This window comes from Lonchura striata, chromosome 5 (genome assembly GCF_050655825.1).
Source record: "Lonchura striata isolate lonStrDom1 chromosome 5, ASM5065582v1, whole genome shotgun sequence".
Classification (NCBI taxonomy): Eukaryota; Metazoa; Chordata; class Aves; order Passeriformes; family Estrildidae; genus Lonchura; species Lonchura striata.
In genome coordinates this window covers 62,124,021-62,268,199 of record NC_140707.1, presented here as the reverse complement: position 1 = coordinate 62,268,199, position 144,179 = coordinate 62,124,021, and the positions used below count along the sequence as shown (strand labels likewise).

Below are 144,179 nucleotides of genomic sequence, written 5' to 3'. Positions count from 1 at the left end.
TATAAGAAAAAATTATTTTCCCATCAGATTTTATTATTTAAAATTATATCCCCATCTCAAATAGGATTAGAAGTGAAATCCATATATAGAAAAGACACAGGAGGACAAAGAATGGCTTTTCTGTGAGGCACTCACAGGAAGTTTTTAATACAAAAACAAGGAATTCGTAGTACAGAAATGAGATGACTGAGGAGAATCTGAAAGAATTGGAAATAAAGTCTGAGCAGCATGGAGAAGGCGAGTGGTTTCCTCCATTATAAGAATTCAGATGGCAAATGAGCAGAAGTCAGCTTCAAAACGCACAGAACAAGATGCTTCTTCAAACACTACATATTTAAACTGAATTCCTTGCTAAAGGAAGTTGCAGATGTAAAAAGATCAAAAACAACCAACTCCACAGTGTGAAAACTCAAAGTGATCCCAGAAGGACAAAGAGGCAGGAAGCACCCAAAGTCTAAGTTAGAGAGGCCTAGGTAACCATTGCTGGGAATAGTGATAAAGACATTTGCTGTGCTTTTGTATTCTTGTTCTTCAAAAGTGTATTGGTCACTGCTGGGGGTGTAAAATGTGTCTATAAATGGACTGAAACTGGAACAGCCATTCCCTGACAGTCTCTCACATGAGCATTCACACTCCAAAAGAAGAAATGCTTTGTTCCTGGCTCGTTTCAGTCCCTCTGGGAGCACAGGAGTGATGGTCCAGACAGGGGTAGGATTTTCATCTGCAATGCCACCATGTGAGGCTCCCAAAGAAACACAGCAGACTGCTCACCTGTGCCACAGACAAATAACACATGCCTTCACACTCAGAAAGCCCCCATTAAAGGAATGTTAACATTTAAAATCACATGCCATTATGCAAGTGCAAATATAGCCCCACCATATTTCTTAGAACATTTGCCCATGGATTCAAGAGGGTTTCTCTGAGAAGAATACCTTGAGTTTTCTAAAGCACTGCATAAATCATCTTATTTTAATTACCTTGTTCTTCCTAATACCACCAGTACATGACAATGTATTGGCTGTTTCTATAGAAACCAGAAGTGCAAGCAGCTCCAGCAGTTTCTACAGCCTTTTTTCATATTTATAGGCTATCCAGAGACAAATTCATTAGGGTCTCCTAAATACATGCTACTTAAAATGACTGCATCACATCTGAAAGAAATTGCAATAGAATGTTTCCAAGGAAACAAATGCAGTGCATTTGCACCTATTAATTTTTTTAACTGTGCTTTAACAGCTTGTGCTTATTTCTTTATAAACTCAAGTATGGAGAAATAGCTCACCAACGTAAAAAGCATCTCTTCAATTTTTTTCTTTTTAAGTATAAAGTTGTAGATGATAGTTGCAATTTTGTAGCTAAGTAATGTTCAGAGTAATAAACAAAGATGGGGGTAGAGAAAAAACCTGTTACTCTGCCTTGAACTCTGCTGTAAATAAAAATTTTACAGTTCATTTCAAGACTTATTTTAAAAACTTGAAATAGGAGCTTCCACCATTTTTTGCCAATTTTGCCAGTTGATTTGTGCTATATCTTATAAGATCTCAATTTTAATAATAGGAAATTCTGTGTAAATCTTCAAATCCATGTTTTCCTTAAATTTGCCTTGACTTTACACTAATCTTTTTTTCAAACTTTCCATGACAAAATTTTGTTATTAATCTCAAATAGTTGAACCTTTCTATTTCTTTGTACTCTTTCAATTTCTAGTAAGTTGCTATTTTTCCTGCATAATATTTTATTACTTTTTTTAACTGATCTTGCTAGCACAGGACTTTCTGTAACAAATATTTTCTAAAAATAAATTAACAAATTTTGTCTCCATTTAGTGGCATGCCTTAAGCTCTTCATTAAATTCCCCCAAGCCAGTTTCCTTTTTTGAGCCATCCCTTTTAGCCAGTTTTCTCATTATACAGTACCTGGGTTAATTCCTGCCTTCCCCAGCTTCTTTTATTGCTCTATCCTAGTCCAACATCATAAAGTGACATCAAGTAAACTTCACACAATCAACCTTCCCTTAAATAATATGATATTTTAAAACATCTTCTATTTTTATATCTGTAACTAATATTTCAAGTCTGTTCTGTGGCTGTCCAGTTATATTCTACTGGGTCTCCTCTACCTGACGCCGTTTCTCTCTTTCCCTCCTTGTTTAATATAATCAGTGGATTTGCATTTATGGAGGTCTAAGAGTTTCAAATAATGCTTTAGGATCAGAGCCACAGCCCTGTCACCTTCCATTTATTCCCTCTCTCATTTATTCCTTACTGTGTGGTGCTTCATCAGGACTTGCTGTCCTGGCAGTTATCACAAATAGCTCTTGCCAAAGCTCCAACAAACCTCACTAGCTTGTGACACTGGACACGTGACCAGCGACAGAGAAGAGATCAAAAAGAGATTATATCCAGCAGCTGAGTAAATTATTCCTCTATTTTTAATAAAGTCTAAAGAAATGTTGTTAGTGATCTCCACTCACAAAGTCCCTCACATTTCAGCATGGCAACAGTAAGGAACTAGATCCTGAATGTTACCAAACATTAACTTGCATCAAAGCAGAATATCCATAAAAGGTAAAACATGCAAATCTTAAAAATAATGTAATGGATACATTTAAAAACTTTAATGAGTACATTCAGATGTAAGCTCTGACTGCTGTACATCAGAGTTTCACCAGAGCTAGCAGCACCCTTGCTCTATGCTAGGCAAAACTTGCTGACACACATAAATACATTGTTCAATGTAGGTTTGACCATTCACCCTATCTTCAACTTCAGCTCCTTTAAAAGTATGACCAGGTGAGTATGACCAGTTGTAGTCTTTATCTGATAGTACATCTGTGTAAGCTTAGAAATCCAAAGGGAAAAGCAAAAAAAACTGTAGTCATATTTACTTTAATGAACACAATAAGGTCCTTAATGCTGGGTTAAAGAATACAAGTCTCAACCTTTTGTTCACTTTGGTATTTCAAGGAATACTATAATTTCAGATAGAATAAATGGTTGGAATATATATTGTATCCTGTCTGAAAAGCCAATGTAGATCAGTAAAAATGAAGGGTGACTGTGCTGGCTTGTGCTGAACATCTTATGAAATTCTTCCAGGGCTCAGAGAAAGGAAATACTTATAAAATACAGAGCTACTTTAAGGTCTTGGGGTTATTGCACTTTTTTTTTTTTTTTTTTTTGGCAGGTTTTACAGGGTTTATCTAGGTCTAAAAATCCCATGGGGGCTGTTCAGTATGATGCTCCCTCCTTGGCCAACACTGAAAATAGTTTTATATTTTAAAACACAGCAGCCCACTTCCAGGTTTTCTGATCTTTTCATAAAATCTCTATAAACATTCTCCAATTTTTTCATAAATGTAATCAATCTGTTATACAATAATATAAAATCTCCAGAATAATCTCTTTACCAGAGAGACAAAACTTCATTTAACACAAACAGAAAGAAATACCACTACAATAAATCTCCACAGGCTATTCAGCTGCCTCTTTTATTTTGCTTTCAGGCTTTGATTACTTGTGTCTGTAATTTTGAGATGCATGTACACTTTACATTTCACTGAGAGGTTAACAAGCTGTCCTATCCATTAATTTCTCCGAAGTACATTGCTTAGCTTTATCTTAAAGATTTAAACACCCTTATTGTTCTTTCATTCTTTGTCTTGCTTAATACCCAATGCTACATTTGAAATTATTTTGCCTATTTGCTCAACAGAACAGGGATAGCAATAAGTATCTTTCAACAGTCTTTATTTTTTTTTAATATCTGCCTCTCTGATTGTGCCTACTGCGCATTTCTCTCATGGTTTAAAGCCAGCCAGCAACTAAGTACCATGCAGCCACTCACTCATTTCCCCTGTACCATGAGTGAATTGTCAAACTGAATTGAAAAGATTAATTTATACACGTCAGCAAGGTTTACATTGTGTAAAGCATGGATGCTATTAGCTCCTCTAAAATTTTTCAGTGTTTTAGTAGCTGAGAGGATGCCTCTAACCAACTTGATACATTTTCTCTGGGACTTACAAATCCAATTTTTGTACCATATTCAAATCATGAATAAATATTAGTAATCAATGCTCATAAATTCATGATCCTGGTCAGAATAATTAATTTTTTAAAATACTAATATGAACTATTCTATGTCATTTTCCATTAGCAGAAAGCATCAATGTGGCACACTGCCATAAAGCAGCTTATTTAAACCACTACATGTATGTGTAATTGGACAACATTTTTGCAATTTCTCATTCTCTCTCTGTTATGCTTAATGTTTTGCTCTGAATTTCCATGAAAAATCCCCTTATTTCCTGATAAAATTGTCATTTTGCCTCACGGTTAATTTTAAGTTGTTCAAGAGGATAGCTTGTTAAAACACAGAAGTACATCCTAAAGAATGACCCCTGAAATTGAATTACCAGAACATGCTGAAATTGAGTTTTCAATGTGCAATGAATAACAAGATACAGATGCCTGATTTAGGGTGTTCTCTCTATTGACAAAATATGCTGCAAAGCCTGAAAAGGCTATCAGGAGTATGATGATAGGAACAAAAAGAATCATTAGTTTACCCACACATCATTCCAAGCTGAGTGACAGATTAACACATTTGAAAGAACAGGCAAAACAAGAAAATCTTGTAATGAATTAGGATGAAAGAACTTGAAAAACAGAAAGCTTGTTTGTGTCAAAATTGAAACAAAAGTGGCATGAGGCCTCAGACATCTATTTCAGTTAAGAGAAAATGGCACTTCCTAGAACACGACAAATTGCAAAATATTGGCTAGGACATTCTCCAGTTTTAACTATGGCTATAAGTGTGTAAAATGGATAAGATTTCTGAATAAAGATAACAATATAAACTGAAAGCAGGAATACCTGAAGAATCCATTGAAATCCCCCAAAACCAGGAAGTGGCAGACATGACATACTGATGACACTGATAATTCATGCCTGACCAACATTTCATTCTATGCCTGAGAGTTTGAAATGTAACTACAATATTTTGCAGTAATGATCCACAGGTGAGGCTAACCTCCATCTCAGGAACCTTTGTCTGTTCTCTGTTGCTGCCTCATGTAAACTCTGTGCTACCACTCTCTGTTTGCCTTGTGCCTGTTGCAGCTACACTGTTCATCGGTGAAGGTCAGTCATGCTTCTTCTCTCCCACCAGTTTTCAGGACCAGTTTCACTGAGAAGACTTCCCAAGACAGCCAAAGAGCAAACTCCAGTCCACAGAGATGCACATATTTCTTTAGGAGGCACCTTCTGCAGAATATCAGGCTGAGGTGGTTGGCAATATTTGGCAATCACAGCCTGGGATGTTTGTGGTACTTTGCTAGTTCTGTCCAGGTTAAGCATCACATGCTCCTCTTCACAAAAAACTGCTTTCTGAATCTCCCTTTATGCAGGTCTGATCTTTAATCAGGTTTGCCAGAAATATCAACTGACTGTTCAGTGGTTAAACTGAGGGACCATCAGAATTTAAAGCCTAAAAGGAAGGAGCTGCTTTAAGAAACAAACACATTTATTGTCATCATTGCTAGGAATACAGTTTGATACCTTGTCTAGTGCCAAGGGAAAGCACCACTGAAACTCTGACAATTCACAAGGGGAGAAAAAGGGCCAAGAACTGCATTTTTCAAGCCATTTCTCTTGGTGACACTATAACACTGTTCAAAGTTAAAACTGCTGAAGATTGACAAAGATACTGACAACAGGAGAGTAGCAGACTCAGGAGATAACTCAGAACTAATCTATCCAGCACGAGCACTTACATCTGTTCTCCAGCCCCTTAGCTCTACTTGAGTCAATGCCAATTTTGCATAGTCTTCAGATCTTGTCATCAAAATCACTGGCATCAGAATTGCTGAAAAAAAAGTTTTACTCAAGCATAAGTCTTGGATTGTAAATATCCATTGTAAATGAATCCTCTATTTCCTTGAAACTGAAGTGCCTTCTCCAACATCAGTATTTGAGATTGTGTCTTTCCACCTCTGAAAAACTTCCGACATATTCCTCCAGAACCATACACAACATGAGCACTGCCCAGACAGGCACATTTTGCAACATGTGGCTTCAGCCATTTGTTACTGCAGAACAGAACAGTTATCATTTTCTGTCTGGAAAGACTGGACACTCTAGACACACACAGGCTGGAGGCATTGCCAGTTTTGGCATGACCATGCCCATCAATCACAACTGATTTCTATCTATAGAAAGCTATAGAGAAATCATCTTCACAGATTCTCATAGATGGCTGCTCAAAGATACGCACAGGTGCAAAATCCATCATAAAGAAATGACATGGGGTAAAAGAATGTCTGTGGCTTTGTACACAGCCAGACTATCACTTGACTTCGTGTATAACTAAAGGATCATTTCCTGTAGTTATATTATAAATAATATATAAAATATTATTAGACCAAGTCAAAAAATCCAAGAAATAATGTTTTATCACCTACATCTGCCATCTTCTCCTGGACTACAATCAAAGAACTCAAATTCGACATAACAATCAACAATCTTTAAGCCTTAAAAGATGACACCCATTTAGTTCCTGAAGCACCTTTAAAGGCAGTTCAGCATACCATGACAACAATAGGTTCTCTGTGTTAAAAAGGACATTGAAGTATTCAATCACAGATTGCACCTCCTCTCCACAATTAAGTTCTACTGTTATGAGAGTCTCAAGAAAAAAAACTGTATTTGCTATGTCATTTCCATGCTATGAAACCACCGATCCTGCTCTTCAAGAGTAAAGACTTCTATTAGTCTTTCTTCTTCAATTCCCTGCCACTAATAACAGTGAAAATGGAAAATCTAATTTCCTTTTTTAAAAAGTTACATAGGTATTTTTTATTAAATGTGCTTATATTTTGCAATTTAAAACCAGAACCATCTTCCTTCACAGACCTATGCTTTGAGAACCTCTTCACATCCCTATGAAGGGAAAACTAGCTATCATACAAGTATGATGGGTGCAATACATCCCATCAATTTTTACAAAGGTTTTCATACTAACACTCTAACTCTGAAACTCACAGTAATTTTATTTTCAGAGTAGACTTAGATGTGGCAGTCTCAATATGTATTTATAATGCTTTTCTTTTAAGAACTTATTCGTGTGGTAGAGATCCTACATAATTAAATGCTTTCCTCACACATCAGTGACAAACAACTGCAGCACAGGAACTTGACTGTTAATTGCACAAGAATACTCTGTTTCCTCAACAGAGCAATTCCCACAATGATTTCAGAGCTCTCCTGTTAGAGCCCTCATACCTGAAATGCATGTCCCTTTATCTCTCACCTGTTATTCTTAGTACATCACAGACAGAGACAAGATGTGACTATGCTATCTTTTTTCAGGTCCCTTCTGCCATCCCTAAGAGCAAACAGATGGCAAACTATGATGAGTAGGATCTACCCACAGAGAAATTCAAAGGAAAACAAAGAACTAATCACTTTACAGTCCCTGCTTCTCTTTGAGCTGTTCTGTGCATGAGGATGTTGCTTACTTTACAGCAGAGTACAGCTCTGGTCTTACCTGAGCTCTGAATGGCAGCTGGGAGCATGCTGCTCTTTTTGGTTCATGATAAAGTAAAAGCAGATGCATTTCACACCTCTGTGGCCCTTCGTGCATGTAAAAATTGCTCCAGGCCTCTGTACATAAGGTACAGGCATAAAGCACACATCCTGACCCACGTGTAACAGCTTGAAGAGCAAATTAACTGTACTGCTTCCTGACTTTTCATGAGCCTCAAATGAGCTATTGGCTTTGTTTAATTTAATTAGATGTTACTTATACCTACAGAAAGAAAAAAATATAATTTTTCTGTACAATGTTCCTCATAGCACTACAAACACATTACAGAGATTCATATCAATGAATAGGAACACAGTGACGAATGCAAAAGACCTCAGAATAACATTTCAATGAAAGACCAGTAAGTACATCTATCATCTTGATAACACACAGCACACACAACCTAGGAAACAATGGAAAGAAAAAGAAAAAATATTTGCTTTACCTTAGAAGTCCTTAAATCCCATGCTTTAACTTCTGGGCTGAATCCTCCACAAACAAAAACATTTGACTCTGTAGGGTGGAACTTCAGTGCACTGATCCTAAATTCTGTTTTGCTGCTAAATATCTGCTTCCCTAAAATCAAATGACAAGCAGACATTAAACTTTGAGCAGAAAATGAAATATGTTATTAATTTCAACTTAGTTTCAAAAACAAGGTTGCTAAAAGTGAACATGCTTATAATAACACACTTCAAACATCTGGGGCTAGTCAAATTAATGAAAATAAAAGACAACTCATTAATTTCTATCCACTTGAAATTGCTCCTACTCATGCCCATGAGCACCACTGAAAGGAGACAACAAGTGGTTCCCACTCTAAGGAGAGGAGCTCCACCAAGGTCACAGTTCAGAAAACAGGCAGGAAGAAAACCATAAATCTAATGGTTAAATGTTTCCCTACTGAGAAGCCAGTCTTCTTTTCAGTGAGACAAAAATAACTTTAATAAAACATTGTCTGTACAGAAATACCACGTCCCAATCTATATTACAACTCTTGAGTTGTTTACTTAACTTTCAGCAAAGGTAGGAGTGAAACATCATCTTGAAAGTAGGAAATAATTTGCAAACCACTATATGAAAGCAATAGTTGTTCCCGTGGATACCCCGTTGCCAACATTTAATTGTACACATTAATCTCCACAGGATCCTGAGGTTAGTATCAATTGGATTGCCTGCACTTTGGAACACAACAGAATTCAGCTACGTTAATTTATAGGACTTTTCCACAGTTCACTGCTCCCTTTCATCCTAACAAATTCATGATATTACTGTACATTCACTGAAATAAAATTTTTGGAACAGCACTATGGACCAAAATAAATATATCTGCTCACTTTCACAATAACTGTGATTTGCATTCTACATATCCCATAAAAAGATCTACATTAAATAAAGTTACTGCTGTAAGCACCAGTGAAGGAGGTACTGCAGAACTAATACAAAAAAATTCCTTTAAAATACTATGATCAAATCTTCTTAAAATATTCTTTAATTTGCATTTTATGCGAGGGTTATCTTAAAACAGGCTTTTTTAAACAACTGACAATGCTTTCAGCTAAAAACATTATTGACAGATATAAACTCTGTCAGTTAGGTGTACAATACTAAAAATCATTCACACTGATTTTTTAATGCTTATTTTATTCTCTGGAGCTGATTATTTGATTTCATCATCAGTTCCATTTTCCTCATCTACTGAACTCAACTTACACAGGCTAAGACTTGTAAAATTACTTACTTATTCAGTTTAAAGAAGAGAAAGGTTTTACTTCATCACACATGCTCATCAAGGGAAAAGATTGGGAAAAATATTACAGAGAGCCTAAAGGAGGGATGAGTGTTGTTCTATGTGAATTCTGGTATTTGTGGGGGATTTTTGTCCTTTTTTGAAATGACTCACCACCAAATGCCAGTGCAAGATCTAAAGGGCCTCTCTGTCACTACTAAGTGAAACACTTAATTTTGTCCATGAGTTCCTTCCCCAAAAGGACAAAAAAAGTCATCAGAGCAGCAGAGATTTTCTCCACAAGTCATATCTGTGACCATCTCTTGCCATGGAACCTTTCAGAACCCCAACACCTACAGGGAAAAAAAAAAAAAAAGACTCCACAGGGAAGGAAGAAAGTATTAAAATCATCAGTTATAGGAGCAACAAGATATTACTGCCATGTACACCACTACCAGGCATAATTTGGGGGGCTTTACAAAAGGCACATACACAGGCATCTTACCCTCAGCACTTGAGAAAATACTGAATTACCCCATGGAGGCTCACTACTCAGTTTAATAGCACTTTATTCCCAAAGGAATTTGTTTCTTACTAGTTCCCAGCTTAATAAAAACTCTGGGAGTATAATCAACAAGTTTTCAATGGGACTGCAGCCAGAAATTAGCAAAAAATGCAGCCTACCTGTCCTAATCCTGTGACACAGCTTTACAAAGGACACATCAAGTGATCACTGTTCACAAAGTGTCTTGTCCCAATGGCATTAGACACATCCATAACTGATTCAGGGGAACTCCTCATTTAAGCTTTTGTCAATCACTGGCTTTGCTATGTGTTTACCTGCACAGGACTTCTCAAAACTGCTTTTTGTATAATAAATACTTGTGTTCTCTAGCCTAAGACACGAGAAATTCAGGTAAAACACAGGGAAAAAAGATGTGCACTTAGTTCAAGATGCATTTCATCTACCAACTACAAGATCTCCTACCTTTTCCAAAGAAAGATTGATTTAACATAATTTGTTATTAATTAGTCAATTTTTCCATCTCATTCCCAACTGCTTTTAAGTAATTTAATAATTTGCCTGATGTTTTCTTCAGGAACTAAAATGTTCAAGTTCCCTACTCTGTCTCTCCCTGTTTGAAAGAGAAGTGGGCACTGAATTTGCCCTTTTCCTGTCTTCTAGAGGCTGCAATTTATCCAAAAGCTCTCCGTGACAGTCACTAACATAATTAAACCGTAATATTCTCAGTGTTATGAATTCTACATCACAATGTAATAACAAATAAAATTAATGCAAACAACTTGAGCTTTTTATTCACCTCTATACTCTTTAACCTCATTCTTTTTCCTATTTTAAGCTGTCACCTTATGATTTGATGCAGCTATTAACCATTTTTTTTTACTTAATTCAGTCACAATCAACAAATACTAAAAGCTCAGGCTCTCCAATTAAACACTTGGAAAGACAACCCTCCCTCTCTCATTATCCCCCCAAAGTGAAATTCAATCAAACATCTCTTTTTGGAAATTGAGTAAGCAGTGTTATTAGATATATACATGAATTCCATTCTACTGCCATGTCACAGAAAATGAGCAAGACTGGAATACAGACAAACTGAACAGCAGCAGTTAACAAACTCAAAAGGTGTTAAAGAAAGGAAACACTCTTGTTGTCACAACTAAAATTTATTCACTATTCACTCAGAAATTTAGGAAAAATATCCATCTGAGTGATGGAACAGATCAATACAAAAGATGACATGGGGCATTTTAGCTCATGCAATTCATTAATTTGAGACACTGAACTCAACTCTTAACCTTTTTCTGTACAAACTTTGCTTTGTGTGTTATACTACCATGAGCAGAATTTATTCTTTCCAGGCTGTAATGCTGCTATGATGGAACCTACCCCATAGCTTGGGAAATCCAGGTCCAGTGTTTCTTAAAGATCCTCCTCCACCTTTCTGGAAATAATTTTTTCCAGTTACCCATATTTTTATCTACAATTTCTTACTTTATTAAAATGAAATATTCATCTTTGGGGAGCCTTATTTTATATATTGAAAAAGATGGCCTATGAGGAGAAGACCCCTTATTCATAGCAGGTATAACTCAGCACACTTGTATATACCTTTATTGTGTATATATTTATTGCATTTTAGTTCCTAAAGGCAGCATAACCAACTTATAGACTAGAAAATTAGGTCTTTTGAAAATTTCTTTGGCTAACTGAGGGAAAATCCATACCACATATCATTCATTTTTCTTTTTAAGGGGCTGTTATTCCAAAGCAGAAATCAAATGTTTCTCTAATCCTTAATTTTCACAATTTCAGTAACAATATCTACTATATCTTTTGCAGTGTTTTATGTTCCTTAAAGGCTTTAATTAAATTCTCCAAGCATTAAAGTCTTGCCAGTAACATAGTAATAACATGCACAATACGGAAAAAAATCTTTAAAAATATCTTGAATATATGTTTCTGCTTCTTTATGCAGCAGCCTACTGTGAAACTGCTCAGCTATGAAATCAGATGTTTTAAAGGCTATTTAACATTCTGAATTTTTCACAGAACATCAGCACAGCTGCTCAGCACAGGATGCTTCTGTAACTGTGCTTAGTGGTCCTCAGGTTCACACACCTACCAGCATAACCCTAAAACATTTACTTCCTTACTCTAATCTGTAATCTGTCTTTCTGTAAAGAAAGGTGAAGCCTGAGACTTACAAGGACACAAGAGCAATCTTGCTTAGCAAAATGGATTTCCCTCTGTGTTTAGAAAAAGACATAGAACAACATATACAAAAATATTTCATTACAGTCACAGTCCCTCTCATGTACAATAGTGAGAAAACACATTAGATTGACTAGACATCATTTGTTCTTTACAAATCAATGCTGTCTGCTACTTCTCCATTCTTGGTGTGCTTACAAATGGCCTGATTATTTTCTCAAGAACCAAAGTTATATTGATTACATATTTTTCCTAATTTTTGTCCCTACATGCTCACAAGTTCACAGCAAGTGAAGATGTTTGAAATATTAAATAATTTTCTCTTATTAACTTTTGAAACATTCCCAGGATAAGTACTTTTCAGCAAGGCTTTATACTAGTAAGCATAAAAAGTAAAATGTTGTTACCCCCTAGCTGGAGAGTGACCCCTAAACTATGCTCAACTTATTTCAGAAAACTGCTGAATTTTGGGGGAAACCTTTGACCTCATATCTGAGGTGCCTGCATATACTCAAAAAAATATAAACAAGCAAACAAAAACAATATTAATCAACTAGGTTTTTTTCTGAGGTGACATATAAAAGCTTTCTGCATATTAAAACATACTCCTCAAATAGTGCTGGGAGAGAAAAGGAGGAACAGAGGAATGCCACAGCTTTCCTGGGGTGATGTTTAGGTAAGAGAACTAGAACTCCTATGTGAACAAATATGAGTACATTAAAAATAGTAATGTTATATCTATAGGACTATCAAATTAGAATGGAAAATACATACAAAAGAAAATTTGAACCATTCTCTTGGTAGGTAAAAAATGTTCCATTAAGAAATTCTCTCATTATAACTCTGAGGAAATTATATTTGAAAGTAAGCTCAGTCCATGAACTAAAATACAACTGCAGCATTTGGCAACTTAGGAAAGGTGCCAAAATTTCTTGGAACATTCCCTCTGTCATAATATTAAAGAAATGAAAAGTATCTACAATATGCAAATAGCAAAAAACTCAGCCAATGCTCTGCCTATGCTATTATACCAATTCATTTGTGACTAATGAAAAATCTACTGATTAATAAAACATGCATTCCAAAAATAAAACAGCTATAAATAAATTCTAAAAATACAATTACCCTTCCAAAGTTGGTAGAGCATCTCCATTACACCTGGATGTAACAGAAGTTAAATGTCAAATGTATTTGACCTAGAATATTTGAAAAGCATTTTTTTCAGTGCTCTTGGACTATAGCACTTTTTAATACTCTGTAAATAACAATGTGTCTGAACTACCAGTAATAGAAAATGACTGTGTGTTATTAGAGAAAAAAAACAGGGAGTCTCAGACTGCTGCATTATTATCATATTTGTGAAAATATTCAAAAGGCTTTATTTTTATAACAAAATAATGCATTTTAAATAGGACAATAAAAGAAATATTAACCAGTAACAGACAGTAAATCTGCATGTTTTGGATCTACCAATATTCATGAATCTCCACAGTGCAGTACTGAACTTGCCTGATGCAAAGTGCTACTAATCACAGAAACACTCATGTGAATGACTCATGCATAACCTTGAGTTCTTTAAAAATTAATGCATATTTTGGTCTGACCCACACTGAATGTGTACAACAGCTTTTAAGAAAACCATATTTGTGGAGAGTCTTAGCCTCACATCCTGGTGTTACGGCACTGGATGGCCCTTGAATATAACAAATAATGATTTACAAAAATGGAATTTAAAAAATACTTGCCCAGCAAAATCTATTATCTATTATCCAAACCACAGTAAGATAACTCCTTGTACCTCATTAACTCATATTCTTCTCTTGTCTGTTCTTCATCACAGTAACATGTAGGTTGGACCTCCAGGTATCATGTAGTCTGAATCCCTACTCAAATTATGTCCAGCTGCAGCAGATTCCTTAAGGGTCTGTCCACTGAAGTTCTGGGTATCTCCAAGCACAGACTCCACAGCTTCTCTGAACAGCCTGGTTTAGCATTTGATGACCCTTGAGCTGAGCCACCAAGTTTCTATGTTCCTACATTGCTCCTTTGCCTCTTATCCTTTCACTGCCTATCTCTGAGAAGAGCCTGGTATTGTTTTCCCTACGTAGCAGGTAAATACTTCCTGATCTGGCCTGGAATGACATTCCTTCTTTGCTGCTGAGAGCAATGCTGATTCATATTCACCACCAGGACCTCCAGGTATTTTTCTTCAAAGTTTCTTTCTAACCAATTTAGCATCAGCCTGGTCTGTTGCACAGGATTACTCCGTTCCAGATGCATGTCGTTGTTGAACATCCTGAGATTCCTATCAGCTCATTTTTTGTGCTTGCAGTATTTTAGATCTTTTTATATCTAAGAACTTGCATTAAATACACAAGGATGAGAGGTTTCATGGTGTAAAACTCCAGGATAAGATTTCATGGATGTGTCTTCTAGCCTTATAGCAGGATTTCTCTGCCAACAACAAAAATTCTGTTTCATTATTAATGAGATTTCAGTGTTTGCTTCTATTTTGATGTTGTTTAGATCATAAACATTGAAAAAAACACTCCAGAAGATGCAATATATTATGACATGGGATACCCAAATTAAAGTCCAATCTTAGAAAGAAGATTTCCTGAAGAATTTATTCTAGTGCTGTTTGTTAAAAAATTGCTGACACATTCCTTTGAGAAATATCATAACTAACCTTCATCAGACCCAGAACAATTAGCCAGACTACAATTTCAATTTAAAAGGGCAAAAACTATGTTCCCAACAGAAAATGACAAAAATCCCCCACAACTCAGCAGCTCAATACTATGCATGTACTAAGCTGTATTTGCAACCTTTTTTAAACCTTCTAAGTCATTCCATATAGATCATTAGGTTTCTTTTAGTGAAGGGCATGTAGCAAATTTTATAACACAGATGTAATATATGAAACGTATACTGAAAACAAAGACAAGAAAGATTAGATTTTAGGAAATGACTGGAAAAATGTTGAATCAGAACAAAACATACAAGAGCACAGAGCCTGAAAGAGAGCATTATTATTTATAAAATCCCACTGGCATGCACTTACTACATTTAAATACACTGCCAGTTAGTTCACACTAGCAATGGAAAGTAATTAGGATTGAAGTCCAAAAAAGTATATGAAAGTCCAATGTGAAGGAACAGTTCTAACATCTACATGAAGTTAATCAAAGAAATCATCTCAGCACTGATGAAGAATGAGGAGGAATGAATGATTCAGTGAACTAATGTAAATCAAAATCTTATAGATGCCTTAGTGTTTTTCAAATGGAAATGAGGCTTTTTATATAAAATTGATTTGGATTCCAGAGGCAAACTGCTTGCCCTGTCTCTCTGAACAGAACTGACTGAAATGTATGAAGAGTAACTTTACACAGGGAAGGAACTCAGAAACTGGCTTGCATACATAGGAAATCAGACTAACTGATCACTCCTATTATGCTTTTCCAAATGAGGTGTGAAAGTCAGGTCCAATCACAACTGCAGTTCAGAGGAACCACAAGGAATTCTGTGTTCTTTAAATAAGACAGTAATGAATACCTGATATTTCCAAGTATATAAGCATTAATTTCACACATACAATTTATTTAAGTAGCTAGAAACACCCTATAACTTACAAGTCAGTAAGGAAAGAACCCTTCACAAACTTATCTGCTTTGACACTTAGTAAATATTGCTATTGTTGTCATTTCCTAGAGAGATATAAATGAATCACTATAATCAACTTAATCCAGACTTCTGTCCCATTACGGGTTAGTTAAACTGAAGAGACATTGTAAATTAAAGCATATTATTTAAATTATGTGTCTTTGGAATTTTCTCTATGATTTTATCAAATTTTTCCCAGAGTAGGGAAAAATTACTCAGACACACAAAATCTATTCTGTTGCCATACATCCCATTACAAAGATAGCCATTCTATTTAGAATTTTTAAGCATTACAGACAAAAATAAATCCACATGTATTAGTAAAATTCAGTTATATGTGGAACTAGAAAGGTTGCTGTAGAAGACTAACAAATTAATGACTTAGTATATTAACCTCCTGTACTATTACTCCAAGTATATAAAGCTCCTTTCCCCATTAAAAAAGCTGAATATTCTCAAAACATCAGTATTTTGTAACATATTTTACATTCCTACACTGCAACTGCTCCCTTCCAGCCATCATTGAATTCAAATACTTTTGGTACAACTATTGTTGAGAAAAATAAACTCCTGGAGCGTGAAAAAGAACTTTTTTCTCATATGAACAATATTTAAAAATTTTCTTGGCTGCTTTCCCACTTCATCTGAATAGGACTTCTGCTTTCCAGATATTCACTTACAATGTAGTTCTTGCTTTATGCAAGTGAAAATCCTCCTAGACAAAATCACTTGTAATTTTTGTAACGATTTCTATTGTAGTCCTACAAAAAATATTGCACATTTGCTGGAGTTAAACACTTTAAAATAAACTAAAGTGGGAAATGTAAAATTGCAACTCTTCCCTTGATGAGATTCCATTTTGGATCTAATTCATACACACACACAGAGATGTCCCATTATGCACAGCTCCAGTGAATGCTGCTGGATGTTGGTAACATCCATTAAGGAGAGAAGGAATACAGCTGACAGAAGCACTTTAGTTTGTGAAGGAGACATAAGCAGACACAGCATCCAGGAAATTAGTTGTTAAGGTTACAACAATCAAATCCCAAATCAAATTCAAAAATGCATCAAAGCAACACAAGTTCATTCTCAAGGTTTCATACCAGAATTTAAGTTTCTATACTCATAATTAAGGTCCTATTCAGAAAAAATAAAAAAAATCACCTAATTAACTTCAAGCACAAACTTCAACCCAACAGAGAATGAGATACAAGCCTATGTTTAAATAAATATATGAATAAATGTTACTGAAGTCAGCTTTAAGAGGCTGCTCAAACATTTTAATGAATGATGGTGACAGAACATAAAAACATGCATTCCATTCCATTCATCTGGGTAGTATCTAACAACAGAAATTACAGTGATTGTTCAACTGTAAGATATTTCAGTTTTCTGAAACTTCTCCAACTATTCTTAATTGCCAAAATACATTTTTTAAGTAAGGTCACATTTCAAGAACTCTAACTTTCATCTACAGACTTGTCTATATTTTAGAAGAAAGAGTAAGGCAAGCAAGATCCCAAGTTATCTGTACACAATCAAGAAGTGGCTATAATGCATTCTTCATGGCCTTTACCTGTTTCTACATCTGTTAAATGCAGCATGGAATCAAAGCCCCCGCTGAGGATCCTTCTTCCACAGGATGACCACTGGGCAGCTCGAACAGCACAGGAGTGACAGGAGTAGGTTTTTAAACAGCAGCCTGTATCTACAGCATCCCATACCTTAAAAAGAAGGAGAAGGACACCCTTACAAAGAATCACAGTATTTTTTTTCAAGAATAATTTGCTACAGCAAATCATTGCAGTTGAGAAAGCTTTACATTCTGAAGTTGTATCAACTAAGCTGTAAAAAATGGTTTTAAATAATTTCATGGTTGTTTAGAATTAGGACATTTTATTAACAAGCCACAAATCAGTAATACAGTTTTCTCCCTTTTGTTGTTGAATTTTCTACATTGCTTTCAATTCCCACTATACTTTCCCATTCATAATGCTGTCCTACTCTATGCAGGGATGTATCCAAATACATTTTACTTTTAAATAATTTTTCTTCCAAATTTTTGTCTCCATCATATCTTGCTTTCCATTAAGGAAGAATAATACTGGCAGACTACAGTTTTCATATCTGCCCATACATGAGCTTTTATAATATTTCTCAGTTTGTACTTTTAAGTAGAATTTTACCTTAACTTCACTGAGGAAGCAGATAAGAATATTATCATGCAGCTACATGGAGATTTTTAAGGACTGGTTTAAGTCCTCTCATTTTTTATTTTCTTCTGGACAGAACTAAGTTGATGCTGAGAATTTCTGAAAATCCTACTAGTTTTCCAATTTTTTAAAATTATATAACAAGTAGCATTTTCAGAACAGAAATAGTCCTGTTCATCTTTTAAAAGCAATTTTAAAAGAGACAGATACTTGTTTCCAAGTTATATATTTTAGAAAATACAACTACTTTGACTTCAGTTATCAAGTACAGTTGACAAAAATGAAAAGTATATGCTTTTCATGGTTCTATTTCTGCCGTAGTTCTAAGATAAAATTAGAAGTTTGGCAACAACTGACCCATATAAAAATCCAGTAAGATCAGTTCTGTGACAGAAGACTAAACATCAAAACTATTTTCTAATAAATGTTCTTCTTCAGTAAAAACTGGATTATAAAATATCCTATGGATGTACAATATAATACCTATTGAGCTTAAAATGTGAAGAGGGAGAACAAAGCAAGACTTTGGGTAATGTACTTTTTTCTTCAATATTTTCTTCTTACTGGACAAAAAGGACTTGCTGACAGTATCATTACATAATGCATACTCAGAAGACAACATTCCATTAAAGAAAATTATTTTATCAAAAGATCTATCACAAAGCACAGCTCTGCAATGCAAAGCAACCAATTATCATTAATTACTTGAGTAGCCAGTAAAGATTGAAACTGTGAGGGCCATATCCTTAATATTCTACCCTAATCACAAGTTTAAAAAATCAGGGAAATTGTAATATTAAACTGCTTTTGAGAGTAAGTTTCTCTCTTTTAATGAGTTTGAATGACTGTTTCAAGTTTCACAGTATCAAAAAAGAGTTAATTATGTCTTGGAGGGCTTTTAGTATGAGGAAGCTAATGAATGAATCAAGATGAAAGGAAAAACAGGTGGTACATACTTCCAATATTTTCTGTCATGTTTTAGAGATTAAGTACAAAAACTCAATTTTCACAAGAAAGGTAAAGTAAAGCAAGTCCAACAGGACTTTTGAGTTTATGCTTCATTTAAAAAAAGCTACATAATTGGAAATAGCACATCCTTAAAGCTGCACATTTCCCTCCATTATGTGAGTTGGAACAAGTGATCCACTCTTGTGGATGAGACCACTGACAACACCCAAGGGACAATTTACCAGGTAAGACATTTCTCTCCACTGTTTTACTTTCCATCAGCTCTTTTTTGCCCAGGTAATGGTGGTGTTACAATGCTTTCTGGAATTAAAGTTGAATGGGCAAGGCAGTTTTGACTGAGGAAACGCACTTCATTGACTGCCCATTAATGTAAACTTCTAATTACAGAACCAGGTTTTGAGGAAAAAAGACCAAGAGTTAAACAAGCACTTAGGGGAACATCTTCCCCTGTTAGATCCCTCTTCAGCCCAGTTCTTCTCCTCTCTGCTCCTACCCAGCTTCATCAGTTTTCACTGGGCATCATGGTGACACGCTCAGCCAAGCAGTGAATGCTCAGCTGTACCAGAACGTGTCTGCCCCAGGTTACAGCACCAGGCTATGCCTCCTCCGAGTGACAGATGTTAACCATGCACAAATGGAGAATCTTTTCTATTTCATTACAAAGAAGTGCTTCAGATCCCATCAGAGAATCTCTGCAAAGCCACCATCATGTCTGCATTTCCTTAGGGAGCCTCTTAAGCATGTCCCCATTCCTGTGTGTTTGCACTGTTTAATCAGTGGGAAATGAAAGAAATGAGGCTTGTGGGAGAGTTCCACTGTACTTGTGCAGAGCTGGAGAGGAATGTCTGCTCAGCTGCTGGTGCCTGCTCCATACAGGCAGCCACCACCATTGAAAAAAGGAGAGGCTGCAAAAGGATGAGTTCTCTGCGTTTGAGTTTGCATCTCTCTGCCCAAGCCTCAGATGTCAGATCAGCAGATTCTCCAGGGTGATGGGCATTTCAGGGCTCTAATTTCTACTGAAAGAGTCAAGTGTGTCAAGAATAACTTGTGTGGCAATAAAGGCCTTTCTAGTCTTTTTTTCTCCACTTCTAAATTCTAGAAACTAGAGCCGCTAAAGCATCCTATTTAAAGTGACTGATGTTGTGAAGCATGTCTTCTTTGGCAAAAAGGGAACATGAATTACAACCTCTTTACCAGAGAGGATCCCAAACATATTCTTCTGAGTGGCATCTATACATGAACTTGAGAAAAGAATTTGTTTTCAAAACCAGTCTAAGGCTGAAGATAAAGGCCATAACACCATAATCTAAGAAGGAATGGTTTTAAGAATTTCAAGGTAATTTTTTAATATATGAAGTGCCTTAGAACTATTTTAAAAATTTCACTTAAAATGTCAAAAGCTGCTAAACTTTAACCTGGTAATAAATACCTTTACAATAATTTAATGAATTATTTATTCAATTAATTTTTAGATTTAACTATTATTTATTATAAATTAATTAATTTACAAATTACATTTGTAGAATAAACTCCAATATTTACATGGAATAAAGATAATATCTCATACAGAATAAATTACTTGGTCATGGGAAACAGTTCACTGAAAAATACAGAGACAGATACATATAAATCTTCATTCATAGGCATTGAAACACATGTATCAAGTATTCTTGGACTACAAATTATTATAGATCTGCCAAAGCAAGATACATTTATATGAAATTATTTTTACCAAGAGATCAACTGCATTAAGTGTTGTAGCTTGACTTCAAAACTCAGCTATCACAGAAACTCAATATTATTTCTAGATTAAATACTGAATTCTCATTAAACCTGAGGTTGCTCTTTTATCTTGTGGTGACCATTGTGATTTTAATTGCTGAGCTAAAACGTTAAAAGCACACATTTCATTGCGCTACTCTGAAAATACCTATTTTTTTGCCACACACTCAAGCAATAATGTTATACATTATAAACAGTAACCAGTCCAAGCTTTTCCTTTATAAGAATCACAAATACAATGAAATATACAACTGTTATTAGAAAAATAACACATATTAACATATTGACTCCTCTAAATCTACAATTAGTAACCAGTTAATTATACAGTATTTGAAAGAAATAAACAGCCAATACTCATTTATACCATGAAGATATCATGAAAATTTTAATTTTATTTTTTCTGATTTTATTTAAATTGACTTTATCAAACTGGTTTATCATTCACTAATATTTCTTACTCATCTGGGCTTCACTATTTATAATACTGCATTTCCATTTCTGTTCCATAAATTGTTTTCATTTCATTTCCTCTCCCATTATATAAATTATGGTGATTACATAGTTATCTGCTAGGACCATATATGGGGCCAAAATGGCAGGTACAAACAGCAAAGTGATGAAATTATACTAGTGATTTCTTTACAAAAGCTATTTTCCTTTTACTTTCTCTGTGGCATACTGTAATTCAACTACTCTTTTGCATTCTCCATAATATTTGAAAATAAAGGCTTCAGAAGTTGTTTGCTTTCCTGCATAGCCTAGAAATGCTATGAAAATACTGTAATGTATTTGAGGTAACATAACCAGACCTCTTTGACCTTGAGTTCACAAAGCACATAAGCAACTACACAATCTAAGAGATGAGATGTATTATAGATATGTTTCCAGATCCTATTTTCTGCTTTCAGGAAAACAGCCTTGGAAAAGAAAGTAGTTTGGGTTGAAGATAAGAACTCTTGGTAAGTCACAGCAGGAAGCAGGAGAGGGGAAGCACTTGATACTCAAGTAAACAGCAGGCACAGAATAATGCTCTGGGGTCTGCTGCACTATCAACCAGCTCATAAGGCACAAAAGAAAGGCTTTATCTTACTGATCATACAAACTAGGGATTCATTCCCAGAAAAAAAAAAAAAAAAAACCACAGTAACATAAGCAGAGTAACCAAAATAATATGAGAACTCATGAAGCACACCAAGAGTGATAAATTAGGAATTGAGCACATCTCTTTCACTGCCATGCTATGATTATCTATGATGGACTTGCCTCCAAGTTAGATTGCAGAAAAGAAAACCCAGCAGCCTGACTTTTAGAAATAGAAAGGTGCATCTATTCAAGCAGGCAGTCAGTAATTGCACAGTGAACCTGAGAACAATGATTCAATTGTGATAAATTAGAGGTTGGAAGCAAGTGAGGAATTAAGTTGTATGCATTTTGAATTTGCATGCATAGAGGAACTACAGCAGAGCCAGTCAAGAATACTAAACAATAAATTAATTTCTGGAGCATGTGTACCAGAATTAAAAAGTTTTTTAACGGATGGATCCATGTTCATTTCAATATAACATCCATACTAAGAGAATTCTTCCCCTCTCAATTTAGCCAAGTGGTGTCAAGTTGTGTTACCGACTTCTTCTGTCAATGGCTTCTAATGAACCACAGTAAGAAATCATTTCATACTTGTCAATTACTATAAATATAAATGTGGCATTTAAGAAACAGCCCTGTTCAAGGATGGTGTGGGATAGTACTGAGTTACAGGATGCAGGAAGAAATTACCAGGCTTTGACTAGAATAGACTCTGCTCCATTCCACAGCACACTCAGGCTGCTCCACAGGCATCTGAATCTGAGAAGACATGAGCCTCTCCTATCCCTGTTTTTGGAACAGCACTGCTCCCTGATGCATCTCAAAGAGACCAAACTCATTTGGCTTTTTACTTTATTTTTTAACTGCAGAACAGAATTCAGGTCTGAAAAATATGCCATATCTGCTAACATGCAATTTCTAACAAATACAGTAAAGAAGGAAGCCCCAGACTATCTATAAAATATCTCTTCTAGTTTTCAAAGCAGGCTCTGATCTGTACTTTAAAAGGTTCTTTGAAAATCAATGGGCCAGAGGGCAGAAACAGTCTCATGGAAAAATTATAAAAAGGTATCCCCTGCTGCTACTACCTCAGACTCCCCAGCTGGATGAGGTGCAGCTTTGGGCAGGACTCCAGGAGCTAAAAGTGCCCCTTGGATATCTCTAACACACAGCAATAAGGATAAAGGGGCTACATAAAGAGGTACATTCTTTTTTTCATGGAACTGAGACAAGAGAACACCAGGAAGGGAAGAAATAAATAGCCAACCATTAGAATTGCTAGGTGTGCCTAAGCCTCTCAAGCCATTGTGTGACTTACAAAAATGTCTGATATGGCATGTAATATATATAAATTACTAAAGCAACTACATGAAAATTTAGACTATTTTATGCTTGTTTCAATTAATGTCTTCTTAAAATATTGAGCTAAATAATACTGTTGTAGGACAAAGCAAAATTTGTTGAAAGAACTACGAAAGAAATCACTCAAACTCTTTTATCTAAACCTGCAGTTAAACCATGTGAAAAGGAAATTAAGCTCAAAAAAAACTGTGAACTAGGGTCACTTTGTGTATAACCTTCAAGTACTAATAAGCTTATTTGCAAGCAGTTATGAAGGATGTAAATAGATGTTCAGATTGTTACATGGACTATGATGACATTTCAAACATACCAGCTTAATTTTTAAACAAACTGTCCCAAAAAAGGAGTTTTTCTGCATAGGATTCTGTATAGCTACATAAAGCTAACACATTTTCAGATGTGTTGAACACTTGTTTCAGGAATGTTTAAAGTGTTCTAGAGAACATATTTTAAATGACATCCCTCTTCCTAATCTAGACATGGTGTAAGAAGTATGTATCAATGCTGTCACTGGAACATTTACAGATTTCCACTAGTTTTCTTCTTGCAGCAGTTGTAACTCAAAATGCAATTATCTTACTAATTTGAAGGGAAAAGCCAACTTTATTATTGCTTTAATATCTGAATAAGAGAATAAAAATTTGTATTTGGATAGCTTATTACTAGACAACCCTTAGTACTGTAGAAACAAGGAGAATGGAAAGTAGAAAAATTGAATAAATTCGGTTACCTGAGACAGCCAGCATAAGGTCTAAATTTGTTATTTTTCCCTTAAAAAATTTAATGTTAAAATGTTGCAAGTGTACTAATCAAATCAATGAGGTATAAAATCTACTTTTACAAAAAAGAAAAAAAAACGAAAACAAAAACAAAACCCCAAAGAAACCATCAAAAACCACAGAAACAAAATCAAACTAAACCCAAAAATAACCCAGCATATTAAACATAAGATAGATAGACATAAGATAATTTTGTAGGGGGCTTTATTCAGGCAGATGCATTTTAAGTTATAATACTTGTGACATGCTGTTGGCACTGCTACTGGAAACTACTCAGTGGTATGAAAACTGATTTGCACAAATGTAAAAAAGCTTTAATCCCAAAAAATCCAGCAAAGGTTAAGCACAAGCACTACATGAGCTTCATGCCAACCACGCCTATGAAACACATTTCCTATTATTTGGCATTTTATTTTAATCTACCCTCCCTCAGAAACCTTCCTTTCCCCAAGGAAGGTTCCATAATTGTTAGTTGTGAAGCTTTGTTTGGGTGGTTTTCCCATTAACAGGAAAATGAAAACCCAGTCAAAAGTGCACTTCGAGCTGTCAGCATCCTATAAAATGATTTTAATAAAACACTAAAGGAAGAAGATAAAACATTGACATTTTCATTTGGCAAAGGAGGGACAAGACAAAGAAAATAAAATTCTGTAAAAAGGAAACAAAAACCACACCACTGTGGCAAGAGCTGCCCATCTGTTTATATACAATAAATAAATATCCTTGATAAAGTTTTAACAGCAAGAGCTACTTACTACACTTCTTAAATAGACCTAACAATTCCCTACTTCAAAAGTTAACCTGTAACATGAGTAAAACCTAATCAACCAAGGGAAAATGAAGACATAAATAATTTTAAAGTATACAAATTATCTGGGGTTTTGCCAGTATAAATAATTAATGTTGCCTCCACGGGAACCTTTCAAGTCAAAACTGGCAAACAGAACTCTTCTGAAAGAAGTAAATTATATTTTAGAAATGGTAACAGTAAGACACTGAACAATACTGACATAAATATTTCATACACATTTCTATTAAAGAATTTGAAAATTATATATTCCCACTGTATCAAATGTGTCTTCAGGACACACCAATCCCACCTGTGGAAACTCTTTTTTTAACCATTTGATTCAGAAATGGAAAAAGTAAAGAAAACATGGACTCCAGTGAATTCCTATTTCTTGGATGTCATTCGTATCTGGAATTACAGACAGAAAGATGAAATGGGTAGCTGAGACCTTATTTCCATTCAGTGCTTTCAATATTCTTTCCCTGTTAATTATCTGCAGTTTCTGGACAAACAAGCTCAACCCTCCAAGTGTTTCAGCACCCTCTCAGAGGGAGGCCAGCACATGCAGGGGTTGCACAGCACCTGCACACAGCTGGTCTAGATGAAATGATGCCAAACACTCACAAGTAACACATGCATGGAGGCAGCAACACGGACTAGCAAAACACTAATAACATATTCAACCACTTGATTAAAGTAAGTAAGTGCTAGAATATTATCTAATTATTCAGAAGTAAGCCCTGCTGCTCTTATAAATTGAAGCTAGAGATTAGAATGAGCTTGGTTATAAAGAATGTTTACCTAAAATTAATATCTCTATGATAAGAACTGAAATACTGTTGAAGTATGTTTCAAGATTTCACCCTGAACTTGTTCAATCTCCATGTTTGAGGGGATTTTGGGCAGGGTTATTTTGTTGGTTGGTTTTGGGTTTTGTTTTGTTTGGTTTTTTTTAAATGTGTTTCATACCACAATCATGGGCCATTTCATTGTTTTGTAGCATTTCCAGTGAAGGTCTAGTTAAGATTTGGCACCAAGCTTTGAGTTTTAGGGGCAAAAGGTTTACTGCAGTGCAGTGTGTTTGGCAGATAAGTTTGCTTTTTCTAAACAGAGATGAGGGTTACGAGTTTCAAATATGCATTTATTTTTAGTATCACAATGTAATACAAGGCACATCTGTATTGCCACAAGAACATGTTACAAAGCAACAAATCACTTTAAACAAAATAAAATCAGCAGGAGCTATATTTCTCGCTTGTTTAATGAACAGGTTCACCCCCACTAAAATAAAAAAAATTTGAAACAAGTTCAGTAAGATGATCTTGCCACTAAACATACTTCCAGGAAAATGAGCAACTGAAAAGTACTAACACAACTCAGAGTTCCTTAGATACCATCTGAATTTCTCTACAGGAATGACTGCCACTCCAGCAGGGGAATGTAAACCAAAAACTGAGGAGACATGCTGAAGAACCTAAGAATTATCAAACTTTATCAGCTTTGTCAACTATAATCACATTGGCAAAGACACAGAGGGATGTAAAAAAGCAACCTAGTTTCTGGTAATAAGTATTAAATCTTTAATTAATATGTCAGAACCTGTATAAAACTGTTCAAACACAGCCATCATACAGTTGCTAGCATTTTTTATTCATTACATTTCTTGACAGTATTAAGTTGCAAGTAAACTGACATGCCTATTTTCATTACTTTTATGCATTTTTTTTCTACATTGGCAAATGAATTCTTCACAGTTCTAGCTTCCCTCCTTGGGACCAAAATATCATTAGTAAGAAAATTCTCCTGAAACCATTTTATTTTCCTTTAAAAACTTTAGGGAAATAAATTACACTGTTAGACTTTCAAAACACATTGATTCCTTCTACAAAGCACAGATTTGTTTGTTAGAATGTTTTATACCACATGCATCATTTTAAAAGACATTAGAAAACTGCAGACATTTACAGAATAAAGTCTTCACTAAATGAGATCAAGACCTCTAAACACATTGATCATTCTTTTGACTTTTATTCTGGCAGACAGCTAGTTTTACCAGTTCTCCTTTGTTCTTGAAAAGGAAAGATTCCAAAGGAATGGAGATGCAGTAGACATTAAGAGCAGCATTCTTTCCCCTATTCTAAGATTTGGAGAAACACTTTACTTTTCAGGGATACAAGACCACTCTAAGTAGAACCCTTTTGCCTAAGAGTCCTTTAAAAGCCAGCAAGACTTGTGGGACAGCAGCAGAGCTGGCAGCAAACACCCTTGGACAGAGATGTCAGTTCAGCATCCTCTGCACTGGTACCTCCCTTCACTCCTGGTTTCAGCACAAACTTGCAGAACCAAGACCTCAAGTGGAGATGAATGAATCGATCACATTACACACAACATTTTCTCATCCTTCTAAAAGGCCTGGAAGATACAACCTCTGAAAACTACACTAATTTAGACACACCGAGAACTGCAAATTTTGAACATATATTAAAGTGCAGGACCCAAGTTATCTTACACTTGACTTTGGCTGCATATTTCAATGTCCAAATGAATCAATAATGCAGGGCTGCCCACGACAGCTTGTGGCAGCATTTTACTGAAGCTATATCACACAATTAGAAATAAGCTGGAGCCATCTTCAGAGGAAGAAACATCAGAGCCCACTCTGGCAGCTGTACAACTTTAACATGTTGATTTGTTTCCCCAGAAATAGCCTTATCCTGCAGTTCAGAAACAGGGGTGAAGAGAAATGATAACTGCAAGCCCACTGTTTGATTAAGTTCTTTCAGTAAAGGTCTTGAAGTAAGAGCAGATATTTTCCTTACCCAGAGCAGAAAACATTTTGATAAATACAATAAGTAGTTTGATTATTTAAGTGACACTGAGGATAATGCTAAATTTTAGTTGTGTAACAGAGATTACTTTGTAGTGAAATCGAATTAACCAGAACAACAAGAGAGCACAAAAAAAAAATAGGTAATTTATTTGGATAGGTTTTTTAAAACTAAACTCAATATTTTTAAATTGCTTTGAAGCAGCTAGCCTGAAGGCTGCAGGGATAAACTTTGGCTGAGGTCTTCTCAAAATTTTTCTGCATAAGATGTTATTTAGCAGGATGGATGTACAATATAGGAACCTCCACTTGTTCTAGCTACACTAGGGTCACCCAGACTGAGAATTTTTCCATTTTTCTTGAGGAAAACATTCTGCTTTACTACAATTGTTTATACCATTACTGAGTTAATATGATGCTTATGTGTCCCTAAGCACTGAAGAAAGTAATGGGAAAAACTTCCAAGAAGTTTATGGGCCAAGTGACAAAGGTCTCTCAGTGCAAGGTTTGGTCTCCTGCTTCCCCTGGAACAAACTGTTCTGTGAGCTGTGAATGTTCTGCCTTCTAACACACACATCCCATTGCTGCATGTGAATGGGAAGTGTTTCTGCCTATGTAAAAAATGAGCCTCCAGATAGCTCCTAACACAAGGCTGCCTCCCATAATCCTCAATGACAATTACTCACAGGAAGATCTCAACAAGGTCCAAATCTCTGCAGCAGGAATTCCTGCTCAGGTGGGTCTCCACTGGATGTGTGAAGGTAGATTTTATCTAGTATGAAGTCTGTGAAAAATACTGTTAAGCCTTGGAAGCTGAGGAGTATCAAATAATGAGCAACATGGTGAGATTCAAGTGATTTATTATATGAAGGATATTTGCATTTCCTGGCCACTCACAAGGAGTGTAGGAGGCAGATGCCTCAAACACATCAGGATTTCTCAAAGTTACACATTTGACTCCCAGGATATTTAGTGCCTCCTATAAGATCTGCTGACTCCAACAGAACAGTTTGCCCCACAGATGGGAATGGCCATCTAGTGTGCAGCAGCCACACACATTAACCCTCAGCAAATTCCTGACTTTTAAATTATTATAATTTTTTTTTTCCAGCTTCCATCCAAGCAGCAGCTTCACCTCCCCTTTCAGCTTTCCCCATGTTATGTTGCTCATAATTAATACATTTCACTTCCACATTTATCTCCAGCATGTTGGGGCCATTTCCACCCTTCATATCCCTGTGTCTCTACACTAAAGAGGGGGTTTGGGTTTGTTTCCCCCACCAGCATTACTCCAGCTGCCTCAGGTACACTGAAACTTGACTAATTCACACTAATTTTAGCACAGATAAACAACATTGGCTGTGCCATGCTATTTTCAAGTATATTCCTTTTTCAAATGAAGTGAATACAGCAGCTCCTCTTCGCCAAGCAATTTGCACAGCATCAACACACATCATTAGAAAACTCAGATTTTTATTTTTTCTTTTAGGGAACACAAGTATGTACAAATTAATATCTTTACATAAAACAAAACTGATTAGCTTTTGCTATTTCTGCTTTGCATATCCATGCAAACCACCAGACAAAAAGGGACCTGCCATTCATGCAACAAATAATAGAAGATTGCAAATATGTTTAATATTCTTTGTAATATAGCTCAGTTCCTATAACATCATTTAGATTGCCCTGCGGAGTTTCTGTACTTTGTACTTTATAACATTTAATCTCTCTCCTGTGAAATCTTGAAGAACAACCTATTCCATAAGTCAACTCAACAGAAAGTTATTGACAATGATTTCACAAAGAGCTTTGTCCCAAAGGGCATTGGTAAGTAATTTGCAAATCTTATGTACATCTAGTCAGTAGAGGGTTTTCAATGCTCACTTACATTCTTACAATGTAGTACAGTGATACAGCCCACTTGAAGTTGAACAAGAGATCTTTGATTATGTTTTTCATTAATACAAAGCACAACAGTTTGTATCAAATTTTAACATTCAATCTGTGACAGAGGGCAGCCAGAGGGAAGCCCTGGATTCCCACATTTACTTTTATCACATTCTGCAAAAAGCTTTGGTAAATAGATTTTTCTTTATTAATAGGTTGGAGGTTGTTTGTTTTAACAATAAATTCAAAAAACATTAACACAGATCCAATATTCATTTTAAAAATACAGGGTTTTTTTCCCTAAAGCCAATAAGCATATAAAATTTTTATACTTGATTTACCTAGATACCTAGATATATACTTGATATAAGTATACTTACCTAGATATAAGCTGAAGAAAAACTACAGCAACCTAAGACACAAGAAGCTGTACCTCAAAAAGAGATTATTACTGGAGTCCAAATGTTTAAAAGCTAGCTTCCAGATGTAACTGACTTTTTGAATTTAACTAGGAGTATAGCTCAAATGAGAAGTCCTGCTACACAGGTGTGGGTGGAAGCATATATAAATACTCAGAACTTTACATGTTAAAAGTTCCTACTATGCTCTCCAGCAATAGTTTAGAAATTAGGTAACAAGCTTGCATATTTGTTGTGATTTTGTTATATTATGGAGATTGTATCACTAATTTTTATTTTACAGCTGGTGTGAGAGCATGCCTTTGCAACTGGAAATAAAAATACTAGCTCCTGCTAAAACCCTAGGACCAGATTAAAAGCTAACTTTCTCCTATGTGGATGTTGACTTGAAACTATGAATTAATGACAGAGTTATCTAGGAGCAGATATGAACATACTAACACCTGCAAACATTGCCTGGCATTTACACAGGACCCAATTGAATTATTTTTAACTAGAGAAGTAAATTTAATATTTAGATTCTTGTAAAATAAACACCACTGCCCTCCCCTGTTTTGTTCTAAAGCCTGAGGAACACACTTGATTTAGCAAGCAATAACTGTGGTATTCTATCAGTAGGGGCTGCCTCTGGTTACATAGTGCAAACCTACTTGATCAGCACATCAGCAGTGGTACCACGGGAAATCCCAGTTAAACCCAGCCCAGAGAAACAGCTGTGTGCCCCAGCAGAGCATCTCCCCAGCCCCACCCAGCAGCTTTGACACCCAGCTGGCTCCAGTGCTCTGGGCAGCACAGCCCTGGAACGTGCACATAAACCCAAAGGTTCACCACAGGTCCCAGAGAGCTCAGCTCCTTGGCACTGCTGCAACACAAACGTTTATACTTGGCTTTTAATGCAGCCTCAAGTTCAGCACTTCTCACTGCAGCAGCAGTAGAACACCTACAGGAAGTGAATTTCACCTAGAAATATTTCATTGCATTTACTTCACTGCCACTGCAGACTTACAGAACAAACCATTTCAAAATTAGAAGTTAATGCAAATATTTGGGGTTTGGCTTACTTGAAAATTCTAGTAGCATCGTAGGCTACTATATATTAGCACAAATTTAAAGAGATTAGTGACCAGTTTTGACCAAATTTTTCAAGAGTACTTAAATCTATTTAAGCACATAAATGTAAATTATTTCTAAAATAAACAAGGAATGTCAGAAGCTGAATATCAAGTTTTTTGATAATCCAGACTCTGTACTGAGATACCCAAGAGCAGATTTCTCAAAGAAAGTAAGAGCCCTTCATGTATAATGGGAGGAGAAAAAAAGTAAGCAAAAATGTTTTGCTTTAACCCATTTGGCATAACAGACACATGGGAAAGCTTTTTGACATCGTTACCAGACCATTCAGTTAGAATGGGTCCATGACATTACCTAAATACTTAAAATCAAAACCTGATGGTTGTGAAAAGCTTTTTTTCTCCAAGTCATTCTACAGATGAAAAATTATCATTGGGAAGTTTCCCCAATGAAGTCCTTACCAATTCCAACACTATTTTCACATAACATGTTAAAGACCCTTCCATGATCAGATTCACTTTATTATTTTAGCTTCCTATTACTCAATGTCTCCTCCATTTGTGTTGCCATCACTAAAACACTTTTACTACTTCAAAAATATTCATCGTTTCCCTTCGTTACACTTTCACATACCTGCAGTTATCTCCACTCCCACTGCACAAAACACAAATAATTAGCTTAATCTTCATGACTGTTTCTAAATTTAGTAGCTTTTCTTCCTTTTTTCCAAATTAGTATGAAATTGATGTCTGAGAGATCGAACATCTACTTAGCATGTTGTAAGTATTATCCCAAATTAAAAACTTAAAAGTATTTCATGTACTATATAGAAAAATATTATTCTGAAATGTAAGCTACAGGTTATGTAAGCTACCAGGATTTCAATGGACTCTCCATTCACACAGGTTAATGAAATGTGCAGGCAAAGAGAACATGCAGTTTGCAAGTAAACGTAGTTGACAATAGAGGCTTTCTGCTAATTTAAGGCTCTTTTTATATATATCTAAGTATATATATATTTTTAATATACATACACATATACACATAAGCACACATAAAGTGCACTGCTGCAAACAAGTCAAAAGAAAGATTCACTACTGAAGATTTATTTTCATGGAAAAACCTTGAAGATAATCCTTGGATATTTCAATTAAGTTTCCACCTGAAAAGCAGAGAAGAAAGATGGAAACTAGACGGAAACTAGAATATAGGGAAGATTTTCTAGGATCTGTGAGGGGTTTTTTTGGTTGCAATATAAGCTACCTTGGGCTGTGGAATGCTATCTGCCAAGAAAAAAACATCCTTAGAGAGAGAAAACCATACAGAGCATAAGTGCTATGACTGAAAAAACCCTTTCTGGTATTATCATAAGCCATAGTTCTTTAGCTGAAGATGTCAACACACCTCATGTGTTGATGGATCTAGCCTGCCACTCTACTTTGCTACTGCTTCTCTTTTGTTATGCTGCCAAGGGAAAAAAAAAAATCAACTGATTGCTTTTTCTAAAAAAAAATATTATACACATCACAGTTCAGGTGTTAAAAACCAAATGGAATGGAATAACTGATTATCTGTGCTGCAGTGGTACAGGTAAAGAGTACAGAGGGCATCAGCAACTGCAACACTTCCAGAATGATTTAAATAAAATCTGGATTTTATACTGAGAAAACTTTGGAAGCAAAATACATTTTTCACAGTAGGTAAGAGATTCCAGAAACATAAGTACTACCTTGAGTAATTATTGTTAATTAACTAGCAATGAGGCACTATTTCCAAATGTGACATTTAAAGCACATAATGTGATTGTGAATATTCACAAAGATAATTAAGTTCATCTGCTTCAAGTCCTTGATTTCAGTACATCTGAAAACACCTCTTAAACTATCATTAGACCTGTAATCAAGTATTTTGTTGCTCAGGAAAATTGCATACCTTTGCTTACCTGCTAATATTGGGATATGTATTCAAATGGCTTTTGATAAGAAACTCTCCTTCAGGAAAACACTGAGGGAAAAAAAAACAGTAATTCTGATTTTTTTCTCTGAAGGGTCCATTAAAAATTTATTCCTCACACCATCAGATGGAAACAAAGCCAAAAATTTCTGAGTTCCCCTAACCAAGTTACAAGATCACAACTCTGATGTGAGCCATACTTGATGGAAAATACTCATCATCAAGTCAAAGGTACCACCAATGCACATACTGAGGATACCATTCATGTTAGGTTGCATGCTTTCTTCCATCTTCTTTATAGCTAGATCCATTTCTTTACAAAAAGAAAAATGCAAACGAATTCAGGGATGAAATACAATATATAACATTAAAATGTGAAAATCAGAAAATGCACTGACTTCATTTTCTTGGGAAAAAGGATTTAACCATTACACTTCAGAGGCAGAAGGAGTCTCTGATCATCAACTCTGATCTTGGTCTTGATCAAGACCTTCTTGGAGAAATAAACTCTTAAAATAGAAAAAAAAATGACCCCAAGAACAGAATGTCAAAGAGTCATGACTTGGTGTTTTGTCCTTTGTTCTTTAAAGAGTAAAGACAGCTTCTTTCCACTAGAAAAGAGATTAATGAATAATGTGCTTCAAGATAGAGAAGAAATATTTAGACAGCATTCTAAAGTACAAAAGGTTAAATTTACTCTATCACTCTCCAATTATTTGACATAGAGGATTTTTAATCAGTCAAAACAACAGCGTGAATTATTATGTACTCTAAGGATGTCCTACTGGTCTGTATCTTTCAGCCCAGTTTGAATAGCAGCTTTATTCTATGCCAGAAAACCCTTTCTTGATCAAACTTTTATCAAGGATTGTGTTTGAAGATAAAAATAAGGCAAAATATTTCTAAAAAAAGAAAACTTAAATCTTCTTAAGGTGCATAGTGCCAAGAAACTCCTGACCCTGTCTAAAAGCCAGTTTCTGCTGCTGCCTGGGAGTGTCAGGTGTAGATTTACTGTTCTATTTCAAAGTCCATTGCAAGCAGAGGCAATGCCAGCTGCCAGAACAGAGGGGATGAGACCCTCTGTGCCACAGGTCATTAATCCCAGCAGCACCCTGCTCCACACCAGCAGGCAGCAACTTCACTCACTTGGTGTTGTCCTCCAGGAAAGTGTCGGTCCATTTTCAGCAGTGAAAGGAGAACACCTGGCCTCAAATACAGCATACATCTCATACAACCAATCCCAGGCTTGCAAAGAACCTCCTCAAGACATCTACATGTTACTCACCTTCCCCAAGATCTGTTGCCTTCAACTATAAATAGACTGAGAAAACCAGAAGAAAAAAATGTTCTACAGTCTCTGGAGATGAACAACAGCGAGAATTACATGTTGCTGCACTCCTACTAAAGACATGAGTTCGGATAAAAGTGATCTTCAATCTAACTAATCAATAAAATCATAATTGTAGCTCTCTTCCAAGAGCTCAAAGCATGCTTCAGAGAAAATCAACCTACTCAGGATAATCCAAAAAAAGACATGCAGGAGAAGAATAAAACTTACTATAGATCTTCCTTTCCCTTTCCTTATTCCGTGCAAGAACACCAGAATGCTGTTGAAACACTTTCTTACAGTCATTTAGTAGCGACCTTTGGCTAGTTTCATGAGGAATTATTCTGTTCCTATATGAAGTGGTCAGCAAAGTAAAATAGGCTGTGAGAGGTTACACTACACTAAATACTGATACATTAATATTACTACCACCAATAGTAACAGTGTAATAGTAGTAGTATAACAGGTTAGTCCTAAAGCAAGCCAGGTTGCCAAACTGGCATTAATTGAAGGCCAAGTGCTCCAGTTCACATCCTCAAAGCTACTGGACATTTTAAATCCCCTAGAGCAGTGGGTTACTGCTTTTTATAATAAAACAACTAAGGAATAGAAGGAATAAGTAAAAAGCAAACCTATGTCATTGGTATTTTCTCCTATTATATTTGTAAGTATGAAAAAATAATATCTTCAGACATTTCAGAGGAATAAGTATGTATGTTTCTGATGCTCATCACTGAATTTACAGCAAATTAAGAGGAAAGCACCAGCTTAAACATGTTTTTCAACTTAATTCATCTGCTCTACAGAGCTAGCATGATGGTATTGGACCATATGCACCATAACACATAGATTACTGTAGGCTGTTTTCTCAAACCATTCTAAAATCCAAATTAAGTATCCTTTGAATTATTGCAGAGATTTGTACCAAGGAAGCCTAGTCATTAACACCCTATGTATTAGGTAGCACAAATGAAAAATCAGAAATTCTCAGCCAAAATATTAAATAGTTGAGCAAAGTCAGACCAAACAGCAAGATTCATAGCAACAGAGACTTTGTTTGACGTTTTAGTCATCTGTGTCAATCAACTTTTTTTAGCTAATTCCCACTATTTACAAGAGATGGGCTTACCAAGTGCTGAGTAACACAGCAAGCTGATGAGGAAGGAAAAGAGCGAAAACAGAAAAATGAAAAGAGAACCACTATTTTTTACTCTGAAGACAGGCAACCTTTACATTACAATGCTCACAAAAAAAGCAAATTGTAAATAAGTGTGTATATATATCCAGATATTTAAAATCATCAGTTATTGAGGACTCTATCGTTCTCAAGAGTAGTGATTCTGCCAAGCCATCAATTGTCATCTTTTAACCCAGCGTCCTTTATTGTGCAGAAAGATTCTGGGACAGCTATGCCTGAAGCTAATCACAAGTTTTCCATAAACCATTGACTCTAAGGAATATGCTCATATAGATCACATCCTCAGCCAGCTAAAAGTTATGAGTGTGATTATGCTCTTCTGTAGCTACAAAACAGCAATTGTACATTCATGCTGGGCAGACAGTGCAAGAGAGTAACTTCCTACACACACCAAAACAAAGTGAAGAATTCCCATCTAGTTTGCAGTTAACCTTTAAGTGTTTTGTGACTAATCACTGCACCATGGCTAACCCTGTGGATGTTCTTCAAATGGCAAGTTCCTGGAAAACGCAGAAATAAAAAGAATTTACAATATTCTTACAAATCAGCTAGTGATTCAAGCTATCATCTGTTCTTAAATATGAAAAATCAGAATTATTTTAGCATAAGACAAAGCTAAGTATAGTGAATATACTTAAATCCCCACCCCTGCTGTACACTACATATCCACAGAAATGTACTTCAGATACATTAGCTACTTCACTCACAGCAGTGGGTGTGTTTGGGATGACATAGTTCAAGCAGAGCAGTTTGATGCACATATTCAAGTAATTCAAGAGAAACATACATTTAATGACAGGTAGCTATTAAGAATTGCTTTTAAACCACTAAATTCTCTACTGTTGCCCATATGTGGGAGAAGAACATGGCATAAATTTGGCAGCTTCTCATCAACTTCAGAACGTAGTGTTGTGTTTGCAGTAGTGTGTTAAGAATAACGTGCTCACAAAACCTAAAAGCACAAACCCACTAGTGGTTACTAGCAGAAAGTACTCATGCCCAGAAAACACTTCAGCAATCAAGATCTTACCAGCAGGCAAAGAAGAACTTCAAATGTATTGCAGCTCTCCAGGAGATAATTAGCTAAATTACTATAGCCATTTATTAAATAATCTGGTTTCCCCTTCATCTCTATGAATCATATTCATTAGCATCAATCACTTCTTCAAGTCACAAACATTGATGCTCTATTAAAAGCAGGGATTCCTCATAAGTGCTAGACACCTCAATTTCAGGACTCCAGAGGCAAATTGACTTAAGTATCCTCAGTTCCTCCAGGTAAGGAAGGACTGGCTACTTTCACAAGCATATCCCACAGACACTTGCATCCCACAGATTTGGAGCATCCATGATTTGTGTAAGAAGCACTGCTCTATTCAGAAAACAAGTCTTAGCAACTGCAATCCCAGCTTCTTAAACACTGTGTGTCAACTGCCTGTGACTTATTTCTGAAAACAAGAGAGAGAATATCACCATAGACAAACTCCTTTTAGTTTTATGGGGTTTTTTCTTAAGCTACTGTTAAGCAGTAGCTATCAAAATTCAAATCATAGCTGTTCGCAGTGTACTTCAATACTATCATACTTTTTTAATATAAAACTGTCAATCAGCTAAGGCTACTCATGTGCTTTACGGCTTTATATTGATCTATGTACATATATAAAACAGACACCATCTTCTTCACACAGTTAACAAAACAAAGTACAAACAAAACAAACAAAAAGGAGCAATCAAACCTGTCTCATTCTTGTACATTATCCACTGGGAGCACCTGGCACAGCAGGGACAACAGCTATGGACAAGTTCTGGTGACCCAACCATCAGATGAGTGGTGGCTGTTCATCAGAGCTGGACACTGCCAGCTGTGCAACCACTGACAGGGTATTTGTGCAATGGCACAGAGTAACCCATCACTGCAGCAGGTCTAAAAATAAAAATAATGGGAGACAGTTGTACTTAGGGACTAATTTCTATTTGAAAGAAATTACCTAATCCAAATTTTCAGGCAAATTCTGTCCATCCCCAATGCTAACCAGATGATTTTCTTATTTTAAGAAGCAGTTTTTGTAGTCTTCTGCCCACCCTGATTTGGAGTAATATCTGAGGCAGTACACAGTTACTGATTTAGAGCAGCTATGTGGAAATCTGAGCTTTAATGAATCTTGCATTTATCAGTCAGCCTGGGCCAGTTACATTTTCTTTACAACTTCATTCTTTCAACTAAAAAATAAACCATTTATTATTCCTAAGGCTATTGAGAATATTAATAACTAGGGGAGGAAAAAAATCAAAGCACAAACAAAAACAAAGAGAAAAACCAAAAAAATCAAAACAAAATATTAAAGATCCTCCTCTCTGGAAAATATAGATGCAATCCTAAACCCACTGATGTCAGTGACATAACCCAGTATTAAACATGAAAACTAGTTATTTAATTATAGAAATAAACTATTAATTATGTCAAGCAGCTACATGTTTTGCTAGCAATGAGGACATTTTAAGTAGCAGCATTTTGGTACCAGCAAGCAGAGTACGACTGAACTACCTAATTAATTTTAATTTCTTCTGCATTGTTAACATAGTGTAGCTTTAACATGTTTATATGACTATGTCAGCCCTTACCACCTGCAGCCCTAACTCCCATCCTTTCAATAGAAAACCAGCTGTGTCCCTCCCTTAATAGATAAAAACACAAAATTCCATGCACTAGTCACAATGTTCAGAATGAGAAAAATACTTTCAAAGAGTAAATTATAATTTGGAAAGAGGCAAGGAGACCAGAGAAAAGGACAGATTCCTAATTCTGACTTCAGGTAGCAAGGTGTTACACAGCTGGCACAGGCACAACATACAAGCATGAGAAGTCTTCACTATCATGCCCAGTGTTCTTAATCCACCAACCAAAAGAAACATCTGACAAAAGCAAAGTTTTTATAACATTTTCAGGCATGTCCTAGAAGAAAAACAGCAGTTTTATTAAAAAAAAAAAAAAAAAGAAAAAAAACCAAAACCATAAAATAAGGCCTCCACAAGCACAGTGAAGGTAAAGATCAGCCTTAACAATCTAAGTAGCCTGTCACCCAGCACACATGAGCTGGAAGACAAACCCAACACAATTCCACACCAGCCACTAAATGCTTTTTCTTTGAAGAGACATAATTACTGCAATGAAACATGATATGTATGATAAAGGACTGTAAGTCATTAGCTCCATAGTAATGAAGCAAGTTCTTTGATGAACAAGGGATTTTCTAATGTTTCTTTTAAAGGGAATTTATAACTAACAGTTGTTTTTATAGAATAAATATAGGCATTTAATTGATGCAAAGGCATCAATTAAATTCTTTCAACAAGGCTTCATCCAAAGATCAAGTGTCAGTAATCCTTGGTACATTCACCGGTATTAATGACCTTAAAGATGCAGCTATATGACAGATGCTAAAAATAAAATCTGCTTTAAAAAAAGCAAGGACATCAACATAGTGAAAAGAATAGAAACTTCAGAAAAACTCTTTCTAGCCCTGATGCCAGATAAATCCTACACAAGTAATCTCTCTATAGAACCTGAAAAAGTAGAGCAAAATTTCTCAAAAAGTTGTTTCCTTGACAACATTGACAAACCAAGAAGGGTAAGGAATCAAAGTCATGAGATGCCTTGTGGCTTTGTTAGCAGATTTTTTTAAATATATAGCAGTATTCAAGATGCAGCTATAAAGCCAGATTTCTAGAAAAGAAGCAAAGTTAGATTGGTGTTATTTATATTTTTAAACAGCAAAAATATTCAGAATTTCTTAACCATTACAAAAAAATATATATATATTCCCAAAATCTATTACAGTAACTTAAGAACTTAAAACTACTCTAGCTCATTTTTTTCCCAAGTACCAAAAGCTTCACTTTTTCACCAGCAATCTACTGAAACACCCAGAATGGAGATAACACCATCATAGATGTGTCCCATCTCAGGTGACATCCTGCCATTAGACTGCAGAGCAGCTGCCCACCCAGGTGCTGGCTGTAACCGCAGAGCTCGCTCAGGACATTCATTAGAGGCACTGCCCCACTGACATCCCTAGCCCTGCCTCTGCCCTGGCAGGAGAACAAGGTTGCTTTCTCCTCTGCTACTTCAGAGACACAGGAAACAACTGGATGAGCTCCCAGCAGAAAGAAAATGCAGAACTCACCCATTCAGGATAGATGAGCTGCTATGCAAAAAGTCAGATAAACATTTTAGATTCCTCATACTTCTGTAAATAATGATACAAGTAACCAAAACTCTTTTTAGGTAACATGAGAGAACAGAATCCTTTCTTCCACATCACTTTTAAGGATATTTAGAAGTCAGTCTCCACGCTTTTGGATTTCCACAGAGGAAAAGTTTGTGAAATAATACTGTCACAATAACCATGTTACCCTGTGCATCTCACCTGTGGCCACTTTGCACCTGTTGATCAGTGTCAATCAAATCTCACAGAAGACCTCAGTGTTTTTCCCTCAAGTCTTAATCATGCTAAGCAGCTGAATAAAAGACACTGCAGAAGGTCCAGAGAAAGAAATTGAGGAGGATTTGTAATCAGGCTCAAAATACAGACAGACTTCAGTAACTTCCCTGCTCTTGGAAGAACTTTTATTTTCAAAATTTTTCTTTAAATAATTCCAAATTTATTTTTGCAGGGGCAAGGGGGAACACAGGCATACTAGCTACACTGTGAAATATCCATCCCACTCTTCTCCCCCACAGCCACATACATCCTCTCACACAGCCATAACGCAGTCAAAAAATGTTTCACAAGAACACTGGGGGTATCACTCCTGCATTCTTTAAGGAAATCCTAAGTCAGGAGTCACTTCCAAGTGGAAAAATCTCATGGCATCACAAAGCTATAAACCTCACCCAGAAGCTGAGAGGCTCACTTCATTTTTGCCTTCCCCCTTTTCCTCAAATGTCAGTCTTAATACAAGTGTTAAGATAAATTCTAATCCAAAGCAGTACTGAATTTAGTTCCTGTTAGTGCAGAAGGAAAGAAACAATGGCGTCTCAAACCCTATAGAGATGAGGATGGTGCTATTTATACTCAAAGAAACATACTCCTTTGAAAAAATCCTTTGAGGCCTAAGAGTGTGTCAAACACTCAGAACATAATAAAAACTATACAAGTCATCTCCAGCTGTGGATTCTGAAAAAGTGAACAAAGGCATTACAAGGATTTCTGTTTCCTTGACAACTGCATCACTGGAAACAAGGAAATAATTAAAAAAATATATCTCTCTAACAGCAATCTCTAAACATTATCAAGGTACTAAAATACCAAATGTGAAACAACTCTTACCCACACAAACCTTTGGGATGAAGAGACCAAAATTCACCACTTTCATGAACTGCTCTTTGCTGATACGTGTCACCAGCTTTTGCAGAACAATTGCAAGAGCTATCTATTATATCCTGACCTGGATTGTCATCTAGCCATGGCACAGCCAGAAGCTTTCACTGATCATCAAGTACATTCCTTCCTGAATGATGTTCCTCTTCTTACAAAAATAAGCATTATGGAGGATACTTCTCATTGAAGTGTATGAAATAATTTTGTTGGAAGATGATAAAGGTATACAAAAAAGGTTGGTATTACCATGCATGTGCCTATCACATAAGTGTACTGCGATCTTAATAATCAGCAATCTTAAAGTCACTGGAAAAAACATGCACAGTTCTAAACAGACAAGGGAAAAAGGCCAGAACCTTCATAAAGAAAAGTCTGCTTCAGTATTTCTCCTAATATTTAGCAGTCTCTTCAACAAGAAAACAATGGGTTTGTTCCCAAATCTAGGTAAGCAGCACACAATATCCAGAATATGAACATTTCCTTGTCACTTTCAAGATAATGGGGAAATCTATTTGTTATTTTTAATATAAAGTATTAAACATGTATCAACAAAATCTTCAAAACATTTCAAATAAAGAACATATGTATCAAATAGGATGACTTCCCAATTTGTCACCTATAGTTAAAGGAATTTTGCCAAAATTAGATTTTAAAAATCAATCTAAGAGTTGCCCTACTTGAGGTACTAGCGGCATGATAGCTAATTCTGCTTAGTGAACAGTTTGAATTTAGCCTAGCTTGGACAGGGCTACAGCCATCTGACAGCTATGCCTGAGTGTACAGGAAATATGCTGGCATCTTAAATGTATTCCTTAATAAACAGATATACCTGTGACAGAACAAGAAACACTGCCTATTCCAAGTGAATTGTGTACAGAATGGTTGAAAGCAGAAGTATTAGATCTTGTTACTCTGAGACAGGGTAATGGCCAATATCTAGGAAATTTGTGTTGTCACCATCTGTGCCACACACAGTTTATGGATTGAGGTTATCATCTTCTATCATTCAGTCCAATACAATAGGATCAAGAATAACAAAATTCCTGGAATATATTACAGTGCTATCACTCTCCTAATAGACAGAAAATCACAAAATAATAAAATACTTTGAAAGTATAACTTTAAATTGTATTTATTATGGCATTTGACACACTCCAGGAACTAAAATCCATACATTAAATTTAAGTAACATACCACTCTAAATCTAATGATTACAAAAGAGTCTCAGAAGACTGGAGAAGTATCTGGAAGAAATCTCTTGAGATAGCAAGTTACAAAGATTAACTACTTAGGAGCTCAGAAATCCCAAATTGAAAATAAGCACAGACCAGAAGAGGACTTCAAGGGACCACAAACCTTTGACTTGTTCTTCTTTACTCGTTCACTTAGAGACTGTCCCTTGGTCTGAACCACTATGATTGTTATGTTCAAATCATGGGAAGTCAGCAATGCCCCTGTTCAAGAGGCTTATACTACTAAACTCTTTTTAAAAACTTTTACTTTACTTGTATTAATAGAGCTGTGACTAAATGACTAGGCCAGTAGAGAACAAAATATATAAGAAAAACAACAATGTATTAGAACACAAAGTGCTATTAATATACATTTTGCATACTCAAGAATTGCAGCACTTTCTTTCCTTGATCTTATTTAACAATGGAGAGTGAAAGTGCTGAAAATTAAGAAATCCTCTGCAACAAACATAACACCTGCTGTGATGCTTTAAATAAAATATGAGAAACACAAAATTAACAGCTAGCAGATGATTATATAAAGATGTTACCTTGAGTTAATTTTAAGGCAAACTAGGAAATGCAGAATAAAGGCATAATATGCTGAAGTTATAAACCATTTTTAAAAAGCTAAGTCCAGCACCAGTAACTAGTGAAAATGTTAACATCTGTGTGGCTCTGTGTAATGACAAGATCATCCAAATAAAAGACACTGACAATGTGAATGCAGCATTGTGGTTTCTGCAATAGATAAAGACACAACTTTTTAATGTTCTCTGCTACCGAAGACAAAAAGTTGTATTCAATGGCAACCTGTCATTCTGGGTTCTGTATTTGGGGTTCTAAATCGGAAATACCTAAACAAGGTCTGATGTTCAGAAAGCATTGAATATCCACACTATTGGAACCAGGCACTTTAACAGCAGTGATAACTCTCAAAAACGATGCAAAAAAAAAAAAAAAAAAAAAAAAAAAAAAGTAGATGAGATATTAAAACAATGAACACTATTTTGGTGTTCAAGTAAGAAAGCCCAAAAACAGCAGTAGATGCCTAAAATTCATTTACAGCAGCTATTCAAAGAGAAGGTAGAGAAGGGTTATTCAAAGAAAACAAACTTCATCAATGTTTCACAGTCCTTAAAATACATACCTAAGCTAAAAAACATAAGCCACTCACAATACTGTTACAGTGTAAGTGTGAGAGCAACACTGCCACAGAAAGAGCTCCCCATTCCCTACAAATTTAAAATTTAGCATTAAATATTCTTCTATTAATGCTCCAGATTGGAGAGCAGTGGATAATTTGCAATACCTATCACTTCCCAGATGGGGTTCTATCTTATTTTCAGTTCTCTCCAAAAACTCATGGATTTTCTTATACATTTAACAACATATGCATAAACTTGTAACTTTGGTCTTTCAACACACAACACAGAGGCAAATTATTAAAGTCTTGGAGCCTTCAGAGGCAGTTCAGTTCCTATCCCTTTCTAACATGCTGAGGTGCCCCATCTGCTGGCACGAGTGTTACTCTAAAGAATTCTGCCCTGAGCTGATGCTTTTTCCAACTTCACCACTTGATAACTGTTTGAAGTGTTTTAAATGCAGCAATACAAAAGAAATCAGATCAAATACTTCTACAAAAAAACATAAAATGCTCTAACACAGTTCATTCTTTCCTAACTACATAAGTTATTTTTACTAGATGCTTCCAATGATCTTGCAGCTCTAGGTTATTCTTCAGTCAACAGAAACTGAAAACATCAACTCATTTATTGTAAATACTTTAGCACGACTTACACTTATTCGTAAAGGTGTTTAAGTGCACTTTTTAACCAGAGAGAACATAAATGGAAGACTGTTCTTTTCTCCTGATTTAAGCAGGATACATACACATACTTAAAAAGTAAAAAACCCACCTAATCAGTTCCATATACACATTTTAGACATACATCTGTGTGACATGAATAACTCAGTCATCAAAATTTAGACAGAAATAAAAAAATTTTGATCACTACGGTAAGTAAAGCACATTTCTTCCCTCTCTATGCCAAGCTAAAAAAAAAAAAAAAAAAAAAAGAAAATCCTTTCCCACATAGGAAAATTCTTAGTTTGTGATGAAAGAGGAAGTTAGAAGTTATTAAGAGGAAATTATAAGAACAGATAAAATATTAAAAAGTGGCTAAATAGTACACAAATTGAGTTTCTACTATAGAGCTCTGGTTCAAGTACTATTTAAACTACTACAGTCATCTCAACTTAGAACACTCAGTTCTGAGAAATCCCCACTAATATTGGACTCTTCAAAATATAAATGTCTTAATGCATAGGCTGGGTGTAAGTATTGAATCCAAGACATTTACTCTTAAAAATAGTCACAGTTATTCCTGTGACTAACTGCAAGTACAGTTTTGAGGGTCTCAATTGCCTCTTCTCTCTGATCATACAGAGATTTAGGCTTTTAACTGTGCTTTGAGTTTTACCCAAATCAGATGTTGAAAGTAAATCATGCAAACATCCTGAGTGTCTGCATATTCCCATTAGAGGGAAAGAGGACACACATCCACCGCCTGGATTTAAATGAGCAATTCCAAGCAGGTGTTTTTGGGGAAAATTAAAAAAAAAAAATACAATCTGTGTGAAGCTAAAAGTATGAGGAAAAAGAGTATTGACCTGCATTTTCAATTAGTTGTTTTATGCCTATACCGGAAAATTGACAACTTCATGCTAGAGCAGAGAGCCAAAGTCAATTCCCAGAAGGTAAAGCGGCGCTGCCACAGTCTCCAGGGATTTACGCGGCGCAGACAGGGAGGGATTTGGGAGGGAACACGCAGTGAATCCTCGGTGTCACCGCGCCCTCTGCTGCCCAGCACAGCCGGCGCGACACGGCCGGGCGCCCCGAGCAGCAACGGCACTGCTGCCCTCCAGAACACAACGCGCGGTCTCACATGCTTCCCAAGAGCTACCTTACTCCTTCATTTCTTTTTCTCAAGCTCTGAAGTGTTGCCAACACTAGTATATTTCATTTATATTGAATTTCCAAGGTTTGGGGGACCTAAAATAGTCAGATTTTTTTTAAAAACGGCTTTTCTGTTAATGATTGCTTCCAAGCAGGCATGGTAACACTGATTCAGAAAACTTATTTTTCTTTATGCTCAGAAGACAAAGCAGACTGGCCATTATTTCAAATTTTTCATAATTTCATATTGTATCAACAACTTAAGATTTTAGATTTTTATACGAAATTCAACACATCCATAACTTCAATTGTCAGTACAAATGAGGCACTGGAATAGTCAATAAACATTAAGCAGAAGATGTGAGAATTTAAGACAAAAGGTCAAATTCAGACATCCAGAATTTACATTGCTGCTTAACAGAAACATCCATCAGCACTTTTTGCATATCTTAACCCTTTACTTCTAAGTCTGTTCTTCAAGCAAAAGCCAAGATATAAGAAATATACTAAAGATGACTTGCAAGGAGAAACAAAGGTACTTTTTTCCTACATTTAATGTTTAAGAAAAACAGGTTTCAAAATCCTGGTAAAGAAGATGGAGGAACTATGTTGGTATGCTGGTACAAAGGATGTTCTTCTTAAGATTTACTAAAGTCCTAAATTCTAGAAGCAGGAAAATAATTGTGCCTGTCATGGTAAATACATGTTGGATGCAATAAAGCATGTCTTCCACCAGAAAGGACATTTTCTGCACACTTATCAAAGCTATGTTCCTGTGCAAGGCCACTTAGAAGACTATTATTTGAACCCAGAGGCACAATCAGCCCTATATCTGGGAAAGCATATACCCATTATAAAAACAAAAGCCTCATTGGACTGACTAAATTACCAAAGAACTAAAGACAAATTCATTAAAGCTAGGAGGAAAACTCACTCTGAGTATTGAGCAATTAACCCTTGAAAGAAATTAAAGTGGTAAGACCCCTTAGATCATTACAAGTTCTGAGATATGAAATCCATCTCACCTGATCTACCTGCTCCAGCAGATGTCACACAGGCCTGTCAGAATAATTAAAAATATTATTTTAGTGTTGGTAGTTAGTTGCTTAATGACACATGGCAGAATCCATGTGCATACCCTAGTGCTCATGGCCATTATGATAAAACACTGATAGAGATCATGAGAAATCACCTAGCAGAAATCTAACTTCTTAAGGCCTAAAACACATGACTAAAATTAAAAAAAAAAAAATAGAGATAAAAAATTAAAAAAAAAAAAAACCACCAAATTCCAAGCTAATGGAACTAACTGTGGGTATAGTGAAGACTTAGGCTGCAAGTTTATGATAATCTTATAAAGCATCTCATCAAATTCTATGTTGGAACTGTTAAATGCACATAAGCAAGGATATTTCCAGAAGAGCATTGAACATTATTTTGAAGTTTGATGACTGAGCCACCAAGCATGTTGTTTTACATTACCTTGACTGTTTTGTCCATAGAAGCTGAGAGAAGCATGTGACTTTGTTCTCGTACAGGACACCACTGGATTTCATTAACGGGGCCACTGTGTTTAGACATGCAAAATATTAAACTTTTGGGAACTTCAGTTACTTTATATTTAGATCCCAAATATGGCTTAATTAATTCAGAGATCTTTCTCAAAGTCTGCTCTCCTGATACACTTAACTCAACATCACAATCTGAGCTACCTCTCTGGTCAGGTTCTTTTTCAGGCTTACTGGAATTTTCTTGACGCAATCGTTTAGGGATATATGGTCTAATTCCTTTGATGGTAGTAGTGCTGTCGTTATGTGCTCTCTTCTGGGAAAGGCCATTTCCAGAATTTGTTGAAGAGCTTGAAGCCTGTTCATAGTTTCTGTAAGCCACAGATAATGCAGCATGGCCAGAGTACACCCTCTGCCAACAGGGAGGTGCCAAGTCAGCGTCGTTATTCTGTGCATAAAGCTCAGGGGGATCTTCACAAACCGTGCTGCTGCCAGATCTGCCAGTGCTCCCTACAGGGTGCATTTCATGTGTAGATTTTGTATTACCAGGTGCAAAGTGCTGAACACAACTCACAGGAGAACTCAGCTGGTTTGTTTGTCTGCCAGAAGTATCGGGGGCTTCAGTCTTTTCAGTTTCTGTCTCGGAGTCTGAATCTTCATAAGCAACCAAACTCATTATGGCTAGACACAGCAGACTCCAGAGATCTCAATGCTGCAATCCTCGAAAATTATGATCTAAAATAAAGAATTGATCATTCAGAGCACAATTAATTACAAAGTCTACAATTTGAGTAACTTAGGGATATAAATATGCTTTTCTTAAAAAAAAATCAAAACTCTTATTTCTGTTGATTAATGGAATTTATTATAACACACTGTACATACTATTAAGCAACATGATTTGCCTCCAGGCCCTTTGCATACATTTTCAATGCATTGCAGAGGTGTATTTGCATACCACAGAACAATGACAATGAGGATGAAAAAGAAAACAACCTTATAATATAAATACAGCAAATTACTTTGCCTTACTTCCAGCATTACATCCACACACACACACACAGAAGAAATCAATTAATTATGTAGTGGTTTTGTACATTTATAAGAATACAAGTACTACAACTGTTTTGGAGTCAATCTAACAATATCTATTTCTTAACACTACAGATGACTTCAAAGAAGTGTGTAGGGGTTCAACTGGCAGTTAAAGTGTAAACACATTTTTGACCTCCTCAGCAGCCTTGCAGTATGAGGAAATTTTCCAATTATATCCCCAGAGCATGTTCCACACAGCCTTTAGTTTTACAGATCAGGTATGCCAGAAGATACATTGAGTTCACTATTTGCATTTGCTTACAGAAAAATGAGAGCCTCAATTGTGAAATAAATTTTTTCAACATTTGCAGAGAACTAAGATCTCATGTCAAGACTGCATATGTAACATGCAGAGTAATTCACCTTCATAATAATTGCACCAAGATTTTCCCAACAATTTGTATGGAGTATGTGCAGTATATAGAGTTAACTACATTCAAAACAACTGATGTGTCTGCAAGGTAATATTTCAACCTCTGTTGTTTATAGGCAAGAAGTACTGGTAAGATTGATTAAATGTGACATTTTATTACTGCTTTGTTTCCTTACCAAGCTGTTAGCACTCATTACACTAAAGAGATTTAAGCCACAACACTTTCAGACAGGCTGCTGAAATTCTTGGTTCAGGTCAGCAAAGAAACTGCCCTCAAAAGCATCTTGATGACAACAGGGAACACATGAAAGTCAGTATCTTCATAAGCATTTGCAGAATTGACACTACAAATGCAGGCACACCACAAATGTAGGCCCGACAAATACTTCTGCAGGAGCAGGACTCTGGAACTTGCAAAGATTACTCATTCAACTTCAGAATTACATCTATTTGAATCAAAACAACTCTGTTTCACATAACCTACAGAAGTGTTACATGCCTCTAGATTCTGTTATCAAATTTCTAAGCACAGATCCAGAAGATAGGTACTTATTCAGATACACACATTCATCATCACAGATCCTTCCCAAGATAAGTGATCAAGATATTTAACTGGAACAAGGTGACCAACATTTCAGCACATAAAAGCAACAATATCTCCCTCTAGAGGACATTTTGTCATTATCTGAAGCTTAAGACAGCTCTAAGTGACAGCAAAGAAGAGCAAGGAAAAAATCTTTTTTTAATAATACAGCTTCATTCATCACAACAATATTTCATTAAACAATGTCAAGGGAAAACAAAATTAGTGTTTCATGAAAACTTAACTAACAAATCAATTCAAAAACAGTAAATTGAAGTTCCTAGCAGTAAGTTGAAACATCAAATAAATAGGAGCTTTCAAGGGCTTCACTTCAGTAATTGTATCAAGTGGTTACTGTTTGTATTGCAGTGCTAAACACATTTCCCAGCCAAATGCATCATGTCCAAAGAACAAATATAGTAAGAAGCTGACCTCTGGCTAAAAGCTATAAACTAGGATACACAAGTGAATTAGGTTAGACTTACAGAGTTACTTTAGTTTGTTTTAACACAAAAAAAAAAAAAAAAACCAAGCCGAAATTCAGAAGTGCCAGATATTGCCTTGAAACACAAAGTTAAAAATGTTTCCCATGAGTTACTGCAAAAAAAACTGTCCAGTCAATTTGGTGAGCATAAACCCATCCCACCACACCCATCACCCATAAACCTCAGTATTTTTGTAGCAACAAAGCATCTCTCTCATCTAAACACTTCCCACCAATTTTCTTTTTAAGGAAACACCACCCAGAGTCGCTGCCCTAACTAAAGAAAAATAGGGGGTCGGGGGGAACCACAATGTACTTGACCGGAACCATCCTGTAACTAAAGTGAGTTTATTCACGATGTGATGTACAATGTATTGAGCTAAAAGAGAAGTTTGTAGCATTTTGGTTTTTCTCGGCTTCCAAAAGACTGATTTATCTGACGGCATGGAAGAAGAGCTCAGCGTGAGGGGCGCAGTGCCCGCGGATGCCAGCAGAGGTGTGACAAGGCACAGAGCACCGCAGGTGGCTCACGGCAGGAGGCACAGCCCCACAGCCCCCAGGGGGAAAGAACAAGCTACTGGAGAGGGTTCAATGGAGGCTACAAAGATGAGGGGTCTGGAGCATTTCTCTTATGAGAGACTGTGGGAGACGTGTTTAATGTGGAGAACAGAGGGGATCGCATCAATTCACGCAAATGTCTCAAAGGCGGTGCCCAGAGGATGGTGCCAGGCTCTTTAGTGGTGCCCAGAGACAGGGCATAAACAAGGGCCATGAACTACAACACAGCCAGTTCCACCTCAACGCGAGGAATCGCTTCTTTTCATGGAGGGGGGCAGAGCACTGGGACACGCTGCTCAGCGGAGACATTCAGCACCCACCCGGGCGCGTCACTGCGGAACCTGCTCTGGGTGAACCTGCTCTGGGTGACGCGGACTTAGCCTGGATAACTCCAGAGGGCCCTTCCAGCCCTAAGGCGAACCCCCGGCCGCTCCAGTGCCCCCGGAGCAGCCCCAGCCGAGCAAGCGGGTCCCGGGAGCGCCCGGGCAGCTGAGGCAGCTCCTTCGCTCTCCCGCAGAGCCGCTGCCTCTCCCCAGAGCCCCGGGCGCCGCGATCGCCCGCGGTGCCGGGACAAGGTCCCCCGGCCCCGTTCCGGCCCCCGATCCCCATTCCCGGTCCCGGTCCCGGTCCCCATTCCCGGTCTCCGGTCCCGATCCCCATTCCCGGTCCCTATTCCCGGTCCCCATTCCCGCGGCGCCGCCGCTCCCGGAACTCACCTGCCGGCCGCCGCCGCGCCGTTCCTAAAAACACGCCGGGTGGAAACAAGGCAGCCCACTCCAACAGTTCCGCGTGTCGCAGCCCCGCACTGGGGCGGCGTATCGGGAAGAGCAGCGGTCAGAGCGCGGCTCCGTGAGCGGGCAGAAGCTCCTCTTCCGCCGCTGCGAGCGGAATGGAGAGAGCTGCTTGGGCTGGGGGCTGGCGCACGAGGGAGGCCCGTGTGAGGCAATGGTTCCGGCGGGCTGTGTTTCCCAGCCGGGAGCCGCGCGGCCGTGCGGGCGGGGCTGATGCAATGGTGGTGACGGAGAGCGGCGGGTGAGCGGCGCCGGGCCGGGGATGGGCACCGGGGCGGGCACGGGCACCGGGGCGGGCACGGGCACCGCAGAGAGACCCCGGCCGGCGGGAGAGCGGCGGGCTGGGTGCTCACTGCCGCCCCGTGACCGCTGCGAGGCGCCGGGTGTGGAGGGTCTCTGCCGCACATGTTTCTCCCTCCCCCGGAGATGCCTCGATGCCCTTGGGGGCGTTTCCTCCCCTCCCTGCGGGGCTGCCTCGCCACAGAGCCCGGGGAAAGCGCCCTTTTCCCTGGGAAGGGCAGCGCGGGGTGTGCAGGGCACTGCAAAGCGCATCCCGCCGCACGGAGGGCAGCGCTGCGGTGGCTTTGCGGTGCCCGGGCGGGGCAGGGAGCGCTGCAGGACGCGGCGCTGGGGAGCTTTGGCATGAGGAGCAATTCTGGGCGCAGCCCTTCCCTGCACGTCAACTCTGGGCGCAGCCCTTCCCTGCACGGCAGCTTTGCTCTTGCACAGTTGCAGCATGGCCAAGATTCATGTGAGGCGTTCTGCTGGTCAGTCTTTGAATGGTCACGTTATCTGTCAGCTTGGGGATTCGTCCTGAACTCGTTTGTTGTAATTTCTTGCGTAAATTGATGTTTGCCATGACTGGGAAGGTAGGTCTGCTAGAAAGTGCAGCCTCTGTTGGAGTGCCTGTCAAGGCCTGTTTCACATGACATCTATGTGGATGCCCAGTTCTTATTTTCTACATACTTTAATTTTACTTTTCTTTTTTTGTTTGTTTGTTTTGGGTTTTTTTGTTTTTTTTACAGGAGGAAAAACAGTTTTCAGGAATGTAAGTGCTTTTAGACTCAGTCTTGCATTCTTGTTCTGGTCTGATGTATTACTGTTGTCTCTGAAAGTCATCATGTACTTTCATGCAATGTGTGTCTTCTTAACTTAATGTGAAAACCTGTTTTTTCATTCTCAGGTCTCTAATTTACCAAGTCAGACTGCAGACAGTGAAAATGATCATAGATCTGTGATGGTCAGCCAGTTGGAAAGGGAGGAAGATGCAGTAGTTTTCTGATACCTTTGCCAAGGATTATTTTTGAGCTTTATCTCATAGCGATTTAATATTTTGAAGTGGACACAGGAGCAGTACCCATTATGAGTTTCCTGCACTTCATAGGTAGAAAAAGCACACGTCTTGACTTTCAGGTTCACTCTGGATCATTCTAGACTCTGGTGCTAAATATCCTAATAGTTCATTCTCCAATTCCCATGCATCATTTTTTCCTTCAGATATATTTGCCTATGGTATGGAATTTGGGACTGTTAATTTTTATACTATCAATAAGAGAGAAATATAAATTCCTGATAAATATTAGAATATCCAGACATTTCTTTTTAGTGGTTCACAATTGCTTTAATGAATTTCAAAAGGTAAAGAGCTGTGTTCCACATTACTTAATTCCTTGCTTGAATTCCAGTAGCAAATAGGGGCAGTACTGAGGTAAATAGAGATAACCTTTAGGTAGCAGTCCATATGCTTTGTATTTTATAGTCACAATATCTTCATGTCTTGTTGCACCACCTGGATTACTTTTGCTACTTCTTAATGAAGATGCACCTTCATTTGAGATTCTTTTTTCAGCTTAAATCCATATTATTCCAGACATTTTAAGGAGTCTGGTTTGCTGCTTTCCAGTATATGTGCCAAGTGTAAGGTGTCATTTCAGCTTTTATGAATGGAGGCAATCCATCAATAAGACTGTACTGTAAGGAGTTAAGTTAAAACAACAAGTCACAATTTGTTCTACACCAAAGAAAATTCTTATTTATGTCTTCATTATTTTTTGAAATTTGAAGCCAGTAAATATAAATGGCATGTTCCTATAGAGAGGGTGTGTGTTAATCTTCATAAACCTTTTCTAATATGCATTTATTCTATACTTTCTTTAACACTTAAAATACTCTCTGCTTATGAAGAAGAGGAAGGCAATATCCAAATAAAAATATGTAATTAAATTGCAGGAATGCATCAAAAATTTGTTTGATGTGCTTCAAATTACTTTTTTTTTTTAATCATGCTTTTGAACTGCAAAAAGTCAAGTTATAAGGGATCAAATTAGGTTAAAAACTTAAGTATTATTATGTAATCTCAGTATGGTAATCCAAGGGTTAATACAGTAAACAAATTACATTAACAAGTGGATGTACCCACTTCTCAGCTGAAGCTGAAATGTGGGAATATTGCAGCTGACTGGCAAACAAAGCCTTAATGATAGGTGTGTTTTGGTAATCACCTGGTTACCAAATCGACCTTCAAAGTTTGCTAGGCAGGTGAAAGCTTTTTACAGAAGCAGCTTAAATAAGCACTATGTACATATAATCAAGGTTATGATTAGACTGATTACATTGTAAAAGGAAGGCTTTGAAATACGGCTGAACAGCTAATGCAGCTATTATATTAGGTTTCGTTTTGCTTGGATTTTTTGTTTGTTTTAATTCTGAGAAAAGGGAGCCAAAGGAAAGTGTATTTTTACTAACACTCAATTGATCTGTGCTCCATGCACTGCAGTGGATTAGAAATTTTCTAGGGGGTCTCTCCAGGGAGACAAGACCTTTGCAAGTTTTTTACATGGGCACAGAGCTCTGGGTGGACACGGGCACGGCGTGGCAGACCATGCTTGGGCAGACTGCTGTGTTCTTAATCTCAGCCATCTCCTCATCTTAAAGCATCTGCTGTTATTTTTCCTGCTTAGTCAGCCTATTTCTGACCCAAGGATTCTTTGGAAAGCAACATTTCTCACCACTCATCAATGTGTTTTTTAACTTCTAGAGGAAAACCATAAAGAAGGATTTGCTCTTGTGTATCTTTCTTTGGGCTGAACTACTCTATTACAAAGACAGAATTTTGTGTCGTAATTATGAAAATCTAATAATCCAGAATCTTACAGGGTATCAGTGCAGGAACATCAACTGATCAGGAATCAGATAGCCTCTACCAGGCTGTCTGGTAGAGGCTATCTGATTCCTGATCAGTTGATGTTCCTGCACTGATACCCTGTCAGATTCTGGATGATGAGACTTTCACCTTTAAACACCTTTAAAACACTTTTACCTTTAAACACCTTTAAAAACACTTTTACTTTCACCTTTAAACACCTTTAAAAAGGTGTTCTAGTGTTAAATACATAGACAACATGAGCAGTGATGTCTAAATTTACCTGGTGGTCTTGTCAGTCTCTGTCCATTTTTGTGTGAAACTGAAGCTCATTGTGTAATGTCTCCACATTTATCAATTTGATACAAATATAATGTGGTAGGAATCAGTATAGTTTTTAGTTTCTTATTCTATTCACCTAATCTTGAAGACTTACACTAAAGAGTAAAACATACTACTGTTTGCCCTACAGTTCTCTTTGTTGCTGCTGTTTTGAATCTCCGAGCCAAAGAGTTGGAAGAGGATAAATTCAGTTGAGTTGTACCTAAACAGATCTTTGTGCAGTCTTGCAAAATGGCTGACAGCCTGAACTGTGATTTGAAGTCTCTGAGTCCACTTCAGCTGTTTGAAAGAGTGACTGAACAGGGAGAGAAAGTCAGAGCACTGAAAGCAGGAAAAGCACCAAAGGTATTTGCATTTCTTGTTTTGAACCCATTCTTTTTTAGTTTAGGTATGTCTTCTTTGAGTGCTGAAGAATTCTGTAATTTTAAGATCTATTTTGCTGTGATGAGAAAAACCCTTGTTGAAAACTGTTTCTGTCCATTCTGTGAACTCTGGCATACCTGGAGTAAGGCAGTCACTGGCAAGACTGAAGTTTTTACTCTTGAATTAAGAACACAGTTCTAGGCTTAGAAGCCTGCTTCATCCAGTTGCCATACCATGTGACAGGATCCAACACATTTATTTCTCGAGTAAATTTATGTCACTTGCATTCCTGGTTTTAGATGGTTCATGAAAATCAGGCGTAATTGTGGACATTATCAAATATGTCTTCCTGTAACTGTACTGACAGTACATTCTTAATCTCCCTTAAATAATTTAGTAACTTGCCATTTATTTCAGGTTCCCTGTTGTGTCATCACTATTTTGGCGAGGAGAGCTCAGTTTTAAAATGGGCTTTCTTAATGTATTGCCTGTGGGAGAAAACCTTGAAAACTGGGAGTAAAATAAAGTGTTGTTCTATTTATTGCTTGCATGAGATTTTACAGTAGCTTTCTATTAGAGAGGTCATAACCATTACTTCTTGTTCTAGTTTGTCTTCAAGTCTGTCAATGAACTGTAATGAATAAATTGTTTTAAGGTGAGCCACTAAAAGTGTTGTAAAGTAAATTAGATAATAATTTATATTTTATTTATATACCTTTAGAAACTTATGGTAAAAGTGCTAAGCTTGTTATACCGCTGAAAAGCTAGCAAGCATTTTTTTCCTAGGCAGAAATTGAAAAGCAAGATGGAGGTGCTTTAAATGTCTTAGCAATGGTGATGATTTACATTCTAATGAATATGTATTTGCTTTTCTTCTACATTTGACATTGATGCCAAAAACATTTAAATAAAACAGAGTTTAGGATTTATTAATGATGGAGTTCAGATCAAAGCATGGATGTGGGATTTTGAGAGGTTGGGACATTAATGTAATTGTCTATTTTAAGTATGTTAAGGCAAACAATTGTTTGGGTTTTTTCCTTGATTCAGGATGAAATTGATGCAGCTGTGAGGATGCTCTTATCATTAAAACTGTCATATAAAACAACAACAGGACAAGATTATCAGGCAGGCTTGCCTCCAAAAGATCTTGTATTAATAAACAATGTTACAACTAAAGAAGAGGATGAGGATTTAGTGGATCCCTGGAATGTGCAGACATCAAATGCTAAAGGCGTGGATTATGACAAGCTCATAGGTATAACTCTTCCTTCACTGCTACTAAGGAATTTATGTAAAGTGATCCTAATGACCACAGAAACAGCAAGGCATCATAACAAATCCAGATCAAAACATCATAGGTAACATTTAATTTATGTCTAATCTTAGCATTAACATGTCTAAAGAATTTGCTGTAAGAGATGAAAATGTCCCAGGTGTCAATTTCCTATGAAAGACTTAAATACTTTGCAAAGAAATTTTAAGTTCAAAATCCAAGTTTTAATGTGGTTTGTTTTTTGGTGTAAGGACTGTTATTGGAAATTGCACTAATGAAGACACTGTGACTGAGGATTCAGTGACTGGAATGCAGAATTTTGACCAGCCAGAAGGATTCTTCCTTCCTCACATCACTTATAGAGAAGGAATGATCCAAAACTAATGCAGAAATCTATTAAGTCTAATGACTTCTTCAGAAAGTACACTTAGAGGCAGCCAAGTGCTGGCTGGAGTGAAGGAGTTGCAGCTCATTCAAAAACATGCAGTGTAATTGAAAATATTTCAGATGGGGTTATTACAAAACTTGCAAAGTTTTGTAGTTTAAGAAACAGAGGTCTAGGTAATTTCCTTATTGATTTTACAGTTTGCTGTTTTAATAACTTGTTTGAGTCTAGCATAGAAACAAGTGAAAACTATTCATTAATTTCTCTGGTTTTCCTTTTTTTATTGTAAATCTTCAATTCATGTTTAGTATGTCAGTTGTACATTGCTGAGGTCTGCTTAGTAGATTTTTTCTCACAATAGAGCATACACTCTTATGTTGCAGTAATCATATTTGCTTTTGGGACAGTTGCTTGTGTCAGCATTAATTTAATTCTTTGTTATGTTACTAAGAGATTGTGTCAAATGTATGCACACATTGGCTGAGTCTGCAGGAAGTAACAGGAGAAAGTGGGAAAGGGAGAAGTGTGCAAAGAGAAATACAGGTCAGTGTGAGAGCAGGAAAAAATATTTATTAGAATCTGGAAGTGGAAAAGATCGCTCATAATCTTGATACTTGCATAAGAGTTACAGAGAAATGATTTGGGTTTTTTTTTCTTGGAGGGAGGGGTTCTGAGCATTTTAGAAAATGATGAAGTGTGCAATTGTGATGGTACAATTTCAGGATCTTCCTGAAAACTAGTTACTATAAATCAGTCATGTCCTTTTTTTCCAGTAACTATGTACTTAAGACCTTTAATCTTCCATAGAGTGTGAGTTAGCCTAAAGGGGTTTTACTTCTTTACACTACTTTCAGATTAGTGAATTTGACAAATGAGTCATTTTGCTGGTTCTAAGTACTATGTTAGAAATTTTTCAAAGAATGCTGGCTTAGCCACTTCAGGATGTGAAGCAGTTGCTGGTTGATATTGATAAGCTTCCTTCTTTTCCTTCCCTTTTTAAAAATAACAATTAAAGGTATTGTCTGACAACCTTTTACATTGGATAGCTCCTACCCTAAGGGAAATTTTTGTGCCACTGTAATCTGTTACAGATGTTCTGAACATTCAAATAGGAGGAAATAGGTAGGGAAAAATTATCAATTTTTTTAAGAGAAAAGGTGAACATGGGCAAAGAAAAGGGAGTTGAGCAGCCTGTGAATGTTTAATAAAAATATTTAGGCATTTCTAGTGAAGTGTTCTATACCCCAGAGAGCTTTTCTCATCACTTTCTCTGACAGTGCATGAATATTTCTAGGGTAGCTAGTTCCAGTTAATCTGGGGCATTTTCATGTTTTCTGTTGCTGTCATATTAGCCTCTTACCAGTTGCTGTTGATGTGCTGAATCATTTCCATGCTCATTTGATCTCTTTTTAGCATTCATTCAGATTATCATTTGCCATTTTGTGATGCATTTTGCATTTTATTAATGCAATGTTGAATAGTTCTAATATTGAATAGAGCAGAACACTAGCAAGAAGTAGATTCTTACATAGATTTTTTTTCAAACAAATTTAAATCATAGAGCATTGGCCTGATTATTAGGATCCCAAAATTACTGGGAATAGGGAAAAAAATACTGCTATTTTGCTCTATCACAGCCTTTCCTAAACCACCAAGGCGTAAGTCTTACTGATTGCCATGAAGAGTATTATGCATTTCCTTTTCAAGCCTCTTGAGGGGAGCAGTGTCTGCAATCATATACATATTAAAGAAGAATTAAGTTTGCAGAAGAGTATTTGGGGTTGGTGATGTTATTTGAGTGAAAGCAAAAGAAGATATTGTTTGACAGCAGAAAATTCAGACATTGAGAAAGAATCGTTCATAGCCTCATAGGGATTTATATTGTATGGCTTAGGCCAAGTTGGTGAACTGAATGTGTTTCTTTAGCATGGTTTTATGGTTGGAATATCAATGCTTCTGCTGCAAGGAGACTGCAATTATAGTTATTTGTGGATGGAGAAATACTGCATGTTTGAGTGATCTGAGTTCCCTAGTATAAAGATAATACTGGAGGTGACTGCTGGGTCTTCAGGCAAGAATCAGACAAATTGACTTTGACTTTTTGACTTGAAGATGTCTCTTTTAATCTAGCTTGTATTTTGTATATTCTTGGTGTTCCAAGATCTGGTTTTAGCTATGCTGTGCTTATTTTAATTTTTTTTAACATTTTATGATTATAGTTCGGTTTGGCAGCAGTAAAATTGACACAGATCTGATTAATCGAATAGAAAGAGCTATTGGGCAAAAACCTCACCACTTTCTACGTAGAGGAATCTTTTTTTCCCACAGGTGAGTTTTTCTTTTATTAACCTTCAAAAGGTCCTGTTAGGCGGACTTCCTGCAAGAATTATTTGGAGAAGCCTGTAACTAGCAAAACCCATGTGCTTTTATGCCAAGGCAAACCAACTGTGCCATTTGAAATTAGCAACTATTGCAGATTTCCCCTGGCAACACTTGAAGCTCTTGATTGTGTGGGTTTCTGATGTGTCCTCAGGAACCCCAGGCTGAAGAAATGTGCTCAGAGTGCAGGCTCGTTTTGACTCTGTCAGCAGCCAGAGGCAGTGGCCTGGCAGAGAATTGCAGGTGCCACTGTTGGTTTCAGCAGGGCTCCCATGCATCTCTTTGTGGTACAGAAAAGGATCAGGGAATAATCTTAAGCAGGAGCCTGCCAGTGACCTTCACAGTTTAATTGTTGGCACACAGGGGCTTTTGGGCTGTGGCACCAGCAGGTATCACAGAAGGGCCTGAGCATGACTGAGGCCATGACCTCTATCAGAGGTCAATTTGAAAGCTTCACATTTATTTTGAAACATATTATTGAAATGGAAACATAATACTTTTTCTTCTGTGAAACGTTTTATATATATATTATTTTCATTATCCTGTATAACATATGAACAAATACATATGTGTGCAGTATGTAAATATGAAAAATATATTAAACCAGCTAAAGTGTAAAAATACCTAAACCACAAAGAAATTTCCTGATTGATTTGCTTAAGATAGTATGAAAGTCTGCCAGAGGTCAGCTAAGCTGCTTGGTTGAACCTATTTGAGAAATGGTCCCTGGCTATTTTGCTGGGCTCTAGAGATTATTATCCAATGAAGTAATTTTAAAAGTTGCACTATTTCAACATTAAATTTTGACTTTTGATTTCATTTTTCTTTGAGTTTCTTTTGTCCCCATGAAGACTGAAGGAGACCATGTTTTCTTAAATTAAAAAATTACTAAACAAGAACTTTCTTATTTCTAGGACACCTAACATACTGTAATTTATTTATAAATGCTTTTGGCTTTAAAAACTCTGATTTTGAATAAAGGCTTTTTACTGTAGATGTTTCTTGCTAAAGAACTGTATCTTTTCTCTGTTTTTTTCTCTAGAGATATGGACCAAATACTTGATGCTTATGAAAATAAGAAGCCCTTTTACCTTTATACAGGCAGAGGGCCATCCTCTCAGGCAATGCATGTTGGTCATCTCATCCCATTTTTGTTCACAAAGTAAGGTATTTCTACTGGTTGTATTAAAGTGTTTTTTTGGCTCGTGAAAATGCCAAAATGATACATTACAAGGAGTTCTGATTATGTGAAGTGAATAATTATTAATTTAATTCAGTCTTGCCTTTTCACTGAAATTATCACAATCCCTGCATCACCATAAAGCCCTCTTCCTTACTGCCTTAGCCATGTGGCACTCCTTAGAATTTCTGCTGTTCCTAAATCCAGTTCCTTACAAGACTCAGTAACATTACTCTGTAAGGTGCTGCCTGCAGCAGCAGGACACAGAGACATTGGGCTCAGAAAGGTAAAACCTCTTTGAGTTCTGGTTCCTTTGCAACTGGTGACCTCTGTCATGTGTACAGGAAACAGTAAGTGTGAGACTTTCTTCTAGGTAAATTGTCATTATCACTTGTATAAAACATTTTATCTGTTTACATAAATATAACTGCATATGCCTACAAAGAAAAGAACAGACCTCTCCATATACTATTTAAATATATAAAAATATTTTAGCTGCATGATTTACATATTCATTTTAACTTAATTTAGGATAAAACATGTCTGCTTCTATTAGGTGGCTTCAAGAAGTATTTGATGTTCCCTTGGTAATACAGTTAACTGATGATGAGAAATACCTTTGGAAGGACATGACAGTTGAGAAGGCACATGAATATGCTAGAGAAAATGCAAAAGACATCATTGCATGTGGTTTTGACATCAATAAAACCTTTATATTTTCAGATTTAGACTATTTAGGGTAAGTATGAATTTATTTTGAGCATTGTAGTGAAAAAACTGTCTGTATTTTCTCTCTGACTTTGACTACCAGCAGTGTTTTAATAAGTGTCTAAATTTGAAAGCTTCAAATGTATTTTGAAACATATTATTGAAATGGAAACACATTACTTTTTCTTCTGTCTAACATATATATATATATATATATATATATTATTTTCGTTCTCCTGTATAACATATGAACAAATATATAGGTGTGCAATGTGTAAATTATGATAAATATATTAAGCCAGCTAAAGTGTAAAAGTACCTAAACCACCAAGAAGCTTCCTGATTGATTTGCTTAAGATAGTATCAAAATCTCTCAGATGTGTTTACACTTTATTGGCTTTAACAGAAGGCATTGCAGCAGCTTGTTGTGGTCAATTATTTTAATTATTCAGCATTGAATGCAGTTCAAAGAAGAATGTTTGTAGTGATTATTGGGGGAAGGGAAGAATAAATTAAACTTTAAAGGCATAAAATTCCTGTTTATGCCTTTAAAGCTTAAGTTAAGTGTAAATGATTCTCTAATTATCATCTCAATGGGCCACAAAAAGTCTGAAACTGTGAGATTTAATCCTGCAGGTTTTTTTTGTCAGCTTTTGCAATCAAAGTTTGTACATATACTCTCCTTCTCTTCTCATTTTATTTTTCCACATTTTTTTTCTCATAGGACAAGTGCTGGATTCTACAAAAACATTGTCAAAGTTCAGAAGCATGTCACATTTAACCAAGTGAAAGGAATCTTTGGCTTTACAGACAGTGATTGCATTGGTAGGAAATTGTACTAGTTACAAGAAACAGTGCTTGCTTTCACTTTCAATTAAGCTATTTTAAATAATAGTTCAAAGAGATTAGTGTCTGCCACTCATGAAACAGAGAGAAAAGTCAGGAGGATTATGTTTCTAGGCAGATTGTGATGTTACTGTTGTTCCTTAAGAATTGAACACACTTTACAATGAAATTTCTAGCATAACTTCTATCTTTTTAACTTTAGTAAGAGCAAAGTACAAAACAAAAATGTTAAGGAATCCAAAACGGAGAGCGACTTTTTTTATTTTCTTTTTTATTCTTTTGTGATTGGAGCTATAGGTAGTCTTACTTTCTAGAAATTTCTATGCCAAATTTCTAAAGAAACTTGTAAGAAGAAGTTGCATTAATGCACATAGACGTTTACATATGTGAAAAAAAAAATTGAGTGCTGAATAGCATGATTATCAAGGTGCTGGGTAGCTCAAGTCTTCCATTTACTTCACTGCAATTGCAGGTTTCTGTCACATGGCCAAGATAAAAGATCCTGTGTAAAAATAACATTAAATCTTGGATGTTTCTGAGCATTTTTCATCTAGTACTTAGGCCAGTTACAACTTTCAGCCTTCACTGTGACCAAGGAATGTGTTTCCACTTGTTTTAGCAGTGCTCTGATAAAGGATGGTATGACTTCATCACATGTGTGTAAAAGTCCACCACTTGCTGTCTGTTCTGACAGGATTTTGATCAGTTCCAGGTTGGCCATGCTGGGATTAAGCCCTGTATAAAAAAGAAAGCTGGGTATATCTGGGATGCTCCATGAGCACAGAGTGCTTATAGCAGTGATTTAAGATCTTAGAGGGAAGCTTATGTGATGACTGTAGCAATTCTATCACAAAGTGAAAAAAAAATGAAAAGCTTAGTCAATTCTGTTTCTGGAAAGGGCAGATAGTTCAATGATCAAGAGAGTATGCAGTGATGAACTTTTGCTGAAGTCAGTGTGATCACAGCTTGCCTTTTGTCATCAGTTTCTATGTCAGTTGAAGGTTTGTTGGCATTGCAGAAGGTAAAAGTGAAAAGGTTTCCTCAGATAAGGCAGCAGTGATGGATAAAGATAGACCTTGGTCTTCAGCTAAGTATTTGGATAATTCACTTATGCATTTTACATTCTGCCAAAATTCTGTCTATTTATCACTGCTCCTGTTGATTGCTTAGCTTTTCCAAACATATTTTTTAGGTAAGATCAGCTTTCCTGCTATCCAAGCTGCTCCATCCTTCAGTTCATCATTTCCACAGATATTCAATGGCAAGGAGAATATTCAGTGTCTTATCCCATGTGCAATTGACCAGGTAAGAAAATCATATTGCTTTATTTGGTTTTCATGGATTTGGGTTTATATTGTACCGTTCAGGTTTCATGGTGGTGTCTCGAGGCATCTGTACAACATTCCTGTAAGGACCTTTCTGAGGCAGAAACTGAAAGACCTAAAAAATGAAAAGATGAAGGATTAACCCAATAATGATGTATTCATCCACTCTTGTATCTCTCTTGATCTCAACTCCATTCACACTGAGCTGACATCTAGGAAAGCAAAGACTGTAACATACTATGCAAAAGCACACTGACATGGGGGTAGGAAGAAACTTTTGGCCATCTTCATGGTAACTTGGACAAGATGGAATGAGCTCAACTTGCAGCATAAGAGATTTCTGTTGAAACTTGAGGAAAAACCCTCTCTCAGTAAGAATAAAGAAGCACTGAAATAGTTTGCCAGAAAGGCTGCAGAACCTTAACAATTCAGATTTAAAGAGAAAACTGAAAGAACATCAGATACAAATTAGAGTAATAGAGTGTTTACTAAACAAGTAGTATTTCTAGGAATCGCATCCTGTGCTGTCTGAATCTTTAGCTATTTTAGTCACAGGGACAGATACTGGAAGATGATGTAATCATATTAATCAGCCACAATATTATGAAGTAAAATTTCACTTTGGTTTAAGTTGCATCACCAGCACAGCACTGCCAGCTTGCTTGCTGATTTAGTTCAGATTTTCTGCTGGTTGTTAAAATGCTTTGGGAGAAAGCTTTCATCTTAGGCTGCCTCCATCTCCAGGCATATTAAGCATAGTTTAGGCAACTGTTTGAATTAATGTAAAATTTTTAAATATGCCTATTACTTAAGGAAATCAGAGTGTACAGCACTATAGAAAAGGGAAAAAACGGAGATTTTTTTTTCAATTTTTGGTTTTATGACATCACTTCTTATGGTATGAATGAGTCAGCATCAATCAGAATTGATTTTAAATCACATTTTTCAACTTTATTCTGTGCTTTCTTGGTTGTTTTAGGATCCTTATTTTAGAATGACCCGTGATGTGGCACCAAGAATTGGACAGCCTAAACCAGCCTTACTCCACTCAGTCTTCTTCCCAGCCCTACAAGGAGCACAGACCAAAATGAGTGCTAGTGACCCAAACTCCTCCATCTTCCTCACTGATACACCCAAACAAATCAAGACAAAGGTAAGGACCTGCAAAACCTGATAGAATGAAGCTTTACAACAAAAAGGAGAGGTCATAGAGTCATTTGGGTCAGGAAAGACTCTTAAGATCATAGAGTTAACTATAAACCTATCCCTGTCAAGTCCACCACTGAGCCATGTCTATAGGTACCATTTTAGTAGAACAGTCTCCAGCTTCATCAGGAAGTGCTGCAGAGGTTGGCCCACAGCTCCTACCTGACACTCCCTTGATATCCCCCTCACCTGTCTGACACTACCTTCAGAGTTCTTTCTGGTTACAGTGACAGTTTTTAGTGTTTTCCTTGAACATGTATGAATCAGGTTTTCCATACATTTCATGGCAAAGCATCTTCAGGAATTGACTGTGTTATGCATATTTAGCTAGTGTATCAAATACGATCTTTTTCCTTACCAGCTAGTCTGACAGTACAAATATTAGCTGGGATAGTGTACAAAACATGTTTTTTTTCTGATACTGCAGAGCAGTGGTGTAAGGATAAGAGCTATGGAGGCTCATGCTCTTAAAATAATTTTTATGTTGCCATAGTTTTGCAATCTGACAGGCCATGATGTAAACCTCATATGCAGCTCATTCTCTTGGCTGCCTTTCCTTGTTGGGAGCACCAAACATTGCATTGTGTTAGTTACAACACAGGCCAGACCTTTCCTGCTGCTTGAGAATCTGTTGCTGCCAATTCATAAATAAATCTGTTCACTTCAATTTACAAATAACCATTATGCTGAAATTCAACTCAGAAGGGGTATTTCCTTCTGAGGATGTTCCTAAAGTCAAAGGAAGATTACTCTTATCTCACGTCAGATAGTCTAATTTTGCAAAAGTTCACCTGTGTTGTGGTACTTAAAGAAAATTAAAATCAGTCCTTGGGAAGGAATTTATAGGCATGAAACCAGACATTAAATAACTGTCAAAACAAAAAGAAATGTTCATGTTGTTTCTATTGGGCAGGCTTGGATTAATTCTCTTATGGTGAGACTCTTCAACAGTCACCCCATAACGCTTCATTCTCTTCAGTAGAAACTGATTAAGCAGTGCCGTTTTGAAGAATTGGAATTCTTATGTGTTTGGATTATAATAATTCCAGTTTATTTGCAGTTACAGAGTTGCTTTAAAAAAAAAAAAAAAAGTTGTAATTTCAGAATAGAGAATATATGTTTAATGGTTATATTGGTAACATGGTTCCATGGTTTTTTCTGGGCAAGTAATGTATGATCTGCAATGAGATCCACGTGCATAAGTCCTAATTTTACTGTCATTAAACTAGTTGAAAAAATTAAAAAACAATTCTAGCTACTTGGAATAGAAAAGACATAAAGAAAAATCTGAATGTGATGTAAAGTGTTGAGTAATGGAGGACAAGCTGATATTTATTTCAGCTTCTGAAGCTTATCAGAAATAAGTCTTTATGGAAGTATAGTTTGAGTGAAAGATCAAATACTGTTACAGCAAATAAATAAAAAAATATATTAGGAAAGATGACTTTTGGTCATAAATGCAGGTTAAAAAGAGAATGCTACGCTGGACAAAAAAATTACTGCTTACAACATTTTTCAGATTATTGGTACATTGCTAATTAATAAAGTTTAAAACTTGCAGATAATGGAAGATAAAAAATTACCGTGTATTAGGAATGGCTAAGAGGATTCTGGGTAATCTAATGAAATGAGTGGCAGCATTTTAATAAACTATTCTTATTGTACCTATCAGCAAATTACAACTCAGTTACTTGTTTGTTTTCCTATAAAGTGTTTTTTAGATTTTATGTTTATAAACATATTGAGGGATTCAGAGAAATTCAGGGGGAAAAAAATCAGTGCATCACTATGGATAGGAATAATTTTGTGTTTCACCAAAAAATGCTTTCACCTGGCATGTTGTATTTAATCCTCCTCTGTTTAGGAGGAACACAAACTGTAGAGATAAAGGGCATTGAAAAATTTCATACAGGCTTATAAAATCTAGTAAGGAGGAAGGTCGGTGCAGAAGAGTATGTAAAAACTTCATTTTACATATGTTGAGACAGCTGTTCAGGCTGCCCTACAATAGAAGAATAGATGTGTGTGGCAGATGGCATTTCATTGCCTTAAAATATTCATTAGTGCTTGATTTCTGATTGTAGTTTGTTGCCACAAGACTTTGTCTGTAACTTGGTTCTTGGAGAGATTCAGAAAAGCACTAGACAGTCTATACAGATAATAGGAATGTTCATAAATTGTAAATATATAACAGCTCCTAGATACCAGAACTAAAAAAAAAACTACTTCACATGCAAATCTGTCTTTTGGCAGGTTGATTATGGTATCTTAAAAGATACAAGAGCTAAATGAAAGCTCAGCATATGGTTAAGAAATATTTCTTTTCTTCCACTCAGCAGTTTATTTTCTTTAAATTTGTAGGACGATTGGCATCCTCGGAGAGTTTTGCATATGTATAAATGCTCAAAATAGGCCAGTGACTTCTGAATTTATTGGGAATGGGATTAGCAATTGCATCTGTTCAGTAGTGCTGTTCATCTGCCTATAGGAAACTGTGCTTAAAAAGAGGGAGGCTGTCAGCAAATACTCAATTTTTAGACTGAGTAATTGGGCATTGGTGTGATTTTAAGCATTCTAGACAGACTTTTGTAATGTTTAACTTTACTTTCTCTTGTTTTTCTTTCCCCCAAAAAGAGATAAGGTTATCTCTAGGATTTCTGCAGGATTTTCCATGCCTTCTTGATCTCTTCCAAAATTAACTTCTTGATAAAGTAAATATCTTAATTTTTGTACATGAAGTACATTTTCAGCAAAAGGGACTTAAAGCTTTTTTGACTGAGTCTTGGGTAGATTATTTTTAATTTTCACTTATTTTTTATTCTGATTATGCAGTCTGAGGAGTATGTTTATAGACATTTTTCCCTGCTGGGTTCTAATGACCTCCTTTTTGCAGTCCTGAGGCTCTGCTTTAACTCATCCCACTCATTCCTCAGCTAATCCTTAGTGAAGAATTTGGAGGATCATGACACATCTCTGTTTGCAGTAAAGTAATCCAGGCTGTGGTGGGGATTACAGCAGAGCTCCTGGTGTTGTTTCAGATTAACAAGCATGCCTTCTCAGGAGGCAGGGACACCATTGAGGAGCACAGGAAGTACGGAGGCAACTGTGACGTTGATGTGTCTTTTATGTACCTGACTTTCTTCCTGGAGGATGATGACAGGCTCGAGCAGCTGAAGCAGGTGAGTAACCAAACTGCAGACAGGGTTATTCATTCCCTGCTGTGAGCACAAAGCTGAGCCTCAGCCCTCAACAGAGCTGTAGCTCAGTCCTCCTGTGAGCCTTCTCCAGGAAGGTGCTTTTGGTGTTAGTCTCATGCTCTGCATCCATTTCAAGTTTCAGTATTAGTGTCTCAGTTTTTGTTTCTTTGCAGTGTTCTTTCTCACAGGCCAATCTGTCTCCTTTAAAACAAAAATTCCCTAGTGTTTTCACAGGAATCTCCAACATTCTGTAGGACAGCATCTTCCTCACTTTTCAAACGAGGTCACCTTGGCATTAGTGTTGTTTTAATTGTATAATACATTCTGCCTGTTCCTTATTGTAAAGTACCTAAACATTCTGCAAAACTACAAAAGCTCATGTCTAAAGCTTGCTGGTTTTGTTTTTTTTCTCAAGAAATTTAATAGCTCTGAGGAATAGATTCATTGATCCCAGGCAAAAACTGCTTCCTATATGTTGCTTTTTCTTTAAGCCTATCTGGCAGACTTCTGTCCCCAGGGTTGGTAGCAAGCCACTTTCCTTCCTTTCATCACCAGTACTAGGTGATGTGTTTTCTCTGGAAGGCAGGAGCTGCAGTAGATAACACCCATGTCATGTTGGTTTATCAGCTTTCTCCTGCTGGGAACAGCTGCAAGAAAATCAAGAGCTGCAGATTCTTCTCCAGCCCTCTACTCCTTCCCACACAAGAGCAGGGTTGGATAGCTACTCTTTGCTGTGCTGTTGTAAATTCCTTATGGAAACTGAAGCACATTTGACTTAAAGAGATTTTTTCCATTGATCTCCAACCACTGCAAGAATGTCAGCCTCAGTCTGCTGCAGAGCACAAAGCCTGGCCACAGCTTGCAGCTCGCTGCAGTGGTGTCTCAGAGCCTGGGTAGAAAACATGAACTTGCCCACTGTAGTAGCATCAGTGCAGCTGCTTCATGTGTAGCACCAGAGGACACTTCCAGAGAAATTAATGTTGGTGTTTTTGTAGCAAACTAACAAGCAAAAAAATAACATACACACCTCAAACCACACCACTGAAATTGCAATTCCATTTGTTTTTTTTAATGTATTTTACTCTTGCTGAGTGAACATCAGCAGCATTTATACCTTGAACAGGTGTTATAAATGGCTTGATGATGGGAAGAGGTAGTCATGTTTATTATCATTTCAAATATAGCTGAACTGTCCCAGCCATAGTTGCTAAATGTGGCTCAACCTATAAACTGTTGGCCTGTACTTCTAAGCTAAAGCATTTCAGTACTGAGCAATGGAATGGATTACCAACTCTGAATATGACTACAGTGTGAACATAGATTCTGAGTATCTGTGCTATAAAAAGGATATTTGGATCACATCTAGTCTCTTACCAAATGCAATGAGAGAAAAATATGAAAATTTGTACCTGTTATTGAAAAAAAAGAAAAAAAGGCTTAGGCTCTCTATTTGAACTGGGATTCTGGGGAGGAAAATTGCAGTTTCTTGCAAGTAATTACAGGATTCCCTAACTAACTAAACAAGTGAATGTAGTTTATTCAGTCCTTATAATGTCACATGCAAAGTTTGCCAGCTGTCTTAATGTTTTAACAGGCAACAAGCAACTCTGCAAGTTGCATTTTCAAAGTGATACCAGATAATCTTCTAAGGCATGTACTTAATTTTAAGTAATCCAAATCTGTCTTTTAAGGAAATACTGATGACTGAGTCTTTTTGTGAATGGCAACCAACATTTTCTTGACAGGCCTACACCAGTGGGGAGTTGCTCACGGGGGAGCTGAAGAAAGTACTTATTGAAACAATGCAGCCCTTGGTAGCAGCTCATCAAGAGAGAAGGAAGCAGGTCACAGATGAAATTGTGAAGCAGTTCATGACTCCAAGGAAGCTGGCTTTTGAATTTTGAAGAAATGTATATGTAACTTAGCACTTCATAATCCACAGCAAAGTAATTGTCTTCTGTTGTGTGTCATCACTCCCTAGTTATGTACAGCCTGTAACTGGTGCTTTATAAATAATGAGTAAATTATCATGAGCAGCAGAGTACAGGAAAAGTTTTAATAGGACTTGTATCTATTTAAAATCAGAATGTGCAAGACAGAATTGACCAGTCTTGCAGAAAAGCATGTATGTCAGCCCAACATTGTATTTTAATGTATTTCATGTTGAAAATATAAATAAAATTTCCATTTGATGATAAAGGCTAACTTGGAAATTGTTTTAAATATGTTGGTAAGAGGTCATATCTCAAAGTAATAAACAGTAGCTCAAGTTTCTTTTGTACTATGTACCTTGGTTTACTAGATTGTACATCTTCTTGTGCTGCTGAGAGCATGCTGTGCACAAAAAAGCAGTGAATGTTACAAAGTGGGATCAGTACAGAAAGAGTGGACATCTGTGAGTTGAACACTGGAGAAGGAATATCAGACTTGTCTTGCTATCATCTTCCTCTTTGACATTGGGCAAGTTGCAGAAATCTCACTGTACTTTTTTCTGGAGCTCTTTACCTGAGTGCCTCTGGAAGGAGGAGGTTGTCAGGAAGTTGTCAGGTCCTTGATATTCTCAGGTGGAAGATAGTATAGAAATGCAAACATTAGTTTCTGGGTATAAATAACAACTGTTAAATCATGATGTGAAAATTGAAGTCACACTGGACACAGGGATACTTCTAGTACTGTCTGTTCTCTTTCACTGCACCAGGAGGTTTAAACTAGGGATATTTATTTTAGGATGTATTCCAGTAAGAAAATATACTTTGTTAAAATACCTCATGTAATATTTAATTATCCCCTTTCTTCAAAAAACTTCAATGTCTTCGCTAGGATTCCTGGAAGAAAAATCCAAATTATTAGCTATTTGTTGTGATCTGAACAGTGCTAAGTGCAAACTGTTAGATCTGTCTTGAATAGAAAATTGCTAGCCCAGGTATAATCTTATTAAAGGTGGTTTTATTTGGTGAAGATAACACAGGTGGGCTAACCTGGTTATGTTTGTTCAAGGAACCAAGGAAAAGACAGAAGTGCAAGGCAAACCTAGGCTTATTGCATGAGTTTCAAACTTGTGCTGGAAAGAGCAAGGCTTAGCTTTTGTCTTATTCTTTACAGTTTATGTGAGCTGACATTTCTAATCTAATGCCATTGACTTCAGTGAATTAGTGAAAATGTTTCCCAGGGACTGTCTCCATAGCCCACAGGCAAAACATCTCAGTGCCAGCAAGGGCTTAACAATGAGTAAAAAAACTTTTTTTTTTTTTCTTTTTCCTAGATGTAGTGCTGCAATTCTTAGGGAAAAAAAGCAGCTTCTCAAATCCAGTAATAAATAAGCTAAGTCTTAATTACTTTAGACTTTAATGATGACCTTCCTGTTCTTGCAGTCTATTCTTTGTCATCTTTAAGCCATACATAAAAGATAAGCCTTAAATTTACTTTAAAAGTGGTTTTACAAACTTATAATGCAAATATATTGTTTAAAATACGCAGATTTGTTCTGCTAGATTGATTTCATTAGCTGAGAATTAATGTTGTTATTCAGCAAAGAGAAACATGCTGTAGGAGAAACAGTGCTGTGCTCTAGATAAGCAGATGGATTATTTTATAACAACAACTGAACTATGTTTTGAAAGCTCTAGAAAGGAAAGTGATAGTAAAACTATTTAGTATTTGTTTGCTGAACAAGCACTGTTTTCAAGTCCTCTTAGGAATTCATACCAACATGCTTCTGAGATGGTAGCTTCTCAGAGGAGTCTTGATGAAATCCTGACTCTCTTGTAATTATTGTTCATGTCCCAGTGGTGATTTTAAAGGTCAAGACAAGGCAGTTTTCAAAAACACACTGAAATGTTATCAGACATTGTTCATTACATTTTCCTCAATTTGCTCATTTTGTCCATCTCACTGTAATAAAAACATAGATTAAAGTCTGTATCAAACTTCTTTTGTTTTACTTTTTTTTTAAGCTGTAAATTACCATTTGTCTGGTTTTGACCTCTCTTCCTACCTTTTTAGGTGTTAATTTGTCATCTGATGTACCTTTGAAGTGTCAGAACGAGGTGCCTGAGAACCTCCTTCCAGGTAGACTTCAGAGTGCTCCCAGACTGGGCTGGTAAGGGTCAGGTGTCCAGAGATGACCTGGTCCCAAGCCAGGCTGGATGTTGGATGTCCCTGTGCACAGCAGCAGCTCTGGGATGGGGGAAGGTCAATGAGACCTGTTTACAGTGACACCTCAGTGGGTTTGGTGTAAACTGGTGCTTAAGTGGAAACACAGTGCTCACAATTTCTGTGCAAAAGCACAGATTCTGAGTAGCTTCCCACAGCGCTTCCACAATCACCAAGAGGAAAGCTGAAAGCTGCTTGGATATTCGTGAGCATTGTCAGAGCAAGCAGGAGCTGTCAGCAACATGGAACCTGATCCTGAGTGTGACTTCTATGAGTTTTTTTTCTCAAGGCCACCAACTTTGTTGCTGAAAGAAATTATCTACGTGACCAGCTGCAAAGCAAACCCAATATCAGCACAGCAAATGTGGTACCTTCTTTCTGTTGGTTGGCCTTCACCTAGCTAGTTTATCAAATAAATAGTTCTGTGATCATTAGAGCAGCTAAAGGTCAAGATCATACAAATCAGAAAATAAAGCAGTCAAGTGCTGAAAACCAGAAGCTGAGCACCCAGCTTGGGGTGTGTGTAGTGAAGTACATAAAATGTGTCCTGTCAGTGAACAAAAATTAGTTCAAATTCACGTGCCTGTGTTTACAGTACTCACACAGTCAGTTCCTGTACCTGCTGCTATTTGTATCAGCAGCAAGCTCTTCCTCAGGCTGTCACCCACACACTGTAGATGTTTTTTTTTCCCAGTAGAGGGTTCTGAACAGGTTGGATTGGGAAGCACTTACCTTCCTGAAATAAGCTGGCTGGGGATACAATTTGCCTCTCATGTAGCATTTGTTCAGACCACATGAGAGCCTGCTTGTATGTGCTGCTGAACACCCCGAGGCTTAGAATTCTCAGCCCCTTGCACTGGCTTTTGCAGTTATTCCCGCTCATATTTACAATTCCTCTGGAATTTTTCTCCCTTGGAATCAGCTGCATTTCAGTTACACCCGCAGGAGGAGACATTTTTAGTTATCTGAGTGCATGAACATACTGGGAAAGATGGGCTATTTAATATTCAAACCTTGAGTTGACCATGAATGGTATCAGTGCTGCCTAACAATAAATGATTGTTTAGTCTGTTTTGCAGGCATTCTTTCACTGTCTCAATTGAGAGAATGTAATGCCTGAGAACAAGGTTGGCTGAGAATAACATGGCATTGAGGAGTACAATTCCAAACATCCAGGCAGAGCAGGGATAAATCACTACCGAGTTAAACACATCCCTTGTAGAAAGAGGTGAGGGTGAATTCCTCTTAAGAGGAATTCCAAACCTCAAGGACATAATTAAATCTTCTGTTTTAAGGACTTTCTGGCTAAAGGAAGTTTGATCCCGACACCCAAAGCTGTCACCAGGGTGGTAGATTGCTGAGGCCATAAGCATTTTGGAGAGAATCTGGTTTAGTGCTGGGTCTTTCATTTCACTCCCCTTCAGGTGACATAGTGTGCACCAGCCTGGTCTCTTCACCCTGCTCTTGGATCAGCTGCAGCTGGGTAGATCCTTGAAAGAATTCAGGTGCTTGTTTGATATGATAGCATGACTGTGAATGTGTTTTAAAGACCAGTTGAAGGCTTAGATTTCAAGAGTTGTGGGGCTTTTTAGTTGTCTCTGTGTGGGGTAGAAGAGGTTCCCTTTATTCTTGTCTAGGAGCACCTGGATTCTTTAAATTTGTTGTAGCTCTTTCTGTATGTTGAAGGCAGCTGACAAGTCTGTCTGCTACAAAACTGCAGTCAGTGTAGTAAAGCCATGTCATCAACTGGTGAGAGTGACTGCTGACCAGAAGGGTCCTAAATATGAGAATACATAAAAATACAATACAATACAGTATACCTTTTAAAATACAGTATTCCCCTTTCCCTCCAATAAACACATTTTTAGCAGAATCTGAGAGGTTGGATCCAGAATGCTTCAAGTGTCATCATCCAGGGATTAAATCAGAAGCGTGTGTGTTGCCCGTGAGGCAGAATGAGCAAACTAACATTTCTGGGTTTAGGGATTTTTCTTCTGAAGCGATAGCATGGGCGGTGGTTTTTCAACTAGCTTTTTCATGAAGAAAAAAAGAAAAAAAGTAGGGAAAAGTAATGAAAAATAAGTAGGAAGAAGTAATAGAAAACCTGAAATTCTCTCAAAATGCACTTTTGCACCTAAATACATTTAGCTGCTCCTAACAGCACCATTTAAAGGAAGAAGAGTTTGCACTTTTAAAATCTTGATTATGCTCTACACCTCTGCAACTCTCTTCTAACTTGCCTAACCCCGCCAGTGCACGGATTTTATGGCAGCCAGCAAAGAGGCTTTGCATGTATTCCTGCCCTCGCTCCAGGAGGAGAACAGATTGCCTCCAAAGCTGTGCCAAGCTGGGAGAGCCTGCGGAGGGGGCTGAGCTGCGTGGGGCTCCGGAGAAAGCGGCACGGGCTGGCAGCGAGGCCACGGGCACAGTTACATAAACAGAGCACGGCTGCCACTCGTTAGAGCAGCGGGGACAGCAGGGACATTCCTGCTTCAGCTGCTGCCAAGGGAGCAGAATTGGAGAGTGCTTTGGGAAAATCACTGCTGGGAAGGGGAGCCTGCAGCTCGGTGAGTCACTTGGTGAATGCAGTGCAGGCACAGCATGTAAAGAGCACATGCTGGAGAGTTGGATCTTACACAAACTCCCCCCCCAGCTCTTCCTGTGGTTGGGAGGATCACTATCTGTGCCAGTAGAAAAAAAATTACTTGATTTATCAACACCCCTGATCAGACAAACAACTTATTAGAACGTAAAAATTCACAAATGTTTCAACGGCCTAAGTGGCGGCTACAGTCTGAATACCTTAATGAGATAAAAGGGAGGTTTTATATGAAGCCAAAGCTCCCTGATGAGTTTGTAATCCTGTAAGAATAAAACAAAGCCATCAATTGTCAGCTTTGGGCTGAAATGTCCATGCTTCTTATGCTGTCCATCAATTCAACAGTTGTTTGTGGATGTTGTCTTACAAAACAAATAAATAAAATACCCATTTGGACAGAATGGAACAAGCTATTTTTTTTTTATATAATGATCCGTAAATCTCAGTACACCTTCGTATGTTACAAACACTACCATGTTCACGGGAAAGGCACGAATGCAGTTTAAACCCAGTCCTTTGAAAAGCACTTTTGTCCCCTCCTTTCTCACACTTTCCCTCACACAGTGGATCAGGCCTTTGTACTTGTGCTGGTCCGATTCATCTGTTTGCATGCGTGATTTGATGACATCCATGGGAGTAGCTAATCCCCAGGCCAGGACTCCAGCAAAACCACCAGAAAGCAGCACAACAAGGAAACCTGCAGGAGAGAGTCGGGGGAGAAGGGCAGTTCACTTGCATCTTGTTGAGCTACAGCCAAATCAGATTTGATAACAAACTTCGGTAACTTTCATGGTTTTTGGGAGTTATTTTGTGCAGCTCTTGCAGTTGTGTGTTTCCAGTGATCTCAGAGAATTTTTGCACATGTGACACTTTGAACACCATGTGAACTAGATGTGGTACAGCCTGAGAGCACTCACACCCTCTTCAGATGGATCTAATTTTTATAATTCTTGAGGAGATGCTCTTTTGCTAATCTTACCTATTCAATCTTTTCTCAAAGTCAATAGTTGCTTTTTGGAGCCAAATCACAACTAAGAATTTGAAGTATCTTTACCTTCTCCACCTGGACTTCATATTCAAGACTGAGTCTGAGTTCCATGGCTCCCAGGAGCTTTGTCCATATTTAATTTCTTGTTACCCTGTTTTTGCATTAACAGGATGGATTTCATATCCACATTCGAGGCAGCAGAGGGTGTGGTAAGAACCCCGCCTGCAGGAGGAGGAGGAGCTGCTTAGGGACAAGGTGGGGACACTGAAGCCCTGGCGTGCAGGCTGCGGACGCTAGGCCTGGGGCCAAAACCAGCACACACAGAGCAACCCCTCATGAGGATCTGAGTGAGGTTTTATGGGTACTGGGTGATGTTTGCCTAGAGTCTGGTTTCCCTCTTAGTATGGAACTAAATAAGCCATATTTGCAGGTAATGCCAGATGCTTTCCAGTACCTACCTGGTTTATTTCTCCCATCTGGTGTGAGCCAGTCGCACAGCGCAGAATAGGAAAGGAAATATATTGCAGAAGCAGAGCAATCCCTGCAGAGTAATGCAGAACAGCCCTTGTAGAGACCTCCAAAACCTTCCTCCTTGATGATAACCTTCAGACAGTGCAGAGACCCTCGGTACTTTGGCTTGGAAACAGGCTGATGTGTGGTGGAAGGGTGTGGGTTTCTCTGAGTCTGCATCCGAACTTTAGCCACCTCACTAGGGTTTGTCAACACAACCTGCAACACCAGAGAATGGCATTATAGCCCTCACAGGTAAAAAATATGAATTCTTCCTCCTGTGAGTTCTTGTCTCCCAGCTTTTCAGGCAATAGTATTGTCTGTGAGCTCCAGCAGGTTCCAGCCTCCTCCCCTCTGCCTGTGCTGTTCCACCCAGCAGCAGCAGGACACGTGTGTGAGCTGCACTGGGCAGAGAGGAAGGCCAGGAAGAATCAACACAGGATATTAAATACCTGTAACTACTTGTTGAACTAGATGGGTGTGGAAAGAGGGGTGTCCTCAGACATAGGGAAGCATGCACCAGGGCTCTTATTTGTATCTGTATTTGAACCAAGACCATCCAGACTATAAAAATTTAGGCCATGTTGAGTCACTGACTGCTAGGAAACACCTACAAACCTGACCATCTGGACTGCTCTGTAAGAGGATTGCGACCAGGCATGCATTTCTGCCCAGCATGCCATGGGTGTGATGGGATGAGCTCCAACACATTCACAGCACCTGTGGATGCTCACCCTCATCTGCTTCTGGGAAACTGCTCCTGGACCCAGCTTTGCCCCCTGCCCCAGGACCCTGCAGGTTTGTCAGGCAGCATCATTTCTGAGTGGTACCCTGCTGAGTTTTAAGTCCTGGCAGGGCAGCACTGTGCCCTGCCCGTTCCTGGGCTGGGAAAGCAGCGCCCCGTGCTTTAGCTCAGCGTTGTGTCTGTCTTACATAAACACGCCGTCGCAGGCACTTGGGGAGTTTGCTGCCTATGCTGTGTCCTCCTCCTTGTTCTGTGTTTGCTGACAAGGTCTGTGTCATGTTAGTGGCACGTTCCTAAGCGTTCTGGTGCTCCAAACCAAATCCAGCACAAGCTGCCCAGCAGGACTCGGCCAAGCCATGGAGCCGACCACTGAAGGGCCAGCGAGGGCAGAGCAGGACCTCCCCTGCAAAAACAAACCCACCGGACTTGTTGCAGGCTCCCCTGTGTCCTCCTGGACTGAAAAAACATTCCCTGCTTTTCCAGGCGCCTGTCTGTGAACAAGATCCCTGGCTGTGCTTCCCCTGCGGGCTGTGTACCTACCCGGGCAGCGCCGGCAGCGGCTCCGGCGAGGGAAACATCCAGCCGGGACGGCTTGGCTTCTGCAGCCCCGTACCGCAGCTTGCACAGGGCACCGAGGAAGTTCTTGTATGTGCCAAAGGAGACGGAGGAAACCACCGACACAGCGAGCACTGATGCTGTCACGCCTTTGTAAAACCCCCGGACCTCGAGGGAAACGGGAGAAAGGCGAATTTTAAGGGTGAACGGCATGGGAAAGCATCTGCTCAAAAGCACTGGCTGTACATTGCTGAGTCAACACTTATACCCACTTTACAGCTCATCAGCAAAGCTAAATTTCACCCCGAGCCCTCTCCCAGCTGATGCTTGTATGCAGCTGGTGCCCTCCTCCCCAGTCTGCTGCTCTGAAACAAGGCATGTGCAATTGGCATCAGCAGCACCGCTGGGGGCACCTACCTTTTCTGTCCTGTACGTTTCCTGAACACAGTGCCAAAATCCTCTGTAGTGGTTCTCAGTCTGGATTCTCACCTAGGAACACAAGGACAACTTTAAAATGCAGATATAATATTAAAATAAATAAAACAACAAATGCCATAGTAGCAAACCAGATAATTAACTATAAAATAACATGACCAAACAATTTAAATTTTTTTGGAGAAAAACACAACCAAATACATTGAGATATGGAGATGTAATGCAGATAAAGTATTATCATGGGACTATTTTTCTGAAAAGGAGGAGGGAAACAAAACACCTCTCTTTTTTGTTCTATAGTCAAGAAATAAAGCTCCAACAGGTACCTTTACTGTGTCCAGTGGATAACCCACAGCTGTGCTTAGACCACCTGAAACAGAGAATATGTTGGAGATGGTAAACAGCACATGTCACAACAGATCTTTCCACCCATCACAGAAGGGCACTGGGGAATAGCAGAGCCCAGCAGTGCCTGGCACCAAACTTCTTGAGCTCCAGTAATGACGTTTGAGCCATGAATGAGAGAAAAATGCACATTTCTCTGTGTGATCAAGGCTCACCCAGAGGAGAAAACAGAGTACGGGAAACTTTTCAGGAACAACAGGATGGAGCAAGATGAGACAGAGGCACTGAGAGCACTGCCCCGAAGGATGAAGGGAGGATACTGGGCTGTATTTGTTTCCCCTCTCAGCTCAGGCACTAAAAGCATCTTTGAACTATGAGCGGGTGGTGCAAAGCATCCCCACTCACACAGCCTGCAGCAACTTTGGTTTTCAGGGCTCGGTGGGATTTGGGGCAGGGAGGGATTAGCGCTGGGAGTGCCCAGAGGCAGCGGCTGCCGAGCATCACACGCCGTGACAGCTCCGGGCCCGTGTCAACCCTCCAGCAACACCCACGCCCACTCCTAGAGCCTTCAAATAGCCACTGGATAGCTATTAATCCTCTGAGACAAAGCTACTGCCTTAATGGCAAGTAAGGAGGGCTGAAGAGCTCCAACACGGATTTCTCTCTGTTGCAATAATAAATAGATCTCGCCCCACTGAGTTGTTCAGCTCTAGCAGGTAATAAAGGTGCTGACCAACAAACTTCTTCCCAGTACATCACCTGCCAAGTCACCTGAGAGGAAATCAGGCTGGACAACAATGGAGTTGTATCCACATGAGTTACTTAGGCAGAGATCAAGTTCATAGAAGTGCTGGGTTAGCCCATCAGGCAGTCAGGCATTCAGAGCTACAGGACACATCTGGTGGCTCACCTACTGAAAATTGCCTCTGAGTTCTTCTTTAAAAAAGAAAAATTAAAACCCAAGCTACTTAAAAATGTGTTAGTTGGTGTGGGCATGTTCACCTCTGATTACACGGCTGCTTGAGAGCTCTGGAAAACTCTCCCATGCTCTGGAGAAAAGCAGCAGCTGCTCTTGTGAGTCACCAGGAGACAGTCCCAAAGTGCATTACTCAGAGGAAAACAACAGCATCTTTCTGCAGAAAATTAAGGTTTGTTCTTCAAAAACATCTATCAAATCTGACACCAGACAAACAACACTAAAGGGGGAAAAGGGGCCTAGAATGGAAGAGACACAGTGATGGAAGAGAGAGGGCAAGGGGGAATACCCAGGCAATAATATGGCTTGGAGAAGCAATGGCTGAGGTCCAAGCAGAGAGTGACAATGCACAAAGTCATCTGGGGACACCTGTGCTGCCCCAGGTCCCCAGCCACCAGCCAGAGCAAACAAGGACACTTCCAGCCAGGAGGAGCAGCACATGGGTCAGTGCCAGCGTGGCAGTGCTGACCTCACAGCTGCAGTCCCCAGCACCAGCACCCCGTCTCAGCTGGGAGCTTCTGACACATCTCATCCTTTTCAGAATTCCTGAACTTAGAAGAGATGGGCATTGGGCTGACCAGATGCTGGTGGCACAGGGGCACCACACACAGCTCAGTCCTGGCTCACTCCACTGGATAAGGAAGGTAGGAGCTCTGGCTCATGCAGATCACATACCAAGGGTGATTTGGGTCAGTGTTTGACAAGAACTGACCTCCCTTCTGGAGAAATCACCCGCTTCACACAGTAAGATCCAAAGACAGCAGCCCAGTGGGTTGCCCAAAACAGATTGTTTCAGCCCTAAAGGTTCCCCATGAACTTGGTTCCAGTAAGGGTCAAACATCTCCACTTGGGAGGAGACCATAAAAGCAAAATTTTCACTACTCCCAGCAAAGATGTGAATCCCCCAAACCTCCAAATAACCCAACCTGCCACGAACTGCACTACTTAGGGGCACAAAGCACTCCAAGCAGTTGTCAGAGCTGAGGAGCTTGGCCAAGCCTACCAAAGGCTGAGGAATGAGGGCTCTGCACACTGACACATGATATAAATAGCCTGGGACTAAGATAGCATGACCCACACATGCCCTGTTTGCGCAGCAAAATCAAAGAAGGCCAGCAATGAACAGCAGGCATGCAGGAGAGGGTTCCTGTGGGACTCCTGCTGAGTAACTCTGCATCAGCTGTGACAAAAATAAAGAGCAAAACCAGAAGAATTATCTTCTTTTTATTTTAGTGAGCTATTTTTATGCCTCCTTTATCTGAGATATTCCCACGTATTGAGCAGAGCTTGCAGCATCCCCTACACACACGGAGTGCACAAAATGGATCAGTCACAGTCCCTACACAAGTCAGGTCACTCTGAGCAAGCAACTCAATTAAGGAGAGATTCTGGGGGGATGACAACCACAAGGGAGCAAGTGACAGCTGTACTGAGCCCACCAGGCTGCAACAGCTCTGAGCTGTTGGCAAACCTTGGCTGAGACACCCAGGGAGAAGCAGGGATCGTTGTCCATGCACTGGATGGGCAGACAGCAACTTTCACAAGAATGCATTTTACTAAACAGAAACTCTTATTTTTAATGTTGCCTCAACTTGCTTGATGCCCCTTAGCTGGATTCACAGACACCTTAGGAACATGAAAACTGCTTCAGCTCTAGCAAACATAAACCCCAAAACAAGCTCAGCACCAAAACCATCCCAGTTCTTGTAGGATGGAGGTCCAACCCCAGGAGCTGTCCCATCTGAGGGGAAGGATGATGGCCCTGAAGCCCTGCCCAGGTACCTCCCCTGTGTCTATGGGCAAGCTCCCACCTCTGCCAGCCAGTGAGAATTTGCAGTATCCCTCCTGGAAAAGGTCTGAGCTGGACATAGAGGACAGGTTGGGAAATCTTGCTCTCTGACATGCTGAGGTCAGTGAAGTAAGGATCCCCTCAGGCTGAGCTTGTGTCCAGGGCACACAGGTTTGATTCTTGCTGCATGGCTGGGCAGAACATGATGCTGGAGTCTGGACAGAGGGTCACAGCACAAACCCTGGCTTTGCATGGGAGCCAGGACAGAAAACCAAGGTGAATGACCATGTTCAAACTCTGTTTTCAGCTCTATATGTTCTCTTGCAAAAGAAGTCTGTCCTTAAGTGACCTGTCTCAAACTGTGCTAAAAAAACAGAAGAGTCCAAGCAAGAAATGCAATAATCTCTGCCCCACCATGAAGTCTGAGAGGAGGTTTCATTAATCCTTCTGGGATGGACATGCCACTGCCAGGCCTAGGAGAGGGTTTCCTTCCCCACAGGTGCTCTGAAGTCAGAAGGGAAACACGAGGAGAAAGACAAGCTATCGTGGTGGGGTTGGTTATATCCTCCTCTCCCATGAAGGGTCTCCCAACATCCCTGGAAGACCAACACCCCAAGCATAGGCACAACAGGCACCTCCAGGGCTGGATGCTGCTGAGATGCCAAATCTTGCCCCACTTGCACATACTGGGTGATGAGCATTTCGTGGGCAGGGTAAGACTCAGCATGGTCCTTCCCAGGACAAACACATCTGCAGCAGGACCACAGGCTGTTCCTGGTGAGGGAAAATGCCACATTTCAGCAAATGTCAAAGTGAGATCTGTCATGCAGGCTTGGGCTGGATGTCTCAGCCACCTGGTAGATTTACCTGGCCTTTCTGTCAGTGGTGACCCAAAGGCTTTTCTCATGGCATTTTTTGGTATATTATATATATATATATATATATATATATATTATATATATTGGTATATATTATCTTGTATACTCCACTAAATCTAACAAAATTTCAGCAAAGAACTGAGACCGATGGGTACATTTTGTCATTTAAAACAAAGATGTGTTTGAGCAGTGCATGCTCTAAAAATGTCTAGAACTTAATCACACTTCTCTCCTGTTACTTTTTTTATATACAGCTAACCTACTTTCTCCTAGATCAAAGCTTGCTGCCTGGCTCGCCTGCTCTGAGATCTCCATCACAACTGCAAATGCACTTTGACCTAAGATAATGCAAAGGTCGTTCATCCGGACGTTCTGAATGCAGTCAGAGCACCGTGCTTCCTTCCCTCCTGTCTCACAGAGCACACCCTCAGCCCCCCAGAGCCACGACCCCAGCAGCCTGCTGGGACCCCTAGATGCCAGACACGCGAGGGTTTCGCTGTCAGGGCTGTGTACAAGCCGGTTTGTATTAAATAAAACCTATTACGCTCTGTCTCTTCCTATTAGAGTTTTACCCTGTCCCACTGAATGACCTCAGCTGACCAAGCTGCAGCTCTGCCTCTCCAGCAGCTCCGCGAACCTGCTCTGATGGCATTTCCCACTTCATAAGGAAGAACACGCTTTTAACAGGCAGCCCCCATCGAAAGGCTCTCGGCTCTGCTATTGAGACCTGCCCTTCAGCTGAACAAGGAGGCAGCACAGCTATCTGCTTTGTCCACAAGCACTAATGCATGCATTTACCTCCGATGGCGCCGGCAATGAAATCCATCCAGAGCGCGGCTGCTGCCGGGATGGCCCCGGCGAGCGCTGGGAGGTGGAAGGGACGAGGATCCGGTTCAGTCTTCCCAGAGCCCTGCCAGCCCTTCAGAGACACTGATTTGTAACACGAATCACCTTCCTGCAGTCTGCCCTTGCCTCTGGGCACTGTGAGCCTTGTGGGTACTTGATGAATTTGTAGGCTGGTGGCAGAGCTGGGACGCCTGGAACCGCTCCAGGAACGCAGTGAATAAATAATCCCATGAAGCCCTGGAATGCTGTGCCGAAGCTGCTGCTCCCAGTGCCCTTTTGCCTGGAAAGGCCCGAGGGGTGCTGACTCGCAGGCTAGGGCTGGCTGTGAAGGGGCCATGCCCTGCTGTGCTCACTAGCCCCAGAAGACAGCTTTGCACACTCGTTTGCCAGAGAACACTGCTGGCCTGCACCACGGAGATGCTGCGTTTGTGGCTATCTGCAGGATTCCTCCTTCCCCTATCCCAGCCCGCTCTTTCTCCTTCTGATGGATCACTCATCCTTTCCATTAATGGAAATTCATTCTGCCTTTACCAAGCCATTTGTCTTGACTTTCCTAATGCATGAAGCTGACCCTAACTTCTACATATATCCCCATGGATTGTTACCCACTCATAATGTGTACAAATTGTGAACCCCAGAAATTAATCTAACCACATCCACAGTATTTGCTTCTATTTCAGACAGCAGCAGCATAGCTTTCCCAGCCCCTGGAGCAGCTCTTCTTCATTTCTTGCTCAGACTCCTAACCCCCTTTCCAATGTCAGCTCCTTGTAGAGAGACCAGCTGATCAAAGGGAACCAAGAGTTCAAGGAAATGTCATATTGCCTGTTTCTGCACAACAGTCTCTTTACCAAAGAGTGCCTCATCTATGTGTGGGAGGTTAAGCTTTGCCCAGACTCTGGAAACTGAAGTCCTGATGCAATGAAGGGCTTGCCAAGCTGTGATCTGAATTTTACCCCTCTCGTAGAGGTTTTCCCGGGTCAGAGCCAAGGTACATTGGCAGCAAAGGCAAAAGAAAATTTCACGGCTGCTGCTCCCTGGGTCAGCTTTATAGGAGAGCTGAGGACTTCAGTACCCAGTGCCATTTCCTGCACATTTTTCAAGACCCTATTTCTCACTGAAGCATGTGTTTTGGGGCTGCTGTGCCAGTGGCATATAGCAAAGCTCTCTGTCAGGGCAAATGAAAGTGAAAATGAAAGTATTTTTCTTAACTTGATTCCTGTGATGTCTTAAGCACCCTTCCCTGAATGCTTTCCGTTCTGAAGAGAACAGATTATTCCAGTTTAACATCATGCAGGGACAGCAAAAGCTTAAAACCAGAAGTAAAATGTTATCTAGAGAGGTAGCAGTGTACCTACAAAACCACACTGGGTTCTTTAGCAGCTCTTCCTTGTTATACCTGGTGTCTGTACAGGAGTTATTAAGGGTTAATCAACAGTCTGTGCATGTTAAGTGCATGGAAATCTGTTGTTTTCTCCATTATCCATTCTGCTGCGGTCCTTGCAGGACCCTCCAGCAGCAGAATCAGGTACGGGACGTGTGGTGTCAGTGACACACAGGGACAAGGACACGGTCCCTGTGGAGGGGCAGCCTGGAAGCACAGGGGGGTGGGATTTTTCTACACATTGCAGTGACTGGTGCCATTTCAGCAAGAAAATAGAGGCTGGCTGGCATTTCACGCTGGCTGACAAAAGCATTGCTGCTAACTAGTATTTCCCATGAAATACCAAAAGACCAAGCAAAATTCCTACCATCTTTAGCTGAGCTGAGCAGCTCAAAGGGAATCTTCCTCATGAAATATTCTGAGACTGTAAAAAAAAAAAAAACACCAACCAACTCAACCCCCTTCCTTTTGTGAAAGAAAATTAATGCTTTGTTTATTTTTTAACATCCATTCACACCAACGCTACTAGCAAAATGTCACTTTATTTATATATAGCAGGAATCTGACTCCATAACCTTTTGATAATGGTTTTGGTTGCTTCAGTGGGGTGTACCAGGAGAGGTCAGGTTTTCCATTTGACTGAGATTGCTTTACAAACAGAGGTCATTCAGATAGTGTACGTATGAAAGACAAATCTTTTGGGGCTTGAACCATTTCACCTTGCCCCATGAATGTATCACTGGGACAGCCAGCTCTGGAGGAATGCACACACTCACCTGCTCCAGGGACATCTGCCTCAGCCAGGGCTTAGCAGGGTAACATGATCCTCAAGCAAACAAACACAGCCACCACCACAGTACTCTGTGCTCCTGGTGTGCAGTCAGGAATTAGGGGAAAATAGGATCCATTGCCAAGCTCAGCCTGGCCACCACGTGATGGCAGCAAGGCAAGAGTCAGCTGGAAGAGGAGCCCCACACAAAGGTTGAAGGGCTCAGATGAGAGCAAGTACTGAGGAAGGTGTAATCCTGTGTGAAGGAAACCCTATTTGAGAAATGCAGCCTGTGTTACTGCTGGCACACCCCAAACAGCACAGACCAGCTCCCTGTGGAAGAGAGGGACCCTCAAGGCAGCAATTCAACTTCCCTTACCAGGACTCCTCCTGGAGACAGAGTCCTTGAAGATTCCTCTTCATACCTTGCTAAAGGAGCTTCCTCCTCCATCCTCTCTTCCCTAGATTTCAGAGATACACCAGCCTCATTCATTTACCAGAGCCAGGTCCCCCAGTGCTACAGGTCAATTGAGACAGTCTAGAAAATCCATCCCAAAGAAATCTTGAGTTATCAGGCATTTCTCCAAGATGAGATATGAATCATTCCTGTCCCGCTTTGAGACAGTGTTCAAGGACTGCAGATCCAGAGATCACTGCTAGTCTAGCTTGCAAATAAACACCATGGTCCACATCTATGCAGGGGGGAGAGAAAGTGCCTGGTCCCAACCTAGGTGGTTCTCAAAGCAGACCCTAGGAAATCACACACCAAATATATTTTGAGCCTCCACAAAGGATAGCATTCCACAAGAAATAAGTCACGAGTTCTTTCCTCCAGTAGCAAACTGCTCAGGAGTGATTTGTTCAAAATGGGCCAGTTTCACAGATGGTTTTGAGAAAGCAGAGCATGGGAGGTGCTGTCAGATAAAACCACAGATCTGACGATATGAAGCAATCTGCAGGAAATCATGAACCTGAGTGATAAAGTGAGGAAAGCCCTAATTTTGCCCAGTGTGTCATGGATGAAACACTCCATTTGCTTCACAGGAAGAGGCAGCTGTCTGCCCACGCAGGCAGAGAGAACTGCTCCATGGCAAAGTGGCAGAGGGTCTAGAGGACTGGTACAAGCAAAAGGAAAGGTGGGAAGGGAGCCTTTAGGCAGGCAAACAGTGTTAAATCTCATCAGGTAGGTGAGGCAACATAGCAGGGGCCTCCTTTTACAGTCTTCTTCCACAGCTCCCTCACAGGATTTTACCAATCCTGCATCCATCCTGCAAAGCCTGTCTTCTTTCATCTCTGCCACCACCTGCCAGCTCATCCAGCCAGGTTTGCTGAGAAAATGTTCCTTCCTCCTTTCCTGCCATAACATATTGCATTTTCCATCCCACCTGCACTGTGCAACACCGCACTCCCATGCACAGCCATTAATTCCTGTCCAATTTATTTTGGAAAAATCCTTGACTGGAGAGACTGTTCAAACAGCATTACCCCACTAGCTGTTTGCACATTGCAGAACAGGAAAGGGTGACACCAGCAGTGCTGAGCTGGCAGAGCCTGGTGCTTGGCTTCAGTGCTGGGGGTGGAATGGGGGGTGGAACCTCCTGGCTCCAGCTGTGTTAGGGATCTTCAAATCAAAGCAGCTCATCCTTTATCTCAGGTACTAAAGGAAAACCAATAATTCCAAGGATTCAAGGGCTCACAGCAGGAATCTCACAGCAAAACAAACAGAAGTAGTAGGGAAACTACTCTGAGCATTGGCAACTGCATCAGGTATAAATGATATGTGATTTCACCTCTGAAATGAGGTTGTAATGCTTCTACACACAGTCTCAAGGGGAGGGAAAACAGTACATTTCCAAGAAGACAGAAGATGATTGCAGTAATTTAAGGAGTCACAGATTTTCTGGCTTTAGCAAGTCATTCCATCTCCCTATACCTAATCTTCTCATCAGCATAACTGGTGTGTCCACTGCCATGAAGACACTGCAAGAATACAAACACTTCTCAGAGAGCCACAAGTCTCACAAGTCTCTGTTCAGGAGTAAATAATAGGAAAAGGTGGAAGTAACAATATTAGCACCCATCCTACACAAACACCCCTGTGAAATTATGTATATATTGAAAATTTTAAGTGTTACATCGATCTTCCCCCAATATTATAGAATCCCACAATCATAGAATCATTTGGGTTGCAAGGGACTTTAAAGGTCACCTAGTTCCAGCCCTCATGCTGTGAACAAGGACACCTTATTCTAGACCAGGCTGATCAGGGCTCCATCCAGCCTGGCCTTGAACACTTCCAAGGATGGGGCAGCCCCAGCTTCTCTGGGCAACCTGTGCCAGGGGCTCACCACCATCACAGCCAAGAACTTCATCCTAATATCTAATCTGAACTGACTCTCTTTCAGTTTGGATCCATTCCCCTGTGACCTGCTGCCACATGCCCTTGTAAAAAATTCCTCCTCCTCTTCCTTGCAGGCTCCCTTCAGCTGCTGGAAGGCCCTGATTACATCACCCCGAGTGCAGAGTAAGACAGAGGGAGTCTGACAGTGCACCACCACAGCAAGCTCTCAGGAAAGATTTTATGCCAACCTACACTGCAGAAGAACTTGCTGTGATGGAGGGAGGGGCTGTCAGGACTATTACTGACTTTCTGGCTGCTTTTTGAGCCACTTTCCAACCTCTTGCACATTTTCTGCACTTTAATGAACAGAAGATGTAGTCAGTGACTTGGCAGGAGGCTTGGAGAGCCAGGAGCAGAGGGAAGCACTCACCTTCCTGGCCTGCTTTTCCCTACCACCAAGCAATAAAGCACTCTTTATTTCATTATGATGTTAATGTGCAAGCCTCTGCCTTTTCAGAGGAGGCACCTCAGGTGTTAGACAGTAAAACATGGCTGTTGTAGTAGGAACAGTGACATGCTCCCAATCTATTTATTGATATTGCTGGTGCACTATCAGTGCTCTCTCCAGAGTCTGTGTCCCTGTATCTTTTTTGCAATATTCCCAAAATCTGTCTCATTGAGATGTCTCCTTTACACCAGTGAAAAATCTATGAGATGCTACATTACTGATTAACCAATGGTCTTCTTCCTTTATCACTAGCTGATTTTATACGATTTAACAGCCTCAGAGCTACTTGGAAATTAGAAAGAAAACTCAGCTCTACAACTATAAGGCATTATTGTCTGGGACTTTGAGATCAGCTATTAAAGTCACATGGGAAAGGGTTACTTAACTGAAAAACCTGGCACAAAAGAGTTCAGAAAAGAGAACTTTTTCTAAATGCCAGCATTATTATGAGCTTATGTTGAGAGGGGATATATACAGAGGAATTTTATCTTGCAGAAATAGAAAACAACTGAAACTACAATGAATTAATTTAAGTGTTCAAGCAAAAGCTAAGTATGTCCCTTAAAAATACTGCTACAAAGCAAGTTTAATGCTGGAGAAGAACCCCATGTTGTTGTTGTTGGGGCAAAGGGGGCAAACAGCCTCTGATACCCATCCTAATTTGATCTCTGCTCATTCAGGGATCTCTGCCATAAATTTTTGCAAGCAGTGTGCACTGTCCTAGTGCAGATATAGACCCATTTCAGCAGCAAGAGTTCAGTCCTATGCCTCCAACATTATCCTGACTTTTTCCATTGGCCCAACCAGGAGAAAAATTAAAATCTAAGCCAGAAGTTTCCATAGCTTTTTCAGGAGCACTCTCAACCTTAACAAGAGTACTCAGTCACCAGTAGTAACAGTTCCAGGCTCTAAGTATCATAGGAAGCACACAGTCTCACTTATCACCTGCCACTTGTTCAGGAGCCATAGGAGTGTCCAGCTCCCAGAGTTAATGGGAAGTTTCTGTAGAGGCACAATGGTCACTCTGCCAAGCCTGTTCCATCAGTCTTGTTCACAAGTTTACAAGAAATGGCATCTTTACTATAAGGCTGTTGCAACAGCAGACATTCCATGTAACAATTGGAAGCCCACAAATGACCCAGCAGGAAGTTGCCTTGAAGACAGACCAACATATTAAAAAATTGTCCAGACATAAACCTTAGTGGCTGTGTGCCTACTCTGTTAAATAGCCTAGCATAGACTTAGATTTAGCTGGACACCTGGTCTCCCAGTCACTGACTTTGCATGTGAATACAACTTGTGCCAGAGGATTTCAAAAACATGATGTTAAATGTATATTTTTATACCTGTTGGCAGTGAAAAGCCATTAGCCTCACAGAAGGATTCCTGTAAGAACAGGGTAACTTAAAAACAAAGCCATGAGGCAGGCAAAGGAGGTTGTTCTCCTAGTTCTGCCTCCTGTTCCCCTGGGCCAAATCAGTTTCATTATCTATAAAAGAGGCATAATTGCACCTTTTTACCTCACAGAAACAGCCTGAGGCTTAGGTCTGTCTGCAAATTCAGACTGGAAAAAATGCTATAAATATGCCAGTTACTGAGCTGTTATCTTCCATTCCTGAATGATTTCTCAACAGTTTTTGCTCACTGTCACAATTCACAAGCGTGAGTAACGTGCAGAGGAAAGATGGGTAAATCTGCTGGGCTGGTAGATAGTTATTAGCTCAGGTGACTGGACTCAGTGCCCACTCTCTTATCTCAGCATGCCTCTTTGTGGTCCTGGCATATTCAAAGTGTGATGCCAAATAGCATTTGGGTTCTGCTGGAGGCCTGCTCTCAGTATCACTGCTTGCATGGGCATGCAGAGTCTTCTGGCCTTCTCCAAGGAAGGCCAGCAGCTAAGAAACCTCCTCCACCTGCAGCAAATATAAGAGAACATAGTCCTTGTAATACTTTAAGTACTTTGGACTCAGGTCCTTGCCCAAATACACATTAAAAAATAATTATAATTTCTTAGCCATCATAGTACTATCACAGGCCAGAGGCAAAGATGGGATGTGTGATAAGAGAAGACTCAGCACGGGTGTGTGTAGGTCTGCCCTCTCTGAGACTTCTTGCTGACTAGAAAAAGGACAGAAAAGCAGAAAACTCAGCAGTTTAGTTAACAAAACCCAAAGTATGTATGATCTTTGAAAACAAAGAATGCCGAGGAGAAGACTTTGGAATTTTTATAGGCAGCTTTTTCTGGTTTTTTTTTGGTCTGTTCATTTCCTATCTGCTTTCAGAGAAGCACCCAGGGATTTGCTGTGGTTTTGTATTTTGAACAAAGCACAAGACAACTAACTATGAACAGAGATAGATTCTTCCTCAGAATGAACATAAATGGTATGGACTGTTCAGTGTGCAGGTTATGCTTCTTTCTCTTCTCCAACACACCAGTGACCCAAACTAATCCATGTACACGTGTAGCAGAGGCTGAGACAAACAGCAAAATGTGCATGTCAGAACTTGGCCACTTCTGCTTAAATTGGAGAGGGGCAGGCTTTCCAGAAGGTATGTGCTCCCAGTAATAAAAATGTCTCCATTTTACCAGGATAAAGCATGGAAAACTGGAGCTACACTAAACTTTTCAGAGCACCTTACAACTTAGAGCATACTAAGCCACTCCTGTCCCCCAGCACCTCTGCCTCTGCTTCTCACAAGCTCAGCATTTCAGATATTTGCCAAGGCAGTTGTTTGTCTGCCATGATTTCCCTGGGAGCAGAAGAGCCCTTACATGCTGGGACCCTGACCAGGACATTTTGGAGGATCAGAAAGCCTCTGCCCATCAGCAGATCTGTAAGCAAGGCAGCTCTGTTTCAGCAGCACTCAGCTCTTGTGCAGCTGCATCAGTTGCATTTCATGCTTTGAAACATCAGTCTTATCAAGGGATTTTATCAGGCTGGGAAGTTTCAACATATACAGTACCTTTGAAGCCAGTGGGATAATGACACCAGAGAATACCCTAAAGCCACCCAAGGTCATAAAGTTAATGGATAATAAAGACATCTAGTCCCCTGAGAATAATGCCTTAGCTGCTCTGTCTTCAAGTACAGCTGCATCCAGAGGTTCTGGAGTACCCCACTGATCTGACTCAATAACACAACATCGAGTGGGACAATGCAAACAACAAGCAGGACAGCAAGCACAAGAATGTTTAGGAAATCAAAGAAAAAGGATCTGGAAAAATGGACAAGGAAAATGAATCCACACAAAGGTACCCAATGAATTCACCTGGAGAAGATTATTTTTCAGACACAGGGGTGCTTCTATACAGCAGCTCAGTGCTTGCTTGTTTCCTCCGTAAAACGTGCCCCAATATTTCTCTCATTTCACCACTTGGATTTATTTGTTACTGCTTTAGATTCCAGCCATTCTGTAAAGCACTCAATCATCAAGCCTGGTTGTGGTGGGCTGCAGTGTCTGGGAAATACAAGGTTTTCCTTCAAAGCAGTTTGCTGCTGTAAAGAGAATGTTCACCTTGCACATGGCCTGAATGTCACCCATGTTCACATAACATGGGGCACACAGAGCAAGCTGCTGCCCCAAAGAGACTCTGAACCAAAGAAGATTCAGGGAACCACAGAAGGTGCTAGGAAGAAGCTCAAAATCCAGTCACAGCTCAAAACAGAAAGAGAAATGATGCATTTTTCTGGGTAACACAATGACAGCTGAAGCTGTGATGATGCGGCAGCTAATCATAGAAGTTAAGGAAGGGTCTGAGGGCAGAAGGATGTATGAAACAGAATTCTCATGCAGGGTAGTCCCAGAGCTGGCCAAGCCCCAGCAAAGCTCTAGGGAGTAAAGGGGAGGCTCCCCCATCTACCACCCTCCACATAGTAGTGGGACCTTTCTACTGGGACATGGCCAATTGTTGATACAAAATTCACAAGCAAACAGAAAGATTTTGAAACACTTGAGTCAACAATGTATATTTTACTGAATGCCACTGCCACCAGAATTACCACGAGTTTATCACAACTCCACATTTTTGTTCCTTTCCTGCTTCATTCTGCCTTGCTGCCCTTCTGCTTCATGTTATACTTATCTGCAGTGTTTATTCTGTCACACTGCTTGCTCTCTGCCTTTTTCTGTTCCATTCCCTGGTCTTCTGATCCCCTTGAGCAGGTTTCAGTTTGGTGGCACCTTCTCACAGAATTCCCCTGTGTGCCATTGAGAGCAGCAGACAGCCAACAGGGTCACTTCTTGCCACAGGAATGAGGAGAAAATTCCTCTGCTATCTCACCCCTCCAGCATCCTCTGCAAAGTCTCTTCCACCTAAAAGACAAAGGGACTAAGGTAAGAGGTTTTTTGAAGGGTTAGATTAAGTTATAACCTTTTCTCTCAGACACATGGCAGTGCAGCTGCTGTACATGCTGGTAGACTCTATGTGTCTCCCAGGCTGCTCTGAGTTCTTTCTTTTCTGCCTGCTTTATTTGAAGGGTCCACATTTTGCCATCCAGAGGGGAGGCTCAGTGGTCCCAAAGAAGAAGAAAGCAGGGAAAGCACAATCCCTCACTCCAGCACTCCAGGGGATGCATCCCAGCAGTTGTAAATTATGTTTGGAACAGCCTTAGCAGAATGAGAAGGAAGGCAGCCACAGCTGAGCCTAATCCACGGAGCCTGAAGGGCACAAGAGTCCCAGCAGGCATCTGAGCCATCACACTCTGAGCCAGAGGCATTACACATCAACAAGGCAGACACAAGATCAGACACAGCTTATGAAAAATCTAGGAAAACAGCCTGAGTAAAGAGGAGAACCACTAAATCTGGTTTCCTTCTGTGTCACATTGCATATCTATACTGCACACATATGGCCCTGGATGAATACTCAAAATACTTGATCTAAGAAATACTACCCACCTGTAAGAGCTCTAATACTTCCTTCCATTTATCACACAAATACAAGAATCCCTACTGACCCACTGTCCCACCCACACACAAGATTAAAAAACTCATCCACATTCACACAGCGCTGCCTCACAAGTGTAACTTGAACTGAAAACAAAACAAAACCCCGAACAAGAAAACATGAACAAAAGACCCTCTGTGGGACTAAAGCCATGCTTATGCCTTAGTGAACCAGCCCTGGACATCTCAGACTTTACACCAACAAGTCCTTGATGTTCTCTGTACTAGTACATAAAGTGGCTGCCACCCCTCTGAAGTGCTTCAATGGGGCTCATAGCATTGAATAAAACATTCTGTAATATTAAACTAAGCTTATTAGGAACAGCTCAAGCATACAGGAACAAGACAGGCCTTGGGAGATTGCAGCAACCTGGGATGGGCTGCACAAACATCAACAGCAGGATTAGAATTCAAGTGATCTTGACAAACTGGAAATACAATCTCGAAAAAGCAATTTATCATGAACAGCTAGGAACAACTGCAGAAAAAATCTGCAAGGTCAAGGTAGGGAACATTGTGGCTGATCTACCAGAAGGGATCTGGAGCACATCATGTGTCACAGGCTGCCCATAAGTGAGCAATATCATATCATGTTATATGTTATGTCTCTTGTGAATCTCTGATCTCATATTCAGATACATGAACAAGAGTGTTGTCTGCAAATACCCAGGGTAATCTCCCAGAACTCACTCAGCAAGGCCTTAGGGCTTGGTTCAAAGAACTCCACATCAGCTGAAGAAAGAAGGGCTAAGATTCAGAGATCAGAAGATAATTATTAATATAATTCAGAGAAGAAAAGACTAAGACTGAAACCATCTTCTGATAACCTAGAAGTGCCTACAATGAGACAGGAAATGTTTTCCCTGACCACTGTGAGCAAACATTAGAATTACAAAACCACTTCTAGTAGAGAAGGTAATTCCTCTGAGGCAGATTGCTTGAGATCAGAGGATTGGAACAACAGATTAAAAACAGCTTGGCCAGGAACTTTTTAGGCAAAGCTGTTCCTTCCAAGCCTTGTGCTACAAGACAGACCTATAACATCTGGATTTACTCTGCACTTGATTGTAGTTTTCCCCATGGATCCAGGGTATACAAGTGTCACAGAAAGTCACTTCCACTTATACTTACATAGAATGCTTTAGGAAAAACTACTGGTCAGGGATTTGTCTCTGGTCTCAAGTCCTGTCTGCAGATGTGTGAGTCCAGTAAGACCTAAGGCTCCTGTTCGGAGTGGGGTGACAGAGCAGGAGTGGGCACTCCCAAAGCCATTGATGCTGTGACAGAGGGCAGGACCAGCCCATCCACCTGCTCTCTAGTACCAGCTGGTCATCCCCAGGTAGGGCAGGTGTGTGAATGAGGGAACCCAAACCATCCTAGAGACACCTCAGTGCTTGATTTGATTTGATGGGTTTTAGAGATGAGAAGGAGCCCAAATGAGCTGTGGATTGGAAGATAAGGGTAATGTCAGAGATTCATTGAATGCTTTGCATTTACATCTTGTCTTTTTATTAATTGTAATGATAGTCCAAGAGCTGCTTAATCTGGGACAGATTCTTATTTTTTTCTTCTAGTTTCAGACCTCTTTGAAAGCATCCTTGTCTTTGTTCATTTGTTTGTGCTTTCTTTGCACAGAAGGTAAAAGCTGGATTGATTTTTAATGTTATTCAACTGCAAGGTTTTATTGATTTTTTTTAATGGAGCTGCTACACCTAAAAAAAAAAAAAAAACAAAAACCTGCCATACTATGGAAAGTAATTAAAATTTACAAAAAGGGAATAAAAATCCTTCTATCTGCTTTTCCATTCTGTTTCTGGAATCTACTATCTAAAATCAATTTAGACTCTGCAGGCCCTGAAGAAGATCCTGTTACTCTAAGCAAAGCTGGAATAGACTACTTATTGTTCTAGGCTGCTGGTATTCCCCTTTCTCAGACATCGCCTGCAGAAATAACGAGCAGCTTAAACAGGGCTCCCTTTTCAAACTCTCAACAGCTTGAGCTCCCCATTTAAACACTCTGGCATCAGGGCACCCTGAAGCCAGGCAGTGTTAGCAGGAAAGCAGAATTAATGCAGAACAAGAAAAGCCTGAGGGGAGGGAGAGGCCCCTTGTGCAGGGTGAAGTGCAGCAGTGCTGTGTAACAAACACTGAGGTCCGGGGCTCTGCAAAGCCCTGGCCAGCAGGCTACTCGTTTGTGGCTTTCATCATCAAAGATAGGGTCTCATTCCCAGACTTGCCATTGTGCCATGGGGCCAGCATTTAGCACAAGGCCCCTCTCTGCTGGTGCAACCATTCTGGGACAATATTTTGTGGGGGAGTCTGGTAAAAGACTCACAGAATAGTTTGGGTTGGAAGGGACCTCAAAAACCATCCGGTTCCAACCCCTCTGCCATGGCAGGGACACACACCTCTCACTAGAACTGGTGGTTTGGTGTGCCATTCAATTTGGCCTTTAACACTTCCAGGGAGGGGTGTCCAGTTTCTCTGACAACATGTTCCAGAGCACTGCAGCAGGTCGACGGGGGGTGACTCAGCCCTGGAGTGCTGTGTCCTTCTCTGGGCTGCTCAGTACAAGAGGGACAGGGAGCTCCAAGAGTGAGTCAGCAAAGGGCAACAAAGTTGATCCAGGAACAGAAACACGTCTCTCAGGCTGATGGAGCTGGGCCTGTTCAGCCTTGAGAAGAAACCATTGAGAAGGGATTCAGTCACTGTCTGTGAGTATCTGAAGAGAGGGTGTCAAGAGGATGGACCAGGTTCTTGCTGGTGCTGAGCAAGAGACAATGGGCAGAAATTGATGCACATGAAATTCTGTCTGAACTTGAAGAACTCCTTCATTGTGCAGTGACTGCAGACCAGAATAGACTTCCTGGAAATGGTCTGGAATTTCCCCTCAGTGAAGGTATTCAAGAACCATCTGGATGCAATCCTGTGCTCTGGGGTGACCCTGCTTAAGCAGGAAGGTTGGACAAGATGACCCACTGTGGCCCCTTCCAACCCAAGCTGCTGTGAAGGTCTCCCTGGAGCCTTCTCCAGGCTGAACAGCCTTTCCTCCTAACAAAGGCTTCATGTTGCCAGCTCCTCAGGCTTTCCACCCACAAGCACCCAGGGATGCCTCTCCCAGAAAGCAAGACCCCTCAGGACAGCCTCCCCGCGCACCCAAAACGACTGAGGTGCTATTGATGTGATGCTCTACCCCCTCCACCCACCACCTCCCCAGCCTCCCAGTTCTTTTTTCCGCCTTTCCTCCTGGCTCATTGCGCAGCTGTGGCAGAGAAGGCAGCGGCAGGTTGCACCGGGGGAAGAGGGAGGTGCCGGAGCGGAGCGCAGTCTCCGCACTGCCGGCAGCGGCTCCTCCATCCCGTCCCCGCCGGGAGCCGGCCGGCGGTGCCGGGGGCGGCCCGGGGCGGTTGTCGCTCCGCCCGCGGGCGCGGCCCGGCCCCGAGGGTAGAAAGGGCCGGGCGGGGGGCGCGGCACAGCGCGGAGCCCTGGCTGCCGGCATGGCGCTGGATTTCCTGGCGGGCTGCGTTGGCGGTGAGTGTCGCGGTCTGCAGCCTCCCCGCTGTCGTGTAGCGTATGCGAAATAATCATTACAAATGGTGGGGGACGGGGAGAAAAAGGGGAAAGGAACGAGAGGGAGAAGGGGGTGAGAGGAAAAGGATAATTTAAAAAAAGAAAAGGCAGAAAAAAGGTTAAGGGAGTAAGGGGGGAAAAATATAAAATGGTAGGAAATAGAGAAGAGGCGTAGAAGGGCATAGAGCGAAATGTGTTTAAAATGCGGAAGAAGGGCAGGCGGGTCGGCGCGGAGGGCTGGGCGCGCGGTTATTTTGGGAGCGGAGGATGGAGCCGGGGCGGTGAGAGCGGCTCCGCTGCCGCGGGGGCCGAGCCCGGCGGGGGAAGCGCTCGGGGCTCCGCCGGGCTCTGCCCGCGGGGATGGAAGGAGCGGAGGTGGGGATGGGCTCCGGGGTCGGGAGCCCCGAGCTGGGCACAGCGAGCTTGGGCAGCTTTGAGATGGAGAGGGCCCTGCGGCCGGCCTGACGCTGCTATATTTAGCAGTTGTTAAATTGTGTTCCGGAGACTTACTCTCGCGTCTTTTCGGGTATTTGCGCTCGCTGTTTTTTTTCCCCAACCTGGCAAACATGTTTTACATTCCTTTTTTCAGCATCTCTCTGATTTCATCTAGTGCTCCTTGCCTTGCCGGGGTTCCCCGCGGGTCAGCCGTACCGCTGGCTTTTCGGTGCACATTGCTGTTTTTCTATCCTGGGCTGTGTTGCTGCTGTGCTGCCCTTAAACAACCAGCACTGCACCAGCGTGGGGCGGGCACGGTGCTGCTGCCGCAGCTTCCCCGGCACAGGGAGGGCAGCTGCCCCCACGGCCGTGGGAAGGTGCGGGATGCCCTTGTAGCTCTCGCTGTTGGCAGCGGTCACTGGGGATTGCTGGGTCCTCGTTCCTTGCTCCAGCCTGGGTGTGCAAAATGCCTGTGTTCAGATTGGTGTAACTAATAGGCCTGCAGGTGGCTTCTAGAAAGTCCTTTGATGCTAGAATAAAGCAATGTGTGGTACCTCTGCAAGTGCTGCTGTCGTGTCGGGAAAGGCTGTGGGCAGAAAGCATTAATGTTCTGCTGCTTCCTCTAGAGATGTTTGCATCTCTGTGCCTGCCAGCTCTGTGCCTGCACAGGACTATATGTACCTGAAATAACGTGTTTTAGAGGAAACCTGCATTTTGTGCCCTCTGGACTTGCCTTGAGCTGAGGCCAGGAGTCATGGCTGCACATTCCATGTGGTGTTGCACAGTCTGTAGTCACACAGCTCAACCCCTGCCTGGGGCTCAGAGGCTTCCTGAGAAGCATAAAGGCACCTGGTATTGACCTGAAGGACTAAATTGTAGATCTCTTATCTCCTGCCTTGGTACGATGCTCTTTAACTGGTTTGCCAACCATGTTACGCACTTGCACCTCAGGCTGGTGGTCCTGCTTGGGCTGCTGGAGCTCCAGACCCAGGAAGAAACTTCAGAGTAATAACCATGGCATTTATTTAATTTCAGGTGCTGCTGGTGTGCTGGTGGGACACCCCTTTGACACTGTTAAGGTGGGTTGATTATGAAATATATCTATCTCTAAGTAGAAAACTTAGTTTCTCCAAGCAATGGGGAGGAAAAAAAATCCCCAGACACTGTAGGAGTGTAAATCTGTGGGGAAATCCACAACTACTGTCTTAGATTCTTCAATCTCCAGCTCTTCAGAAGTGAAAACTTAGTAACATAAGCCTTGGCCTTAAACTGCAAGGTCAGTGCAGTAACAATGTAGTATTTGGAAATACAACTTTACATTGAACTAAATTTTGTTCTGAGCTTGCTTCGCTGGAGCTGTTCAACGCTAACTGCTAAAAATGCCTCTCCCTGCATCGGTAACTCAAACCCGCTTTTTTAGTATGATGAAAGATTGGTGTTTTGTTTTCCCCTCAAGCTCTGCTGTTACTCCTTAATTTGTAGCACTAGGTGAAAGTCAATAAAAATCTACAGCATGGAGCTTGTCTGGGGGCTGTTTCCTCCAAGTATTATTATATATTTCTATAATTTTCCAAGTTAAAATTGGTTTTCTGATGGTTAGGTGTGTGTGTTACACATACTGCAGCTACTGTAAAGACAAGATTTGAGATCTCCTGGAGGGTTCCTCATCCAGGGCTCTCAGGAGTCCAAGCCCATCTTTCAGAGCAGAATGACAATTTGAGTCATCTTTTGGCAGCCTTATCCAAAGTCTTGCACTGAAGAATAGGAGAAGGGATATCAGTGTATTCCCTGCTAAAGTAATACATCAGGTCACTTGACTGCAGCAGACAGCATGCCCTGTAGTAGATCTAAATTTGGAATACCTTTACCTTGCTGAATTTAGATATGCAAAGGCTGTGGGCTGATAGTGTTAGCGAGGACCCCTCCACATTCTGTCTTCCAGCACATGGTTAATTCAGTCCAGAATTTCTGAGTTAATGGCTATTGATCCTCCTTACAAGCTTGCAGTGCAAGCTGCTCAGACAGTAAAATCTGTCTTTTTGTTGCTCAGGATGTGGTACATTTGACAGTTAAATAATTCAGCTGAATTCTAGAATATATTTTCAGGAATGGCATCATCCAGACTTGCACAATTTTTATTATGGTAATACAAGCCCAGCTGTCTTTTTTTCTCCCATTCTGCCAAGTTTTACATGCTTAACAGAAGGTGATCAATCATTTCATTGAATCCAGTAAAACTGCTAAAATTCTTTGCTCAGACTAAAGGTAGCCATGTGTAGGTTTTAGTTGGTGGTTTGTTTGTTGGTTTGTTGTTTTGTTTTTGTTTTAAATTGGAACAGCTTCTATTGCATGAAGCTAAACATTTAACTATAAAAACTGGGGCTCCCATGCTGGTTTCAGCAGATATGTCATTGCAAAATGGATGTAGCAGCTTAGGAAAAAAAGCACTTCACTTCACAATAGAGGAAATAATTTGTTTCTAAATGTTTTATGAAATCCAGCATGACACATTATATCTTCATATCCTTTAGAAGGTATTGTACATGTTTATCTCTACTTTGTTAAAACAAATACTAATATTTGTATTATTAGCTGGCATAGCCACCATTGTATGTGGAAAAACTAACCACCCTTTAAGGAAAAAAAAAGACATTACATAACTTGTGTATGTATATGTGTTAATTCTTAACTTTTTATTGTTCTGCAGTATTTAAAGGGGTAGTTGGTAGTCACCTTAGACTGTGCATTTTTAATATAACTGAACAATGGGAAAACTGCTTAGATAAGCCAAAATTTTACATCTCTCTTGGCATTTAAGCTCTTTTGGTTTTTTTTGGCTGGTGCTCATGTTTCACAGAGCTGGGAGGGGGATGGTGGGACACGCAGGGAGACGTTAAGCTGGTGAAGTCACCCTGCCAAACCTGCAACTGAGCTGATCTCAGAACTGGCAAACTCTTTATCCCTGGTTTGTTGATGTAATGTATAAAATTGCTTTTTTGCTTTTAACTGCCTTTACTTTCTGAGCTAGGGGCTGTCTTCATTAACAGCAAAAGTGTTACTTTGTTGTAGATGACAGATAAGCCTCATCACGGGAGAGTTACCTAGTAAGTATAGCCCAGGTGAACACTTCTGTTTCTCTCAGTCTTAATTTATTCCCAAATGTATTAGTTCGAGTAAAGAACTGAAAGATTCATGAAGCTTTTTCCCTTTTTAATTTTAAACCAATGTGTCCCTCTTCTACAGCTATGGCATGGAGGGAGTGGGGTTTAAATATCCCTTTTTTAATGTAGTTTTATTCTGAACCTTCTTTCTGCTATGCATTTCTGGCTGTATACAGTCCCACACACAGTGCCTCTAAAACTGAATCTCAGGCACACTGCTGTTGAGGTCTAATCCATTACATATTCCTGGATGATGTTTTCATTGCTCAATTACTTCTGAAGTCACTGATTTCCCACCTTATTAAATGCTTGGACTGTTTTGAGGATGTAGTGCTTTGGGTTTCTTTATTTAGTCTCGAGTGCCTTTATGCAAGTCTTTAGTGATGTGAAATTACTGGGTGTTATTAGTGGACCTAAAACCTTCACAATAGTGTTTTCCCATAAGAAGGAAGATAGAATATTGGGTAATGAGAGGAACAGGTGGATAAACTTTGCACATGATTCACCTTTCTTATAGTTGTACACACTAAGGAGCTTGTTGAATGTGGCATTCACACATGAAAATGCAAGTTTTATGTGCACTCATTGCCATACATGGCAGTTTGCTAATGTGGGCACCCTTATGTGACCAGCACTGTGCTCAAGAGAAAGAGGATTTTCATTCTTAGACCTGGGGAGTCGGTACTCTAAGTATTCTACCCGACAACAAAGTTTAATTGGTTAATATTTTATAAATTATTTAGACAAAAATAGAGGGAGCTGTATGCCACTAGGAAATTCAGCCCATAGATATGGCTAATTCTAAACTATTAAACACAAGCAGAAAAGATAAAGTAAGAAGGTTTCTAAGCTGCAAATCCCCCAAAGCCCTTACGTGTGGAAATCACAGACAAGGTTTGAAACAATAGCAGTAAATTCTAAATGGAGTAAAACCTTTGTGGAATTGTGACAGCTTGTTAAGATTTGCCTTTGCTTGTGGACCTGCTTCTTTAAGAGTTTTGACAGTCTGTCTACTCTCAAAAGTCACCTGAAGTGACAAAGGATTTATTTGAATCCTACTGTAAGCCTGATTTTAAATGCTGAGATGTTGCAAGACCCAAGGTGATCTCAGCCTCTCACTACGGCTAGCATACGCTAATGTACATACTAAAATGTAAAGTTCTGATTTACAAAGCATAAAATAACATGTAGGAAAAACACTAAAACTGTCAATTTATTTTTGCTTTGAAGAAAGCTAACCTAGGATATAGGATTCTGAATATAGGATTCTGACAAACCACCTCCATAAATTTATTTCTAGACACACATATGACAGGTCTTTCATTGCTGTGGTGGTTTTTTATTACTTTAGGCAACCATGAAGAAAAATTAAGTTCAAGAATCTTTCAGATAGATGTAAATTTTCTTTTGCTCAGAATAAGAGACTGAAGTTTTTTGCCTTGGAATTGCAGCAGCAGCATGACATGGTTGAGAAGCTTCTTTTCTGAAGATCATTACAGCCCTCCATGCAGGAGATCAAACACAGATTTATAACTTTATCAATCCAGTGAAATCAATTGAGTTACTTGCTAAGTGTAGAGCTTCGCCTGAGCTAGGTAGAACTGAGACTCTTTTAAAGTGTGCTGAGGGCAAATAAGCATGAAAAACCAAAATTGAAATTTTTCATTTTAGGTTAAAAAGCATGCAGAAAAGGGATCTCCTAAGACCATCAGCTAAATAGCATTTATCTCTCCAGCAGAACATACTGTTTCAGTTTTGGAAAAGTTAATTGATTGCTAACATTTAAAGGTTTGAAGCAGCTACACCCTCACCAATTGCTTGCATTCAGCAGGCTAAAAACTAAAACAGACTAAAATTTAAAATGATGAGTGGCTTTTTACTGCTTTCCATATGTAAAGAAGATGGACATCCTAAGAGTCACTGCCCAGCTACACTCTGAAAAAAAAAAAATCAGATCTCAGTGAATGGGCCCAAATCTGGCATTTAGAAGCACTATGGGTATTAGAGAAAGTTTCCATCCCTTTCAAATTATCCTAATCTCATGCATGACTTGCAAATAAATTTTTAAATTAAATTGTCTCAGGTTTGCAAAGGCATTCCTTAGTGTGAACAGAAGAATTATTGGCAGCTAAAGAAAGTACCTATTGTAGCGTGTACTGGAAAGCATCTGTTTGAAATTCTAGATGTCAATGTACCGTTCCACTTACTGGTTTCCTAATAGTTACAAGAAGTTAATGATCCTCTTCCCCTCATGTTTTCACCCCCAAATTTATTTCAAAACACTTACACAAGATTTTTCAAACAATTGTGCCACATTTGGCATTCCAGTGTCCAGCCCGTGCTCTTGCATATGCATTGCTATAGAAAATCTCCACATAGGTACAAGACAGTAGCTTACCCTTTAGGCTGTTCCTGATGTACAAATTGGTATCTCACACAACTTTTTATAGGTTCGTCTGCAAGTTCAAAATGCAGAGAAACCTCTCTACCGTGGGACTTTCCATTGCTTTCAGTCCATCATAAAGCAAGAATCTGTAAGTACAAAATTATCGCTTTGTGTATTTTTTTTTAAATCTTTGTGTATTTTGGCTCAGGAGGGTGGGAAAGCTGTTAGAAACAAAGCTGACAAATGTTGAAGATCAAGAGATAAAGCATGCTCTGAACCTCCCCTCACGGTAGGGCAGATATTGTAGTCGGAACTTTGCCAGAAACTTCAGGAAGATCACTAAGTCAGAAGATGGTATTTGGAGGTTAACTTTTTAAATAAAATTAGAAGTTATTTAAATAACTAGTTTTCTGAGAGTCTAAGCAATGGATGAATAAATTGGTGAGGTGTTTTTGCTGCTGCTGAAACTGTAGGAGCATTGTTTAAAAGTTGGTTTCAGGCTTTAAGTAAATTATTTAAAAATAAAAATTACAAGATTTGCCAGAAGACTTGTCTCTGGGTAGAGTAAGATTATTTTCTGAATGTTTTCCACTATATTTTTGTACTTCTAAATTGCTTAGATGTTTGTGTCCTAGGCAGAGATGAAATTCTTATTACAAAACAAAGTGGTCCTGATATGGCCACTCTTAAAAAAGAGCCAGAAAGGCTGTGTTCTGCAGTTTGAGGAGGTTATCCACACCATTGCTAAAAAAGGTTTTCCCTCCCTTCTTCCATAAGGCTTTTGGACTCTATAAAGGTATTGGGTCACCAATGATGGGACTCACGTTCATTAACGCGGTGGTGTTCGGAGTGCAAGGAAACACCCTCCGTGCTCTGGGCAAAGACACTCCTCTGAACCAGTTCCTGGCAGGGTCAGCAGCAGGGGCCATCCAGTGCATCATCTGCTGTCCCATGGAGCTGGCAAAGACAAGGATGCAGCTTCAAGGAACAGGCGAATATAAACTAAAAACGAAGAACTACAAAAATTCTCTGGACTGTTTGATCAAAATCTATCAAAAGGAAGGGCTGAGGGGTATCAACAGGGGCATGGTTTCTACCTTCATAAGAGAAACTCCGAGCTTTGGCTTTTACTTCCTGACCTATGACTGCATGACTCGGTATTTAGGCTGTGAGGCTGAAGACAGTTACGTTATTCCCAAGCTGCTGTTTTCTGGAGGGATGTCGGGCATCGTGTCGTGGCTCTCCACCTACCCCATGGACGTGGTCAAGTCGCGGCTCCAGGCCGACGGCGTGGGCGGCGTCGCGCAGTACAGCGGCATCCTGGACTGCGCCCGCAAGAGCTACCACGAGGAGGGCTGGAGGGTGTTCACAAGGGGCCTCACCTCCACGCTTCTCCGTGCTTTTCCCGTCAATGCGGCTACCTTTGCTACTGTCACTGTGTTCCTAATGTACATGAGATCAGAAGACAACCTTCCTGAATGTGAACCAGGTCCTGTAATCCATCAGCCTTCCAGCTTGTGAACCTTCTCTCTTTGTTCTCCTCATCCAAAGCCCAGCTGGTTGGGTTCTGTGAGACATGAACACTCAACCCACACAGGTAGTGTAGATTTATGCTATCTGTATAAAGAATTCCTAAATGCATCAAATTAGGATTTAATCTCACTACTTGTATAAACAGCATCCTGCCTTATTCAGGACTCTGTATCCAGTAGTATTCAAGAGGGGGACCTGCCTTTAGAAAGCTGCTGTTCTATGGCTCCAGAAGAGGCTCTGGAGAGTGTTCTAGCACCAGAAATTGAATTTCCTTACACTCAGGTTCTGAATGACTGAGTTGACTTTAATGCAGAAATGTTTTCATGGAAGAAATATTAATTTTGTATGTGACAGGAGTAAGTGTACTCCTGTAAGGTGAAGAAGGGGGAAGAAGTTTAATGGTGGAGGTGTTTTGCTGGTAACCCTGAACTGTAAAGACATGGACTAGCATTCAGCTAGTCCTGTGTTTTAGTTCTCCTTTGCTTTTATATGTCAATGGTTGTAGTAGCAACTTTGTTCATACTGATTTGTAAAAAACAAACAAAAAATTTGTACCTAAGTTAATCCCTGACCTTTCAGCTTTGAATAAATATCTTGAGCACAAAGTTGCATCTGCACTCAAATGCACTTGATCCTTAAATCTCAAGGCTTGTAAGGATTTAGGGAAACTCAAATCTAGTGAGACTGATGTTATTTGCCCTCACCTCTTTCTCATTTGGTGGGTGCACAGATTGCATTGAGTAGTTCAGTCCTGTGGACTTTGTTCTCTGAAGTTAATGCAGCATTGCACCACTTCTCCCAATATGCCCCATGGCAGCCAGTGATGTACAGAAGTCAAAGTCCTGCCTGTGGTATTGCACAAAATGTTTGTGGGTGCAATATTAGCTTAGCAGCTTGAAGTATCTTAAAAATATGTACATATTTAGGACTGGAGTTTCATACCTTTCCAGAAAATAGGGGTGTAATTAATTGTCTGAAATGGTTGCTGTTCAATACATTTGCATTATGAATTTAAACAATACTGATTTTTATGTGTTTAGTTACAGTGCTACTGGAAAAAAGACTGAAAAGGGTTTTAGAGAGTTTTCTTGTTTCATTAATCTGATGTAATTTTTACTTACCAATCTATTCAAAAAGAATTGAATTAGCCAAAGAGCTACAAATAGTTATTTAAGATTTGAGCTAAAAGCTACACATATTGGGCACAAATAGCCAGAAGGAAGGACTGTATGTATGTGAGCAATGTTTTAAAACATATCAAACTAGTTCAGTAAGTACAACTTGTTACACTTTTGGTTGGGACAAGTGCAATATGTGTTTAATATATATGACTTTTCTAAAGAAGCATAGAATGCTATTTCATAGCATTTTGCACTGCAACAAAATATGCTGGAGAAACCTGTAAAATTGGTATGTCTTTTTATACCTTGAAGGTATGGTGGATGTTTTAGTGCCTACTTGCACTGAGATTCAAACTGAATGTTAAATCTGTCTACTAAGCTGCATATGCACAACAAATCACATCAAAGACCATTTACACCTTTGTACAGGAGTATGTCAATTCTTGTGTATATATTGAGGAAATAAATTTTTTAAAAATTTTGCCTTTGGTTCTTTGAAGTTTTTTTTTTTGTTTGTTTTACTCGGATGTTCCTTTGTGTTAACTCAAGCTTGCACGAGGCTGGGGATTCTGGTCTTTGCCAGGGAAAACTTGCTCTGTATCTGCCTGGTGTGCAGGGCCTTGCTCTGACTTAAGCCCCACCAAAGAAGGAAAGTTGCCTGATCTCAGTTCCTTAAATGGACCTTTCCCCTACTAAAATAACAATCCTACTTTTAAAGCCAAAGAGCTGTCTCTATGCTTAGATGCTTCCTATTCTGCATTTATTTGATTTAATCTGCACTGAGGCACAGCTGGGGAAGACAAGGTTTGAGTCCCTGCAGGGTCACATCCAATTTAAGTAGCAGGTGTCCATTACCTCTCTGGCCAACATGTTCCAGCACCTCACCACTCTCCCAGTAAGGAATCTTAGTCCCTAACACCTAATCTCGACCTACTCTCAGTTTGAAACTGTTGCCCCTTATAACTCCACACCCTTGTAAAAAGTCCTTCTCCACATTCCCAGTAAATCCCCTTTAGGTACTGGAAGGTGTCCCCAGAGCCTTCTCCTCTCTAGGCTGAACAGCCCAATTCTCTCAGCCTGTCTTCAAAGGAGAGGTGCTCCAGCCCTCTGATCATTTTTGTATCCTTCCTCTGGACTCACTCCAGTAGGTTCGTGTCCTCTTCTTCAGGGGTTATTTCAGGTAGTGGCTCCACTAATTGATCTTCTTGAAGGGCAGACACACGTGGCTGACACAAACCCTGCCAAGTGTCAGTTCCTGGCTCAGAAAACAGCAAGGCCACCCCCTCTCCACCTGACCATGGCCAGGGTCAGTTCCAGTCAAGTACCTTTTGTTCTCTCTGCAGGAACAACAACTATGTTCAACATTGAACTATGGAGCAGAAACAAATAGCTGGAATAAGCAAATGGTGTCTCCTTAGAAGACTAATATCATTAAAATGGAAAAGGGCTATACAATGTTTTACTTGCAGTGCTTACTAAAATGTTCTTTCCAGAAATTCATCCATCTGGAACTTAAGTAATCAGTAGCAGACACTGGATGTTACTCAACAAGCCTGAGACGAGGCTAAAGTCAGCTTTCAGCCTAGTCTGATGCCACCTGCTTGAAATCTGTGTGACTTCTAAGTATTAAATCAAGCTAGACAATAGCCCCAGCCTTTTAAATCATGATACAGTTCTTTCCTGATAGATTTTTGAGATGTGAGCCAATTCAGACAGAACTACCTCCTGCCTTCCCAGATCCTCGTTTCCACACCATTATCAAAAGAATCCCAAATAACTGAAGGGATTAAGAAGGTAAAAATCACTGAAAATGAAGTTCATTATCAAGTCCCTCTGCCCTGTTTTTTCTTAAACTAGATGAGTGATGCAACTTTTAAAAGTTACAGCCACAAAAATGTCCTATTAGGAAAAGAGGGGAAAAAAGTACCCATGCATACTACTTCTTGACTAAGTTACTGTATAAAGAACAACTAGTGTGAAATTTATTTATCAGCTCTGTAACATGACAAGTTTTTTGTCCTCTCTGCCTTGTCTTTCTCTCCATATCTGCAGTGAAAGGACAAGGGGTAAAGGCCTTTAGCTGAAAGAGGGCAGGTTGAGATTGGTTATCAGTAAAAAATTCTTCACTGTGAGGGTACTGAGGTCCTGGCACAGGTTGCCCAGAGAAGCTGTGGGTGCCCCACCCCTGGAAGTGTCCATGGAAGTGTCCAAGGCCAGGCTGGATGGAGGTCTGAGCAACCTGGTCTAGTGAAAAGCGTCCCTGACCATAACAGGAGGTGTTGGAATTAGATGATCTTTATGGTTCCTTCCAGCCCAAACCTAGGATTCTATGAAAAAGTTTTTCATACAGTTCAGGTAAAGGGGTAGCAATACATACAAGGGATGAAAACTTGTCCATTGTAGGTGCAGCACTGGCAGCATACTGGGGAAAAGACTAAGACACAAATGCAAAGAAAAAAGGTGTTTGTTCTTTTAAATTAAATGTATTTATTATTATGCTGGACAACAGGTATTAACAGTTTTAATGTTAGCTGCTGATAGCCTGACTTTTAATCCATGGATAAAGATCAATTTAAAACCTAGAAGTGTGCCAAACACCATTAGATTGGCAAAATGTACAGTTAAACCCATCCTCTGCCACAAAAACAGGCAGAGAAAATAGAAGCTTACCCAAGCCAACACTCTCTATCAAACACCACATCCATGGAGACAGATGAAGGCTCTTGGGGACTCTGGAAAGCACAGCAAGAGATCAGGGAAGCAGAGAACTTGCTGGGCCAAACCTAAGGGAGACAGCCCTTGATATCAAGGGGAAGCTAACTGTTGCTTTCCAAGTTCAGGAATTTATGTGTGTCCAGGGGAGACAAGCAGAGGAAAAGAAGCCATTTTCATCTTCCCAGTGCAACTGTTTGGCAATTTTTGTATTAGTGTTGTTCTCACTAATTGCAGAAGTGGTTATCAACAGAAAAAAGTGACATAATATACACAATAATACAGAAGAGATACAGTAAAAGCTTTTCTACTTTCAGTTTATTACTGGTTTTATCTGAGTTTGACCTAGCAAGTGATTTTGATCTGTACAGATTCATCAATAAATAAACTGAAATCAAGGTAAGGTCTTCAGTGTACACTAATGCCCTACAGATTGATATAAATGGAAGAACGTCAAGTTCTAATGTTCATGAAATGTTCTTAGGGTCTATACAGTGTAACAACTAACACAGTGAAATTTCTTAGTTATCATTCACTATCATAATTTATTATGACTTTTTCTTACTGAAAGAAGCACACTGCATTTTTTTGTTGACAGTAAAATAGACTTGTACCATTTTAGCCATATCCATGTGTCAATAAAATACATGGTCTGCACCGTTTCCTATATATATATCTCAGAATAGAAAGAAGTGTTGCTCAAGTAATTTGACTTGGCCAGATTAAAGATGGTACAAAATAAACAGAATATTCTTCTTCTAGGATCTGATCTATTATCTTAAGCAGAGATTTATTGTAGATTAGGAATACTTCAGTGTTGCAATCAACCAGGCCATACATACTCCTTGTGCACTGAGGTATTTTCACTTGGGAAGGTATTTTCACTTATTTTCACAATTAGGAAGAATCTCTCAGAGGTGCTTTTCAAACAGGCCAGTAGTGAAGTTCAAACTTTAACTGCAGTTAAAGGAGGTAAATGTAAAAGTTACTTCTACCCTTAAATTAATCCAGGCAGTTACCTGCTTTCCTACCAATTCTTAACCAAGAGACTGGACACATTCTCATTTCACACTCTGGAAAAATTTGAGATGAAATCCCCTGTCCCTAGCCTACGCAGGAGGAAAAAATAAAAACAAGCAAACCAATCAACCAACACAAGAGGAAAACCAAAAGACCTCCCAGAAGTATTATTCCTTACAATCCGTTTTCAAACCATAAACATTTGTATGCCCTTTGAAGCTATGGGAGTCAGTGGATTCATACAAATCCATTGGAGGTTCAGTCAAAGCACCAGGTAAGACTGAAAACTGAAGGATTCTATATCAAAAGAATAGATGTTTTATGTTTTGCTAAGAAAAAAACACTTGTTGAAAAATAAATCAAAGCATAAGATGCATGATGCCCCATGTGTGAAGCGGTCAAAACCTTTGTAAGCCAAAACTGGCACGGGCAAAGTCAGTGAGGTCCTTGGCAAGTCCACCTTGCAGCTCTGAAGGACACCTGACTTTATGAGCCCTTAAATCAAAACACTAACCTACAGTGTTCCTCAGATTTGTTTCACAACCAGTTCCTGAGATGAGCTTTAGCCAAAGGACATTAGGATCTATCTGGTCACCAAGACTTTTTGTGTATAGATTTGCCACTGTTTAACAAGCAGTGCATATTATGCCACAGTCGTCACATGCTCTATCATTTTTCTCAAAAATAATGGTTATTCACATTCTTTTGAAATACACCTTTTCTGTGGGCCTGCTCCAGGGAGGAAAACCAGTTACTTGAGATCTCTGATCCCCTAAAGAGCAGCAATGCAGGACCCTGGTGAAACATGGGTCCTGTCGTGCAGTCTCTGCAATGGCCTTGCACACATTATGAGCAGCAACAGACTGAAGCAAAGGCCCAAACTGCCTCAGAAGAGCTTGGACATTTTAGGATGCCTCTGCTGGAGAGAAGCAGTGATGTTTTACAGGTACAGCAGTTAACCAAAACAGCCACTCACAGCTGAAAGCACATTCATTAACACCATTGATCACTGGATTTCCACATTACTCTCTACATAATATCTGGTGGATGTATGTATATATGACCCATGTCACACTCAACAATTTTTATTTACAGTCTTTTATTTTCAGTGCCTTGCTGGTGCTTTAAATGAATGCACAAGTACACTCAGGACTCAGAAATCAGCACACAATTGTACTTCCTATTCTTCTGAGTGGTGTGTGGGCATTTGCTCTTTGACACTGGCACGCTCCAAGTGTGCCAAGGTGCACTGAACACCACAGGACCCACACTTGACCTCGCAGGGGCACCCTGGCACTGCCATTGTCTGCTGGTCACGCTATGCAGAGGTAATTCACTGCCATCTCCTGGCAAACTGCTTCCCGGGAGTTTCTGACCTGAAACAAAGCACTGACACACACCAGCTGACACCAGAGCAATCAGAGGAATCACACTTAAACCTGCAACATCTCTTGAAAAGTGGTGGCAAAGGGAGCGCCCATAAGTCCTACAAGGATGCCACAGACTTGCCATCCCTTTTTCTCCCTCCCAAAATTCACCAACATTTAGACAGAACTTCAGGCTTGCTCCCGAGGAGAGCCCCCAGCAGACAGAGGAACCTGGTGAGAACAGCAGCTCACAAGAAGGTGTCACATCCACACCAGGGCACACAACAAAAGCTGTGGTACACAACCAGCACCCAGGCTTAGAGCTTTTCTCTTAGAAGAAGTAACAGAAGATTTGGAAAACCCTAAAATGGGAATTGTCTAAAGCCCAGTTGCTATAACAAATCTTATTCATTTACCTACAGCAAAAGTATTTTCCTGCCACTGTAGGAGAAACCAAGACCTGAAAACTTCACATTAACTCTTATACAGAATCTAATGAGCATGCACCAAAGGAAATTCAACACTTTCCAGACATTTCCAGAGAAAAATATTGAAAAAAATTCCTAAGTTAAACTGCCTTAATAATATAGGATCCTTGAGAGTATACATAAAACCTGGTTTACTTTAGGCAAAGAGAATGAAGTTGAGAAAAGGATGACTGATTCAATTACCTTAGAAAATTAAACCAGTAGCCACCCTGGTGGCATTTCAGCATTGCTGTAAAGCCATTATCACACTCTAGCAACTTGACACTAGACCAATTCATATTATCAAACTGAATATTGAATATCATAATAGAAGCACATACAGTCCTGCTCTGGTTCATGTCTACCTTTACACACCACTGTGCAGATGTTCCTGCTTGTGTTCAGCAGCAGGGTTGCACTCCCTCTGCTCTACTTCACTTTCACTTCTTTTGCCCTGGGACTCTTCCCAAAGGAAGTACTGCATTTTAAAATATTCCATTTACACAGCCAGAAACAAGCATACTGAAGCCAACTCTTATTTGTATTCCTGCCTGCAAAATTCACACCCAATATTCACTTTTGAAATCCACCCCACGTTCCCCTCAGTAGCTTTAAGTGCTCTGGGAAATTGAGTGCAGTAAAGCTCACTGCTGACACAAATATGCTTTACCCCTCTCCTCACACCATGGTTACATAGATTTTAGAAGGTGCCGTACAGATTAAAAACTTCTTATTCTGAAATGCCATCATTATTGATACACATTATAGACAAACCAATGCCAGCAGCAGCTGCCACTTGACTGATTAAAACTTCTCAGACAGATTTGTCTAGCAGCCCTGATGAAAAATCCAGATTTTCTCTATTTCTTCAAGGTATTAAGGAAACACTTGGAAGAATGATATTCAGCACGTACTGTCCTCAAACTTATGCATCAATTGAGTAGAAAAAACAACCAGCCCTAGTTTTTCCAAGGCATACTGACAAAATACCCTGTGAGCTATGTGATAAGCACATGGAAACACTTGTTAGCACAGCCATGACACTTTGAAGGGATTCACTTTCTTCCAAGCATTTTAAAGCCTCGTTACTTTTGCCATTTCTGGTAATTGCTGCATCTTTTGCTTTTTACGCACTGTGGAATTACTAGAGCGAAAGGATCTCCACCTGCCCTTAAAACTACATTATTGCTGACAAAGTGTTGTCAGGATGTGTTTAGTATTTGGCTTTGTTGATTGACAACTTGCAGCCATTACAGGGAAAAGTCAAAATGCACTACCTCAATTCCACAGTGACCCTTTTCAAACAGAAGATAACTAAAATTCAGTGCAGGTTCAGCTGAGGTGCTGGCATTCTCTTTCATTAAGGATTTATTTTCCTAGCATTTCAAATCTGAACCTGCAGTTCTCCTACAACCTTTTCAAGAAACACTCTCCACAATTAAGTTGTTCATTTTGCATTTACTGACAGACCATAAATAGAGAGAGAAAAGTCTGGTCAGTTCTACCTTTAAAGTTGGTCTGAGTTTGCCTCCTTTCATTCTGACAGCAGCAGAACAAAACAAGGCCTATGTACAATCAAATGAGCAGTAGAAGACGTGTAATGAATAAGCATGGAAATTTTTTGCCAGTTTTAAACCCACATTTCTACCACCCCTCATCTTCTCCTCCCCTTACCTGAACTTGCTCACAAATTGGTGGTGCAATGCAGGAACTCAACAGCACGATGGGAATGGTGGTTTCAAAGTCAACTCTGTTGCTATTCTCAAATCCTGTAATTTCTTCACTGGAAAACCTTGAGGAAAACTCCGGAATCAATTAAGCAGTATGTTTTAAGAGCAAGGTGTGCCAATTATACTTTAAAAGCTTAAACAAGTTATAGCAGCTGCTCAGTGCTTGTATGTATTCATACCCAGTATGGAGTTAAGTACTTACAAAGCAAGACCTTTCAAGCTACTGAGTGTTGCTACCTGCACTAAGGCGTATATTGAGTGCTGCTGATTTAAGGCCTAGAAGGAAATGTCTCTCTGTAATGAGATGCAATATAACCAGAGGCAATAACAGTTACAGCTCCCACTTGGTCCTCAAATCAATATTTAACATAGCTTAGTCTCAAATGTATGTTCAAAGTAACATAGTTCAGTCCCTAATGTATGTTCAAGATGAAGTACTGATACCTTGCAATTCAATAAATGACTTTATAACACAGGAAAGCAAATTTCTGTGTAAGCCTAAAACCATCACAGATACTGCTTAAGAAAAAAATATAAGGTCAATTAGAACTAGACTGAATTAATTTTATTTCCTTCCAAAAAGAATAGACACTAATTTAACTGTATACAGAATTTAATTTAACTATAACTATACAAGCTTCAGTATATTGTCCTGTTCAAAAACTGCTTATATATAAAAGAAAAAATACTGCCAAAAGTCTAACGCATAGTTTACAATTAAATGTCCCAACTTTCTTTCTACCTCTAATAACCTCAGACTAGAGTTGCAGTGTTCAGATTAACTTATGTATGGATGAAAATTCCCTTGGTCGTAAGTGCAGTTTCTTTATTACCCATGTTTTTTGCCACTACCACCAACACTGGACTCAAAATTAAATTTTACAGTATTAGCAATGAAAACTTTGATGAACCTTTTAAGAACAGAATTCAGAAAAAGATTAACAACACTTTTTACTATTAAAATATGTTACATGCCTCTAAAAAATAACTTATGCATTTCTCTGCATAATCTTCTGTTTATTAATCTGTCACATTTTACTATAGTATCTGCTAAGTTTTCTTTGAACACTTGAACAAATGAGAAGTAACCACTCTTAGTTAGACCATCAAAACTCAACTCCATCTAGTTCTTAGAACTTCAAGTTCTTGTTTTGAAACAAAAGGTGTCCAATAAGGTTCCAAGAATTTTTATCATTACACTCAAGCAAGTTAGACAAAAGAAGAAACAGTTTCTTTTTTTTCCTGGTATGATCACCCAAACCCTACCATTTCTCCACTTTCTATCGTTACTGCATTTAAACTGCCAACATTCCTTACCTTGACTAAACAAAAGTTTCCATTAAGTTATTTCCTGTACTGTTTTACCTAGTTGCTGTCCAGGCACACGGAACACTCCCCACTACACTGCCACATCTCCAAATCCATCATTCCAGTTAATGGAAGTCTAGGTCACTCAAAACCAGAATTACAGTCAGCAGTTCTGTTTAGATATACCACCTGATGTGGCATTAACTTAACTACATCACAAATCACTGTAATTGAATGCAAAGTAAAGGAAACTTGAGTTTATTTAGCTTCCAATTTCTGGGAGGTCAAGAGGAACTAGAACTGCTCTGGACAACAAAAGACAATTGACTGCGCTTACAGATCATTTTCTGCCAGATTCTTTCTTTAGGACCACTGTTTTATTGTTGTCCTTTCTATTACATGGGGGATGTACATATTATCAGGTGTTAATAAACGGTCAGTGCCTGTACAATACATTCTACAACTGAGCACCACTTTCCGTAACTGAACAGGCAAAGAAATTACACTGAACATCAGCATCTGGCAGTATTTCTCCAAAAAAAGTGACTAAAATGGGTTTAAATTGATTAACACTATTAAATCACATCTAATATTTGATACTACATGATTTCATTACAGCTATACGATACAATTATACAAAATGTGTTAACATCAAAGAATACAACCAAAATTAAGATAGCAAACAAAACCTATATAACTTTTCTTTCTTTACAGGAAAATACTTTTGAAGTATGCATGTAACTGCCCATTCTTTTAAAGAAAATCTACCGCAAGCAAGTTATCAACCTCCAGAAAATCACACATAGCATTACTACGCGTATCCCCAAAAAGTGTACAATATGCACACTTGGAAAATACAAAATTAAAAAAAATTGTAAGCAACAGGTGAGCTTCATATTTATAAGAATGTGAAAAGAAGTCCAATTTTAGCACTGTTGTATAAAGAATTGTCTTTTCTGATGCAAGTTCACGAGCTGACCCGTCCAGTTGGGGCCACACTTTACAAAACACCGTGTTCTTGAAACGGGCTTACAGACCAAGGTGGATCATCTTAGCAATGTCACCTTCAAGTTTTCTGTGTGGTTTTTTTTTTGCTTTTTATTTACTACTTATCAAAACACGTCCTTAAGTTTTGTAGGGTTCTTTTTTTTTTAAAATTCTTTCCTAGAAACAATATACAAAGGGGAGGCGTATTTCTTTCCAATTGATTTTCCTGTAAGATGCTTTGAGTTCGAGAACGTTCTCCTCGACTTTCACTGGTTGTTTTTGGCCTTAGCGTGTGTTAAGATGTGAGATTTCAGGTTGGTTGATTGCGCAAACTTCTTATTGCAGCCGTCAAACGGGCAAACATAGGGCCTGTCGCCAGTGTGAATTCGCACGTGTGTGCGTAAATTGAAGTCCAGTGAAAAACGCTTTCCACATCCTTCAAATGTACACTGTTGGAAGGAAAAGAAACACTCTGTTAGCTAGTGGAAATCATCTCCATCACTGAGCAGAAAAAGTCTTCTTTAAATCACTAGACTGCACGAACACGAAGCCAGAGGCTGTAAATTGTTATGGGTGAAGCTGTGGGCTGAGAACTGTACTGAAGACTGCAATACTTCAGTATATAGTATATATACAATAGCATATCTATTTTCAAAGATGGAAATAGATGATCTTCAGCTTGCAAGCAAGCACTTCCACTAAAGACACCTTCTCTGCATGTGAAACTGCATCTACACAGTGTATGACAAAATAGAAACAGGATTTCATAGCAGAACTTCCCCCTCTGAGTGATGATCTGCACTCTCATTTTATCTGCTTTATTTTTAAGACTGAGTTGATATAAAAAGAACAGCACATTTAGTGTTTCTTTAATTTACTACACAGAATATTCAGTGTATGCATCCAAGCAAATGCCTGAGGACTGCCAATCAAGTTTCTGAAGTAATTTATTGTTGCCGATTATTTTAGAAAAATCCCACATATCTTAAGTATGTCCTGGGGAAGACATATATGATCAAGACTAAAAATAACTTTAAAGATTTATAGGGAGTATCATATGTAGACGGCAGGGGACCTCTGGTGGCAGACGCCCACGTGACTCAATATAAATGGAGATTCAGAGACTCCATCATTTTGTTGAAAACTGATTAATAAACCCTACTGAAAATTAGTACCCTGAGGTAACTAACTGAGCAAGCAGCCCCAAGTCTCAGTTGTCCATAAGTACTAAGCTGAAAAGATGATGAGGAGAAAAAGACATTTTCTTACTTCTCTAGTAACTGCAGATCTCATTTTTAAAGACGGTAACTTTACATCATATTTTGAAAGGTATTTCCTATGTACATCCAATTTACCAATTTCTAAGAGAAGTTCATGTAAATAATTAAATGATAGCCTAATTAACTTAAGGGACTCCCAGTTTTTCAGGTGCCTCATCTGATTTTAGCAGAGCCCTAGCATGCCCTAGTCCTTGGAAGCCAGGCTATAGCTGGAGTCTCCAGGGTTCCCAGGTAAGTGGTGGCACTTGTGTCTGCAGTTAGCAGTACCTGAAAGGGTTTCTCTCCGGTGTGAACTAGCTGATGCCGCTTTAGTTTTGAGCTCTCCACAAAGGCCTTGCCACATTCTGCACATACGTGTACTCGAGGGCCATGAGTGTGCAGATGCTTCCTCATGGCAGAGTTGTCCCTGAACATCTTCGTGCAGCCCTTAAAAAGAACAGTGAAACTCAATTAGTAGATAAGCTACTTCACATAAAGAAGGTTTTATCACCTACAGTACAAGCATTTAAAATGCTTTTCTATCCTGAATACTTTCTTAACAGTTGACCCTGAAAAGAACATCCCTTACATTTACTTTTTAAAAAGCAATACAAGAAAAACTAATCATTTGAAAAGCTTACAAAATAAAACCTAAACCCAATCCCAAACAAAAAGATCCCAAACCCTTTTCTCACACAGTATTATGAGCCATGTCCAGCCAAATAAATAATAGGACAGTCTTATGGAGAAGATGCAGACTCTGACAGAAGCAAATGAATAAACCAAAGCACTTAACAGGTTTCAGAGGAGAAAAAAAACCCACAAAAATACAACCAAAAAAACAAAGACAGAAGAGTTCATGGATACCTATGGTGTACTCTTCAAAGTGCTATATTTCGAGAACTACAGTACTACAATATATTATATAGTCTCTAATATACTACACATTATTCCCTAGTACCAACTGGTATGTGCACCATCTCCCAACATTCTGTCCTCTTCCTTGTCTGTCCTCCCCATTTCTGAGAACAAATGGAGCAAGAAGGTTTCCAGCACATAACAACTTACAGGAACTACCTTATCCAAACTGGCAGTAGCAGACTGATCAGTACCCCCTTGAGACACAGAGTGCCACTGCTGCTGCAGTTTAAACCTACAAAGTGATACTGGGCAGCAGAACACAGCGTGAGCTAGTCCCAACTCAATACAAAATAAGACACATTAATTCAGGTACAGCATCAAAAGTCTTAACCTGGGGGTCAATCTGCATTGACAGAGGAATATCACTCTGATTCCAGAGCTCTATTTACCTAATCTTTCTACATTTTTTTCACTTCTTAGTGACTATCAACAGATATCTATCATATGTTTTATAAATGTCTTTCTCAAGGTTCAAAATCCCTCATAAAATCCTATTAAAAATCATAAATCCTATTTGTACTACTAGTGATGCTGTTATACAACACTAGTCTGCCAACACCACTGTGTTATGATGCATAAAGTTTAACCGTACATAAAGGACTGTTAAACTGCTAATCTTAAATTCTGCAGGCTCTTTTATTTTTTTATTATTTCAACAAATGTGACTTTCAGGAGTTCTCTCTTCAGGCACTAGAACCTCTGGCTAAATTTGAAGTGTTGTGCCACCATTCCTTGCACAGAGCAGAAGTGGGTGGGGCGAAGCACTGCCAAAAACAGACCATCCACTCTTTTTTGCATTTATTTCCAAGTCCCTTCTTGCCTCTGAGAGCAGCAGGTGCAGCTACAGTATTTTTCTTTCATTAAACTGAATTCATAAATGCATAAAGCCTACAACATTACAAGATAGAAAATGGAAGGAGAGAACGTTCTTTTTTCCCCCTGTTTAGATGAAGTTGAGGCTATGAAAAAATAAATCAAAGAAATGAAGGTAACATTCCTCGGTATAGTAAAAAATAACTTTTCCTGTATCTCTGCATACTGTATTACAAAAAAAAAAAATTACACTTTTGAATGTGGAGAATTGGAAATAATCAATATAAGCACAAAGAGGAATTCAGAAAATTCCTTACATCATGGCTGTCAGAAAGTAGCCTTCTATTCATGCTCTCTAATAGATAACTCTAGTAGGTATGTGCCCTGATCATTTGCTTAGGGTCACACTTATCTAGACCAGAAGTCAGCAAGTTGTGTTTGTCTTTTTAGTCACAGACTAAATTAGCCAAAAGAAGCACTACAAAAGCTGGATAATGCAGTAAAGCCACAGGCTACCAATCTTGGTGACTGGCAACATTTATTCAAGACAGAAGCTTCCTTGCTACCAGTGGATCAGAATCATATATCAAAGATGCCTGCCTCTCTCTTTCATGATGATGCACTTTCCAGCTCTGTGGAATGTAATTCAGAGTCTTCCAATAAAGCTGACTTTGGCATCTGCACCATAAATTGCTGATTCCTGATCTAGACTCCAAATCTGTCATAGTTTCCAAGCAGAGGATATATAGATCTTAGGAACGTACTTTGAACAGCTTTCAGAACATTCTTTCAAGTATGTATTCTTGGGTGTCGGGAAATCACAACAGTAAAAGCAGCATGTTAGGGACTGTGCATCATGGTTACCAGAAGATTAGGGATGCACTAACCTTAAGACAAGGAATGGGAATAATATATTATTCAGTGAAAGGTTTTAAAGGAAGCCTCTAGAGAATGACAACTAGAATACATTTAACTGAGTGTATACTATTAACAGTAAGGTATTTTAGTTGTTCATTCTCAAGAGAAAACATCAATACAAAATTCTGATCTACAAATTGCTATCTACTCAGAAGCTGAGCACTTCACTTACTTTGTGAGGACAAGCTATCGTTCGTGGAGCATCATCTTCTTTAATTTTTCTTGGTTTCATTCTTAAAGATAAAAAAAACAGTACAAAAAATATTAGTAGAAACACATTCGTAGACAGCTCTTCTCCCGTAAGTGCCTATATCATGAGCACATTTTATCCCCCACTATTACATGTGTCAATGGTACTCACTTTACTATTTTCAAAACCTACATTACCAGTATAATTTAGCATTTGGAATGGTCTGCTTTCCAGAAGGACCTCTCAAATACAGACTAAGACATTTAATACTATCTTCTTAATCCTCTGAATATGTGGAAATTGAGATTTTTTTTTTCCTGACATATGCTAATTGCAATTAGGAGGTTTTGTTTGGAAACTCCATTTATGCTGTGCCAATATCCATGTGGCCTATTTAGCTTCACTTCCTCTCCATCTATGCAGCAGGACATGAAGGAGTATAGCTTCAATCATTCTGCAGTATTTTCATCACAAGACTTCTAAAGAAAACTCTGCAGGAGCAGGGAAAGCAGAATCAGGCAAGTTGCAGAATATACACAGACAACATAGACAAACATTTCAACCACAGAAATGGTAATTATTCTTACTTTAAGGTATTCCACTCTTGGCAACTGACAAGCAATCACGTATTTACTCCTGGTCACTGACAGGGATCTTCATGATTTTATGGGTGCCACTAATCTCCACTGCTACAGAAGGAGCCCAACAAACTATTGCTTGTGTGTGTTAGATCTATTTTACATACAGTAAGACTCTGTACAAAACAACCTTAGAACAGTATTGTAACAACCACCTATCAGAAAGTCAGAAGAGCCAGATGTGATTCTAGGGAACTGCACTTTCAGCTGTCTTTATTACTCAAACCTGTGGGTGCTGTCTTCAAAAAATTAAAAAGAAAAGTTTTATCTCCATCTAACTATAGCCTTAGGTGAGTATAAATAAATGGACCCCCATACAGCTGAGATTCCCTTAGGTGAGCAATGAGATTCTGCACATTCCCAAATCTTGCTGTGGAAGCAGAGCTAGTGTATTACTGAACTGCTTTTCCTGGCAACACAGCACACGACAGCTCTGTGTGACAAGGTGCCTGTGTATCATATCTGTAAGTTAATCCACAGGCTTGGTGATGTTCCCTAGTCTCAAATAGAATGAGTAGCTTTAAATTACCAAAATAATTGGAATTATCAGAATTCCAATTCTGGTACACACTCTTCTTAATGCTAACAAGGAAAAGTGTCTGTTGCTATCCATGACAGTTTTAATCTGCACGAGTTCTGTTTCTGGAAACTGAGATAAAAGAACAAGGCTGGGGGAAGAGATTTCCAAGCAATGCATGTATGTACTTTTTTACATTCCTTTTTATTAATCTATATGAAAATGGCTAAACAGCAACTCTTAAACAAAATCTTCCCAGGAACTGTAGAGAAAATAAATTAAAACGCCTCCATTCTGACCACAAAAGCATTTGGTTTTGGCAAGCAGAGCGCAGACTTCTTTGGGACTGCCACACTCCTATGGCTGAAATCTGCTTTCACCTGCTTCCTTCATATGGACTGCTGAGAGAAGAGGGTGAATTAAGGCAAGAGCAGGGAAAAAAACCCTCAGAAGTCCTGAAGACCCAGGAAAATCATCTTACAACTGCCAATGGAGTGATATGTGATGGACAAGACTGCTATGGCTCTGCCAGCTATCACTGGTCCCTTACTCTGAGTCCTTTCAGTACTGCAGATGTAGCAGAGTTCAAGTGATCATCTGCAGAATAAAGCACTTGACAGCCACTTCACAGACAATACTAAACCCCAAGGATTTAGAGGTTGCTTTTGCTCTTTTCTCTGAGTGGGCACTTGAGAAACTCTTGCTTGCCTCAGCATCTCCAGCTACACTTGGCAGGTACAGAGCATCCTGAGCTACAGTCTCCTGCAGGGTTACAAATACATTTACAGATATTAACAGTGACTTGTGAATGGGTGTAAGGTTGTTTTTTTTGTTGTTGTTGTTGTGTTGACGAATCTCCTTTTGTGCACCACAACCAGTAGTACAACTTAAGATTTCATCAACCTAAGGGCAGAAACATTCTGAATACAGCAGACTACATCTGTTCCTGTACAGCAGTCTCCTCATTACCTTAATTTTCATTGTAACCATATTTTTCAAGACTACAGACAATTCAGTTGACCTTACTGATTAGAATTAATTTATACAATCCAACTGGAATACAGAATAGTTGTGCTGTTTTTAGTTTACAGTCTCTTTGAGTAAAGTATTAAAATACCTGACTCCAAACAAGTGATTGGGATTAACTGACTGACTGCACTCTCCAGTGAGGTTCCAGATTCAATAGTACTATAGGTACTGAGGCTCTAGGAAAACACACACACACACACAAGATGTCTTTACAGTACCCCTACAGAAAGCTTTCAACTACCTTTAGCATGGGATTCTCCTTATTACGTCTCTGTGATTTTAAAAAACAGGAAATGGGACAGAAACAAGCAATTGTTAAAATGGTCTCAGAAGAATGATTTGACAAGATGGGACATGAGAGAATAGTGTGTCATTATTTAATTCCATTAGAGAACAAACATCCTTAGGAGACAAAGCTGGTGCCAAAAACACCTCCTAATTCAATCAACCTGTTAAATGTTGGCTGAATCATCCTCCCAGCCCAAAGAAATGAAGCAAAAATAAAAATTCCTAGGTCTGAGATCAGTGTCCCTGACATGATCAGAATGAGTAAAACCACTATTGTTCCAAAGTTTTAATTGACCACCTGTAAAGGGAGTGACTAGACCAAGAGAATTGCTAACAAGAGACGTGGCAAATAGCTTTAGTGGGCAGTGCCTGCATTTGCAAACTTTGTGTTAAATCCTCTTCCTGACTCCTGTATCTTACCTCTGGTATTACTTCAATGTTTGAGAACAAAATGCTCCAACAGTGTCATCCTAACACTGCTGCTCAGGTAGAGTGAGAAGGAAAATACTTTGGCCCAGTGCAGTAAGGAAGCTTGAGGAACCAATTGCAGGTGAACTGGGTGGTCGGACATGGGACAGACTGCAGCATGAACATACACCCTACATTTTTCAGTTCAGTGTCTGAGCAGGCATAGAACATGAATGTCCATCCAGGACATCCTAATTTTCAGGCTTTGTTTCTAAATTAAGCAGTATCAACCCAGTAGTATACTTGAATATTTGGACACAAATGACAAAAGGCTTCAGTTAAAAAATGAGTAATTTTACATCTTCTCGTATTTCATGGAAGCACAGCAAGTTAAGCCTAAAATGTGGAGCAAGACTGTACTTATAGACGGGGTTCCACAGATAACCAGTCTTACCAACAAAATAGCAGCAGACAATGCAAAAGAGATGGCAAATGGTGTCTAGGTTGTATCTCAGTGCCACAGGCAGTAGGAAGCTGCTGGGCCCTTTGTATACCTGGATTAAAGGCATGAGGGCATCAACACCACAGGCACAGCTACAGTACATCATTGTGTCAAAAAATGTCATCTTGCTCACAAAGCTGCAGAAGCCAGAAGGACAATTGCCAGAGAAGAATTAAAAAACTTATACATTCAATGCATTAGAAAAAAAGACTTTGGTCTTACTTTAAAATTAACTTTCTGCAAAAGGAGACCAGACTAAAACTGTGCTGTTGATCTTAATTACACTGGTGCAGGTAGCTGTTGCTGGTGGTGGTTAGACTTTTGGCTCCCACCTAGTAGAGCATCTCTACCAGCTCCATCCAAGTTTTCTTAGTCTGAAATATTAATCAAAAACAGAATTCTAACAAATATCACTATTTAACACAACTACAGACACACATTAATAGTGGGGTGGAACTTCAGAAACAGTTGCCTTTGCAGAAAGTCAATTTACAAAACAAGACCAAAATTTTCATTTCTGTGGTGAGTTTACGTTGTTGTACTGAGGCAACTGCAAATCAATGAACTGTGACAATCAGGAAGGGTACCTCATACCTTTTGATCGAGTCACTGGGACACTGCAATGAAATGCTAGGTCTTAACTTGCACTGGGGGAGTGGAAGGAGGGAATGGGTGACAGCAGAGGAAGCAGGAATGTGTGCAACCCAATAGCTTTACAGAATAAGCTGCATAAAAGCACACTCCCTTATCCATGCATAAGAAAGACTGAGTGAAATCACATGTATTAAACCACACAGTTTCTCAAAATAAAGAAAACAATATTGTCACTGCGCTGTTATCTGAAAGTTAAACCTAACTACCTCCTTTCATCTACACAGCTGAACTGAGGGTACTTCACCGGTGCCCAGAGAAACTTAATTCCCACCCCAAATTCCTGTCCAACTTCATAATCTATAGACTTGTCAATTGATGCAATTTTAAAAGTCGGACACAGAAATGGTGTTAAAGCTGGGAAGAAAGGAAATACAATTCAAATAACAGTACAGAATTTCCCCCTTGCTCCACAATTTCCCTTTTCTTGCCACTGCTAAGGAGTTTTGTGTTCTCAGCTCCTTTCTGCTCCCTCTGTACATAAAGCTAATCTTAATAGCTTTACTTTCTCTCTCTCTCAGGCAACTCCTTTAACACATCCTAGAGGTCTCTGATGACCAGCAATGATATTCACCTGTGCACCCCACCACCTCCCCAGGAACAGTCAGAGGTAGAGGAAATTATTCTCTCTGAAGTGTTACTGGCACTTCTGGTGCATTCCTCTCATTGTGCCATTCCCCTTGCACTGCCCTGCTGAGCAAAGCCAGCTTGAGCTTCACAGCCCTGTGCTGCTGCACGAGTTTATTTGTGCTGAACTCCTGGAACTGGCTAGACTGGCTTTTGGACAAACAAGATGAAGGGGGTGTCCTAGGAATCTATCTACATAAACCCAAGAACAGCCAGTGTCTTACCTGCTGCAGCCACAGTTAGGAACAAAACTACCATAAGAAGTTATTTCACTCCACAATTCTATTCCTAGGTTTGTCCCAGTTATGAGGAAAATTATATGTGTAAACAGGGACATTGGCATATGCAGTGTGGCACAAAGATGTTCCTTCCCCCTAGAAGAATACTGGGTAAAGCAATTGTCACTTTACTGCCCTTTAAGCTTCTCTGTAACAAGAACAAAACAAATACAAAAGCATACACCTTACAAAGAGGCCCAAGTCATAAATCTGGATGACCAGAAGGCTTTGTCACTTCCAAAAAGGATGTCCTATTTCAAACTCTAATGCAGTTTCCTCTCCTTTGTTTTCTATAGGTTTGGAAAGTGGATAGAAAGGAAGGCAATTCTCACAATTGCTCTCCTTCAGAAAAGATACCAAGATCAGCAGAAAATAAAACCAAGAATAAAGTTTTTACCACCAGGACCCATTACTGTGCCAATTTCCCAGCTACAGGATATTCCTTCTTATTTCTTTGTTTTACAGATGTCTGTGTTCTGCTGTGTTCAGACAGTTCAGTCAAGTATTTGGAGGACAAGAGGGAGGGAGGGGGCAACCAGGGAATATCCTTTTTAGTGGCTTGCTTTGAGGAAATTTGCCATATGCACATTCTAGAAACATCCCTACTACCTTCCTAAGTTTTCACTACCAAGCAGCTATGATTTCTTCATAACTACTAAACTGTCATCAATTTAGATTTGGATTAAGCATTTTATTCCACTGAAGGGATTTCCAGTTCCCCTCTCAAAGGTATTAAATAAAATCATGGTAATTTATTAGGTTTTGTCCTACTGAGCAGATAATTCACAATTAATATTTTAAATTTTGATATGGTTGAAGAGAATTCCACATTTTTCTTTTTTACTGTGTTTTCAGAGCATGCTAGAGAAAATCCAAGACTCCTAAAGCAGACTAAAGCAACATGTAAAAAATTATAAACTGCCAGCTAGCCGTAACTTTGGGTCATTCATCTATGCATTACTGAACACGTCGATGCTCTGACACAGCCTATTTATTCAGTGTTTTCAATGGAATCATAGAATGCATAAAAGCTTTTCCAGGAAAAACTGTCAGAGTTCCAGTGAAAGGATTCAGATTCCTGCTCCATGACTCAGTAACATATGCTCTAAACCAGGCAGTGAAAGACAACTGCATCGCAAGAGACACCGCAACCGCTCACACTGCGAGAGCCACCGAGCTCTGAGCACTGGTGGCCACTGCAGCTGCTCAATTACTACAGTTCTGAATTATTGTTTTGAAGTGCTGCAGAGCTACAAGCAACTTCAAACATCAGGTTTGTCCCTTTCACTAACTAGCTCATGATCAGAATACCAGAACCTTGCTCAAAATCTACTACCACTAGAATTCAAGCTTTTTCTGTTTAAGCCTAACCTCACAACTTTGTTCCTAATAATCAATGCCAGTATTTTAAATTAATTTATCCTTAATCTAAATAAGCTGCATTTGTTATAAATAGTGGATCTAGCCTGAGGAGGAGGTAATTTTTATAAATGTATGGTGAGATTCCTTCCTACTCTAATGAAAACCAAAAAGCAACCCTACGTGACTTTCTCTCAACTAAACACAATGCACTTAGCATACAATTTTACTAACCAGTTCACACTTCCTTATATGTGAACAATTCTTTTTTTCAAGTAATCAAAATACAAATTTGTAATTCAAAACCTTACAGCACATAAAGCTATTTAACTTTAGAAGCAATCTTCAACTTCATGTGCTGCTAAAACTTCAGAGTACAGCTACTGAAACTTTTGAGCTTCTGAACTGTAAAGCTATGAGCAATGTTTGGCAATTTCACAGAACCTTATACTAAACAAACACATTCTTTTAGCATGAAAAACTGTACTCCTTGAACCTCCAAAGCTAATTCCAGCCATGTAAACCAATTTCTTTCTTTCAGCTTACCATGCAAAGTTCCTAGTGATACTGCACACAGCAAGGTCAATAAGACAACTGAACAGTAGTCTGCAGGTATCAGTACTTGAAACCATCTTATTAGCCAAGGAGTCCCTTTAACACACTTCACTGCAAGAGGACAAGACCTCAACAAGAAATATTCAAATTCTAACACACCCATACACTTCAGGCTCAAAAGAATAAACAAACACAATAATTTAAGACATAACATACAACTGTAAGGCAAGAGTAAAAGTTTGACAGTCACCAATTCTGACCAAGAAATGAAATAACCTTTCTTAGAAAAGGCATTAAATTCTCATGTATCTACAATTAAGCTACAAGAACAATTTTTCCCAGCTTTTGAGCAACTTGGGGATATTACTAAAGGCAATATCCAAGCAAGGTGTTTCCTCTGCCATCACACATTTATCTTCTGACTCAAACAGATTACTTTTTATCTGCCGTGAAAAAAGAGGCTGTATATATAAAACAGAACCTTTCCACTACATGTTACAAATTCCAGCTCTGGAACTTCCTAGGACATTCTGAAATATTATAAATATAGAAAGTAATAATTTTGAAATGTTGCCAGCAGCCACTATTTTCTCAAAAGAAACCTAACAAAAACATTCCACAATATTCAGAAATATGCAGACACATCTGATAGATGCAGAAGCCCAAATCCTGACAACCATTTCAAGTATTCAACCCAATCTGAAAAAAAAAAATTCAGTATTTGCATGGAGAATACCCTTCAATAAACTATTTCTGCTTCTAACAAGAGAGTTATTCAGTACTTCAGTGTCTAATAGAACCAGAGTAAAGTTTTAGCATGTTTTAAAGTAATGGAGAACACCATTCTAAACATACAACAAGTAGAAATATGTAAGTAACAGTTTAGAATTGAAACAGTTAAACATTTGCTTTCAAAAAAATTGCATTCACTCCTCAGCAGGTCCCAGAGAGCATTACAGTAACTTTGATAAATGATAGTAAAACACAAAAGAAGAGTAGCAGTAGCTAAAGCCATCTATCACTTCAGAAAAACCCCTGTTTTCACCTGTTTGTTATACATTTCCAGATCAGTCTGAAGTCTGAAGCATGAAGCAAGCCCTACAGAACTATTTTACTAGGAGCCTTCAAAACTCAGAGTTCAATGGCTTTAGTGAAAGTAATTGTGGGATGAGGCCATGCTGTTATTCCTCCAGCACAAACACACTACAGAGTAACAGGACAAAACTTGTCAAAAGCAGCAAGACCAAAAAGGTGAAACAGGAAGAATAAATGCACACACTGAACACCAAGATCCAGCAAACCAAAAAGCCAGACCAGAATTGTATCAACAGTACCTGGAAAACGGCACACACTCTCTCTACTAGGTAGTAAGGAAAACAACATGAGACTGTCCGCCTGCTCCGAGTGTCAGAACCGTGCACCCAAGCTCTGAAGGCCAGCCAGCCGCTACAGAAACGCAAATGAATGCGGCTTCACACGTTCTGCTCCCGGTCTGGGAAAAGGCGGCGGCAGCAGCAGCGGAGCCAGCCCGCAGCCGCGCCGCGACAGCCGCGGACACCGAGAGCGGCGCGCGGCGCCGGGCGGGCTCGCCGCTGCCCCCTGCCGGCCGCGGGCTGCCCCGGCACCCGGCACGGCGGACACCGCCCCGCTCACAGCGCCTCCGAAAGTAAAAGTCACCTTGTCACCCCGGTCAGCCTATTGACACGCAAACGAGCGACAATTCTGACTCACCGGAGAAAATCCAAGCAGTATAGTTACCAGCTGTGAACTGCAATTATCAGGGGCACTTGAAAGTGCACGGCACGTGATTTAAGATCTTGAGCTTAAGAAGTAGGTGAAAAAGAACGGGAAGCTGCGTCGCCAACTAAATCCTGTAGCCTTACTATTTTGTACTGAACAACCCGAACACAGCATTTCATAAATTGGATTCTTTGGTGCTCAGGAATTTAAGGCTACTCACATGAATGAAATATTCTGTCATGTAAAATCACCAAATTGTTGGGATTGGAAGGGACCTCTAGAGACCATCTAGTCCAATCCCAAGGCAGGGTTACTTAGAGCAATGAGTGATGCAATCTATCAATGAAAGTATTTAAATCCTGTGGAACTGCAGACTGGAAGACACTGAAGAATTCACTACTGAATATAAAACCCTTTTATTTTAGTTCAGAACAGAGTAGCTGATGCTGTGTTAAGTCCCTTGTTTTAGAAGATAATTAAATGGAATCATAAGACATACTAAATATACCATTTCGCCTAACAGTTTCATAATTAAACCAGTGAAAAGAACAGTTTTAAAGCCCCTTTCTTCCTACTTACCTAGCAAATTCAGCCAGTTGCTTGGGGTCTGAGAGGTCAATGCCAGGTATTCCACCAGGAGGAAGTTTCTTCCCTGTCATGTACTCTGAGTAATCTGGAGGAGAATTCTCTCCAATGATCTGCTCTTCCACCACTGTTTCATGGTCAATATCCTTTTTATCATCTGAAATACACAAAATACTGAATTCAATACATACTAAAGATCAAAACAGCATGCAATTTATTAGCTACCTCTCAATACAAATTCACTATTGCTGCACATTTAAAAGAATATGCTGCACTTCCAGATTTCCACACTAATTGTGAAGAGCAAAACCACACCCATACAGTTACAGCCTGAAGAACACAAAGAATACAGTGAGTGAGGAAAAAAAGCAGAAATTGCATATCTACTTCAAGCACAAACAAATACAGAAATTAGTAGAACAATCCTGTAAGTGTTGGCTGCACTTGAAAGATAATGTACTTTTCCTGAAGCAATGCCTAAATATTTATTTCCCGTGACCTCCTCAGGACTGATCTTCAATATAAACAAGCTGATACTCAGCAGCAGTCCCTAACTGCACAAGCCTATCAGAGTAGCAGCAGACACTTACCCTAAGTAGGATGCCAGGACTACTGATCTTTACTTTAGTGTCTTAAGACTTCCCTGACCTCCAACAGAAGTGTCATCAAGACAAACATCTTAAAAATAACTGCTGATGGGCTTCAGCATCTGCCTGTAGAATTAAGTTTTTCTCACACTTGCAGACAGATCTCAAAGAAAGCAAGTAACTCAAATTGTGTGTCTCTCTCCCAAGGGGGCTTCTTCCTTCTGTGGCAAAGGCCAGCCTAAACTCTTTCCCACTCTACTGTGTAAACAGCAGACTGGGATTATTCAAAGCTTTGATCTGTAAACCAGTTAAGAATACTCTTGTTTTCTCTGCTCTAGAGCTCCTCCTATGAATTTGTGTTCAAGGACTGCAGTGAAATCAGGTGGAAGACCTGCTGTTGCTATCTACTCATAGTCATACCTTAGAAAACATTGTACCATGCATTCTATCTCCTCTTGCTATTTTATAACAGAAACTGAGAGACACAAAAATGAGAGAACAAAAACATCCATCTATGTTCCTCACTGCAGTGTTCACAGCAGCAGAAAGGAAGACACAGCACCTACCCTGTTTTTCACCCTCAAATACACCTGGGACAACAGATGTATATGGCTGTAACAACTCAGCTCAATGTAATACAACTTGACAGTACTTCTCCTACTATGTGTATGGGGAGAAGATTCTGGAAATTGTTTTATACACAAGAGGCTATACAAAAACATCAGGAAATTGTACTTTACAGATATTTTTTAAAGAGTGGAAACACAAAGTGGTAGGACAGAAATAGTATTTCACCAAATTAAAAAAAAGTAGGAAAACGTAAGTCAGAAAACAAAAGACAAAATGTTTGCGGATTTTTCCCCTAAACAGAAACACAGGAAATAACATTAGTCATTACTCAGTAACTTAGACTAGGAAAGAGAGAACAAGACAAACAAATAAAAGAATATACCAAACACAAATTTCTATTCAATTTGTAATGCCTGCTTTTCACGTTTGCCACCAAGCTATTTCTAGAAATGTTACTGCTAGTTTGAGGTTTAATCTGATCTACCAGATCAAATAGCAGTTCATGTATATTCCATGGTGAAAGAGGAAAACAGACTCCAACGCTGCAAAGACAGAAGTGTAAATAAGAAAATACTATTTGCAGCATTAAACTCAAACGACAAAACTGGCTATTGACCTTTTTTAGTTGACTATTCACCACCATACTACCTTTCAGTCCCTACTAGTGCTTTAAAAAAAGCAACTGAATTTACCTGAAGTGAGGATCATATGTTAAGTTTTACAGCAATTGAAGGAGTTAAAAATTCAAGTCAATAAGCCTCTAGTTTGGCAACAATTTGTCCTTTCTAACAGAAGCTTGAAAAAAGACTGGGAGCTCAGAATGCCAGAGAATTTTTGCAAAGCTAAACGTGACACCTTCTCTCTCTATGCTTCAGACTAGAATGAGATCAGCTGCCCTCAACGTGGCCATTTCAACAGCTACCTAGAACGTGCATTTTGCTTCTTTGATGACATTCATAACACAGGCAAGTTTTCATTTCCTGCCTCACATCAGATGAGTCAACTAGGAAATTCTGTATATATTCTTAAAGATCTTCTTTCCTTCCCTAGCGTAAAGGTTTGCTGTTCCACAGCGCTTTCTTGCTATTTGAGGACCAAACTGAAAGGCAGCTTTCAGTGGCTTTACTTCCCAAAAGCCTGCCAACAGAAGTCAATTCCACTGCTATATAATTCCACAGACTACTGGAGCAAAACACAAAAAAATATAAACATATTACTTGGATAGTATAAAATATAAGAGAAATGACTGTTTAGTGTATTAACAGTTATAAGAAAAATTTTAAAAATCACCACATTTTCCGGTAACAAAAAACTGCATCTCTACAGCCTCCACTTCTAAAAACAAATTTAAACAAAAACAAAATACAAAACAGTTACCCTGAAGTGTAATATTAGGGTAACAGTTCTGAAAAAGTAGCAGCAGACTTCAGTACCTCTTTAGTATTGTGACCATCCTGTGGCATTATCAGGTCTTTGGGAAAACAAAACAAAAACACACTAAAGAAACCTCCCCACACTTTTTTGGAGGAAGTCTGGAAATGGAAAAACTTTACCAATGTCCTCTATGCACAAATTTTACTTTATTTGTGATGGCCTATCAACCTGGACTAGGCAACTCAAAGTCTGGAGGGTAAAGTGCAAGCAAACTTTCACTCAGGCTGAACTGATCATTCTCACTGCTAACTGGGCAGGTTAACTGTTTGTTGTTTTTTGCATTCAAGCAAGTCGTGATGCCCACTACAGGCAAATTACCTCCCCCTTTTCCTCTCATGAATCATTAGAGAATCAAACATACTGCATCCAAAGCAAAGCAAAACACAGACACAACCCTGAAATTACAGTGACACCTCTGGATGACACCCATGCAAGTTACATACGGAACAGAACCATGGAGCCAGTCAGGTAAAGGAAATTAAGTACTATATATACTATGTGATCTACTTTGTTTTGTTCCTTAAAACCACCTGAGAGTACAGCAAATTCAAATACAAGGCATTTGGCTGAAGCACCATTCTTCTAAATCCAATGCAGCTTTCTGTAATGAACTTGGAACAAAATTCTAATGGCCTCCCCCTACTCCTTCTATGGCAACTTGCAATAAGGTAGATATTTAGTCTAAAGTGGGTTGTTCTATGCACCTTTTAGGACATACCCCTACACATCTTCATGTCCAGTGTCCTTCCATCTGCACGGTTCTCACTGCCTCCTAAATATGGGCAAGACACATATTGAACTGGATCCACTTACGGCCCTTCAAAGCAAGTACGTCAAACATTTTTCTGCTAAGATCAGTGAAAGTTCAGTGTTTAGCCAGTTGTATCTTTTAAATGCTGGTGAAACAACCTCAAGTTTTGAGAGAACTAAGCTCAAGTATAAAATGAAAGAACCCAAGATTACTAGAATAGAACTAGTGACTCTACACAACAAGTCAGTAACAAAACAGGGTAGAATCTGCTTCCCAATACTTCGTTGATCACATCTTGCTCCTAATTGCCATAATTTTTCCATCTCTTACAGCCCTTCAATTACACAGAAAAATCCACCCACCTTGGAATCCCATTATTTTGTGCATTTCTTAAGTTGCAGCTGAAAATTCTGGAACTCCCCAGCTTACTAAGATGACCCTCTTAACTCTCAACCCAAGAAGCTCTGTCATTATTTTTTTCTTCAGTTTTATTCTTGATTTTCCTTGTTATTCTTGATTTTATCTAAATTGCAAAATCTCTGGGCCATCCTCCTATTACTGAGGAGGGAGAACGCAATGATGTTCAATTGGTTTTCATCTAAAGAAAACAGTGCAAAAGGGAACTTTCGAGATACACCTGGTAGCAAAGCAATGACACCTGATGCTACAGCTTCCTCCTCAAGGCACCAAATTAAAATACATTCTACTTAGCCACTAAAAGGATGAACATTTAAGCTTAAAATATGATCACACAGTTAAACACATTTGCTTTTAGGAACAGCTGAAAAGCAATTACAGGATAAAGGATGTATTCGGCAGCTGTGCAGTACCAAGGCACTGTGGTAACAGCTTGGTTATTGCTACCACATTGCAATCTCCTCAGGCAAATTAGTTCATTGGTCATGTTTGGAAGCAAAGAACTGTAATTAGCTTGTTAAATAATACAGTTATTTAGCAGGCCCTTCTGAATGTTAAAATTCCATTTTGCACAGTATGGCATTTTTTAACCTAAACGGCTGCTAGGTTACTTTCCTTCTGACGTGCCTTGCACACAGATGGAGAACAGGTTCTTCTTTCCCTGTGTCACCCATCTCTTATTTCACACCACTGAGACATGAACTGACAAAACCAGTGCATATATCAACAGTCATCATCTGACTTCAGCACTTATGAGACTGTGCTGAAGCACTATGACCTTCTAAGTGGCCAGCACAGGAGTGACTCGAGTGACAGGGAAGGATCCAACAGCAAGTTAGAGGATTGTAGTTTGAAGGTGGGCTAAGAAGCAAATTAACTGAGTAATTTTAGATGGTGAACCACATTTGTGTATTTCACTTTCAAAACTGAAAATACATTTAAAACAAACACAAAGAACAGTCTACCTTATCACTGGAAAAAATGTCAGGGCAGATTCAATACTTACAGCAGAAGCCTATATCATTGTCTTAATCAGAGTCAGAAATATATTGTCATCTTATTATATTAACCAGAGAATCACTTTCTGTCTCCATTATAACAAACTTTATAAGAAGCTCATTACTTATATGTCATTGCAAAGCATTTCAGCCATCCTTGATACAGCCTCACAACTGAACTAAGTGACTCATCTATCATTTATACTACATAGACAACTGGTCAGACAACAGATGGCTGTTTTTCTCACCCCTACAATCTGATGAAGTAAAATGAAAACCTTTCTATTTTTTCAGTCATTGAAAGTTTAAGAGAGTTTGAAGAACCTTCTAGAAACCCAACATGAACTCCCAGACTTCCAAATAAGGGTCCACAGCACAAGTTTCCTGTATTATCAAAAATAATTTCCAAACTATACATGTAACTTCTGTATCTTTGTCTTTCCCATCAAGGGATGGGACACTTGAGCAGTTTAACATCTGTGGGCAGTGTTTGCTTGTGCTACTTCAGCCCTTAGCTTGCAGACTATGCTTACAATAACTGTTTAAGCCAACACCTATTTCAGGTTTGGAAGCTTGACAGTCATTACCTAGAAGATGTAGTTACACTAATCCATTTTTCTGCCTTTGAATTTAAGCCCCAATTGCTTGAAATTTCCAGCATTTGGTGCAATCAGCACTTAAGCACCACCTTCCCAAATGTTCCTGCATGCAAGAATCAGTTTTGCAAGCACCATCTGACAAAGTGATTTCTCACGATCTTTCCCCTCCCCCTTCACTATTGTGCACCCAACCTGGAAAAACTCACTAAAGACAATGATTCAAGCGGAATGCAGCAAAGGTACAAATAAATTCCACTTGATAAGAACAATTTTTCTAGTACCAACTAGGGTGTCCCACTTGGACTATGTGCAGTTTAACTATATGCAATTTTCAGATATATTTGATAGAAAGTAAACACTACATAAACATGATTGAACTATCCACCATATGCCCTCTTCAATCCTTTCAGAAATACACCTTTACTCACTTCTTACTTTCATAAACACATGAAGAAAGACAAATAATTGTATTCCTAAGAACTGAAAAGCTGATCTGAACTAGAACACAGTACTCATGTTTCCAACGAAACACTTTAATCACAGGTCACAAGTTTGATATCACCACAGATACCAAGGTGATAAGAGAAGTTATATGCTAAGTCAAAACTGTTGCCAACAACAATACTGCAATTTCTAAGAAACCACATAACAAAGCAAGGATTAAGTAGTCCCCTTTAGTCACATTGCTATATATTTCACAGATTATTTCTACACATTTCAAGAGGCGCTATAAGACATGTTATACTCATTTATGGAAGAAGATTTATGATTGGTTAAATTTAGTACCACCCCTGTACAAGCCAATGTAGTAGCACCAGCAAACAGTAACAAGGAATTAATTCACATCGTCTTCCCACACTGGTGAGCAAAGTGTCCTTCTTTCTGATTCAAAATCCCATGCACAGCAATATAGGGCTCATTGTTTTATCTTGATGCATGGCCTTATTTACTACTTGTCTTTTGAGTAACTTTTCACTTGGCTTTTAAAACAGTCAACTGAATCAGCATGCAAGCAAATCTTTATGTCAAAATACAGATTCAAACCTACTATATTTCCTCAAAATAAAGTAGTTTTATTCTTTAGGGAAACTTTAGAACTCCCTTTTGCAAGCCAGTGATTCTAAGTTTTTTTTGGCCTTGATTTAGGTTGAGGTTTTTGGGGGGAGGTACTCAGGTTGGGGGTTTTTTGGGTTTCAGTGTATATATCCCTCTACCTCAAGTTTTTTTTCTTTTTCAATTTTTCTGGCAACAAATCAGCCTTTGATGTTTCAGGAAAAAAAAAAAAAAGCACTTTTTTTTTTTTTTTAAAGAGGAAAAAATCCCCATCACTTGACCACATCAGACCCCTTTAAATAAATAAGCTGCATATGAGGTGTAAGAGCCTGTCCAATATTCTCAGTAAAAAAATCACAACACTCTCAGCTGAGCAGGTTATTACCAAGGCTGTTTGAAGCTGGCAGATGGTACCTGCATGTGCAAAGGGAAGGGAAGTCGAACTTTTTCCCTATATATTTGATTTTGCTTTTGGAAGGGTGTTTTTTGGCAAGTCAAGTCAGACTAGTTATTCTTTATTCTTCTGCATCATGGCTATAATTGAGTTAAATGTAGTAATGCAATTCAGTGTCCAGTAAATTATAAGTGGGCATCATTCCCACTGAGCTCCATGGTCATGCTCCTAAACAAGAAAACCACCAAAATCAATAAGTCTACCCTGATATAAAAGCTGTGTATGTGGGAAGAGAAGCAAATTTATTGATTATACACATGCTTCACTTTGGCCAAGTAATAATCAGCATGCAGTCCTAAGGAAGCATCCTATCAGGCACTCTAAATTTCTGACTGCAAATGCATGCTAGAAATTGTCAATTGATCTCAGCAAGGTCCTGTATCCTGCCAGCTCATGAGTCATACAGCCACTTGCATTCAGCTACCTCCAGCAGCTTCCACAAGCCAGCAGACTATATTAGTTTCCATTATCTTTTACCTTTCTCGGATGGTCAGTTCTAATAAAACTACTAGAAAGATAATTTATTCATACAGTGATACAGAAGCACATAGAACAGCATCCTACTAAATAGGATATGGAAAACTCTTCATCAAGAAGTAATGAACTTCAATCAAACACACTGGGTTGTCAACTGACATGCCAATAGTTAGCGTCAGATAACTCCATGAAACTTGCTAAAGTAGTCACTTGTATTTAAAGAGAGAGTAAAAATCCATGCCACTGTGCTTTCCATCTTTTCAGGCAGGAGAACTCAGCTGTCCAATACACCTTCCCTTCGACACTGCCCTTTCTAACAACCTCTAGTCATTTGCAAGTATCACAGAGTACAAACATTTTCGACTACATCAAAAGCTTCAAGAGTATCTCTGTTACTGGACTCCTCCTAAAAAATTCGAAGGAGCACAAAAATTCTGATATGAGAGACAGATTACCGACTTACTACATAAAAAACACCCACCAATTTAAATATTACGTGAACTGTATTATTCGACTTCTTTTCTTTATGGTCAGAACTCTGATTACAGCATTGCTGCCGGCAATACATTTTCGTAAAAATTAAAAAAAAAAAAAAAGGGTAGGTCCATATCAGCTTTACTCCAAGTCCCACAGATACTAAGCACCTTCACAAGATTGTACTGCCTTTAAAAGACACTCCCCCACACACACACCAAAAAAAAAAAAAAATCGTCAAAAAACACAGAATCTCCCAGGAAAAGGTCTCCCTGTGCCTACTTAAAAAGCTTATTTAAAGCTTCAGACCTAGTCGAGGAAAAGCCCGACGGTTTCCGAGCGCCAGCCAGGAATTGCCCCTTTCCTCCCCGCGGCTCCCGGGGACGGAGGTCAGCGCTGGAGCCGCCCCTCCGGCCGTCACCCCCGGCGCCCCTCGGGCTCGGAAGGGCCGGTTGTTTGCGGCCGCCCCTCCGCGCCGGCGGGAGGCGCGGGCAGCCCCGCGGGGGCGAGGAGCTGCTTCCCCGAGCCGGCACCGCGGGCTCCGGGCGGGGACGCCCCACCCACCCGGCGGGCCGGGGCCGGGCGGCCCCCGGGCGAGCTGCACACGGTATTTCGGGGTTCGCCGTGCCCGCGCCGGGGAGCCGCGGGGTCGGGGCGGGCCGACTTTCGGCCCGCACATCGCGGTCACGGCCCGGCGCACACGCCTCACCCACCCTCGGCGGCGGGGCGGGAGGGCCGGGAGCGGAACGGCAGGCAGGGAGCCGGGGAGGGGCGGCGGGACGGGACGCGGGGGAGAAGGAGGACAGAGGGCGGCGGCGGCGGCCGGGGGAGGGGAGGGAGCGCGAGGGGCAGGCGCGGAGCGGGCCCCGCGGGGAGCGGCGGCGGGGCGGGGACGGGGGGAGCGCGGGGAGGTTCGCCCCGCACCCCGCCTCCCCCTGCTGCAGAAACTACGCCATTGCGGCCTGGCCCGGGAGCCGGCGGCGCTGCCGCCCGCCCGCGCACCCCCCGCCGCCGCCATCTTGGCGGCCGCCGCCATGTTTGCCTGCTTCCCCCCGCCGCGGCCGGGCAGGAGCGGCGGCGGCAGCGCAGACCCCGCCATCTTTTCGGGGAGCCGCCATACTTGCCCTGGCGATGAACATGGCGGCGCCCATCGCACACATCAAAACATGGCCTCCCTTCAAAACAAAACTGTCCCGGCCGCACCGCGCGGCCGCCGGCGGGGCCCGCGGCCCAGGGAGGGAGGGGTCCGGCGCGCACTTACCCGAGGCCCACATGGTGACCGAGAACTCCCCCTCCAGGGTCTTGATCTGCACCTGCTTCTGCTCCCATTTCCTGCCGCCGCCGCCCTCGGCCCCGCCGCCGCCTCCCCCGCTCAGGTAACTCTTCTTGCTGCTCTTCTTGCCGCTGCCGCCCTTCTTAACGCGGCCTCCTCCGCCGGCCGAGGAGGAGCCGCCGCCTCCGCTCTTGCTGCCAGCGGCGGCCACAGTGACCAGGGTCTGCTCGATGTACTCGTCCTCCCCGGCGGGGGCCGGCACAGGGATGAGGATCTGGTCCTCGAACCCGTCGTCGGCGCGCAGTCCGTCCGAGTCGTCTCCCCCCACCACCTCCTCGCGGGTCTGCACCAGGATCACCTCCTGGTGGTGGTGGTGCAGGTGGAGCTGCCCCCCGCCGCCGCCGGCCGCGCCGCCGCCCGCCCCGCTGGGGTCCCCGTCCGACACCAGCGGCTGCAGCGCGATCATGGGCTGGTGGTGGTGGTAGTGATGGGGCGGGTGGTGCGGGCCGCACTCCTCGCAGCACTCGTCCTCCTCCTCCTCCTCCTCGTCCTCCTCGCCGCCCACCACGGTGGTCTCTATGGTCTCCACGGGGATGGTCTCCACCTCGATCTCGTGCAGCTCCACGATCTCGGCCGGCATCTCTGAGCCGTCCGTGGCGATGTACAGGGTGTCTCCCGAGGCCATGGTGAGGCGAGGGGAGGGAAAGAGAGCTCCGCGGGCGGCGAGGGGCCTCCGGTCTGCTCCCCTCGGCGGATGGTGGGGCTCGGGCTCCTTTCGCCTGCCCTCCTTCTCCTCCTCCTCCCCCTTCCACACAAACACCAGCGCCTCGCAGCCAGCGACAGGCAGGGAGGGAGGAGGGAGGGAGAGAGGGAGGCAGCGCCGCCAAATCCCGGCCGCGCTCCCTCGCGAGACTTCCGCCGCTGCCGCCGAGACGGACCCCAGCCCCGGAGGCCGCTGCCGCCGGCCTCGCCCCCCCCCCCGCCGCCGGGCGGCCAATGGCAGCGCCCGCCGCGCCCAGGCGAGAGAAGCGGCCAACGGGAGCGCGCCGTGCCGCAGCGCCCCGCCCCCTCTGGCCCTCCTCGTCCTATCACGGAGCGCTGCGAGCGCGGGGCGCACCTCCCGGCGCGGAGCAGCCAATGGGCGCGCGGCGCTGTCTCCGCCCCGCCCCGCGCGGAAGCGCCGCCCCGGCCCCTCCGCCCGCGCAGCGCCGCGCGCGCTCGGCGGGGCCGCGCCGGCAGGGGGCGCCGGGGCCGCGCGGCCGTTAACGGGCGGGGCGCCGCGCGCCGGGCCGGGGCCGCGCGGGCAGCGGGACGGGCGGGCGGGCGCCGAGCTGAGACCGAGCCCTGGGGCGTGGGCAGGGTCGGCCCCTTTGAATGTTACAGTTGAGCTGTTACCGGCACGTGGGAATGCTCCCCTCTCCGCCCTTTATTCCCTCTCTCCCTTTGGAGCATGGTGTGTTCCGCGAGGCGCGTTCCCGCAGCCCTGCATGGAGATGCGCACGGACACGCCGGGAGCTTGCAGAGCTGCCGGTGCCGCCGGCAGCCCGGCCTGCAGGCACGGCCGGCGGGGCGATCGGCGGCCGAGTGCCTGAACTCGCTTATCGAGACACAGCGTTGAAAACAAGTGAAGCGTTGCAGTTCAATCCCCTCAGCTCAATCACAAAATTCTAGTACGCGAAGTGATCCCCTCATTTAAACTATCAAGTGTAGGTATTTGCCTTAATTATTAACACGCCTCTCCGTCCCTGAGCTCTGTTGCTCCCCAGAACCCTTCCAACAGCAGCGCGACTGTTCGTGCCTTGCAAACGCAGCAGCTCCGCGCTCCAGCCGCGCTCCACTTCCTTCCCCTTCTGCCGACTGCTGCAGGACATTCCCTCCTTACCCCATCGACGTGTGCAGGGGTGCCGAGGGAAAAGTAGCACTCGTGAGTGTTTGGGTGTTAGCTTTCTAGGGGCTCAGGCCCTTATTCCTATAAATCAGGAGCAGAATTTGCGAAGAAGCAGCTGCGTGTCCTGATGTGAACAAGCAGATGTTATGGGTAGGAGATCATGGACTGAATAATTGTTCTCTACGGGTAGTCAGAAGTCCTTCAAAAGGACTCTGTTAGCCTCAGTCAGGCGTTAATGTGCTGGCGGCTCTACGAGTATGTACATTTAAAAAAAAAAAGGAAGTCTTGGATTAGACAAAGTAAATTAGTATCACTGAAGGTGAGGGTTTTAAAACAAGTCTCACAGGCCTTCTGTACTCAGGGCAAGATCATCTCCCCTTCATAATTTTTTTTTTTCCAGCTGTTATATCACTTTTCTTTCCCCTTTCATGTTAACTGCAAGTGCAGATTTGCCTCATAAGTATTTCCAAGGCTGCCGCAAGTATGCATTCCATTTTAACCTCTACTTCTCAGTACACCATTGCTTTGTTTGCTCCTATCTCAAATTGCCACAATATAAAAACTGATAAAAGGTTCCTGCTAATAAATACTTTCTTCTTCTACCTCATCATCAAGTGTTCTCCAAGTTAGGCTAGTCCAAGTCTCAAGACACCAGTACTGAGCTTTGCCCTAATGATGAGATTAGGAAATACTTTCCTATTAAATATTAGAAATAGCAACAAATTTATTTGTGGCAATCTGGAATTTCCTTCTCTCCAGTCATACTCAGCACTCCCATTTTAACAAACTACAAGATGTAGTTTATCATAGCCAAATTCTCACAAGCTGAAAGGCTGTTTTTAGATCCTGTAAAGAGATTTCCAGAACTCTACATATAAATTCTGCCCCTCTGTTTATATCTGGAAGGACAAGTGTACCAGTGTGGGAAAAATGGTTCTGTAGCTTTTAAGAACAAGATTTCAAAATCAGAATGAAGTCTTTCTAATCCCTCTGTAAAAGTTACATGTAATTGAAAAAATGGTGAGTCATTATGGTGTACTTTCCTGTTTTTTTAGGAGAAATACATCACTCAGTTATACTGAGCTTGCATAGAGGAAACGTTAATGTCAGCTACATGTTAGACATGCACTCAGTCCTGCTCTTGAATTCCCTTCAGAACTGACATTGCCATCAGAGCAAGCAGGACTGGGCCTGAGTGCCTTATTTTGGGTGAAGGGTTATTTTTGGTGTTAGTGTAAATGAGCTTTGTCAAATACAAGAACAAAGTCACAAGTCTCCCTTGTTTATTGAGATTAAATTTTTGGTTCAGGTCAGTGATAACAGTTAAATAATCTTGCACAACCTTGTTTCATTTTTGTGCTTTTTTTTTTTCTTTTTTTTTTACTGCAAGCAATTAAATAATTTCAGAAAAGGCACTTTAAAGTTTGTAAGTATCACAACCACCTCATTTTCAATTGTGTTCTCTTTATCTTGAATGAGATTATATGCTTAACTTACATTATTTTCCATTAACAGCTTGACAAAAAAACACAGCAACAAGGAAAAATAAAGATGTGAAAACTGCCCAGTGAAAAGGTGTTTAAAAGAAAACTTTGTCCCATATCTACATAGCAGCAGAATTTATCCCCTGAATAATCCCTTATCTTCTTGCCCTATGCTCCCCATTTTGCTCCCCATGCTCAGAACTCCAGTTTGTTTCCTAGACACATTTAAAAAACAAGGTATAAAAAGGTTTAATTTTAAAAATGTAAACCATCCATTGGAAATAAAAGTTACTTTTAAGCATCCCTAACAAGTGTTTAGGAATACATATTCTTACATCTGTAAGCTCTAGATGCCTCAGATTTAGCTGTTTTATTGTGGGGGGGGAGAGGGTGGGGGTGTTCTTCCCTGGTTTCTTCCTTAAAATCTGCTGCAGGAAATTGTAGTCCACCATCAGTCTGCAGAAACCAGATTTCTACTTTTCACATGCACACACCCACCAGCATTGTTTTATCTCCACTCTCCATTCTAGCCACTCCAAAATTCCTGGTCGTAGTTTCAGGTGCCAAGCACACCTGACTGAAAGAACAAAATGTCACGGGTTTTCTCCTGATAAACTCAGCTTCTGCTGTCCTGACAGCCTTCCTTTCTTTTGGATTGAGCTGACTCACACATCTGCTTTTCTTAGCACCAAAATGTGCAGGAAAAACCTCAGGATTCATAGACATGGAAACTTCAAAGCCAGCACAAACAGTGTAGTAGTTCTGTACGGAAATAATTTTAGGCAAGTTAGAAAGCTACAGGTTACTGAGAAGTCACCTCTTTTCTTTTGGTGCAGTGTTGTAAAAAATGTAGTGCCATCCACATTTACCTGGGCCAGTACCATGCACAGGAAAAGGAAGGCAGGAGAGGAAAGGAGAGGAAGGAAAAGAAGACAAGATACATGTTCTCAAAGACATTTCTGATGCCTCTGAACTTCCTTCCTTCAGCTTTTAGCTTCTACATATACTTGGCGTGAAGTACTACAGAAGATGGTGTGTGCTTCACTATTTTAGGGTGAAGAGGGACATCCGTGTAAGAAGTAGAGAGTTCTGCAGCAAGTTACTGCCACCATATGCACTGATGGCATACGAGGATAATTTGAAAAATCATGTTTTGTTTCAATTAACCCAAAAGAATACAAAGCTGAATGAAACACATTGATCACAGAAGAGCAGAGCTGAGATTACAAGGGATCTCTAGATAGTCTAAGCCCCAGCTCAAAAGCGAAGTCAAATTGTTCTGAGTACTGTTCAGCCAAGCTTTGAATGTCTCCAATAATGGTGACTCCACAGCCTCTCTGGCAACTTGTTCCCATGTTTGACTGAAAGAAGCTCTTCTCACATGTTTAAAAAAAACTTTGTGTATTGCAATTTGTGCCTGTAGCCTCATGTCCTTTCACTGGGCACCACTAAAAGAACATGGCTAATTTTTTTCTTTGTAATCTTAAATTTTAATTGTAATTTTATTTTCCAATTCCCGGAATGCTGAAAGCATTTGTTAAATGAAGATTACCTGCAGAGAATCAGCAGTGCTGCTCATAGCACAAGAAGATATAGGGTGCTTGAGGTATTGCAGCACCCTCGTTTGGGAAAACACTTAAAACCTATTTCTCAGATATGCCCAGTATAAGTTAACTTCCTATATATATGTATGTATGTATGTATGTATGTAAGTATGTATGTATGTATGTATTATACACCATATATATGATCAGCAGATAATAGTCAGTACTCAACATCATTAGCCACTATATCAATATTGTGCTTTTACTCATGTGCATTTTTTTTCTTGTGGTGAACTAGTTGTTCACACTTCCAGAACCACAGCTGTCACTGCTGTACAGTCCAACTTTGTGTATAGTATCTGGTTATGTGATATTTTTATGAAAAGCTGTTTTTTGTTTCATACTACAGAACTAATTGTCCTGCCCCTTATCTCAGCTGCATGTATCCCAAACTAAGTAGCTGTTCTTTTGAAAATAATTATTTGGCAAATATAGAAGTGTCCTGTGTTTTAAGAAAAGAAAGGTCACACAAAACAAGTTAATCGTTCACAAAGTACAAGTGAATTAACAAAATTATCAATGCTTGTTTTCTAAATATTGGACTGATTTTTGTGGGTTTGTTTGTTTGTTTGTTTGTTTGTTTGTTTTTTTACTATTCCCGCCCTCTTTATTTTACAGCAAAACAAAGGGAAGAGATTTGAACTGTGAAAGTTGTGAAATAAGTGAGGTTTTCACAGCCAGCATCTACAGCCTTCTCTCTTGTCTCTAACAGGGTCAACACACCCTTTTCCTGATTGTTTCACCCAGCCTTTCAAATTCACTGGTTTGGAAAATTCTGATATCCTATTTTCCCTTCTTTTTCTCACACAAACTATTTGTCTAAGGTTTAAGAAAGAAAGGAAGATTAGCCCTCCCATTGTAAGCCAACACCAATCACTAAACAGATAATACTTACATACCTAGTTAAATATGTGACATGGATAGTTTTTAAGATATTTCTTGCACTTGTGTAAAGAAAACCAGATAGAAAGTCACTTACTGGAGGAAGAGAAAATCAGTAGTTGATGATAAAGGGCACTCTTGCTAACACTTGTTAAAGACTTATCTAGGACTAATGAATAAGTTCTGCCTACTCGAGATGGCAGGTTTTCTATGTTATCTTCATCTAGAATGGCCTATTAATCCATTAAAACAGGAGAAGTCTTGAAACGAAAAAAAAAAAAAAAGCCACAACAAAAAAAACAAACTAAAACCTAACTCAAGAAGAAATTTAAAACCTGGAATTTACAATGCCATTAAAATATTCACTAAGTAAAATGCTAATTATCTGTGCCATCTTTCCAGAGTCCTTGTCCTAGCTCTTTGCAGCTCTGCAGGAAATGTGGTTTTAACTTTATAGTTCTTCACAATTTAGCCTCCTTCATAATTTAGCTTCATCTCCTGCTGGTCTAATATAACTGCCACCATGCCTGGCTTTATGGCCCACTAGATTCTGCTACAAATGTCATTGTCCTCTCTGCTCAGATTACTAACTAAACATGAGGAAAATTCCTGATCCCGATTTGTATATAGACTCCTACAAAACACCTTTAAAACTTCATTATGAGCATAAGGTTCTGCTTGCTGACTGTGACTAGAAACAAGCAGGGAACTCTGTGTACACCTCTTTTATCTGTTTCGCTTTCTGGTACTTTTAATAATTACTGTTTTCTTTATCACATCCTACTGTATCAAATCCTACTGCAGATTCCCCTCTTAGCAGCAAATCAAGCAGCTAACACAGCTACACCAATTAATTCACTGATATTTACAGTGCTCTCCTACATTTGTCATCTGCTTGTGTTTTTGAGGCTGAACACAGTGAAGAAGGATTTTCTCTCATCAGTCGTCTTGCAGAGTGATGGAAAGGATTTGGAATGCCACCATTCCAAACTAATTTCTAAGTTATGGTCATTAATCACCCCACTTTCATTAAAGAGGTTTTTGTTGTAAGGATCATATAATTAGTTTTTCTTGCCATATGAAAGAATGCATGAATCAGTGGAACTAATCCTCACTCCAGAAAGTCTAGTCCTTTAATTATGAAAGAGAAATACAAATAATTATTATTGAGTTTTAAACCCGATGATAATAAATGAAGTTTTTGTCCTCCATTCCTGATTTCATGGCTGAGGGTATGAAACTACCCTTCCAGAAATCCTCAGTCTTCACGAAGAAGTCATATTACACCAACACAGGACATGGGTGGACATATGAATAGTCCATATCTTGCAAATGGTAGACAACACAAAAAGCAGAAATTTCTGAGGAATTAATACCTATTAGTTGAGCCAGCATGGTACGGTTTCACACCTGCCAGCACAGGCAATGTATATGAATGCGTGTCCTAACTGCTCCCACTGCTCCCTGGGGCCAGGGAGCGAATCTGCAGCTCTGATTCATGCCGATTGTCCTGCAAATAGCTGGGCTTCCTATCTCTTCTCCTGCATATGCAATCCCTTGGGTTACAGACCTGGTGCTGCAAAGTGCTCAGCTCTGGCTTCTGCTGAAGTCATCGGAGAGATCCCAGTAGCACTAAGGAAGATGTAGCCCTAGAGTTTTTAATATTACCTTTTAAATAAAAATAAATAATTTAGGTATAAAATGCTACAAGGAAAGCCCACGGGCAACTATTTTTTTTAATTAAATCAACTCAGCTAGGTTTCCATGAGGAAATAGATATTGTGACTCGACTGACAGTTTGCTAAACTATGAACAAAACCTTATACTCTTTATGTATGGGCAAAGCTGATCAATGTTTTTTCCTACTATGCTTCTACTAGAAGGAGTTGTAACCCATCGGAAGAAAGATTGTAATTTTACTTTGTGAATTTATAGTCAAACCATAGTCCATCTTGGAGGGTCTATATATGTTGCTGCACTATAAATGCTAACTGAAAATGTTTCTTAAAAATAAAAATAGACTGTATAACAATCTTGGGAATTCAGTACAGTTTGTTATCAAAGTTGTCGTCCAACTGTTCCCTGCAGAGGCAATCCTTCCTACACATCCACACTACATAACACACACAGCGAGACATTTTCAAGTGTCTTTTTTCTTCCTCTACACAAAGTTTAATCTCTGACTTTAAGAGGCTGAAGAAGTACCCCTCTTAACCCCGTGTCACGCCTATTGTCAGAAGTGAGCTCAGCAGCACTGAAATGAAAGGTTTTTAGTGCATCACGTTGAAACCTGAGTATCGGGAAATAGGTTTGGGAAAGCAGATCTGCAGTCCAGAGCTGGAGCTGCGGTCCAGAGAGCCCTGCCAGACAGACCAGCTCCAATAGGGTGAGCTTTCAGAGAAGAGTGTCTAGAGAAGATGGTTAGAGGGGAAGAAGAGAAATTTTCTTCAAGGACCCATGTTCTCTCATAATTCTGACAACTTGTCCACAGTGAACCCTTTAGGTTCTCATATTTGGATAGGAGATTACAAAGTTGTTGCTACTTTTTGTGTTGTAAATTTTTGCTGTGGATAGAAGTCTAGTTCCCACACTCCACTCAGGAATTTGTGTCAGGATGTAAAGCTTCCTTGAAATGCCCGAGATTGCAGGGATGGTGGAAAAGCTTCCCATGGGGGAAGTACTAACGGGTGT

The 144,179-nt window shown here is 39.9% G+C and overlaps 5 protein-coding genes across 13 annotated transcripts in view; 2 read left to right on the top strand and 3 right to left on the bottom strand.

The window, feature by feature from the left end:
- WDR25 (WD repeat domain 25) overlaps positions 1-50,435 on the bottom strand; it is a 59,167-nt gene extending 8,732 nt beyond the window's left edge. Inside the window, exons 1-4 of the mRNA XM_021549723.3 lie at positions 50,278-50,435; positions 46,443-47,203; positions 17,302-17,449; positions 8,036-8,166 (exon numbers count right to left, since the gene is read on the bottom strand). Coding sequence (XP_021405398.3) covers positions 8,036-8,166; positions 17,302-17,449; positions 46,443-47,144 — 981 coding nt within the window. The 5' untranslated portion in view covers positions 47,145-47,203; positions 50,278-50,435. The remainder of the gene's footprint in view (positions 1-8,035; positions 8,167-17,301; positions 17,450-46,442; positions 47,204-50,277) is intronic.
- Positions 50,436-50,552: 117 nt separating this feature from the next.
- On the top strand, positions 50,553-70,631 carry WARS1 (tryptophanyl-tRNA synthetase 1). Of its 7 annotated transcripts, none has more exons than XM_021549719.4 (12): positions 50,553-50,593; positions 51,378-51,400; positions 53,967-54,181; positions 55,250-55,457; positions 58,080-58,188; positions 59,282-59,401; positions 59,976-60,158; positions 60,852-60,952; positions 62,166-62,278; positions 63,278-63,451; positions 66,543-66,683; positions 68,447-70,631. In XM_021549719.4, the coding sequence occupies exons 3-12, from the start codon at positions 54,068-54,070 to the stop codon at positions 68,603-68,605; spliced, it is 1,422 nt and encodes a 473-aa protein (XP_021405394.1). In that variant the 5' UTR covers positions 50,553-50,593; positions 51,378-51,400; positions 53,967-54,067; the 3' UTR covers positions 68,606-70,631. The 7 variants fall into 7 exon arrangements, with proteins under 7 accessions (XP_021405394.1, XP_085436873.1, XP_077640090.1 ...); XM_085580747.1 differs by having other exon boundaries at positions 50,553-50,735; XM_077783964.2 differs by having other exon boundaries at positions 50,553-50,744.
- A 3,222-nt stretch (positions 70,632-73,853) lies between these two features.
- On the bottom strand, positions 73,854-82,301 carry SLC25A47 (solute carrier family 25 member 47). 3 transcript variants are annotated; one of them, XM_085580750.1, is made up of 7 exons: positions 81,472-81,787; positions 80,483-80,569; positions 77,012-77,055; positions 76,668-76,739; positions 76,236-76,418; positions 74,899-75,169; positions 73,854-74,149 (listed from the first exon to the last, which is right to left on the bottom strand). In XM_085580750.1, exons 1-7 carry the CDS (start codon positions 81,497-81,499, stop codon positions 73,863-73,865), a joined length of 972 nt encoding a protein of 323 aa, XP_085436876.1. In that variant the 5' UTR covers positions 81,500-81,787; the 3' UTR covers positions 73,854-73,862. The 3 variants fall into 3 exon arrangements, 2 of the variants coding, with proteins under 2 accessions (XP_085436876.1, XP_021405304.2); XR_014955763.1 differs by lacking the exon at positions 73,854-74,149 and adding an exon at positions 75,884-76,098 and having other exon boundaries at positions 75,028-75,169; positions 81,472-82,301; XM_021549629.4 differs by lacking the exon at positions 80,483-80,569 and having other exon boundaries at positions 81,472-81,758.
- Positions 82,302-94,844: 12,543 nt separating this feature from the next.
- On the top strand, positions 94,845-104,157 carry SLC25A29 (solute carrier family 25 member 29). The gene is made up of 4 exons (XM_021549632.4): positions 94,845-94,999; positions 96,509-96,552; positions 101,085-101,168; positions 101,798-104,157. The coding sequence occupies exons 1-4, from the start codon at positions 94,966-94,968 to the stop codon at positions 102,539-102,541; spliced, it is 906 nt and encodes a 301-aa protein (XP_021405307.1). The 5' UTR covers positions 94,845-94,965; the 3' UTR covers positions 102,542-104,157.
- Positions 104,158-106,687: 2,530 nt separating this feature from the next.
- Positions 106,688-136,569, bottom strand: YY1 (YY1 transcription factor). The gene is made up of 5 exons (XM_021549724.3): positions 135,619-136,569; positions 126,538-126,700; positions 117,349-117,409; positions 114,813-114,971; positions 106,688-113,714 (listed from the first exon to the last, which is right to left on the bottom strand). Exons 1-5 carry the CDS (start codon positions 136,313-136,315, stop codon positions 113,532-113,534), a joined length of 1,263 nt encoding a protein of 420 aa, XP_021405399.1. The 5' UTR covers positions 136,316-136,569; the 3' UTR covers positions 106,688-113,531.
- Between the last annotated feature and the right edge of the window lie 7,610 nt (positions 136,570-144,179).

What these genes read in the sequence shown, in the direction of transcription:
- WARS1 (XM_021549720.4), top strand. Translation starts at nt 54,068, where the DNA reads ATGGCTGACAGCCTGAACTGTGATTTGAAGTCTCTGAGTCCACTTCAG. An exon ending in AAGCAGGAAAAGCACCAAAG is followed by an intron (nt 54,182 to 55,249) that starts GTATTTGCATTT and finishes TCCTTGATTCAG; the next exon opens with GATGAAATTGATGCAGCTGT. An exon ending in TCCCATGTGCAATTGACCAG is followed by an intron (nt 62,279 to 63,277) that starts GTAAGAAAATCA and finishes TGGTTGTTTTAG; the next exon opens with GATCCTTATTTTAGAATGAC.
- SLC25A47 (XM_085580750.1), bottom strand. Translation starts at nt 81,499, where the DNA reads ATGGATTTCATTGCCGGCGCCATCGGAG. An exon ending in CACGAAATGCTCATCACCCA is followed by an intron (nt 77,056 to 80,482) that starts GTATGTGCAAGT and finishes TCTCTGTTTCAG; the next exon opens with GTGGTCTAAGCACAGCTGTG. An exon ending in AAACGTACAGGACAGAAAAG is followed by an intron (nt 76,419 to 76,667) that starts GTAGGTGCCCCC and finishes GTTTCCCTCGAG; the next exon opens with GTCCGGGGGTTTTACAAAGG.
- YY1 (XM_021549724.3), bottom strand. Translation starts at nt 136,315, where the DNA reads ATGGCCTCGGGAGACACCCTGTACATCGCCACGGACGGCTCAGAGATG. An exon ending in GGTCACCATGTGGGCCTCGG is followed by an intron (nt 126,701 to 135,618) that starts GTAAGTGCGCGC and finishes TGTGTATTTCAG; the next exon opens with ATGATAAAAAGGATATTGAC. An exon ending in CGATAGCTTGTCCTCACAAA is followed by an intron (nt 114,972 to 117,348) that starts GTAAGTGAAGTG and finishes GTTCTTTTTAAG; the next exon opens with GGCTGCACGAAGATGTTCAG.
- SLC25A29 (XM_021549632.4), top strand. Translation starts at nt 94,966, where the DNA reads ATGGCGCTGGATTTCCTGGCGGGCTGCGTTGGCG. An exon ending in ACCCCTTTGACACTGTTAAG is followed by an intron (nt 96,553 to 101,084) that starts GTGGGTTGATTA and finishes AACTTTTTATAG; the next exon opens with GTTCGTCTGCAAGTTCAAAA. An exon ending in CCATCATAAAGCAAGAATCT is followed by an intron (nt 101,169 to 101,797) that starts GTAAGTACAAAA and finishes TTCTTCCATAAG; the next exon opens with GCTTTTGGACTCTATAAAGG.